The sequence below is a fragment of the Astatotilapia calliptera genome, chromosome 8, assembly GCF_900246225.1.
Source record: "Astatotilapia calliptera chromosome 8, fAstCal1.2, whole genome shotgun sequence".
In the NCBI taxonomy this organism is placed as follows: Eukaryota; Metazoa; Chordata; class Actinopteri; order Cichliformes; family Cichlidae; genus Astatotilapia; species Astatotilapia calliptera.
The window spans coordinates 16,418,000-16,524,577 of record NC_039309.1 but is presented as its reverse complement, the minus strand read 5'-3'; the positions used below and the strand labels follow the sequence as shown (position 1 = coordinate 16,524,577).

General features: G+C 41.2%; 6 protein-coding genes across 26 annotated transcripts; 3 read left to right on the top strand and 3 right to left on the bottom strand.

Annotated features, from left to right (window-relative positions):
* Positions 1-3,920: 3,920 nt before the first annotated feature.
* Positions 3,921-7,966, bottom strand: aqp8a.1 (aquaporin 8a, tandem duplicate 1). Its single transcript, XM_026179057.1, has 5 exons — positions 7,191-7,966; positions 6,646-6,772; positions 5,605-5,813; positions 4,759-4,893; positions 3,921-4,167 (listed from the first exon to the last, which is right to left on the bottom strand). The coding sequence occupies exons 1-5, from the start codon at positions 7,460-7,462 to the stop codon at positions 4,125-4,127; spliced, it is 786 nt and encodes a 261-aa protein (XP_026034842.1). The 5' UTR covers positions 7,463-7,966; the 3' UTR covers positions 3,921-4,124.
* A 62-nt stretch (positions 7,967-8,028) lies between these two features.
* Positions 8,029-15,139, bottom strand: lcmt1 (leucine carboxyl methyltransferase 1). The gene is made up of 11 exons (XM_026179056.1): positions 14,773-15,139; positions 14,396-14,487; positions 14,087-14,208; positions 13,861-13,937; positions 13,113-13,174; positions 12,900-13,002; positions 11,117-11,237; positions 10,815-10,916; positions 10,344-10,435; positions 8,793-8,890; positions 8,029-8,565 (listed from the first exon to the last, which is right to left on the bottom strand). Exons 1-11 carry the CDS (start codon positions 14,856-14,858, stop codon positions 8,543-8,545), a joined length of 978 nt encoding a protein of 325 aa, XP_026034841.1. The 5' UTR covers positions 14,859-15,139; the 3' UTR covers positions 8,029-8,542.
* A 3,617-nt stretch (positions 15,140-18,756) lies between these two features.
* Positions 18,757-54,221, top strand: arhgap17a (Rho GTPase activating protein 17a). Of its 7 annotated transcripts, XM_026179047.1 has the most exons (22): positions 18,757-19,382; positions 27,666-27,705; positions 37,233-37,337; positions 37,543-37,575; positions 38,004-38,080; positions 38,807-38,918; positions 39,486-39,562; positions 39,734-39,851; positions 40,526-40,594; positions 40,769-40,850; positions 42,417-42,544; positions 44,845-44,956; positions 45,241-45,322; positions 45,724-45,804; positions 45,897-46,010; positions 46,222-46,313; positions 47,600-47,747; positions 47,951-48,229; positions 49,048-49,196; positions 49,670-50,209; positions 50,311-50,330; positions 51,869-51,924. In XM_026179047.1, exons 1-21 carry the CDS (start codon positions 19,330-19,332, stop codon positions 50,313-50,315), a joined length of 2,496 nt encoding a protein of 831 aa, XP_026034832.1. In that variant the 5' UTR covers positions 18,757-19,329; the 3' UTR covers positions 50,316-50,330; positions 51,869-51,924. The 7 variants fall into 7 exon arrangements, with proteins under 7 accessions (XP_026034832.1, XP_026034830.1, XP_026034829.1 ...); XM_026179045.1 differs by lacking the exon at positions 50,311-50,330 and having other exon boundaries at positions 18,758-19,382; positions 49,051-49,196; positions 51,869-54,221; XM_026179044.1 differs by lacking the exon at positions 50,311-50,330 and having other exon boundaries at positions 18,758-19,382; positions 51,869-54,221.
* A 2,707-nt stretch (positions 54,222-56,928) lies between these two features.
* grid2ipb (glutamate receptor, ionotropic, delta 2 (Grid2) interacting protein, b) lies at positions 56,929-102,921 on the bottom strand. Of its 11 annotated transcripts, XM_026179038.1 has the most exons (29): positions 102,216-102,921; positions 95,637-95,743; positions 95,387-95,496; positions 94,740-94,891; positions 91,966-92,219; positions 91,476-91,805; positions 88,703-88,857; positions 77,303-77,584; positions 74,380-74,465; positions 72,756-72,825; positions 69,808-69,960; positions 69,520-69,675; positions 68,937-69,088; positions 68,598-68,732; positions 67,471-67,556; positions 67,086-67,209; positions 66,300-66,601; positions 65,438-65,482; positions 63,665-64,408; positions 62,524-62,676; positions 62,036-62,123; positions 61,501-61,590; positions 60,330-60,526; positions 60,090-60,245; positions 59,919-60,005; positions 59,704-59,833; positions 59,437-59,555; positions 58,222-58,386; positions 56,929-57,921 (listed from the first exon to the last, which is right to left on the bottom strand). In XM_026179038.1, exons 5-29 carry the CDS (start codon positions 92,209-92,211, stop codon positions 57,850-57,852), a joined length of 4,323 nt encoding a protein of 1,440 aa, XP_026034823.1. In that variant the 5' UTR covers positions 92,212-92,219; positions 94,740-94,891; positions 95,387-95,496; positions 95,637-95,743; positions 102,216-102,921; the 3' UTR covers positions 56,929-57,849. The 11 variants fall into 11 exon arrangements, with proteins under 11 accessions (XP_026034823.1, XP_026034822.1, XP_026034824.1 ...); XM_026179037.1 differs by lacking the exon at positions 95,637-95,743; XM_026179039.1 differs by lacking the exons at positions 95,387-95,496; positions 95,637-95,743.
* zdhhc4 (zDHHC palmitoyltransferase 4) lies at positions 96,529-98,958 on the top strand. Of its 5 annotated transcripts, none has more exons than XM_026179052.1 (7): positions 96,529-97,137; positions 97,329-97,458; positions 97,598-97,671; positions 97,752-97,930; positions 98,021-98,146; positions 98,247-98,491; positions 98,589-98,958. In XM_026179052.1, exons 2-7 carry the CDS (start codon positions 97,336-97,338, stop codon positions 98,886-98,888), a joined length of 1,047 nt encoding a protein of 348 aa, XP_026034837.1. In that variant the 5' UTR covers positions 96,529-97,137; positions 97,329-97,335; the 3' UTR covers positions 98,889-98,958. The 5 variants fall into 5 exon arrangements, with proteins under 5 accessions (XP_026034837.1, XP_026034839.1, XP_026034838.1 ...); XM_026179054.1 differs by having other exon boundaries at positions 96,530-97,058; XM_026179053.1 differs by having other exon boundaries at positions 96,530-97,063.
* A 150-nt stretch (positions 102,922-103,071) lies between the features above and the next one.
* On the top strand, positions 103,072-104,960 carry LOC113028395 (golgin IMH1-like). The gene has a single exon (XM_026178636.1). It carries the CDS (start codon positions 103,188-103,190, stop codon positions 104,958-104,960), a length of 1,773 nt encoding a protein of 590 aa, XP_026034421.1. The 5' UTR covers positions 103,072-103,187.
* Positions 104,961-106,578: the final 1,618 nt, after the last annotated feature.

Here is a 106,578-nt window from a genome sequence, read left to right as displayed (position 1 = left end):
CATAAAACATAATGATGCATGAGGGAGGGGTGGAGGTCACAAGTTCCAGAGTTAAAGTATTCTTCTGTCATAACAATCATTGTCTTTGCTTTATTTGCATCCCCTGCCAAACCTAAAGCAATCGCCAAGCGTCTATATAGATAAGCTAGATTAGAGACTTTGCAGAAAGTTATGGTCCAGGGTAGGTGGATTTTACACTCTTGGATAACAACACTGAACTTTAGATTATGTCAGACTAATTACATCCTAAACTAAGATAAACATGTATGTACCGAAACATATTTATATTATTTAATAGACAAATGGCATCAAAGAGGCCAAACGTCACAAAGAACAAAGAGAAAAGAGCGGTCAGAATCGTACATCTGACCGTGAATCAAAATCTTGTTTCTCAAATTTATAACACAACCAGCTCAGCCAGTGCAAATACAGCAGAAAATAATCAAACAGTGTCATATGACAATATATCAACCATTGGGACGTTTTCTTTTTCGGCAAATCCTCTTTTTTTAATATGTGTGACATTTTTTTAGCGTTTATGCACTGCTGCAAGTACTTTGATACTTTCCCTCTATTGACCCTGAGACGCGACGGATTCAATAAAAAGAACTGAGAAAGTAAGTAAGTAAAAATATTATTTATATAGCACCTTTCAGGACAAAGATCACAAAGTGCTTCACAAGAAAAAAACATAATGTTGGTCTGTGCTGTTTTGACTTTGTTTTGTATTTTTGTTTCCTTATATTGTTGGAAATATGTTAAGTTCTTGTGTTGCCGCTAGTAGTTAGGATTTAGTTGAGTTTCATTCTCGTTTTACTACTTTTATAACATTTATAAGTCTTCTCTTGTCTTCAGTGTCAATATGTCGTATTTCTTGTCTGCGTGTTACATGTCATCAAGCTTGTGTTTCACGTCTTCATTTCTCTGTTTCCTGTTTTATTTTGAACGTCTCTTGTTTCTCTGTTCAATGTGTTTACTTTTCCCCTGTGAGGTAGTTATGTTCATTTGTGTCAGCTGTTTCTACTTCCCCTGATCACCTCCTGTGTGTATTTAATCTGTTTGTTTTCATCCATTCCTTGTCAGGTCATCTGTTGTTTCTTGCCATGTTTCCAAGTTTCTTGTCCAGTTTCATGTCAGGGTTCTTCATGTTGTTTTTTTAGTTCTCCCAGTTTAGGTTAATGTTTAGTTTTGTATCAGTGTGCCTTACCTTATGTTCTGCTTCTGAATACTGTGACAAATACCAGGGCATTTAAAACAAAGACAAAAAATTAACCAAATGCAATTCCAAAAAGATGAGTTTTTAAGTTGTTGGGTTTTTTTTTTAAAGAGACTACTGAATCCACAGATCTCAAGCTCACAGGAAGAGAGTTCCTTAATGTGGGGGCCACAGTGTCAAAAGCTCTGTCTCCCTGATTTCACAGCCTTGTTTGCTGTATAACAGGGGTGGGCAACTCCAGGCCTCAAGTGCCGGTGTCCTGCAGATTTTAGATGTGTCCAATTAAAAAAATTTAAACGACCTCCTCAACATGTCTTGAAGTTCTCCAGATGCCTGGTAATGAACTAATCATTTGATTCAGGTGTGTTGACCCGGGGTGATATCTAAAACCTGCAGGACACCGGCCCTCGAGGCCTGGAGTTGCCCAACCCTGCTGTATAACAAATAGGCCCTGATCACATGACCTCACGGACCTGCTAGGGACACAGGGCTGTAGAAGTTCAATAATCTAAGCTGGTGCTTGTCCATGAAGAGCTCTAAAAGTCAGAACCAGAATCTTAAAATGGAGCCAATGGAGCTGTATTAGCAATGGCGTCACATGCGAGTACTTTGGTCAGAAGCCTTGCTGCAGCGTTTTGAACAACCTGCAGATGTTCCAGGGAGTTTTTGCTTAGACTTATAAATGATCAATTACAGTAGTCCAAATGTGATTAAATAAATACATGTATAGCAGCCTCCAGTTCAGTACGTGACACAATAGGACTTAGTAAATAAGTAAGTTAGATTTCTTGATTGTTTCATTGATTGATTGATTGACTAAAGCTTACTTACAAAACACTAGAAGGTGTTGCGACCCAACTTGTTTTCCTTGAAGTTTACTATTTCTGTTTTTAATTCGTACAACCTGTTTCTTCAATCTTATCACATCTCACAGTGAGGTTAGATAAGATTATGAGATGGAGATCAAAAGATTATAGTGATAAGATTGTACTATAATGTTATGTGTATTATACAACACATCTATTGACAGCATTCTTCAACGGAGTAATTGTACATCCACCTTTTTTCCTATCTTAAATCCAGTACTGTGCAAATGTCTCATTTCTTTTTATCTTTTTTTATATCTTTCTCCCAAGGACAGACTTTATTGTTTTTTGGTCTGGAAGTTCTCCGGGCTTCCTAAAGGTCTTTCAAAGTTTTTCTTGGACATTGACTGCTTTTTCACTCACTTTTAGTCAACTGCTTGTACCTGAGCATTTTCAGAGAAAACCAGAGCCACTTAACACTGACTCGTGAGTCGTGATTTATCTAACCACTTAAAAAAGCACATAACTCAAGGGATGAACCAGTGTTGGGTTTTCACATAAAACACGAGTTAACAAATAACCTATTTTAAATCTTTAGGCACTTTGCTAATAGCAACCTGTTGAAAAACACATCATTTATTCCTTCCAAAAGGTTGATTCTGTTCATCTGGACGTAGCATTTTCAGCATAGCGTAGCGCAACATAGCATTTTCAGCGTAGCGCAATGCTATGTCCAGATGAACAGAATCAAACCTTTTGGGATTTACTTACCTGAATGATTGAGCATGCATCAAGACATTATTTATTTCTATTTGTACAGTTAAATGATGCTGACATGGTTTGACGGGCATAAAATTATAGTTTTGCTCCACGAAGCTGATTACCAAAGAGCTATTAGCTAAAAGCCTGACATATCTCAGCATTCTGTGGAGGACAAAAACAAGAAGTGGCAGGCTAAAACCTAAAAAACAATCAACAGTAGGGGAACAGTATCTGAAAGTCATGTCCTTAAGACTTGACAAAGGCCTGTTCACTGAAGCCTCATCAGAAATGGTCTCTGTGGAAGACTGGCTGGAAACTGGAGACTGGAAAGGAGGGAGAAAAGGCTAAGGCACGCTAGCTTACACGAGAACTGGACTGAAAAACGGCGGGAACGGGTTTTATGGTGTGTTGAATTGAGAATTGAAGCAGGTCAGGAGAGAGGTCCAACAGCGAGTGCTTACAGCCATCTGTAAAACAGGTGGAGGCTCTGTCATGGTTTGGAGAGCCAGTGGTGTTGAGGATCTTGTCAACATTGATGGAATTATGAAGACAGACAAGAACAGTCAGATTTTGATCTGCCACGCAGTAACATGTTTAAGGCATCTGATTGGCAAAGGCTTCATTTATTAACCTCACACCACCACTGCAGTAAAAGCATACGTGTATAGAAACACACACAGTGGACACTATCAGTCATGGGCTGGTCTACCTAGGCAGAGTATAAAAGCGCTACATAAGAAGCAGTCCTTTTACTTTCAAACTCAACAGAATTGTACAAGCTAGGTTTTTTCGTTATATGCTGTCTTTCATCAACATGTATTAGCACGTTTCAATAATTCCCCAACGAGATTTACAATGAGTGACTCAAGACTTTTGTTCATTTTGATTATGAAATTTTCACTTGCAACGGAGTATTTTGTCTTAAAAAAAAAGAAAAAAAAGAATCTACGTTTCAAGTATCATTGGATCGAAGTACACCAGTTTATGATTCTAATCTGCCTTTATATTTTAAGCCACTGGCCTGTCCTTGTACCGTCATTTAAGTAATAAAACTATTAAAATACTCCTTGCCATGTGGGACTTTGATTCAAACAAATACAAAAGACTCAACTAAGTAGTGCAGAGAGCAGACAGTGTGAGCGTTTGAAAGAAACTTTTATTGTTAAATATGCCTGGACTTTTTCCAGCCAAACAATAGAAGCCAACAGTTATGGTGGATATCTGTAGGCACAGATTCTTCCCATGTTGCTGAGAAATGTATGACCATCCGAATGGAAAAGATGCCAAGATACCCATCAACTGGTTGTGGTCTCTGCAGTCCTCTTTAATGAATTAGGCCTTCACTTTAGCACAACTCGAGTTTTATGGTCACCGATCAACAACCTGCGAAAAAAGATAATCTTTACTGGTTGTTTCCATCACATTTATTATCCATTTATTGTCATGACCTTTCATTCATCTAAGAAAGATTTGCTAAAATGCACATGATGTGGTACAAAGCCACTGTGTGCTTTTTACACATATTCCATCTTTTGTAGGATGTGTGTATTCTGAATACACAGATTCTTCAAAGAGGCATAATCTAAATAGAAACAACATTAGAGAGACTTAATGTAACTGCAAAGTGTTTCTCATAAGACCCCAGGAGTTCCAGTGTAGTAGGTGTGTTGGGTCTATAAATGGTTAAGAAGGATTTAATACTTAAGCATTATGATTGGCCTTGCAGAAGTAACTAATAATAAATAAATAAGACCTACCGAAATACTAAGAGTATTTAAAAAGGTGAACGTAATATTGTGGCTGACTATCGTACTTGAACTGACTTGCCACCCACTTTCATCCCAACAGTAGTACTGCAATGCTACATGAATATGGCCTTTTTTACGAGGAACTACAAATCTATACTAGACATATGTGAAATGTGCACGTTTGACTTTTGGACGCAAAAGCAAATAACATGTCCTGAATCTTTACCTGATGATGCTGACAGTTAGCAGTGCACCAGCAACGGGTCCAACCCAGAAGACCCAGTGATTGTCCCAGTGGTTGGCAGCCATGGCAGGACCAAAGGCACGGGCAGGGTTCATGCAAGCTCCAGACAAAGTCCCTCTGAAATAACAGTCATGACAAACCAACACGTTAATACAGCTGGAGATCAGTGATGCAGATCAGCAGCACACTTCTCATGCAAGAAAAACAGGATATACAAGCAATGGGATAATGGTCCACATGCTTGTGCATGACATAAAGACTCATTTAAAAGGGAAACTTGACGAAGTTAATAAACTCATGAGGATACATTAGAGGAAACAGAGATTAACCTGTTCCAGTGGTTCTCAGACCTTTGCTGCCATGTCTTGCTTTATGAGCTGAAAGAAGTTCACACCCTACATCTTTTAATTTGTATCAGTGATTTAAGTTAAAAAAAAAAAAGTTTAATTTTAGTAAAGTAAAAAGATGATGTAGTAGCAGTAGAACGCTCTTGTTTATTTTCCCAAAAAAAAAAATATCATATTATCATATCATACTAGTTTCACTTTCATTCCCCCCCATTAGCAACACCCCCCAAGGTGGCACTGCCCCACAGTCTGAGACCCCCTGGGCTATAATAAGAACCAGTATCTTTAGGTTCTGCCATTTTGAATTTTACTTTTTCTCCTTTTCAGTACTTATTACAAAAGTCAACCAAAAGCAGGACAAAATAAACAAGTAGACCTTTTTTTATTATTATTATTATTTTAAATCTGAAACCACGGCTCCTATCAATGCCCTAATAGTGATCAGAGTCTAGCTCCCAGTGATTCCTCCTGAGATTCTTACCCAGCAAGTATGTTGGCAGCCACAGTGAGGCCAATGCAAAAAGGAACCCCGTCTGTTTGGGTTCTCCTGTTGACGGCCCCCAGGCACACCACCATGGTGAGGATCAGGGTCAACAACATTTCTACCAGGGTGGATCTACCAGCGTCAGCAGAGACCACTTTAAAGGCTCCTCCGAGGGAAGCGGTATAGTTATTAGAGGGATACACTGCCTAAAAGCACAACAAGTAGAACACATAGGATATAACATGACTGGAACCTTAACTCTTTTTTTCAGTAAATCAAAATATCATTTAATGATCTTAAATTACAATCTTGTATGGTAAATGTTTTTGGCTCAGTCTTGATAAGGTCAAGTCAATGATGTTATCAATCTTGAAGTCAAAGTGCTGCTTGGTAAGTAATCAGAAATCACAATTCTGAACTGTCATAGTGTGTCATCCATATTTATACACAGCAAGTCGAAAATATTGGGTTCAATGATGTAAAAATGATGACATAACCTTGTAAATTCACATTTTACATGACAAAACATTAGAGTCATGCCAGAATAAACAAACGCTGACTTACTCAAAACTAAGATCAAAGTAAAAATGATGAAAAAATGAAAATTCAAGTCTTGAGAGCCCATTTTGACTGATTTTTACAGATTTTAAAACATATCACTCCATCAGTTAATTAGTTAATTCATTTATTAATTATTATTATATCCTGCATTGCAAGTTTTTTTTAAACTTTTACATTGAAATATAGAAATAACATAATTAAATGAAATATATAGTGATTTGCACAACTTACAGAAAACTATTTGTAACAAAATAAAACCCTAAACATATTGTTGACATCTTCTTACCACTATCTAAAGGCCAATGATTACAAAGAAAAACAAATTTTCCACACTGGCAGTGCATGAAATAACATTTTTTGCATTTTAGCATTTAGTTAAAAAAAATCAACAATTAGACTGACGACAAAATTTAACATCTTGACTTATAATGAATTTGCGTCTTTAGTATTTCATCTTTTATTTAGACTATATCTTACCTTTGACAAAAAAGCACCAACCACTCCTCCGGCCATCTGAGCTACGATGTAAGGTACGAGCAAAATCAGCTTCATCCCCCCGCACAGGTAGACGCTCAGCGACACTGCAGGATTAAAGTGTCCCCCACTGCAAGAATTGGAATTAATTTTAGTCTATAAAGTGATCAAGCGGTCACAACTGTCCGTCAAAAATGGATGAATAGATGAAAAAGGATCAAAGAATAGAGTGGGATGAAAAGAGCATTTGAATAATGTGTTTATGTGTGTGCTACCTTTGTTGTATCAAACTGAGGCAATACAAAGTGTGACAAAAAAATGCATCAGAATATTTTTAAAAGGGTTTTTTTGCTGTGGTTTCCAACACCTAGATGCTCTTTAAATTAAAGCAACTTCTACAAGTTAGGGCTTTTTACTCTAAGCACTAAATCCTAAAAATATCCATAAATTTCTTTTTTCTTTGCTTTTACACTAACCAAAATCCCCCCAAAATTCTATTTTAATACTGTAAGAACAAGAAGAAAAAACAGTATATAATAAATCTGTACCTGATTTGTCCAAACACTGTGATCAGCACTCCCAGGGCCAGTCCATGTGCCACGGCAGGCTGGATGACACCCCCCGTTTCCACGTTCCCGATAACAGAGGCACACCCCACAAATACGAACAAGCAGGTTCCCAACAGCTCAGCCAGACAGGGCTGCACGTACAGCTCATATTTGCATCGTATCTTACTTCTGTTGCCAATGTCTTTCTCCACCTTCGGCTCCCCCATTTCGGTTACTGTGAAGACCTCTGTCTTACTTTCTAGCCCTGACATGCTGTATTTGAAACCTTCTGCCCTGTGCTTGACTCCCTCCACTTCCACTGGTGGACTACAGTACGATCAGCATATAGTTCTGTATATAAGCCACACATATGATGATGCAAGAGGGAAATGCGTCCATGCGTTTTCGCTGTGATGCCCCTCCTGCCTGCAATTTTTTATACTGCCAAAATATTTAAGATGAGCTTGTTAAATGATTAGTCTTGTCGTGGAACATCAAAGTAGTCAGGGTGAAGGTCCTGTTACACAATCACAATGTTTAGTTGTGTTTTTTTTTTTTTATTGCTGAACCTAAGCTCATCAATAAGCCTACAGATACCAATACAAATAAATAAGTAACTTTTATGATCTATAAGGTCCCCTAAATAAAGTCATCAGTCAATGATACAACCCAACACAAAGTCTACCTGCGCAATTAATGCAATCAAGAATTCTCAGAACTTATCGTGGTGTTCACTCCCAAGAATATCGCACGCACTCTGGATAAGCCAAGGCTTTAAACATAATCGTTCAGATATGACGTCCATAACAAAGTAGATAACTGACAGTTCAACGACATCTTACACAAAAGATTTTCTTTAATTATCTGCACTTGATTGATCATCAAATATAATCAATAACAAACTAATCTGTCACTTTCTCTCAGCTAGGGTCAACATTTTGCAGGTAAATGTGAAATTAACGAGCATTTGTATGTATTTCACTATTTATGGCATGCAAGTAATAATCTGATCAATAAATTAAATTAAAATGGCACATGAAAATCAGGAAAGCACAAATAAGTAACATCTGTGATTCTTAATACATTCTTTCATCTCCATCACACAAGAGCAGATTTGTTGATGTTTTGGACATGTTCACAATTCTCATCATGTCTTCGACACATACAGGGATATCAAGGATGCTTGTGAAACTGCATTTTGCTGAGGCCGGGACTTTTCACACCGGAACAAATCCCAGATGCGGGGCTCGGCAGAGAATTAATGACTTCCTCTTTCCTTAGGCCTCCTTTAACACGTCTTCTCCCGCTGTTGGTTTTGGCGGACACACACAAAAAGTGGCGCAATTTAATGCTCAAAACGCCAACTGAGAGAGACCTGTGGAAAGAGAACATGACCTGTTCTTGTTAATGGCCACAGCAGACATTCAAACTGATGAGCGGGGGATCTGAAAAACACGCACGAGTACGACAAAGTAAACACGCTGACAGTCAGTTTGTCACCATTGTAGTCAGAGAACATCCTGAAACATAGCGTCTGTCACTTTGATGTCCTCTCACAGCTTACGTGTCCATTCATAAGGCTAACATTAAAGTGTGCATTACCCAGATTAAGCTTATCCTTGGTGGCCCAGCAGATATTGTAGTGCTGAAGAAGTTGTTGCAACAGTTCCTTCTCATCCAAGAACTCCAGACGCTCAATTCTGAAAGAAATGAAAATCTACTCAAGACTTTGTCTTAAAATGTGACTTTTCATTTCAGGAAGCTACAGTCATGTAGACTGTGGCGGGACCTTAAAAAAGCTAAACTGAAGCAACACTGAATGATTTCAAACTAGGTTTCAATAGATTGCTGCACTCAAAAAACAATATAAATAAATTGGGGGGGCTTGATTCACAGTACTGGATAATGCAACAATCCTATAAATACCTTTCACCGAGGCTTTTTCCAGATGAATTCCTCATAGTAAAACTCCACAACATTCCATATACAATATTCAATATTCTCGTTATCTCCAGTCAGAGAATCCATAAAAATGGACATCAATTATAATGTCAGGACTTCAAACTTTACTGGCCTTCACTGGCAGCTTTACTAGCGCATAAAATGGTAACAGTCGCAATTTAACTGGATTAAGATGAAGAAGCAAGACAAGAACCCGAGCAAGTGCACTCTACGCTCGGCGAGTATCAAACGTAACCACCAAAGCCGGACCTATCGACAATAAGAAAACTGGAGATATAGATTAAGCTTAAAAATTCTTTAATGAGCTAAAAATCACATAAAACTCAACTAATGTATATAAAGACATAAGACATAATTAAGTGAAACAATTTTAAAAACATTTCCATATTTTAAAAAAAACAGATAAAGATGAATTCATAGCTGAAAATGAGGAAAAAATGTGGAACATTTGATTTGCTAAATATATATTTGCTTACTTAATCCAGTGTAAATGTATAATGGTAAAATAAGGAAGTGAAAGCACTGTGGGAAAAGAGCAGAGAGGTGGAGAAAGGGGAAGGATTTGAAATAAAAGAGTGTTTTAATGAGTCAGCAAGGTCACGAGTTCATGGACGACAAGAAGCGAATTTCGGGTAAATGGCCCTGGAAATTTACCAAAATGTGTAAATCATGACTCTGCCACGGCATTCACAGCACTTCCATTTACCAACTGCAAATGAGCTAACTTGTAATATCTGTATCGGAAAAGTGAAAAGGGTTATAAACATTTAAAGCATTCAAATAAGTTCAGAATCGTCTGCTTCAGCACAGCTGAGCTGCTTTATTTAACCAAGATAAATAAAGCAGCTATATGTTGATATGTTAGAGGACCTGAATACTAGAAATCCCTCCACCATCCACACACAGGTGGAGATGGGGAAAAAAAGACAGTAAAATAAACTCTTTTCCACCAACGCAGAGCCATTGCTGGTGCAGAGCCAACACTCTGACAGTACTTTAGTGCATCATGACATAACGTAACCAAACATTACATAGAGTTACATAATAAGTGTTTGGGTAATTTCTACAGAAGCACAGACCAGATAGCAGATATCAGATAAGCAGATATCCATCCTTCCATAGAGAAAGCATTTATATAGCCCCAAATAGCAACAACAGTTGCCTCAAGATTCTTGATACTGCCTGCATTACCTTGCCACATCATCCTGAGGGAGCATAGTGTAGACCGTCATCATATCTAGAGCGTCAACGTGTTCCCAGCCAGTTTTCAGAAACCGATCCTTCTGCAAACGAAGACAAATTAATGTCCTCCCAAAACAAAATAAATAATACAACCAGCAACGCAGTGTCATTTGTTAGTGTACACAGCATCTCTTGGATGTTCAATTCAATTTTATATAAGGAGCTTTATTATTGTAAGGTAAAGACCTCACAATAATAAAGAGAAAACCTCCAAAATCAGCCGACCCCATGTGAGCAAGTACTTGGCAACAGTGGGAAGGAAAAACTCATTTTTAACAAGAGAAAAAAACCTTCTCCAGGCTGAGTGAGGGGACTCAACTTGTTGGGGGTCTGTCTAAAACTTGACAGCTAGTTAACCTGCTCATAATCCCTCATGATGTGTATTGATGCTAACAAAGTCACTGATGAGATGGAGGTTACCTGAGAGTCCAGAGTCTGGCAGGCCTCCACTCCCGCCAGGGTGCACTGGCGACGCTGCAGGTTCTCGATCATCACTTGACCAAATCGATCGCTCATGTTGACCTGGACACAAAGACAGTGCATAAATCACATTTTGCTCCCTGTTACTCAGCTCCAATCTACATGAAGCATTTCAAATACTCAGTGTGTCGTACTTAGGTTGCAAACAGTTGATGACTAGAAAGGTACAAAAGAATTTGCAACTAATGCTTGGGAAAAAAAAAAAACAAGTACTTAATTATGAAGTTGTTAAATTTGTTTACCTGTTCATAGTTGATGAACATGGCAGTGTGAAAGGTTTCTGCTGCCCAGTGAACAAGGTTGGAGGAGTGAGATGGTGTCATGTAGACCAGCACACACTCTGACAGAAGCAATGTCGGTAACCTGGAGATGAGACCAGCACGTAAAAGAACAACATATCAAGAATGCACTTAGTGAGATCTCGGCAAAGACAAAACATTTATCCACATGCAGAAGAATATAATGTGCAGAAATGTCTTCATTTAATCCAGTGTAGTGGAAAAAAGTGAAGGTGCTCATATTCCTGTAATGCTGGTAGATGGGGAAAAAACAGCTTCCTGTTCTTATGCAAGCTTTCAATAGTAAATTAGGCCAAAAAAAAAAAAAAGTTCCCAGCTATCTCGAAAAGGTCCACTGGCCCTGCTGCAAAAATGTCCTTGTCTTATCTCTCTATGCCCTATTTTCATTCAACACAACTGGTAAAGTGATGCTACAGCTGAAATCTAAATATCAAACAGCTGAAGGATAGAAGGTGGCTGTAAAGATTCCTCATAAAAAAAAAAATGTATTAAAGTGGTGTCTAAGGTTGTAAAGGCAACCACAATAACACAATAACTTAAAAATGAATAATCTATTATGAGGTACACATTCATATAATAGACAGAACAGGAAACCATAAAAGCACACCACTGTTAAGGTTCTTTGTGTTTCATTTATAAAGCCAATTACTGTGTAAAATGTAAATGAAAAATTAAAAAGCAAATGATTTCCAAATCTCACAAACCCATATTTTATTCACAATAGAACACAGAAATGTCACAGTAAGAAAATGTAGCATTGTAAGAAAAACGTTTTTTGATGGCAGTAACATCAAAAAGTTCAGAAAATCTGTAGGAATCTCTGTGCGCAAGAGATAAGAACGTACATTTTGCACATCGTTTACAGGCTCCCCAATTGCTCAGTGACCTCATGGTTCTACTAAGAGTTTTGGGCTCCTAACGCACAGGAAGTGCAAGACACAATATTCTAAACTCTTATTTCAAACATTTTTTTCTACAGATCTTAAACAGAATCCTGCATAATTTTAAACTTAAAAAAGCTCATTTGTAATAAGTCATAAATAATCTACAGTGCTGTGTAAAATATTTATTTTAAAATGTATTTATTTGAGACATGTGTCACACTTGCATGTTTCACAAATGCAATTTTTAAATGATCATTTCTAAAGGGACAAAACTTTTGCTTGTGTTTCTCGCTGGCTCTTTTTGTGTGTTGCAGAGTTGTATGTGTCATGTACCTGTAAATGCAGTGGTGTGTGGCATACAAAGAAACACAATAATATAAATAAACTACAACTATGGCGGTTAAAATGAATCTTCCATGTCGCGTTTCGCAATAGAACAAATTAGCGCTCAGATCTGCTGTTCATGAGTCATGCTAGCTCCCCGAGTTAGCATGTTTAGCAGAATATAAGCAAAACCATGACTAAGCATACAGACGCATTTTAAGTCTGACTGAGTTTTAGTGTTTCATACTCAAGCGTGCCTTATGGGCGTGGCATGCAAGCTGCAGAAGGTTGACATTCCATCTGCTTTGCAGCCACACACATCAGTAGGGTGCCTCTTGTTATCTTCAGCTACTTACACACAACAAAGAGATAAGCTGCAATTCTTGAGGCCCTGAGCGAAAACAAATTACAACTGATAGAGAGCTGTAAAAGGTACTAATAAAGTGGAATGATAGGGAGCTTTTTTAAAATAGATTTTTCCATTTAAGAGATAAAATACAAAAATGTATAACACATACTCTGGGTTAAGTTGAAACTTTTTCAGTTTTTCATCCAAACTGGAGATGTCTCTGAGGTCCGCCCCAATGATACAGTAACGATCTGATTCGAGGCTGTGGGCATCTGGAGAAAGACAGAACCACAGTTAGAAAGAGTTGGAGTCATATAATTGGTATTTAAAGCCACTGAAGCATCATTTGGATACCAAAATAACTGCACCAGTTACTGCGTACCTAGCAGTAAGGAGTCTGTTGAGTGGGTTTCGATGATGGGTTTGGACAGAGGAGGTTTTGTCCTAATCAAAGAAAGCAAAGTCATAATTAAAACAGAATATCAGCAGTAAATAAGTATCCAGGTGTTCATACAAACTAGCAGAGATTTTCAGTTCCAAAGTGTTAAAAATGTATTTATACATTATAAATATACAAATCAGAACTATATAATTATTAGTTCATTAAGTGCATGTAGCTTTTAGTGTATTTTTCAACTCAAATTCCCTGTTAGTAAATTAATTAATGTGGCGTTTAAATTTTTCTTACAGGCTGATTTGTTTTGCAAATACAGTTACGATGTCACTCCAGCCCTTTTGTGGCCCAGCTGTAAATGATCTTTTTTATGAAACAAGAGGCTCTAGCTCCCTCTATGGATCGCTCCTCTACATTACAGTCACCAAAGAAACCAATATAAACATGACATTCACTTTCCTTTCATTTAGTCATAATTAAATCCGCAGAGGAGGTTATAAGAACCATTCTGTATGCAAATATCATTGAATGAGGCTCGCTTCATTCCCCTAGAAAAATCCCAGATCCAGGCATTTGATTCTTGCATGCATGCACAAAAGGTTCAGCCTTGGGTGATCTTGTTATATATTTAATGGATATAAATTAAGATAATTAAACCTAAAACGATGACTAATATGCAAGTTCAAACTTAGAATTTTAAAGACTGGAATACAGCAGAAAAATCACGTTGTCTTACTTTATATTGTGTATTTTCCTTGCCACAACAGTTGGAAAGTCAACTTCAAAGAACTTCCGTGGCATGAGGTTTTCATCCTATAACACATATAAACACACAAGATTAGCAGTAAGTTTTTTGAGGGCAAATAGAAGGTATTTGGATGCAGTCACGTCACAACATGAGACATGATTAAAGTCACAGATTAATGAAAATCAGATTTAGAGCAAGCTGATTGCTTGCAAACCTTTAGCCTCCAAAATGTGGTATCCAGTCCAGCACCCAGGTTGATGACTTGACAGTCACACTGTGTTTTCCTTAGAAACGCATCGAGGAGGTGGTTCACTCCCTGCACACGGGCGTAGTAACCTGTCAAATCACATGAGACACGCAAAAACTAACTAAACTGTACAACAAGTGTTATGAGCTGGTTATATTTCACCAGCTTATATGTTAAATGACAAATTATGAAATTATATTACAAATACTAGACAGAGATTGTCCAACAAGCTATAAAAGGCCACGTGGTTTTAAGGAAAGCTGCTTCATTACTTGCCTCTGTTGATTTCAGGGGCCTTTCGGTCTCCTACAGATCTTACAAAGTATTGGATATAAGGGTCCTTCCAGTAGCCTTTACTGGTAGCAAACCTATAACATAGATTTTATATACTACATGAAGCTGTGTCATACATTCAAAGCCAGATTACTCATTGAAATATTAAATTGATGCTTATGATAGAAACCCACAAACAATACTACTAAACAGCCTAGTTGTGTCAACAACAACCAGAGAGGAGTTTCTGTATTTCAATGGTGTTGCTGTAAATAACGATAGCATTGAAATATCAGGGTAACTGACTCATGCAGAATGAGCTTTAGCCTTTGACTTCTTCGCCTTACGTTACCTTTACTGACTCCAAATGATGTTGTTACCTTTTGCATGTGGTTGCATCGTCACACGTCGCCCTCACTGCTTCATCAGCAGTGTCCGTGTCTGTGAAGGGTTGCCGAGCTGCCATTGGTGATTCCCGTCCTGCTGCTCGTCCACCTGCTGGGCTCTGGTTACCTGCTACAAGCTAACTAGTAAAACTGCAGAGAAAACACCGCGAGCGTAGTCGGGAGGCGGAAGTCCTGGTGAAAAGCCTGCAAGTTACGAGATGGCAGAAATAATAACCGGTACGTAACGAGGTTATAAATATCGCTGCCTATTTACAAACTACTTGGAGCTGAAAATGTATGAATAAACAACTGCCCGGAAGCAAAATATAATCACCTCCGGCTTGGGTTTGCTTTTCAGATTAAGAGTACTACAGGTGCTCTTATTTTGAAAAAGGAGGAAATAAACCTCGAGAGGTTAAAGGGGGGAAAAAGCAACGCAGAGTGCTGCAGTACTTTTGTGCAGTACTGCAAATGTTAGTATTGATCATATTGTGGTGGACCACTAGAGGGCTCCACTCACACCCAGTGTAGAGGAAGTGTGTTCCTGTGTTTTGTGGCGCGATATGCGCAGTTGATGTTGGAGACGAATAAAGAAGGAGTGAGAACTGAGAGCTGTGTCGTTGATGCTTACCTCCACAATATACCAAATAAATAGAGGGTCAGTACAGACAATACCAATACCAACATTAATACCTTTAACGTATAAAGACCACTTATGCAGGGGAGAACGGTGTGTCGTGATTTATGAGATGAATCATGACCAATTAGCACATTTTTGACACATTTTAATGGGCCACTGAATCACTGTGATTGTTAGTTTCTATAATAATTAGTTAATACATGGGGGGAAACACCTTGAAATATTTTGAAACTGGATTATTTATTTATTTATTATTTATTTTGAGACCTGGGATCCAAATGCACCTGTCTTTGAAGCACTTTGGGTCAGCTTCTGTTGTTTCAGTGTGGTATAGGCTATAAATAAATTAGACATGACAGTCGACACAAAAATGTTCAGACATTTTTTATTACGTATGTTTGAGATATCTTCTTCATCGGATGATACCCTAGACAAAATATGTTAAATTTGGAGCTGCCAGAGAGGACGTTCATGCAGAGGGCTGGTGTGACAGAAAGCTCTGGATCGGTTCAGATGGGAGGCAGATGATCCGCAGTAGCGACCCCTACAGGGGACAGCTGGAAGAAAAAAAAGGTGTGTGAGGTAAACCAGCTCTTACAGGATAACACTAACAAAACCACAACGATCAAAAGAGTTAAATAAGCACGTAGGCGTGCATATGCAGAACAATAACATATGAAATTGGACCTCTGACACAGGTGTGGGCAAACTGAAAGGGAAATCCCACCACGTTAAAGTCAGTCTCACCGAGGACACCGAATGTCACTCAGATGATCAGACAATTAATCCTTTTGAATTCTGCACAGGAAGATAACAAAGTGTACAGCTGCTGAGATCATGAGACAAAGACTGTAATAAGCAGCTGTGAGGTTTGCATTAAACAGTCTGATACTGTCAGAGTGATTTCCGAACAATCCACATGACTGCATTAATGAACAGCTGAGTGGCAAATCTTTAAAATCCACAGTTTCGATCTTACAGAAGCGTAATGCATTTGGCTCTTGGCATAAGTCTTTTGGAGCCATTTCACTGGTGTTGGTTACTTGAGTTGAATGGCATTAAGGGTGAATATATAGCCTTTTTTATTGCTGCATAGCAAAAAGGATGTGGGCTCCATTCCCAGACTTGGTGATGCCAATGCTTCCTGTAAAATCCATCTCTTTCTGTGTATTGTCATTGCTTTCGTTTTATTTATTTATTTATTAGAAAGAACATCTTTTGTGTTCATTCTTGGTGGGTTTGACATAAATTTGAGATCATTAAACCCTGGAAGCCACGTTAAAAGAGTAGATCTTTATCAGTTGAATGAAATTCCTAATTATTATTAACATAAAGCCACATAAAAAGTCTGTAATATCAACAGCTTTGAAAGTGTCTTTTGCAGCAGCTGCATACCCTGCTCCCATTTTTTTCACTTCCAAGCTGTTTAGTCACTGGTCTTTGTGGAAAGTCCCATCTTTACTTGCATTTTTTCCTTATCTTTTTGTTTTATAATGTGCCTAATTTCTTTTGTTTCAGGTCAGTGAAACTTTTTTATTGTATTTTTGACTGGCTTAGGTCAGAATATATTCAAATGGTAATATGTTTTTTTCTTTAGATTTTAGTGACTTGTCGTTTAGGAAAGCAGCAAACCAAAGGCTCTTATCTGTCCTGCCAGTTTAAATTAAGTCTTTTTTTCCTTTGCTTAAATACAATGAGTCTGGAGACTTTTATTAGATTTTGCATAGTGAATTTTTGGTGGTGTGACTGTAGTTAATGATGTGGTCCATCTTCATGTTAAAGAAAAGGAACATTACTGGAGTCAAAGTTCATTACTGGAACTTAAAACAAATTCCTATAGTTTTAAGTTTTACAGTAGAACAAATTATCGGCCAAAAAAATACACTGCGTGAATGAGCATATAGAGGGCTTTCAAGCCTGCAGGAAACATAAAGCAGGAAATATTTACAAATTCACAAACAAGCTAACAAAGTTAAATCTACAGTTGTGTGAAACAAAGAAGGTTTTTAAGCACACCCTCAACTACTTCTGTTGGAATTAAGAGGGTCAGAAGGAGCCAGCTGCTAATGCACTTGATTCATTGGCCATTAGCAAGTGTGAGCACCTCTGTTTTGGCAGTTTGTAGGTCTGGAGCATTCAGGTGCATTAACATAATACCACAAGAGAGCACATTTACTCCGAGGTCAAACCGTGCAATGCTCAGAGAAACTGAAAAACAAAAACCCTTGAGCTACATCCTAGACTCTGCAGGCTTCAGTAACTCATTAAATATTAAAGTTCATGACAGTACAATTAGAAAAAAACAAGTATGACTTGTTTGGAAAGGTTGCCATGAGCCCTTTCTACCCCCCCCCCCCCCCCCCCCCAAGAAAACAAACAAACAAACAAACATGGAAGCATGGTTTAGGTTTCCAAAGTTGCATCTGAACAAACCACAAGACTTTTGGAACAAGGCAAGAACAAAGTGGAGATGTCTGGCCATAATGCACAGTGCCGTGTTTGGCAAAACCCGAACAAGCATAAAAACACCTCAGACCAGCTTTCAAGCACGGTGGTGGAGGGGCGATTTGGGCTTGTTTTATAGACACAGGATCTGGGAGCCTTGCAGTCATTTAGTCGGCCGTGAACTCCTCTGTACATGCAAATATCTGGAGTCAAATATGAGCTCCAACAGAAAGACTGAAACAGGAAGGAAAGGTGCTGCAATCACTCAGCCTGACTGAAGTGCTGTGGCGGGATCTCAAGAGAGCTGAGCATAAGAAACAGCCTGCAAACCTCAATAAACTGAAACAACACTGTAAAGAGGTTTGGGCCAAACCTCCCCAACAAATATGCAAGAGACTGATAAACTCACACAGAAAGCAAACACCTGAAATTACTGCTCCTAAAGGTAGCTCTACAAGCTGCTCAATCACTTGCACTTAGTTTTTCACAGAACTGACTGAAGAAAGAAAGCTTCCTTTTTCACACCACTGTAGATACTATTTTTTAAGCCATTTTAAGCTGCTGGGAAGAGGAAAGAAGGTTGAACAAAATGAATGTGGTTCTATGTGGAAACCCTGTGAGCAAACTCCTAGATGCTTTATATTAACTAGATCCACAAGGTTTAAGTGCATTCAACCCATTTGAGCTAAAACCAAAAATGTGTCTGTTTTTTTTAATTTTCACTATATTAGTGATATTATATGATAGTGATATATATATTGCTAGAAGCCCTTTGTACCCCCCCTTCCCCCATTTTCCACTATACTAATATTAGTGATAGAAATGAAAAACAAAAACAAACAAACATCCTGGTGTTTTAGTTTAGGAGGGCATTGTTTTGAGTAGGTTTCTCCTGGCAGTGTCCAGGTGGAGGTGGTGCTGCCTGGCAGATGCTGGCCGTGCACTTACGTTACTTCCTGCCGCTGTGTGTGTGTGTGTGTTGGCAGTGGCAGAGGTGAGGTGCTGCTGCTGCTGCGCATTCAGCTCTCAGTCATCTGCTGTGCTCTGGTGGAAAAAAGCGGCCGACGGATTATCCAGCTCCCCTAACAGTGTTAGCTATTCGGCTAACAGACAAGCCAGCAACCGAGAGGAGCCATGAAAAGCCGCCGGAGCCGGTGAAAGTTAGCCACGGGTTACTTTGGGACTTTAATGCACGCAAGGATACCAAAAAGGAGGTTCGCGGGTCATGCCGTCGCCCCCAGCGGGAACTTTTGCCTAGAATTTCCACTTGGGAAGGGCTAGCTCGGGGGGCTAGCTCGGCTACGAACTATTTTTAATTGGCTTTGGGCTCAATGGCTCTCGCTTGTTTTTCCCTGTCATAGCGACAGCTTGGAAAATTGGGAGAGGCCCCCTTGTGAAGTTCATGACAAACCAAAGGCCGGTTTTGAAGCTTAACTTCGGACGACTAAACTGGCAAGGGAGCGAAAATGAAGAAGCAGTTCAATCGGATGAAACAGCTCGCCAATCAAACAGTCGGCAGGCAAGTATTGTGTTCAGCTCCGAAGCTTTACAGGCGAACTAGCAGACACACTTTTCTTCTTGCTGTTCTGAGCAGCTTTCTAAAGCTTGTTGGACCGGAATTTAACTCTTAACCTTATTGTAAATTAACACCAACTTGTTTGGTAGCAGTTCTGACTGTGAAATTCAAAGAAAGAGAGTCACATGAACTGATATTAATTAAAAAAAAACCTAATAAAAGGAAAGGCTACACTGGCAAGTAGAGCAGGTTTCATGAATGAATCGTTTGACAACCAGACTGAAGGATGAAAAACTCTTAAGGCTGAACTGATTTAGCAGCTTTTCAAATGGTTTTTTTGGTAAGTGCTTATGTAGAAGAGGGTGAAGATTTCAAACCTGGCCATTTATTATTAGAGCATTAAAAAACAGTTATAAAAGATACTGGGTTTCCTACCATATCAGCTGTTAGTCATATAAAATGATAAGAGTCTGTGTCTGATATCTCATGAACACTATACTGATTATGTCTGTGACAAAGGGGTTAAACCTTTGCTGTCTAGTCCATGTCTTTTCCTGCTTGCCCCCGTGCAGCTGAGTGTAGGCATCAAATTCAAGCGCTGTGCTGACTCTAAAGCCTATGAGACCGTGGCAGTGGCTTTATGTGCCGCCTCCACTTTTATTTTTGGGTTGTTTTACAGTTAAAAATAGCCCTCTTTTATTCTTGACGGAGCCCTTCACTCAATAATGGGTCTGAAAATCAGTGTTTTAGCTCATCTCTCTTTAACACAACGCTCTTCTGGTTGATTGGCTGACCCTTGCAAACAGAAAGTTTGAGCAGCTGCTTCAGCGCTGGCATCCAGAGCTGTGTGGCTGAGATCACTCCAGAAGTGATATCCTCAATTATTAAAACTGTCTGAAATGGAGTTTTAAAGCAGTCCAAAGCCTGAGATATGGTTTAATATTCACATCCGTCATTGTAATCATATTTAAAGGAAAGAAAACAGAGAAGAGCATAGCAAATCTCCTTTCGTCATTCCTTTGAATTTGAGGCGTGCGGCAGTGTTGAGGCTAGATCCGTTCTTAGAAAAAATAAGTAAGGGTTTATTTTGTCGTGTGTGGACCTGTCGGCAAGTGCTTTTATGTTTCTGTGTGATGACACATGCTGTCCCTGTGTAACTGGATATCTAAAGCTGGCGATAAGCTCAGCCTTGTGAAAACATGAGGGTGAGACATGTCAAAGGATCTTTTCACCCTCAGAGGTTTTTCTCATGATGTCAGGTGTTATGGGTATGCACCTTAGGCAGATATTGGGCACAGCCAACAGTGGATGGTACCAGATAAAAGACCCTAACAGGTGGGTTCAAGGATTTTTTATTTTATTTTTTTACAATGGTTAACAGTGGTTTAAAAAATAGAATATATAAGTCGCCTAATTTAGAAATAATTTGTGTAGTTTGGACTTGTAACATTTATAAGTAATAAATCGACCAACTAATCAGCAGTAAATGAAAATGCACATGAGCAGACAGGGCTGGCAGAAAATAAGTTGTTGGCAGCTTTGTTAAGTTGCGGTTATTAGTGTGTTGATGCGCATTCTGTGTTTACTTTAGCAACAGCAGCACTGACATGGAGGTCTATGGAGATATTCTGCTCCTAAAGCCAAAAACTCAGGACCAGGAGAAGCAGGACAGCTGGAATACTCATAATTCCCTGTCTGCACTCAGCAGCAGTAAATTAGAAGTGGAGAGAGTGTAATGCAGAAAACAGACACGTGTGTGCATGCAGTAGTTACTTGCTCTTATGTATGCACAAGTAGGGTTAATCCCTCATACACTCATATGCACGGCCTTCTGAGTGAGTGGTCTGTCAGCGGTTGGATTTGGAGCAAAGCGAGCATGCTCTGTTTCGTCCATTATGTTTGTGGCTGCTTGAGTCTGCAAAAAGCCTGGGAGTGCAAAAGGCCGTCTCGGCCGGCCCCCCTGGGTTCCTGTGATTGTGCGAAGGCAGAACACTGTGTCCAGCGAGCAGCCGCTCTGAGGAAATCTCTCCTTCTACAAACAGGAAGCTGCGTCCCAGAGCCACGCTTTCTAAAGAAGAAGGAGAGAGAGTTTCGGGAGAACTGATGTTGAATCAAGACAGTGAAACAGAAAGATAGCGGCATGTGATTCATGTTGGGGATTTTATTTTCTCCTCTCCTTTTAGATTACTGTGGCTTGCTGTCAATGAACTTTCTGACCCTTTGTCTATCTTTGTTTGCGGCAGGTAATGTGCTCAGATAGTGACACCTTTGGAGGAGATAACTTGGCAATAGGAAGTTATAGACTATGACTGCTGTCTGCATTAAAATGAACGCTCACAGACCTTGAATGAAGTGAGAATTTTACTCCATATAACTTTCAGTTAATGGGGACTTCATATGCTTTTCCTATTTTTTTTTTTGCCATACAGTTGATGATCTGCATATTAAACATGAACAAAGCCTCCGGTGAGTTAAAAGTTACAGCTTCAGGCTGCTCTAAACACTTTGTTTCAGATAGTTTTTCTGCTTGTGAGAGAGCGTATATCCTTAATATCTTAGGCACGCATCAAACCCACAAACCTGCCATTCAAAGTTGATGAAAGCATAGCTTAAGATAAGAATTATTTTGAATCGGAGATCTACTCTTGTTAGAGAATAAAGCATAAGGAGCTGGAAATGCACGTCACATGTCTTATCTGTGTTTCATGTCAGTAACTAGAGTGACAGTAACACTTTGGCAATAATGGGTGGTGCTGAAGTGTGAGACAAGCACATGTATGTGTGGGAACTCGGACATAGATGAACCAGAAAAACATCTCAAATGTTTAGAGTTTTTCAAGTTAAGCATGTTGGCACACCCCACTGCCTACCACCTCAACTAAATTTAGATGTGTGTGACATAATCTGGGTTGCAGAGGTAGATTGCCACAGTCACTTGCATCTCTTTTAATTATAGCTGCTTTGTTGTGTGCCTCTATTCTCCCAAGCGTGCGGTCAGCACATTGACAAATACTTTTAAATATCATCCTCTCAGCTTGCACTGTTTTCATCAACGCTTTTATCCTTCTCCCCCATTGTTAATAATTGACTGGCTTTATAAACAACAATATTATATAATCCTCTTTTGATGGTATATCTAACAACATAGCTGAGTGTTATGCAATTTAATCATGCATTGTATTTGAAAGTCCTTGATCGACTTGAAGAGAGGCTCAAGTTGAAAAGAAACTCTCCCTACAGGAATCAACAAAATGTCACCGTAGAGCTAACAAAGATAGGTGACTCTGGGCGTTCCCCCTCCACATTAACAATGGCATGTATCAGCTGGGATGCCTCTGTGGCACTGGTAAGCTATACGTGCAAGGTTAGGCTGCTGTTTCCAAGTGTTGCTTAAAACCAAGCGCTACATCTCAAAGACTGAAAATGACAGTGTACTAACAAGATCACTACCATGTGTCTCAATAATGGTTCCATCATAAAAAAAGTTCAAATAACTTAGAAAACTGCCTGTCACCAGGGGAAAAAACTGGTGGTTGTCAAGTGACTGCACTGAATATTTTTTGCATTTGGTGATTGACTAAAAGTATAGTTGCTTGCTTGGTTGAGTGTGGAGTCAATTCAATTCATATGTTGCCAAATCACAACAGCACTCACATCAAGGCACTTTATATTGAAAAATACAGACCATACAACTTTACAGTGAAAATCCCAACAATGAGACGTCCCTCTTTCAGCAAGCACTTGGCGACAGTGGTAAGGAAAACTCCCTGTTGACAGGATGAAACCTTTAGCAGAACCAGGCTTAGGGAGGATGCAGCCATGTGCCGTGACCAGTTGGGGGTGAGGGGAGGAAGAGATGACGAAATAAAAAGCACACTTTAGAGAGAGCCAGAGCCTAGTAATAACTAATGATTGAATGCAGAGTGGTGTATAAACGCATAATGAGTAAACAACCCAGTGTCCAATTTATCACAAGGTTGTCTGGTCGGAGGTCACCTGTCTCCACCCAGCTGCAGTCTGACTCACACTGATTGCTAATTTGCCGATGCGTTGCAGTCAATCTGAGCCAGTCTGCGCTGAAGAGCACATCTCGTGTGCACACGTGGCTTTGTAGCAGGTGACTCCATCTTATAGCAGTTTAATCGCCGCCTTGATGCACCACAGTCACTTTGAAGATGGCAGCTAATTATGAGTGGTTGCTGCAATTTCAAAGCAACCATTTCAAAGCCAATGAGATGGCACTTCATTGCACACAGCCACAGTAATTACTCTAATAGTAAACATGGAGCTTATTTAAGTTTCAGTTTGACAAAATAATTTTTAAAACTCATTTTCTGCAACTTTCTGTCATATTTGAGACTTTTGAATCAAGAAAATAATTGTTGTTTGCATCCCTTTTACGGTTTTGCACACTGGACTGTAGTTTAATTACCTAGTTATTATTAGAACATTTGGATATGAATATTGGTGGTTAGCTTTCTCTTGATCTGTCTCTATACATCTTTGCTGTTCATCCCCATCTTATGCTTCAGGTTAATTTATCGGCTTACGTAATCAGCCACATTAGATGCGCCGTATGAGCTGAGTCACTCCATTATACCTCCAGCTCCTTTCATCTAGGCCCAGTATCCATTACCGTATGCCTTAAGCTGCCAACTGTTGCTGCTGTAAGTGCAGACCCTTTTTGGCTCCTGAGTTTAGTGACTGTGTTGAGTGGCCGGTAACAGCCGCTGTATTGTGTTCACGGCTTTACTTAATCGCTTTCTGCGTTCATAGTAGATCACCATGGTTACCATTCTGAACAAGCAGCATCCACGGCCGTGCAGCGAGGCGCTCTTGTTGTTAAGAAGTCACATGCAGCGCACAGTTGACACACTTTTCTCCAGAGGCTGCTGCTTCAGTGAGGCACGTCGGGGTCAGCTCTATTCACTGTCAGTCAGCTGATGCTGGCAAAACAATTATTGTTTTGTTTGTTGTTTGTCCTCTGATCTGGCTGCACACAGCCTATTTTTGACTCTGTGACACTGCATTTAAAGGTTTAAAGTGTTGCTTTCAGGTGAAATACCAGCGTCTCCACGATTGGGCACGTCATAAACACACCTCACCAGGTTCCTTTGTTCACATCAGCATCAGGAAGCTTAGCTCAGGGATACCAGTCAACTTCTTGTGTTTCTCTTGGCTTGTAAATGGTTTAGTCTGGTTTCGATTCAGCTCATAAATCACACATGTCATTAATTGGGCCAGTTGCAAAATGGATTTAAATGGCATGAATATGGCAGTGAGTTTTTTAAGTGCCTTTCCCGCAGTTTTTGTTGAGGTACCCTAGAAGTGTGGCTACTTCTTATTTTTTATTATTAATATGATCCTTTCTGTTAGCAATCAGAAATATGATGCATATTCTTTCAACCAGCTACATTTAGGCCAGCAACTGGAAATTGCTGATGCAATCGCAGGGCTGTGAGTGCAACACCTCAACCTTTGCATTCATTCAGGTTTTGCAACAGAAAAACAATAAAATGATATATTTAGGGTTTTTTTGTTTCAAAACAGGCAAGGGACCTAAACCAAGGGTGTCTTGCAGCATCTACATGAACAATTGAACAAACTGGTTGGATAGTATGCCCTGTTTAATGATCTGTGAAACGGTAGCGCCACTTGGCCAGCTTAGGCCTCAATCACACAGGCCTGTATTTTCCAACTGGTTGGCAAGTGTTTTCTGGAGGTTGCTGTCAGTCACTGGTTGGAATCAGACACAAAGAGGGTACTGCTCTCAAAACCTCCTTATGATTTCTTTGGTTGCTAACATATTTAATCTAAAATTAAATTAATTAAAATGATTCTAGACATAACCAAGTGGCACAAGGGTGTGATCTGTAGTGTTGCAATGAAGGGAAAAGTACTTGATTTTTAAGATCAGGACCACACCAAGAGCACTCCAGCATGTACACTAGACCAAAACATGGATTGCATATTGTGGTTTTGTAATCACTTTTTGCATGTGTGCACATTACTGTGTGTGTGTGGGGGGGGGGACGTTTGCATTTTTCCACATCTATGTTGAAGTCTTGTCTGTAGGTTTCTGTGGGTTATTAGATGTTTTACTGTGGCTTTCTTCTGGAGAGCATCTTTCCATTCATCTCAGATTCCAGATTATTCTGGTTTGGAGTCTTTAACTCCCCCCTAATCGCCTCTGAAAAACATTGAAAGAATAAATAAATAAATGGATTACCCTATTTGTGCGTCTTTCCTTCGGACCCCAAACCTATGGTCCCTTCTCTGTCAGTCTGTTTCTCCTTGCTCCCTGCCTCTGTGTGGTAATTGAAAGCAGCTGTGTGGAGGTTACCATAGTTCATAGAGAGCAGTTTTTGGAGGAGGGCCCAGGATTTGTTTAGAGCTCAAATCTCCCAAAATTCAGGCAAATGACCGTCTTCAGGTTCTCTCAGTTGGAGGACTGAACCTGCACTTGGAAAAGTTTGCACAATAATTGGGCACAACTGCATCAGTGTAGACTACTTAAATGTCATGCCTCCCTTGCTTGACTCACAACTAGGGATGGGTATCGTTTAGGTTTTATCCGATACCAGTACCAAACCGGTACTTTTGAAATGGTGCCGGTGCTTAAACGGTGCTCGAACCGGTGCTTAAAGAATGGAGAACACACACTTTGTCCAAAAACCTCTCATGTTCAGCTGTTTTTTTTGTAAAAAAAAAACAAACAAAAAACAATAACAATGTTAGTCTTTTCTGCAGCTATGGGGCATATATGGCATCACTCTTGGCTGGAAGCAGTGCTTAAACAATGGAAACAACACAAACTTTGTCCAAAAACCTCTCATGTTTAGCTGTTTTCCACTTTTTCTTTGGTCATTTTAGCCTTTTTGGCCAGGGTGAAGGGAGCATCTGCCATCAAACAAGAAGACAGCCGCATGTAACTACGACGGTGTTTGCTAGTTCACCTTACGTGCATTAATGTAATAACGTGGTTAGCCTACTCAACGTAAATTACACACGAACAACATTAAGCTACTCACGCAGAGAAGAACGGCTGCTGCGGCCATCATCATCCGTCATCATTTCTGCTACACTGGCAGGGCTAGGGGCCAGGACTCTCCTCTTCGGGTTTTGGGGGGATGTTGCTAACTCCGGGTCTGATAACAGACACCACACTCGCAGTAGATGTGCACGGTGTGAGGTCTCGCAGCAATCTATCAAATACAGTGCATTTCTTGGCTTTTAAAAAAAATGCTATGCATCGCCAGGTGTTTCATTGGATTTGAGGTGTTACCTCCTTTGCACAATATCACCTTAAAGCACTTGTTGCAGGCTGCTGAGTTTGCATCTTTTGCTGTGAAGTACAGCCAGACTTTTGGGCATTTTTAATCTGTAGCTCTGCTCTAAAAGAACGTATGTACCTGGGTCCGCCTACTATCCTCGGAAACACAAAATGATTGGCTAGAATTCAAAGTGTATCACAGCTCAGGAAAAAAAAGCACAGAAATAAAGCACTGAAATGTGCGCTGCTTTTTGGTCTGGTTACTACCGTTTATGTCAGAACCATACCGGTACCCATCCCTACTCACAACCATTTATTAGTTCATCCCTAGAAATTCAGATGTTGGCTAAAATACAGCACTTATTCATTGGAAGTATTGCTTGTATGAGCTTAATATAACTATGGCGCACACAAGGAAAAAAAATAACAATACAGCAGGCAGTAAACTGTCCCTTCTCTCTAACAAGAAGCCACCACCCCGTGTGAAGGCATTAACAAGCAGTCTGAGGTGTGCCTGTGTTTTCCCAGCCTTCTCTCTTTAAGTGAATCTAATCTGTCTGACCTCTTCAAGTCCAACTATTAGTTTGCTATTAATAGTTCAGGCAGAGCAGGGCTGCATGCTGTCCGCATGAAGACATGAGTCTGAGCTCTTGCAGCTTAAGGAAATCAAGGCTTGTTGAGCAAACAAGAAAGCAACTGAAAGAGTAAACAGAAACACACCTTCTGTATTGTTGCTCGTTTTATTCACTTTAAGGACACACTGAAGTTTGAAGAGAAACATGACTTGCTTGACTGCTTGAGCCATGGAAACAAACTAAAAAGATCAACACACTCTTTCAACATTCCCACAGATTCCAAGGGCACAGCTTTGATTTTAATTTAACTGTGGAAGCCAGCGTTTCAGGGTTAACGTCATTTCCCTCAGATATTTTTCAAAGTGTATTGAACCACTTGTCTGCCGTCATCTGTCAGTGCTAATTTGTGCTCTCTTGTTTATTTTTTCTCACCCACAGAGCAGAGAAAACAGAAGTTCTCAGTGATGACCTCCTGCAGGTAAATCATTAACCGGACACTGTAGAGCTCTGACCAGCACTCAATGTGGGCGTATGTGTCAAGCAGGGGTTGTAGCTGGTTGTGCCATTGTGTCTGTGTTTTGTATGAAATCAGTTTTTATTTACATCTCTACAATTAAAATATTTGGAACAGGTTAATTGATGACATGTTCCTCAATAAGGAACCAGGAGTGCTCTCAAATGCACTGAGTATTGAATCCAGCACTCCACTGTGGTGCTGACACTGAGCTTGAGCTTATCGTCTACTGAAATTTCTAAAGTATTGTGTAGTAGTGTATAACTGATTGTCATTAGTATTAGATGTACAATGCTGTGGAAAAGTCTTGAGTCACTCCTCATTTCTTTATGTTTGACTATAAAAATAAACAATACATGCAGTGCTTTGTTGAAATATCTGATGTATAAGGCTGCTGCCGATTGGGAACCAAAAATTTCCCTTTTGAGTTCATCACCTCTTGCTACCGACTTTAAGTCCTTGAGCCTTTTCTCCCTGTTTCCCTTCCCCACAAATGGCTTCTTGACAGCCAAACTAAAATTGATACCATTTCAGATTCTGCTTTAGCAAACAGTAACTGGATCAACTGAAGGTCCAGATGCCTTTCAGGTCCTCTGTCATTTCTTTGCTGGATTTTGTTCTGTCTCTCAAGGACATGAATTTGCTCTAGATGGTTTTTTACACCTGCCAACTTGTGCAACAAGTTGAAAAAAAAATATGTATCTGAAAATGGGCATCTACAAGGACTGGATAGAAAATGACTGAAACCAAACCAGAAACACTGCAAAACTTTCAGAGGGGCTGGAGAACAGTTGCTTAAGACTTTCTCAGCTTCAGCAGATTAATACTATAAATTTGCCATTCTGTTGCTGCTTCATGCGACAGTTACAGCCACAGTGTAGGACGGATCGCTGTCGTAGGAACTCGATCTCAACAGCAGTCAGACTGTACAATATCCACACAAGATAAATGCTGTATAAAAGCACATGTATATTTTATCATTCCCACTGCACTTTATGTACATTATAAAAAAAAAATATTGGTGTATTCTGGCTTTTCTTTTTTTCTATTTAAATTTTTCTAATATAGCTCTAATTCGCCCTTTCTTCCTGTCGCTTGTGCAGCTGTAACAAGTGAATTTCCTCAGTGTGGGATTAAATAAAGTCTATGTTTATGCCAGTTACTTGTCTTGTCTTCTAGGGTAGTCACTGGGAGCACTTTGCTGTTGACTTCTCGGTACTATGAAGTGACGAGCCAGGACATGAATTTCAACCACGGAAGCGTTAATTTTTAACTTAAAGAGTGACTTCACTGAGTACTGTAAAATTTAGCAAAGAGTTGTCATGACAAGTGCTGGGTGAATAACGGTATATCAGTGCATTCATTTGAGTAGTACTTGTGTAACTCATGTGGCTGTTGCTGGTACAGGTGAGAGTCACCAGGCACTCTGAGACACAATATTGTGATTTTTAACATTTTGAGATATGCCGAGTATTGAATAACATATATTATAACATCTGTAGTACTGAATATTGTAATAACGTATATTGCAATTTATCACCTTTTTAAAAACTGCTTTGTCTATATCTGTTTTAAACGATAAGATACAATCATCTCACTTTGGCTAATTTTTGCTGCAAGATAAGATTGTCAAGCACGCCATCACTGTCCATAAATGTCAGTCAGTCTGCAATTGAATGTTGCAGTCGAGTTGGCAATTACATGCAGTCTATTTCTGATAATATAGCAATTAACTGTGATAAGTCTTGAAAATCACGTATCTGTTGCTGCCTACAGAGACAGAAGTTCACAACACCCTCACATTCCAGACACAAGCTGCAGTCGGTCACAGAATATGTAAAAATTCTGTGCAGCCACTGATTTTTGTAGATGCAAGGAGGTTGCTGTCTTGTTTTTACTCATGTGACTGAACAGGTAGGAGACAGCTTTGTTAGGCTAAGTTTGTCCAGTGTTGAATGATGTTACGATTAAGCTGATTTAATGTTTACTTGGGTAACGTTAATGTGAACGTGCTTGAGATGAGCTCTCTTGTTTGTAATATTTCATTTATTTCATAAAAAAAATTCAAATACTACATTGATACAATATCACCATGCTAAACATTGCGATACTATGATCTATCAATTTCTTTCCACCACCTCATTGCTAGAAAAGTGCTGTGAAGCACATGCAAAGTACTTCTGAACTCTGCGTGCAGAGCAGCAGATATATCTGTCTGCTGCCTCTGAGCTGATCTGAGGCAGACAGCAGGTGGGGCTGGGGCAGAATACTGGCTGCTCAGCAAAGACATTCCAGCAGTGAACATGGTCTCTGTTTTAATGGGAGATGAATATAAACTGTCAAGGAAGCTCGGCTGCCTTTGCGCCAGTGTGTGAATGTGTGTGTGAATGGGTGGATGACTGGATATGTAAAGCGCTTTGGGGTCCTTAGGGACTAGTAAAAGCGCTATATAAATACAGGCCATTTACCATTTACCATTTACTTCCTGCAAAGAGATGCAATGTCCATCACCCTCCATTATTTTCATTGGTCTCTGCACTGTCACCTTATATTGCTGATTATCTAAACCAACAGTAAATGAGAGATGATGGACGTGAAAATGAAGTGAGCCTCATATGGACAAAATGCACATTTGAGTGACAGCTAGAACATCAGATTCAGAGCCAGCTGGACTTACTATAATTCAAGTGGACAACAGTGGTGACTTTAACCGCTTGGGGTGCTTTTTCACTGAAGAAAGGAAGTTATATTTTTCTGACAATTGACTTTGACCGCTCCTCAAAGACACTGTTGTTCTACGTCTGTCTGGAAATCAGCTGTTGTTTTCCTGGAATCAGTCTCTAGGATCTTTCTGATAAAGAAAAATGGAGTGAGTCACTCAGAGATGGCGACTCAATCACCTTTAATTTCTCCGAAGGCTGCTTTCACTTCTTGTCTTGAAATAGGAATTCTCTGTTTGTTTCTTAGTAAACTTTTGTGTTGTCCTAATGTTTTTGCAGAAGACAGTTTAATTTGTTGTGGTACATCTTCTGTTAATACCCAGTGATAATGTATAATTTCCAAAAATGCTTTTAATCCCACCTACTGTATAGCCACTACAGCAACAAATACTCTGCTTTGGCAGTAGATGTGTTGAGTATTGTTAATTTCTCATTTCTCTCAAGGGCCTTCTGAGCATGACTTAAAACGCTAGTAAGATACATTAGCTAACAATGATTGTCTATACACTTAATTAATATCCACTGAGGTTCTAATACATACCCTCATAAAAAAACAACAACTTTGTTTGGATGTACTGTATAGAGGTAAGTGTGGCCACATCAAAGCAGTAAGAAAATCCTCATTGCATCTTTGTATCCAAGCAGTGAGTCGAAAGAATTCTCATTCATGTTTTTGTTTTTTTATACTGTCATGTTGCACACCTTGGTGCCCATTTGCAACCACTGTAACTCACTCAAAATGCCACTGGTAGAATATGGATGAACAACAAGTAAAGATAAACCAGTGCTCCAGTTTTTTTAGATCCTTAAATAGCTTCCAGTTAAATATCGAGTTTAAGTCTCATTATAGATAGATGTCATAGATGTGTTTGCTTAGTACATCCCCAATAGGAACAAGGACCAGTGATAACAATAATGACCACTGTAAGTCCAGGCAAGTATTCTTAGTAGTTTATTTTGCTCCAGTCCACTCATAAAATCCAGTTAAAGCCTGCATGTTGGCATGGTAACCCACTAGTGTTGACTCAAACCTACATTAGACGAAGGTGGACAGTTTGTTCCTGAGTGTCTGGCTAGAGATAATCGAATTCCCTACGTAATCACTGCTTACTATTAATCTGCTATTGTGCCTATGTTCATGTTTTACTTATTTGTGTCTTTATTAAGTTTGTCTGTAATATATTTGGTTTTAATTAATGGCACTTTGATTAATCTCTTTATGTAATAAGGGATGATGGAAGTACTGTCTGAGAAGCAGCTTAGATTAGAACAAAATAGAATAGAAAAGAATAGCTCTTTATTCGTTATACATGTAGAACAAAATTGTGGTTGCTCAATGCCAACTATGCAGGAATAAAATATAAATGATAAGACAGCAGGCAAAAATAACAAACAGGGGAAATGTACAGAATCAAGAAGAATATATGCAAAGCAAGAGAAAGGCACAGAATGCAGAACAAAGTGCAGTCAGGTTCAAAAAGTATTTGAGCAAAGACACAATCTTTTTTTTGCCTCTGTACACCACCACAGTGAGTTTGAAATGAAACATGGTGCGATTGAATTGCAGACTTTCAGAACCATTTTTATATGTAGACCCACATTTCAAAGGCTTCGGATGGATAAAATTCCTTTGGAGTCTGTGACTGTCTGAAGTCAAGAGCCCATGGACGTCACTAAATGCTGTATTTCCTCTCTTGGGATGTTCTGCCAGGTCCTCAGCTGCTGCTTATTTGTGGGCCTTTCTCCATTCTGTTTTGTATTTAATAACTGGAAAGCATGCGCTGTTGGACTGAGATCACATGACTCAGTTGGCTATTGAAAAGAACCCACTTCTTTTCCTTGAGAAACTCTTGCTTTTGCTGTAAGCTTTGGGTCATTACCCATTTGCACTCTGAAGTGTTGTCCAAGCAGTTTTCAGGATTTGAAAGCTGAGCAGAGAGTACAACCCTGTGCACTTCACAATACATCCTGCTACTTCTATCAGCAGTCACATTATCAGTATATCTTAGTGACGTAGTTCCAGTGGCAGCCTTACATGCCTCCACTATGTTTGACAGGTGTTGTGCTATGCTTTATTTTGGGATTAGTGATGCGTCCATTAGGCGCCTGCAGGTTGTGCAAAATGCTGCAGCACGTCTTTTAACTGGAACAAAAAAGTTTGAGCACATTACCCCTATTTTAATTTCACTCCACTGGCTACCTGTACATTTTAGGATTGTTTTTAAAATTCTCTTATTTGCTTTTAAATCTCTTAATGGCCTGGCCCCCCCCTACCTCTCGGAGCTACTACAACCATATACACCTGCCCGTTCCCTTAGGTCCGCCAATCAGCAGCTCCTTAAGGTACCGAAAACTAAGTATAAATTTAAAGGTGATCGTGCTTTTGCTGTAGCTGCTCCAAAGTTGTGGAATGATCTGCCCTTGCATGTTAGGCAGGCCTCTTCTGTCTCTGAATTTAAAAGTCTTCTTAAAACATATTTATTCGCTGAAGCCTTTGGCATTGATTAGAGGGGTTGACTCAATTTGTTTTAACATGTTTTAATTTATTGTATCTATTTATTTTATCGTATCTCATTTTAATTTTCTTTACGTATGCTATTAACATGTACAGCACTTTGTGAAACCCTGGTTTTATGTTAAAGTGCTTTAGAAATAAAGTTGGTATGGTATGGTATGGTATGCTTCAGATCATGAGCTGTTTCTCTCCTTTTCCATCTTTTCAGTTGTCATTCCAGTACTTGTGGAAACTAACCAACTCTTTACAGTCAGCTTCTTTCTTAGCTCGATTGCCTCAAAGCGGTCCTCTGCTTGATCCTCCGAGGTGGGAAAGAGTCAGCCAGCATTCCTGTGCCAGCTGCCTGCCCATTTCTTCTTCTCTGTATATAGCATCAGTCCACATGGGTACTGCAGAAGTACTTCAGAAATATCGTGTTGCCAGTGTAATAAGTTCGGAGCCACCTGTTTGAACACTTCTGTCATTGATCCCTCCTGCAAACAAAGAATATTTTGTTTCCCATCCAAGGCTTACAGAATAATTCCACCCTTAATGCGTCATCTCAAGCTATTTTTTGCTCTTTCAGGACATGTTCAGACATGTTAACATCATTTCTCTTAGGAACCAATAAATAAACACATCCACTGTCTGTCTTTTTCCTCCCTGTCTGTCCTACATATTATTGGGATTCCCTTTCCTATGACGCATCATGGGATTGACCAAGTATTGACCTCATCACACGGCAGGAGGGGAAAAAAACACGCCCCGCTGCTTTTCAGCTTCTTTTCGGATCTGCCGAGACTCCTCAGGATAATTTATTCTTTCTCTGGCACTTTCTAACAATGTAAGGAAGAAAGTTCCTGCCATGTAATCCAAACATTTCCCATACACCCACACAGGAATTTAGGCCCTTCTAGAGCATAGGGAGGGGAATCCCCTGAATGTTTTTGTACCAGGCACTAAATGAACTGGGTCTAATCACTGTTCCCAAGCCTATAACGCGTGTATCCTTGTGTTCATGTGTGTGTTTTGGTTAGATTGTATTTAAGCCAGCTGTTTTAGGAATGCCGGGGGCCACCATGGGTCGGTACTGACGTAAGAGCACAAGGAGAGGGGAGGGAAGGGGCGGCACACGGAGGCGGATATCTGCTGTGCAGTTCCTGCGTTCCGACTCCGTTCTGTTTTTGGAACACAATTGTGCGGTATTTGGTTTATCCTCCTCCTGAAGTCGCCTCCCTCCATTTCTGCTCGTGTTACCGTCTAGATCTCACTGTTCCCCTTTATAATTTGAACATCTCGTAAGTGCATGCTTAGCGCTTTGAGACATTTATAGAGTTCTGATTTCTCACTTCAGTAGAAACCTGTTCTGTGAAGTTGCTTTCCCATTTTTCACAAGTAAGGCCAACTTTAACCAATCCCTTGCGTTGTCACGCTGTGTTCACCAGGCTTCTAAGTACATGTGAACAGTAACTCGCCATCAGCCCTTCCATTCCATAGCGACAGTCGGCCTAATGTTGACGCTGACCATCGCAGTCAGACACCTGGCACGACAAGCACAGTGAATAGTGACCCTGGGGCATTTCAGTTGGCCTCTGTCCTTCAGCCTGAATAGCTGTAACTTCAATCAATGACAGTATTATATCTGGTGTCAGGCTAAAGGCACAGAGTGGATCTGTGGAGTCAACTGAGTAAACAGGAGAAAGTCTGTGTAATCAAAAAAGCCTTTTCAAAGCCAAAGAGCTGCTCGCCATGGGTCACATCTCGGTGGGCGCTGCTGGGAAGACATTTCCGATGAGTCACGTGTTTCGAAGATAACATTCCAGCGTTGCTCCGCAGGAGCAGGCCTTATCAGTCACGCTTGAACTTTGACCCCTGACCCTGACAAGGCCATCACAAATCATATTTCTGCATGGAGCTGGAGCTCATTAGCCCTCAGCTGGGCGCTCTGCCATGTTGGGTTGTGATGACAAGTTAGTGGGGTTGATGAGATTAATCTAAAGTTCTTTAAAGAGGCTGGTTACACTTTTCCTTTTACAGTGGTTGACACTAGCGTAGTTGATACTACGTTTAGTTTTTGCATAGGCCAGTACAGACAATAACATCAGTGACAGCACTATTAAATTGTCTAACACAGTGGTGGACGTACAGTAACATAAGTGTAATGTATTTGTGACACAGTTCAATGTTCTCTTAGGTAGTGCAGAGACGAGGAAAATAGTTTTGTTGTCTGAGGTCGTGCTGTGCTTCTGGTTACTTGGCATCATATTTCCACGCTATCAGAGGTTGGCTCCGACTGCTTGTCTAGCCGCTGATAGACTTCCTCAGCTTCAGTCTGGGATTTTAACAGAAAACGACACAAATAACTGCTAATCGGTTGAGTTGACAGGTTATGGGCAGGATTCATCACTTTTGCTGCCTAACTGCTGCATAATTATTCTGTTATTAGCCACAGCGGCTATCGGGTATAGTGAATGTTTAGCATTTAACATGTGCACTTTCCAAGTTACCTTAAAGTGTTGCTCAGTGTTGTAAACATACGCTACTTCAGCTGCTAGTGGGGGGCAGAGCTGTGTCAAGTTGTGTATCAACTGCATTTTCTCTCTGTAATCTTCATTGCTGCGTTCCAGTTACCTTGGAAGTTGGGTGTCGGTCACTTCTGAGTTATTTAGCTTGTGGCTCTATATAATGTTAGTGACAGCTAATATCCCTCTCATTGGTTCTGACTGTGATCACTGCAGACCCACCCAGCTGCTGTTTAAACCTTCTGTTTGGGATGGGCAGCCAATCAGAAGATAAATGAAATGTAGGCAGGTAGAGGATGACGTGGTGGCTATGAGTCATGTGAAGTACTCTAAAGGAGTGCCTGAGCCTGGTTCTGCTGGATGTTTCTCCTTCCCACTGTCACCAAACTGCTTGCTCATTGTGTTTTTCTCTGTTGCGTTATTGTACGGTCTACCTTACAATACAAAGCGCCTTGACACGACTGTTGTGGTGATTTGGCGCTTTATAAATAAAAATATGGTTGTCTCCTTTTCTAATTGTGATAAAGTATAACATTTCTTGTAGGGCTGCTCGATTATGGCAAAAATGATAATCACGATTATTTTCACTGAAATTGAGATCACGATTATTTGACGATATTTATTTAACCCTTTAAGACCTACTATAGAACCAAGTCCACCAGAGCTTATATTATTTTTTTTTACATGCTGTAGTGCCATTTGTGGGAGCATTTCAAGTTGCTATACATCAATACAACTGTTATAGCCCATATTTTAATAATATGTATGCATTAAGTTCATAGTAATTACATAAATTGCAAAAAAGTGCAATAAACTACAAAAAAAATTGAAAATCGCTTTTGTTTTGTTTACATATATTTCTACTTGGAGAAATTTAAGAGGTTTATCCCTCAAAACTTTAAATACAATAAAGTTGCAAAAAATAGTTTCCCACCACAGGAAATTTATTTTGAGTGTCTTCATAGTTTTATTTTGGAGATACAGTTTTTATATACTGCAGGAAAAACAAAAAACAATCCTATGATGCAAATTTGCAAAGAAAACAGCATGTGCATCATTTCACTGTGGGAAGTGTTACGAACAGCTGATAGGAACGGCAAAGCGTGTTTCTGGAATATTATGTTTTTGTTCCTGCAAGCGCTTTTTATGCAATTTTTGCAAAGCTTTATGTGGAACGAAACCGTGACCGAGGACAAGCTGATGGCATCAGATGTAAGTACAACTCCTCCGGTTTCATATGCAAAACAAATTATTGCGCTAGCTTACGTGGTTCAGGTTCTACAGGGATTTAAAAATAGTTACGCAAAACGGAGCGTGCTGCTCTGACCGGCTTTAAAGGGTTAACAATGACTTTAAAAAATAATATAAAATAGTGTGCAACACCACTGAAGTTTTTTTACCTCTCTTTTCAACCAACGGCAGTCACTCTCCAAATAACTTCTGCTTAGCTTTCCGAGCTTCCCTCGGGTCCTCTTAATCAGCGGTCTCCAACCTTTTTTGCGCCACGGACGGTTTATGCCCGACAATATTTTCACGGACCAGCCTTTAAGGTGTCGCGGATAAATGAGGGAGGGGCTAATAATCGTCTCAGTCATTTTTAATGATCGTTGAAATTCCAGATCGTAATCGTGATTAAAATTCGATTAATTGAGCAGCCCTAATTTCTTGGGTGTTTGTGTTCTCAGTGTGCTCTTTCTACCTCAGCAAAAAGCTCTTTATTTGCCTAAAATCTCTTCTTGTATGTCTTGTGCACAGATTGAACGGCGCATGGAGCTGGTACGCGTGGTGTCCCACAACACACACAAAAAGATGGTGTCGTGTCTACAGGGACACATCGGTGCAGAGGCAGAGAAGAGACATGTAAGCCATCAAGCTTGTGGCTATAAAACCTGTTAAAGCAAATCAAGCAGCTGTTGCAGGATTTAGCTGTTCCTCCCACACACGTCGGGTTCTTTTTTATTTATATATATTTTTTCCTTGAATGTGTCCACAGTAGGAAGCACAATCTATAATTTCTCTTTTGTTTTGTTTTTCTACCCTACACCACCCAAAATATCCACCTCAGTCTGTACCACGCCTCTATACAGGAAATGGTCAGGTAAAAGCACTTATTCCACTTCTCCAATCCTCAGCACCACTTGCTCCATTTCCCATTTCCAGCATCTGTCATCTTCATTCACTATGCATGACACACTCGGCTTTGGGGATTCTCTCGATTAAAAACAGGATGCTGCACACACATCAGTGTTTATTCGCTGATGTAAATCATATAACTGTAAAAATAAGCTGTCATTTAGCAGAAGTGTCACTTCCTTAGTTTTCGACTTAAATTGTATTCATGGTCTATTTTTTTCCCTCTTCTGCTCAAAAAGCTCGCTTCCTCTTTCTGAATTTACGCTTGATATGTTCAATGGAAAGTCCTAAACCAGTTTTCCATTGGCTTGACCTTGTATGCATAAGTTCATGTGTTTGTGCACCCGCATCTAATCACTGTTTGCATTTTTTCCTCCACTAAACACACAACAGAAAAAGCTTCCCCTTACGGCACTGTCCCAGGCAATGACTGAAGGTGGAAGCCAGTTGGGAGAAGACTCCTTAATAGGGTGAGTGTGTGATTGATTGACACACCAGAAATCTAATTGCCTTGTCTGGGCAACGGTTGCCGATATAGAGCAGAAGCACCCCAGAGAGTGTGAAATGCAAGGTCTCACATTCAGGGTAAGCGGCCTTCCCGGTTCTGTTTGTCTGTCAGGGGCTTTCAGCAGTTCCCTTACAGAAGAATCAGATCAGCTATTCTGGCGCTCATACGCAGAGTAGTTGAGGATCTAGAAAGTAGATGTCTACAAATCTACACTGCAGCTATGAGTCTGTCTGGAAAGAATAAGGAAGGGGAAGTATGAGAGTCTGCTTGCACATGTGATTCAATCATGCCAACAGTTTTATTGATATCTGGAACTCGCTGTTTCTCGTGTCAAGGCTTATAGGTTTCATATCTGGGAAAACTGCAGCTCAAAACTGATTCACTCGTAGATAAAGTGTCACTAGGTCACTTTGTGCTCCTGGCTTTGAGCGGCTACAAATGATGACATCAGTGACCTGGTTTTGTTCTCAGCTGTTGGCTGTGGACAGATGAAGGCCTGGTTACGCAGACTGTGGTCCTTCTGTGTTGTTATGTAAATTCCATTTTGCAAAGAACACGTGTGATTACACTGGTTACAGAAGACCTAACATCCACATCTGTTAGTGCGGATATGTTAATGAGGCATATGTGTGACTTTGCTTGATTTTAACAGGCCTGTCTCTCTCTCTCTTCATGTGCTTGTCAATAGGAAAATGATGGAGGTGTGCGGAGATGCAGAGAATCGTCTGGCATCAGAGCTGATGCAACATGAGCTGCAGATAGAGAAGGACGTTCTGGATCCACTTAGCCAGTTAGCCGAGGTCAGAAACCCTACGCATTAATATTAACTTAATATAAAGGAACTGCTTTTTGAATGGCTAAAATATCAGCTGCACCCATTTCTCCACTTTAACTGGTGTCATTTATACTTTATATGATTAATTTTCTCTTGCTTTGTGCTGCCCAACTCCAAATGAACGAAAGCTTTTTAGTAAAAAGCAGCTAGTTGCTAGAGCAGTGACCCATTATGGTGATTGTCCTGTGTTTTTCGAAACATCCCAGCCCTCATAACACTAGCCAAAGTATCCTTGTCCTAGATACTGAACCCCGAGTTGCTCCTGATCAATTCACTAGAGTGTGAATGTTGGATAGTAAGCACTTAGGCATAGAAAAAGTGCTTGTGTGGATGAGTGAATGAGACGTTTTTTAAAGCTGTTCTGAGTTAGTAACTAGAGTACAATAGTGCTATATAAGAACCAGTCCATTTAACAATTACCATATTTTATTAAACCTCCAATAGTCATGCAGGAAAATCAGTGGCAGTGCCTTGCAGGTCTTCTTCAGAGGTATATTTTCTTAAGCTTGGTGTGTTTTAACCATTCATTTAGGTGGAAATCCCTAACATCCTGAAGCAGAGGAAACAGCTGGCCAAACTGGTGTTGGACTATGATTCTGCCAGAGCAAGGTGTGTCTGAATGTCTTTCTGCTTGTTAGGCGATGCATTCTAAAATACCTGGAACTGCTAACACAGTAGCATAAATCACATTTATTCACAGGCATTAACTTTTTTACAGTGCCCACATTTCAGATTGCCGTCTGCATTTCCTGCTTTTTCCTCTTTTCTTTCCGTATTCAGATGGTTGCAGGCAACCAAGTCAATAATCTCAGGAACAAACACTCAAGCACTGACGGCCAAGGCTGACTTACTCAAGGAAGAGGTGGATGAGGCCATGAACAAAGTGGAGCTTTGCAAGGTAATCTTTATGTGCAAACATACTGATTCATTTCTGCAAGTCTATATCAAGGCAAACTACCAGTCATGTCAAATCATCAAATCAGGACCGTATCGAAGAAATGCCACTTGCAAGGTCATGACCTGATTGATAATGTAACTCAACTGATGCCATTACATGTAGACTACTTTATTCATGGCTACTTGTTGTGTTGAAGACTACTTAGGCTTAAAAGCAATCACATAGCAGAGTTAAAGTGATCTGAGTAAAAGAAACTGGAAATAGGCCTGGGAGTAAACTCATTAGAGCAACAACTGGACATTCCAAGACCCTTGGAATGGCCGGTTTGCTGACGCATGCAAACTGACTCTGTCCTGTCAGCTCTCTGTGTGTTTGTGTGAATCTACTGAACTGAGTCACTGGTGACTTTAGTGTCATGACTCCATGATGTGTGTTTCTGTCCAGGACGTACAGAACTTTCTGTAAAACTTAGGATTTATGAGTCGTGCGAAGCTTAACCGGCCACTGACACCTGAACTTGTGCCACCTGAAGCACTTTTCCATTCGAGGGATGACATTAGTAGATATGATCCTCTTTAATAGCCTCACTAATTCCCCTGTTTTCCCTTATAAATGGTAACTTAACATCATCTTTATATATCTAACATCATGCCTTTTTGTTTCTTCTACAACAGGATCAGCTTGCTGCCGACATGTACAGTTTTTTCTCAAAAGAAGGCGACTATGCCCACTATTTCGTAACGGTGAGTTCACTGTGTCAACAAGCCAGCGCTGTTGTTGCATGACTTTCCGTGGGAACATTCACAGCTGCAGAGTAGCTGTGGGGCGGATGCTTGGCAAGCTGTTTGTATTTACTTTGCTGTCATGTACTTTACTGCTCTTATTATTCTGCTGTGTGTGTCTCTCTGTTTCTGTAGCTCTTAGAAGCTCAGGCAGATTACCACAGAAAGTCTCTCACTGTTCTGGAGACTGTCTTGCCAACCATCCAGGCTCAGCAAGGTATAAGATATGCAAACATGCTTTAAGCACACACACCTGTTTAGCACAAAATAGTGCAACGTTGTTATGGGGAAAATAAAAGTCACTTTCCCATGCATAACATGTGACGTGACCCTTTTGCTTATTTCTTGGAGGAACCTCCTGTACCTCCTTCCCAGCAGCAACCTCTGTTTTACCCGTTTTTTTGGCTCCCCCTTTTAAATATCTACTTTACATGGAAATTCACTCATATGTGTCCTGACTTGCAATGAGGAGAATCAAGTTTTCATTCTCAGCTGACTCTAGAAATCCAAAACCGCTGCTTTCAGTTACATCCCGCCAATCTCTTTTTCTTCCCCACGTTTTGACATTGTTAAAGGTACAGCGTGTAAAATATCACCACTAGATGGTCAATAGATTACAGATTGCAGTCAACTGAATTCTGTCTTCTTACCTTGTCAGATTCGAGTGCATAATCTTAACGACGCTGGCTGCTCTAGGACAATCACTTGGCCCTGTTTCTATTACTATTTATTATAACATAGTTGAATATTATCAACACTTAGCAATAGATCAGGAATAAAATGAAAATGGATATGTGTTAATTAAATATTTTGGAGTATTTTGCATATTAACTCCATGCCTCTAGCTACGGTGGCCGTTTTAGGACAAACAACTCTGGCTGCCGTTCATCTGTAGTGTGTAGGCGGTCAGTGCGCTGTTTACCTCAGCTGCTCATCCTCGTCTATTCACGGGGAGAGGAGGAGACTGCAAAACTTTGAAAAAGGTATCCAATGCAGTGTGATGAGTCAGGAAAGCTCACTTAGCTGTTGTTGTTGAAGATGGCGGGGCTTCCACCAGTCTGTGCCCGCTCCTTTGTATATTTAATGGGTTAATTCTAAGTTCAGTTTTTTGGAAAATGTAATAAATAATCATATTTATGAGTACGGTATTTTTCTTTTCTATTAAATAAACTCTAAAAATGACTGACTATACCTTTAAAGGGGTCCTGACATTAAACAACAGTCCTCGAGAATTTTAGGATTGTGATGTCTCCTCTCAGTTTGTTTTCATCTTACGTGCACTCTTTAGCTGTGTCTTGTTCAAGGAGTTTGTTTTTTCTGCATTAAACACATGTGGTCTTACACAGACTAGCCTGGTCTCCCAGCATGTGGCAATGACTCATGAGCTCCACACACACCCACCTGGTTTTGGAGCGCCCCACACCACCCCAAAATTCTTTCCCCGGCCCTCCCTCCTTACTTGCCTTTAAGCTCACGTGCTCACACTCGCTCATAAACACATAAAGATTACAGAACAGTCACTTCTGTTGGCTGAGAGCCTGTGGTTATTATTTGGCGACACCTTGTAGGGGGAGTTTTTTTTTGTTTTGTTTTGTTTTTTTTAACAAAATGGCCCAAAGGGAAGTTTTTGACCCAGATATCTACCATCCAAACCAGTAACAGGCCTTACTCACACTTATATGTATTTTACAATTATAATAATCTGGTCTTTCATGTGTTTCTAATTCCACTCTTTGCTCCTTTCTTCTCCTCTCTATTTATTATTAACTCTCTTTACATTCAGATTCATGGACGGAAAAGCCGGCGTTTGGCACTGGTTTGGATGAACACCTGAAAAGGAGTGGGAGGGAGATCGCCCTGCCAATAGAGGCTTGTGTCATGATGCTTCTAGAGACGGGCATGAAGGAAGAGGTATGGAAGTTATAGATTGTGGCAGGGAGTGAAGACGAGATACTGATTGAAATTTAAGTGCTTTGGATCATCGAAGTAAGATATACGGTCACCAGATCCTTTCAGTTAAACCTTATTAGTAAGTGGTTGCTTTATGGCCGAGATTCAGTAAGGTGCTCGCAACCTTCCTCAAAGATTTTGGTTCATATTGACATGATAGCATCACATAGTTGCTGCAGATTTCTTGGCTGTGCATCCATGATATGAATCTCCCATTAAACAACATCCCAAACGTGCTCCATTAGATTGCGATCTGGTGACTGTGGGGGTTATTTGAGTACAGTGAAGTCATTGTCACGTTCAAGAAACCAGTTTGACATGATTTGAACTTTGTGGCGTGGAGCATTATCCTGCTGGAAGCAGCTAACAGAAAATGGGTACACCGTGTTCATAAAGGAAGGTCAGCAACAATACTCAAGCTGTGGCATTTAAACAATGTTCAGCTGTACTAAGTGGCCCAAAAATATCCCTCAAACATTACACCACCATCCTGAAACAATGTTGTTTACATCCGATTCACCATCCAAATGTTGCAATAGAAAACAAGACTCATTGGACCAGGCCATGTTTTTCTCTTATGAAATGTAGCCTCTGTGTCCTGCTCTTAGCTGACAGGGGTGGTGCCGAGTGTGGCTTTCTGCAGCTGTAGCTCATCGGGTTCAAGGTTCAGAGATGCTCTTCTGCATGGAGTGGTTGTAATGAGTGGTTATTTGAGTTACTGTTGCTTCTCTGTTAGCATGGTTGTGTCATTCGACTTGTGGCACTGTGGTGGAAAATGCCAGCAGATCAGCAGTTTGTGAAATACTCAGACCAGCCCATCTGCCACTTAAACTGCCTTGATGCTTCATTTGACCTTCAGCGGGTCATCTTAATCATGTCTATGCACATAAATTAATTCATTTGCTGACTTATGATTAGATATTTGCCTTAAGGGGCAGTTGAACAGTGTATAAGGGAGCAGCCCAAAGCAGCTTTAGAAGAATTTCCATTTTTGTCTTGTTGCTGTTTTGCTTGTTTAAAATGTGCTCGTCCGTTTGTTAATATCAGTTGGAAATAGTGCGATAAGGGAGTTGTCATCTAGCATGTAGCATGTATCAGCTGCATAACTACGGTGATTAGTGCTTTGCTGTCTCATAGGGTTGCCAAGTGGCAGCATGCATGATGAGAACAGTAACTGATCGAGACAACTGCCCGTGCAGAACCACAGGAAGTGTTACGACTGTTTGACAGCTGATCTCCAAAGGTGCTGACATGTGATCTGAACCACTCAAGAATGTTATTGGAAAAACGTAGACGCACTGCTCCAGAGAGTGAGCGAGGATTTTGGGATCGGTCTTGTCAACAGCTGCACTTAAGCCAAATAAATAAGAACAGCAATCTTATTAGCATCATACCGCAGTGAACACTTACTATGGTGAGGGCAGTTTCTGTGCTCTTTATCAGACTGGAACCTATCAGGGATGACATATCGCTTTAAGAAAGCACAGACTTCCATGTTGTTCTGCATTTACTCAGTGTGCTCCCGCCAAAGTTTGATTTCTATAAGAGGTTTTAGTACAGCCTCTTTTTAATGCTTTTGATAGGTTGTCGATGCTCGTTTTAGAAATCAATTCTTATCTAGTTTGATGAGCTTATTGGCTTTTACTTTATTACTCATTTTAACCAGTGAACTAAAAGTAATGCTGGCATTTTAATTAGAAGTGGCATAAACGGCTCGACTGGTCATTGAGAAAATTGAAACTAAGCTTTTAATTGTTTGTTTACACGAACATCTAAGGAGATGGGCAAATTGCAAATGATTTTCCGTAACGCTGTTCCAGAGAAATGGTCGCCATGTTATGATGAACGCGAATAGACATGAAATGTTTACGTCTCTCCACCCTGATACAAATTTAGAATACAATGTGCTGGGACGTGGTCGTCTCCTGTCCATAAATCAGAAGGTTTTGTTTCCCCTGTGATTGTGTAAAAAGGGAGGGAGGAAAGAGGGCAAGTGTTAACTCCAAAGCACATTATTTGTTTCCTGATTCATTCCTCTGTGAGCCCAGTCTGTGTCATTATGGTGTGAAGACAGCCTTTGTTTATGTGTAAAGTAAATAGCTCGCTATGCTGTGACTGGTGGGTGTGTTTGTTTGCCTGCTTTAAGGTTTCATTGTGTGCAGCTGGCAGAGGGAGTATACGTAGTGGATACAGAGTCTGTGTGTGTGTGTGTGTGTGTGTGTGTGTGTGTGTGTGTGTGTGTGTGTGTGTGTGTGTGTCAGGGTCTATTCAGAATTGCAGCAGGGGCATCCAAGTTAAAGAAGCTAAAGGCGGCGCTCGACTGTTCCACTTCACAGCTGGAGGAGTTCTACTCTGACCCCCACGCTGTCGCTGGTACGTTCCAAACCGGCACCGTTCTTCAGCTGTTGTATCTCTTAGTGTAAAATTTGGACCAAAATCTAAAAAGCAAGCAAATATTTGCTGTTTATTATAATTAATGTTTCTTTCAAACTTTGTCTTTTCTTCTTCATATTTCAGTGACAAACTCAGGGATAGTTCAATTTCACTCTTCACGATTCTAACTGATAAATGGCGTAGCGGCTCGATTTTATTTCATCTACATTTTTGCCTGTAATAGTGTTTTTAAATAAAACTATTGTGCACATGTGTGGTTACAGGAGCACTAAAGTCCTACCTGAGGGAACTCCCTGAACCTCTAATGACCTTCCAGCTTTATGATGAATGGATCCAGGCATCCAGGCAAGGCTCTAAATAGTCCTGCTCAATCTATCTTTGCACAGCACATGACAGATTCAAGTTTTACTTGCCATCTGGAGATTACACCAGCAATTATAAAGGACGGAAACTTCAAAAGTTGATAAATAAACATGTAATCAAAGGTTTTTAATATGCTTCTTTAAGTTTCCTGTATAATGTGAGAATGATGACAAAAACTCTCAAATGAATTTGATTAAAATAAAAGCAGGGTAGTTTATATAAACAATTTTAAATTTGCCATGTGAAACCTATAAATAATTAAATTTTAATGCTTTATTTTGGTGGATTTGAAATACATATTTTTATGTATATTTTTGGCTTCTTATGTCTTCCATAAATAATGAGCTGTGCTGTTATTTATCTTCTTTCTTCTATCATTCTAGTGTGTCAGACCCAGACAAACGGCTCCAGGCGCTCTGGGTTGTATGTGATAAACTACCAAAGAACAACAAAAACAACCTGAGGTCAGTCGCTGAAACCTACATAGGGACTGATTTTGCTTTTGTCTGTCACGCAAGACTATTCTCAGCTCTCTGCCCTCCGTGTTTTCTTTTAGGTATCTGGTGAAGTTTTTAGCCAAACTGGCTCAGGAGAGCGAGCAGAACAAAATGACCCCTAGCAACATTTCCATTGTCCTGGGACCCAATTTGCTCTGGGCCAAGACTGAAGGGTGAGCGGGCAAGACAGAATAATCTGTTGCAGCTTACTTGTCAGTCATGTTTAAAACAAGGGAGATGTAACAGTGTCTGGGAGGTCAGAGCCTAGTCTAGGGTGGTGAAGAAAACGTAGAAACGATAGTCTGTTATTTAAGCTTATTTCAGTTCATCCCTCATTATGTCAGAAAGCATCTAATTTTTGCACATCTATGTATGCACACCCAGGAGTCTGGCTGAGATGGCTGCAGCTACCTCTGTGCACGTGGTGGCCATTGTTGAGCCCATTATCCAACATGCTGACTGGTTCTTTCCTGAGGGTAGGTCTTGGGTTTCCTCTATAGCTGCTTATTTTCAGTCTGACCTTATTTACCTTCTTTGAAGCCATTAGTCCTATCAGTATATAAGGCAGTCATGGGGAAGGCAGCTGATATTGATTGCCTTGCAAGGCCGATAATCAGGAGTGAAAGGGGACTGAGATAAGATGACCAAGGTCAAACAGTTTTCGTACTTTAGAGGCTGGCTGGAAGATGTCTTATACATACAAGTTGCTTTAAACACTCACCAAATCCAGTGAACTGAAGAACTAAATGAAAGTAAAACTCCCTCTTACTGTTAATATGTAACAGAGTCAGTAGTTTACATGCTGGGTTAAATAAACACACACGCCCCCACTAATATCTTAGAGAGTCACACCTCGACCAGGTGCTTTTGGTGGATTCCAGAAAATCCCAAAGACTTGTTCATCCAATTCTTGTTTTTTAAAGTCATTAAGGATGGATGGTGTGCATTCATTGCATCCTGGAAAAAAACTGTTTAACAAAATCATGAAAAGCCAGAAATACCATGACATCCATACTGATGTTGGATGTATGTAAAGTTCTGAGGCAGCTGCATATTTGTCTGGGTTGCACAGGCAGGTTAGTTAAAGCCTCTCTTATAGTCTCTGTTGAGGGCCTGTATCTTAGGCAGAGATGATATATTACTAGTGTTGCCATAATTGAGCATCTCTGGTGCACATACAGAGAGGGATGATGAGACAGTGGGAGCTATCACCTCACAATAATAAGGACTTTGGTAAATTGCTGACTCTGTTTGTGGAAACTCCTTTCACAGTCTGTAGACAAACACTTTCAGGCAAATCTTTGATTCTTAATTTCGTTCAGTTAAATTTGAATTGTCTTTTTGAGCAGCTTATGAGAGGTTTTTGGAGCATTCCAGCCTAATGTAAACTGAATAATAGGCTAATGTTTGTGTCAGAATAAACAAAGTAAACATCTGTCATCTGGCAACATCTGCTTCTTCTTACACATAAAAATGAGTGTTTTCTGTGTTTCAGTCTAACAAGCTTGGATAACGACCCGAGACCTCCATGGTCTTGTTCAGTTAGCTTCTCCCTCTATCACAGGTCACAAGCTAGCGTAAAGTAAAGAATGCAAACATGGATTGATTGAACATTCTGTGCATTACAGTGAATAACGTTAAATTTACGTTAAATTTCTTCGTTTGCTGTTTTTTTTTTTTAACCAAAAGGGGGCGCTATAACACCCACCTGCACTCTTTCTTTATACAGTTTAACCAGTTTTTCTTAACTGTGTTTTTATAGACGTGGAGTTCAATGTTTCTGGCATGTTTGTGATGCCCACACCTGCATCCAACCACAACAATCACTTAGATTATGACTCCGGCACCATTGAAAGGAAGAGACCTGGCAGCATGGTGGGACCAGAGAACGACACAGGACGCAAAGACAAGTAATCCTCCAGAAGTTGCTCGCTGATCACTCTGATTCATTTGTGCCTTTTAATCCAGCTGCTTTCTTATGCTTCTAGATAATGTTGGTGTAAATAATCCGGTCACTTTTCTCGTTATGCTGTGGTGATTCTGCCCTAATCATGAATCTCTTTTGGTGGTTTTTGTTTCTCTCCTTCACCGTCTCCCTGCTATCCCTGTGTAGTACCACTAACAAGCACTCGGACCACACCCTTCGTAGAGGCAGTAACACTTTAGGTAGAAAGCAGCACACTTCACCTGCTTTCCAGCCTCCTTTACCCCCCGTGGAGGCTCAGGGACAGGGACACGGGGCTGGGCAGGTTCCCCAGGCCTCGGCTGAGCCCCAGTCACAAGCTTCACCTGGGGGTTCAGGGTCTGATCCTTTCCAGCAAAGTTTGGCACAGGGTCTTGCTGCTCTTGCAGCTGCTCAGCAGCTTCTAGCCCAGCACACAGAGGAGCTCAGGTAAGAGGTGTTTCCCTGCATCTCTGCTGCTGGTGGCAAAAACGTAGCATGCCTTACAAGCACACATGCATGCTTTTATGTTTTCAGGGTTCGAACTGCAGGAAGACATTAGTGAATTGTCGGTAAACGCACAACGTCAATCTGATTAGTTGCATAAAGTGGAGAGGTTTATTAATGCATGGCTCACTGGCACCTCATAGACATCAGCTCTTCTCTTGGTCACCTTAGTTCAGCTGGTGGTTTCTCTAACAAAACCACAAGTTTTCTTACGCCACCACCAGTTGCAGCTATGCAGACGACTCTAAAATCAGCCCACTGAAATGGCACAACAATGGCCTCTGTCATTCCACTAACAGTCGCTCTCAGGGCCTCTTGACTTCCCATCCCTCTGCTTTCCTCCCCAAATCACTAGAATCAGCAGGAAACTCACACTAACTGGCTCAAACTGCTTTGAAAAGCCTGGACATTGGCGCCTGTTATGCAAAGACTGAACGAGTGTCTTTGATTTAGTTGCTGAAAAGACAACATTCATTTTCAGACAGATGACACTATTCAGCTCAGCTTTTTTGGCTCTACAGACTCCACTGGGAAAGCAAATTTAGATGAGCCTCCCAGATTATATTTGTGGCACATACTATGCAGCACATGAGAGGGGTTTGCTACTACTAAAATAAATCTGATTCTACTTTAATAGCTCTTAAAAACATTCAAGGCTGGATGCTGTTGCATATGTGCTACTCAGTTTCGGCCAACTTGATGGTTTAAAGCTTCTTCTTTTTTTTCTTTTTTTTTGGTGTGTGTGTGTTCTTTCTCTTAAGCAGCCCAAAGCTACGTGACTCTACATCCACCCCAACCCCTGCGCTCCAGAGGAATGGCTCTGGAGGAGGCAGCCAGGCTGCTGGCCAGCTGGGCACTGGAACCCCTGCGGCTGGATCCATGGGGCCCAGTCCACATATGATGCGCAGAGGTAAGAATCTACACCCTAAAGTGGTGCAATAAGTCAGTCATTCATTGCTTAGAAATACTAATTAAATAAAGATCTAAATATGTTTAGGACATCAGTACAGCTTCTGCATGGGTTGAATTCCCATAATTCCTCCCTCTGAATAGCCAGACCCATGCAAACAGACTTTAGGGTGGGACCATCACTGTTTGCATGGCTCTTGGAGATGGTATGAGATTGATGGCTAGTGAAAAATTAAGCCAGTACCCAAGTCCCAAAAAAATACAGTTCCTCTAATGGTCACTTCAGGTTCCAGCAGCTACTCACAATTGATCAGGGAATGCACGTCTTTCCCTCGTGACCTGTGGTTGGCAGAAGGTGCCTAGGCCTGTGGGACTGGGGCCTAGATTTTCTTATACAGATGGATATCGTATGTATACTTTTGGACTTTTATTTATGTTTCCCACCAATAATGGCAGTTTACCTTTTGCTTCCAGGTACCAAGAAGCAGGCTCCTGCTCCTCCCAAACCCACAAACCCTCCACCCAGTCAGCCCTGTAATTCTGTAAACCACTCCTCATCCTCTGTCTCCTCCCAGACTTTCAGTTCCACCCCCAGACCCCTGTCTAGCCACTCGTCCACCTCTGTAACCTCCCCCACCTCACATCCAAGTGCCACACATCGGCGCCATTCGAGTAACCAGCCCCCGATCCAGGCGCCGAGCCATCCACCCCCAGAACCTCCGACGCAGGCCAATCCCTCTGTGCAGCCCACATCCCTCGGCCAGCCCAGCGGAGACCAGCACAGCGCCGACCCCTCACCCCCGGGAACCCCAACCCCTCCAGACACCCCTCCACCCTGCACTAACAGCCAGGATGCAGTTACCCCTCCATCCCCATCTCCATCTCCCTACCAGTCGGGCTCGCTTCCCCGGCCGCGGCCTGTCCCCAAACCACGGAACAGACCCAACATCCCCCCGCCGCCCCAACCCACCACAGTGACCAATGAGACCAACGGGATCTGCACCAAGATGATGGGTGGGTACCGTTTCTTATGTGAAGTGTGTGTAACAGTGTCATTACTAACCTAATACTAATGTACTGTAATTCTAACACTCTTCACTGTAATACCTCTGCAGGTTAAAGACACACTTGTGAGGTTTGTTGATAATTGACACTTGCAGTAGCACTTTTTTTTTTCCTTTTAAATACATATCATCATCACAGCCTGCCGGCTCTTTCACATCCTTTTTTTTTTTTTTTTAAACTTTGATGCACGACTGTCCCATGATGTGTGATGGATTTTAGTGAGAAACCCACTTCTGATGTGAAAAGCAGATATTTGATACGGTTGCACTTGCTGCTTCCAGTCGAATGATGAGGAAGAAATCTGCAGATAATATTTGTTCCTCTTGAGATCTTTAAAAAGAGAAAAGAAGAAAATGTTGTGTTTTTAAACACTCAAACTTCAATTCATCAGTTGAGTTGCAAAGTATAGAGGGAATATAGCCTCACTGATCTTTACCCACTTATAGTGGGCCATTCATTCGAGTCATTGAGACACATTTCACCCCATGTTTTCTAAGCACCTCCCACAGGTTGGATTGGATTAATGTCTTCTTCTTCTGTACCATACAGACTTTGCTAGCTACTCCATTATATAAAGAAATACCTCAAGGTGAAACACGAATCATTAAAATCTTTCCACCAAATTTTTTGGCTTATGTTTGTTCACTAACTTTAAAAATGTTGTGTTTTTTCCATTAACACGGAAAGACACCTGAGAGCTTCACACTGATGGACTCGATTAAACTGTTCACTTTATCTTCCACTGCTTCTCAAAAACATGTTTCTAGAAGTGAATGTCTCACTACAGGTAATACGGCAGTCTGGCATCAGAGCTGTCATTGCTCACGAGTCATTTTCATCGGCTGTCACTGTGTAATCACAAACAAAGGGGTTTGAAACTCTGATCAGCTCTTAGCGAGGCTTTCAAACCCTTCACTGTCTGGGAAACTCCGTTCAGATTTTCAGAAATATGAAGTGATCCGTGTTGTGGAGTTTTTAAGCTTTTGTATTTTTTTAACTCATGTGCACCTCTAACATGCATGTTTGTGTTTCCAGTATTCAGAATCATGTCCACCCCTCCACCCACCCCCAAAACAGTGTAATGCCCTAGTTTTAATAATTGCATTCAAATGCAAATGAGTTTTCCAGCTAAAATTAAACAGAAACATCTTTCCGGACTTTACATTTTCTCTCTGCTTTCACTGGTTTGTTGCACTGCTGCTTGTCAGTCTCTGTTGCACAGCGCCACCTGCTGGCTGGAGAACTCCTCACTTGCCAAACCTCTGCTCCAGTTTAGTTTTAATCTGCAGAAAATGTGACACAGTTTGACTGCTCTGCAGCAGCTTTAAGTGTTTTCATACGTCGGGCACGTGTTTGCCATTATGGCTGCTGTTTGTCATGTGGGCATTTATCTTTTTGGGATGTTTATGTAGCGTTTTATATGAATTCCTACATGCATGGGAAACCCATTTGCAGTCCCTTGCTAACATAAACAGTAAGTGGAATTATCTGCTTCAGCTGTTACCACACACATCTCCTTTTATCTAAAGATTATTTGCTATTGTGACTAAGCTTACGTGTTTCCTCACCGCAACTAATCTGTCTTCCATGATGTGTCCCGCTTTGTAGATCCGGTGATTCCTTTCCTCACGGCAGTAGACCAGCAGCTGCCGACTGCCACCGCCTTCTCCTCCTCCTCCTCCTCGCCGCCTCTTCCTAAAGACTGTGACCTGGAGAGCGAGAGCACTGTCCTATAAGGAGGCGCCTGCCCATATCTGCAGCCCTCGTATAAAAGATGAACCTCTCCAACTGTGCCTGGTCATGAAGGACAACAAACTAATGGTGGCCATCATGGAGGTCAAACAGCTTCCTGTCAGCAAAATACATAAAACATTTCTCCAGTCACATGATTAATCTTTGACATGCTAGTTTATTATATGCGAGCTCTATTAGTATTTTTACCCACTACTACACACACATTTTAACATCACATTATTATAGGGGGTAAGCTAGATGAGTGGCAGTGTGTCTTAGAGCGTTACTACTGGTTGTCTTCACTTTTATAAATGCCATAAGTACAGCTTACAGTCAGTATAGTTATTGATTATATAACACATCTTTAAGCTAAAAGGGGTAAAACATCACTATAAATTAACAGAACTGAGCTGATCCCAGCTCACATCAGCTAAAGGATCCGCTTTGCAACCCCCAGCTCCTTCGCTTCATTCTGTTTTTAATTTAATTCATACGTGTGAAACAGTGTACTAGGAAATCTAGGAGTGATAGTCATGTAAATGCCAAATTTTTGGTTTATAGTCCACATGCAATTGGTGTTTTCCACTGTTTCTACTGTTGTTTAGTGCAGTTCGTGTGTCTCAGCTGTCATCGGCACTCGCTTCCCGACAGTCTTTTCGACCTCCATGATGTTGCCAGATGTGATTTTTGCAGGGAGACTCGTGATACAAAGCCTTCACCCTGCGACATGTACCGGCCCCTCTGTCTTTACACCGCACTCCCTGCAGATCAAGCTCCAGACAATCGTCAAAGAAGAGCGTAGCAGAAACGAAGGGCAGATGTTGGATCAGCACTGCTGTTAGAGACGGTGTTACGGCAATATAAAAGAACACGGTGGGGTAATGTGGGGCAGCTGCCAAACTATGGACTGATAGGACTCAGTTGTATTTGGTGTGAGGTGGGGGTTTTCTGTGTGTGAGTATTTTTCAGTGTTGAACATGGCCTTTGATCAAGAAATAAATAAGTTGTATTTTTAAAAGGTGGATGGAATAGAAACCAAAACAGTTGAAGTGTAGCTGTGACTGCAGGTTTCCAGTCGTCTCAAACACTTAACTTTCCCTTTTCTCCCCCTTTATACTTTTATTTCTTTTTCCTCCTGCCTGTATTTATTTACCAATTTAAAACAAAAATACATTCCCTAGTGGCTTGACATCTTTAATGCAGTCTTTAAATATGCACCATGCCTTATTGGTTCCTCCCACAACTATGAAATACGCATTTACTGTATGGAGGGGGGAGGGGGGGGGTATTCCCTTCTAGTACCACAGTATTTCTAAGAAGCTGTGTCGGTAGCGGGTATATTTCAGGCCGTGTCCGATAAGAAACTGTGCGCGTCTGCATTGTTCTGCAGAAGTTGTGTATTTAAATATATTTTGGGTTTTCTAAGCAGACGTAGCAGGGGTCGACCTGACCCTCCCAGCCTGAATGCAGTCAGTATTTTTTGCCTTTCTGTTTCTCCAGTCTATCTTAGTGTGCTCTCCGGCGTTCGCCAGGGCATTACACACAGCGGGGCTGAGCGTGAGCGAATGTAGTGAAACATCACCCTGAGCAGAAAGATGCATAAAGAGCTGATTTTGCACTTGAGCGCAGGCCAGACTCATTGAGTGGTTTTCTAGTGAACTTGGTTATAGAGGGCTTGGGTTTTTTCCCCTCTCTCTCTGTCTTTCCCACTGAGCTGAGTGAACACGGTGCTGTGATATCTCAGTAGTGATGTGGTGTTAGATTTTTGCCCGGTCTGTTGTTTTTGGATTTTTTTATTTTATTTTAAATGGCTTTGTTGTATTTTCTTTGTAAACTTTGCTTTATTGTTATTATTATTTTTTTGGCCTCTGATAAATGCAGATTTTGGTTCTTAGAGAGCTGACCCAACATGGTACCAGGTGAGAAGGTCTTGGATGCTGGAGTTGCCCTGAAAAGAAGTTGAGTTGTGTTTTTCAGAGACAATCAAAGCATTATGATCCCCTCCTTTCTCTCTCTGTGCACTCTTGTACCTTGCTGCCTTATCCTTGTGCGTTGAGAGAACAAACAAATGCCATTAAACTAGAAATGATGATAATGATGCTGCATTTTTAAGTTCCATAGTTTTATATGTATGCTGTCTGGTGAGCTTAAATATGGGGGGAAAAAACATGTAATATGAATGCTTTCCTTTCCAAAGAAAATAAAGTATATGAAGAAACTATTTAAATCTGTTCCAGGTTGATTGTCTTGTGCCTCGACTCTTGTCCTGTAACAGCCTTAAAGAATGAGGGTTAAAATATTCCTGTAATATGATTTTAAAAAGGGTGACAAATTGCTAATGTCACTGATTAAAAAGCTTTTTTTTTTTGAAATTGCATTAACAAAATGTTACCTATAAACATTTGTTCCTGTTGCCACTGAAGGGCTATATGCAATTATGCTAAAACAATCAGGTTAAACTGAAATAAGATTATTTGGGTCATTAAAATATTTCAGTTGACTGTAGACTGAGCTGTTCACATGACGACTATCCACGCTTTCCACGAGGAGGGTAAGCCACAGAAGCCTGGCCCTTCAGAGTGCTGCCACAGAGGATATTAATGGAAAGATGACTGGAAGGGGAAAGGGTGCACAAGCAACAGGGATGACTGCAGCCCTGAGAGGATTGTTGGAAAAAGTCGATTCAAGAACTTGGGAGACCTTCATGAGGAGTGGATTAGAGCTGGTGTAAGTGCACCAAGAGCCTCCGTCACGCTGCTGTCACGTCCCTAATCTCAAGCCACCAAAGACCAACCAGATGAAGTGTTTTACGTGGGCTAACAAAACCAAACTGTCGCTAAGTTGTTCCCTTTTCAGATGAAAGTACATTTTAAATTGACTAAAGTCTGGAGTAAGAGTGGAGAGGGTACTGTTTCCAGTCACGTCAGGTGCTGCTGCTGGTGGCGCTCTGTGTTTTATCACGTCCAGAGTAACAGCTGTATATCAGCAGGTCGATTTATGATACTTGATATGCTTTCTTCCTTTTACTGCAGATTAGAATTCAGCAGAGATTTGCACATGGACTGATTCATGTTGATACTTATATATCTGCTATCAGCTGATAATAATGGGCGTTCAACACGTGGGTCACTCTAAACCTATCACCTGAAAGCACAGATAAATCAAACGGCGTTACTTTCAGGCATTTGTTTTTATTTAAAACATTTTAAACATATCCTCCATCTGAAAGCAAACAGAAAGGTAAAATGATCACAAAACATTAGCAACTTTTCATGAAAACATATAAAACAGTTATAAAAGAGAACCAATAAGTTAACCTAGCTAGACTAACAGAAGTGTATTTAAACCTAAATATCCAGGGAGGGTAAATGCTACCAGCTGCACAGCTTTTATACATTAACTGCACCGACATGCAAATGACGGGGACGAGAAACACCGTTACTAGACCTGTAGCAGCTAGGAGTGTATTTTTACAAGGTCACAGTCACCTCGTGAGCCTGACTAAAGCTATGCATTAAGAATAAATAAAACGGTAATTTCCTGGTGACACACTTGGATAAGAAAGTGAACTGGGACTTGGAGGACAGGGGAATACAATTTAAAAAAAAAGAAAAAAAAGAAAGAAATGAGCAGTGCATAGCAAAAAACAATGAATTTACAATTTCAATAGTTCATAAACAGAAATACAACACAGCTACAGGTACACTGTACTGTAGAGGAGTCATGACATCACCATGACAACCAGAAATGCAGGAAATGTCCATTTACAGTGTGTTTTTCCTCCCCGCACCCCCTGTTGACGCGCATTCATCCAGAGGCCGCCCACTTGTTGGAGCAGAGATGCATTCAGAACACTAGAAAGACTCGACAAAGTGCACAACCATTAGCCGTTTGCCAGAAGCAAACAGCTCACGCTTCACAACGAAGCTGGCTTTCACCTTTGAGTACAGCCAACAACAAAAAAGGACACTAATCACCCACATGCTCTGAAACTACAGAATTTGACGATGTGCCGATGGCGGGCCGTAAAAGGTGCAGCATTGTTTGCAAAACATCACTCAGAACCCTCAAAACAAATGTGCAAATGAATGTGGATTTCACCGAGTCCTCACAGGGAGAACAGCAGTGATGCTGGATGAATACGAGCGGACGTTCACAGGCTTTAGTTCGGGTGCAAATGGGCTGCATTTACTCAGTTGGTCAATGCGCATGTTGCAATGGATTGTAAGTTGCAGTGACCAGCTGCTGAGGAGTCACAAGGAGACTGCAATTGTTTGGAGACCGGTTGCCTGGTGGGAGGCAACATGTCTCCAAACAATTGCAGTCTGCATCTAATTTATAAACGCAGACAGATTGCATGTTACACTGACTCTGAGTCAGTCTACGCCAGTGTGCGCAACTCATCTGTGTGGTTTCTCTTTGCAGTAGGGAATTCAACTCAACAGTTTGCCAATTGGTTGTATTCTGTTTATCTTCCTGTAAGGTTGCCTAGCACCTATTTGATTTGCAGTTAAATCGCCAACCTGCAGCAACTACGTCAATAGTGGTGGAGGAATTTATGGGCTTCTGGCTGGACTGGGAATACAAGTGGTTAATTTTTGTTTTATGTGAATTTTGACATCAACAGATTTCATGCGATTGCCGGCTTGACCCCCTTCAATCGCAAACTGATAGCAGTCAGACTCCATCTTATTGCCGTTTTATTTCCATCCGAGTCTTCAACGCAACAATTCAAAGGCAAAAAATTGATTGCGAGCTGTCATGGTAGAGTGTTTACACTTGACTGACATAACAATGTAACCTTAAAGGATGCAGGCCAAAGAATCCTCTTCAGATCTGTTTGTTTGTTCAAATGACAAATTTGATTTTATCACTGCAAGATGAGTTTTGACATTTTGAGTTATTTTAACACATTTTATAATAATAATAATAACAAGAAGAAGAAAAATTAAAATATTAATAAAACTTAAATTTGTAAATTTCTACAATCTTTACGGCCTTGCTTTGCTTCCATAGACATCAGATCCTCAACACTTTAGGACCAGAGCTGGGTGTGTGTGACTTTAACTCGCCTCTATCAGAAGAGAAAAGAAAAAGGATTTTCATCATAGATGTCATAGTAAAGGAAATAAATATGACTACAAGTCATACAATTCATGTTCTAGATTCACAATTTGGACATAAATTGTTTAAAAACTCCTACCGTCTACTATTTCTGAATGTTTAAAATATATCCTGCAGTATGGGAGGCAGTGAGCGCACCATCAAACACTAACACTGAACTACACCTGTCAGTCATCTTGAGTCCAGATAACTGTCATCAGCCTACATTTATGCTTCGTCTTTACAATTTTCAAATATGATCTGATAGAAAATATAAACTTTATATAGTCGTATAATAAACATGTAAATAGTCATACCAGTTGTTGTCGTTGCTTAAACCTCACTTTAATGCAGCATCACAATCAACGGCCTTGAAAGGCTTCCTTCTAACAATCTTTACAAATTTACCAATTAATGCGCATTAAAAAGAGATGTAAATAACGTTGATAAGTGGCGGGAGTATTGCGTGTGTGCTGTGGAGTTCCTATTGATCTGTGGACACCTGAATAGTCCTGCTCTACCAGCACCTGAAGTAATAGCACTGCTGCACACGGGGCACTCGTTAACTTGTGGTTTATCTACATACAGATACAGCGCATTTCCATTGTGTTTGCTATAGATGACGTGGTCTCTGTTCCCGTTGGTTTGAGTGTCTGTGTGTGATCTTGGCACTTTGGTTATGGAGAGCAGAGTGAAAACTGAGCCAGCCGGCCTTTTCGGTTTGGCCCGACATCTGCCCGCATTTCTTGCTTCTACCAGGCCAAAGGGGAAGACAGTCTGGGGCTTCTGGGGTTTTCCGGAGTCTGGATCTCACTGAGAGCTCTCTGCAAAAGAAAAACCATAATCTCCTCTTATTTATACTCATTTTACCCCATTATTTTCAGATTTAGAGCACATTCATTTATTCCATAGACAGGGCCGCTTTGCAGCCTAATCAGTTTATAGCTGCAGGCAGCCGGTCTGTGTGAGAGCACTGTTTGAATGCCTCATTGTTTAGTAGGTTTGAGTCTGTCACACGCCTGCTAAATATATCCAAAATATGACCGTCACCTTCTGGAACAAGTCAAATTTAGCCTTGCTCATCTATCAACACCTTGACAGAGAACAGTGGAGTAATAGCTCACCTCAAACTTGGATACGAACTCTGAAAAAATGCCAAAGAAGGTCTCTGTGCTGGAGGACTTGCTGTCCTCTCCAAAGTAGGAGGCCACCTTGGAGAACTCCTCCATGGCTCTGGTCTGCAAAGATTCAAGAGACTGGATCGCAGGGTGGCTGTTCTCCAGGAAAGTCTGTGGGCACAAACATACAAATATACAGGGGCTCTTAATGAATGGTGCAACTGGGTGAAGATTTAGAAAACAATTAGTGATGCTGCCATGATGCCCTGATTTCTCTTGTCTCTATATTTACACTCCTCCATGATAATGGATGGGTGCTACAAAATTGTTTGAGGCAAAGCAAGGTGCCACCACCTGTACACTAACAACTCTTTTACTGAAGTAGTCCTGGTTTGGAAATGTTATTGATATCTATTGAGAGTCCATACAAATATGTCTGGACTTTCCTCTTATACTCCTGGTTACTGACACCTAATAACACGAGCACAGGGAATGTATCGTATTGTTTCTTTGTTGTTTTTCTCCAAATACCCTGCTTTCCTCCCACAGACCGAGGAGCTTGCTTGTTAAATTCGGATTAAATGTCAGACAGATACAGTGCACAAATAAATGTTTGAATGAGTAGCTTTGTGGTCAATTAGACTGTTGAAGTGCAACATTATCATATTATTTGTGTTTGTGTTACTATCCTAAACAACCAGGAAACAGTTAGCTTAGCAGTGCGAAACGGGCAAGTCATTATGTCGCTTGTTTCAACAATATGGAACCCAGACAACAAAACCAGCTGATTTTGTCAAGTTTTTCCTGAGCTTTTATAATATTTTTTACACTTATATTATAACCTGTATGGTAGTAAACATCAGAGTGCTTGTATTCGATGAGAACTGGACAGGGCCAGCCAAGTGATTCCTTTGCTAAGCTGAAATTGCAAAGACACAAGAGTGTCTCTTTAACTCTTAACCGTTGATAAACATCATTCATTTATTTACAGATTTTACTGTAGGGGTGCATGGTGGAACAGCGGTTAACACTGTCACCTCTCAGTATAAGGGTTCAACCCTGCTGCCCACCTGGGCCTTTGTGTGCATGTTCTCCCTATGACATTAATCTGAGTGTCGTTCCTACTGTTTCAGCTTTGTGATAACATGCAAACTACCCATTGTACACCCTGCGTGTGCTGGAATAGGCTCCAGCCTTGAAAATGGATGGGTTTTATCGTACACTCATGACTGAAGTGAAGTGATCGTCAGGGGTAGACTGGATCTTCTGACAGGCCGCCCTGATGTCCTGCACGGTGGAGTGAAGGTCACTCAGCTCTGTTGTAATGGCCCTCTGGTTCACTGTCACAGGGAAATATTGGAGATGAGGTAACAAACCCATTGAAACTCAAAGGAAATATGCAAATCAAACTGTAACAACAGCATAAAATATGCAAAAGAAGCACACCTGATTCTACTGTATATTAACTATTAACTAAGAGCATTGTACCTTTAGCTGCCAGAGGCACTGTTGTGAGGTCTCTGGGAAAGCTGAGCAGCTCTGGGAAGTGTTGGCACAAAGACTTGGCCAAAATGTGGAGAAAGGTGGATTTCCCGTCGACTGTTTTGGTTGTGCTTAGCTAAGAGACAGAAGGAGAAGCGCATGAGCGACTAAACACTGAACTCGAGCTTACCGTGTTGAAGGCACAGACATCCGTGCTGTACCTCAGTTAGGAAGTTGATCTTAAAACTGGTCGTCCTGTTGCTCTTCGGCTGCCCGTTGTTCAGGTAATTTCCCATTGCAAGAACAAACTGTTGGTAAAGTAAAGCCGTAAGTATTCACTGCTAACACAGATATTCACAGATTTATTTTCATTTCGACTGCTCATTTCATACCTCCAGGATCTTGGCTAATTTCTTGCTGCTCCTGAGCTCCACTGAAGCCTTGTAGATGTAATCGTACGCGATCTTCATCTCCTCCGTCCTCTCCTGTAGGGTCGTTTTAAAGTAGAGGCTCCGCAGGCGAGTCTTATAATCAGGCACCATTAGCATCTGAAACACAGACAATGTTAAATCATTTAGTTTTACTCTTTAAAACATGTCTGATCATCTCTGACATTTTTCCCTCACAGTCACCTGGAAAATGAACTGGTCCGGCTCGCTCAGCTTGCCCGGGTCCTGATCAAACTGTTCGTACTGTTTCACCTCTTCTTCGTCTGGGGCATACAGCAGCAGCTGCTTGATGTGGGCCGGCTCCAGCCTGTCGGTGGTCATGTTCATCAACACCTGACGCAGCTCTTCGGGGGAGATTTTCAGATGGGCGATGAGGATGGCTGCAGGGAGGAGGAGGAGGGTGAGTAGGCGGGGGGAAAATGTGGAGAATTTATGTACCAAAGAGGATCACTGTGTTCCCGCTCTGCTGACAAACCCTTCATCTGCGTGTCTTTCACTCACATTTATTACCATGTGTCTGTAACATGTAGCTCTGAAACCCAGAGTCACATCATAAACCCGCTAATTAACAGTGAATTAGCAGTGCCGTGACAGAAGACAGAAGTTGCTGTGCCAAAGAGTCCAATCTGGATAACTGCAGAGAAGCAAGGCATCATTTTTAGACTTTTCATTGTCTTGCTATATTGCTACACTGGCCTCTATTGTTACACTGACGTAAGATGACTCTTTGTAATTCTTTGATCAAATTTGGCCAAATCTGATCCACGATCTAAGAAGAACATAAATATACATGTCTTTTTCTTCTTGTAGAGACTCACTCTTTTTCCTTGTGAATGAAACATGAACGACCTGTTGGTACTGTTAGGTTTGCCTACTTCGTGACTTGCTTGCTGTGTAATTATATTGTCCTCAACGTTCCAGCGAATAGGTTCAAGCTACAAACCTATCAGGTACCAGTTAGCACAAAGCAAATCTAGAGAAAAATCAGTCAGAAGGTATAAGGAGAGAGCAATGATCTGTGGCCAAATCCATTTTCTTTAAGGGAGTTATCTCGCTGCTACTTCTGCAGTGCACTTGTTTTCACCTTCATTCAGGTTAATCACTTTATCAGTTAATTTTCATCAAGTTTATCAGCTATATATTATCTTGTGGGCACAATGTGGATTTGATACCTTGTCTAAATAGTGTCTATAATTCCTCTTCCACATCAGTTACGCAGAAAATGTTTGGCCTTCGTTAAGTGATGTTCTTTGTCTTCTACTTGTGCAACGTTTTTGTAACTATAAAAGGTATTTTTGCTGCAGTCTCACATCCTTGATCCTCGACCCTTGTGTCGTGTTTGTGTGGCACTCACAGGCATTGTAGGCTTTCTTATGAGACAGAATCTCCACCACGTCTTTCTTTTTTAAGTTCTCTGGCTGGAAGGCTGGCTCTGGAGGAGAGACTGATAATTTTAACAAACAGTGTAAGGATGCGTTCTCCTGGCACCAGGGGTCAATACGCAAACTAAGTCTAAGAGGCTGAACGTGGCGGGTTGGTGGGTTAATAACACACTCTGCCATTAGAGGCCAATAAAATGATTTTTAATCGGTAACAGCAAGTTGTGTGGTTTGTTTTTTACATAGGCAGATCTGTGTTATTACTGATAATCATGACAGAAAACAAGAGGGGGATATGGTGCCGTATGGAGAATGGATTTGAGGTGCAGGTGAATGAAGCAGCTCCAATGGAGAACATAACTGTGAAGGTACAAACACAACAGGCGACGTCAATAAAGACACACATATATTCAGATGCAATGCAAATGTATCGTTTTAGACACAAAGAGGTTAAGATGACTTGATGTGTATGAATTGATGAAGACGTGACAAAGTTACAAAATCACTCACTGGATCTGCGTTGAGTCCCAAAGTGCAGGTCCAGGTCTAAGTGCTTCACCATGTCGGTGAGCTTGTCATACTCTGAATCCTCCCCGAGCTAAACACAGACAAGGACACACTGTACTCTCCGAAGGCACAGTCAAACTCAGCTTTTTTAACTTATTTCTTTTATGTTTGGTGTTCAGATTTTATTCATGTCTGATAGGAATATATGCTGGGATCAAAAAGGCTCAACGTTTTAACATCTAAAAGCAGATCAAGTCTGGCACAGCCTCTGTTTACAAAAACAACATTGTTGCCTTGATGACTCATCGGAGACACATAAGGAGGTTTTTCCAAATATGGATGGAGATATGTAGGAGTAGTGAGAAAACTCACAGTCCGAGTGGGTAGATTCACATGTTGTTTTCTTTTTTTACCGACAGAGCCATACATATACGTATCCGTACAGCCTCTAACCACAGGGTAATGCAAGATAACTGGAGATCACCACTCACCTGACCCCATATTGTTCCCTCAGAGTTCTCCACCTGCTCCCAGCGGAGCCTCTTTACACTCATGTGGTTAACGTCTGAGGCTTGCTGGCCCGGCTTGGGCAGCGGAGGTGGGTCACAAGGAGGAGGTAATGGTGGAGGAGGTGGTGGTGGAGCCTTGAAGATGGAAAAACAGTTACTTAACACTTAAGCCATAGTGTTCTAGTTCAGCACAAAGACAGCAGTTCTCACTACTGAATCATATTCCCACTGTGCGCATGGACCTCACAAGTTTCTTGTATACTCTTTAGCAGTTGTAGACAAAGAAATTATTACTGCTATTATTAGTTATTTAGGGTATGGGTCTGTCGTGGAAAGCAACAGCAAAACCGGGGACAGAGCACGAGGTTAAGCTAGAAAGAGCATGGCAGGAAGTACTGGGGTTGAGATGGGTTGCAAAGTGGCTTACAGCACACTGTGGACAGGATAAAGAAGATTAAAACAAAATAAATAGATTTCCCACTCAGGTCTATAGGAGAATATCAGCTGAACTGTGTTGCAAAGAGATCATGTGACCTATCGGGATGAAGTTGATGGTCTGCCTGAATGCTGTTCTCGAGTAATGAAGTCCAATTAAAATCTGGAATCATGTTAAATTCACGAACAGTGTTGGGGGAATTTGGGGTTTTGGTGGAAGAATACAGTCTCAGACTGGTCATGTAGTCCTTTTATTTCTCCTTATCCTCTGACGTCCCACAGGTCAAACCACACAGAGTCAAGGTTGGGCTACACTTAACATACTGAAGGCGTTAACTTTCAAATCAAGCCTCTTAAGTGGTTTTTGGCCTAATAGATCTTCTGTCATAAAAGGCACATTTGGGGATGAAATAGATTTTAAAAAGTTGATTATAGATCAGACGGTACATCAAATCCGAAACTGGCTGCTGGCAAACATGAGCGATGTTAAAAGGTTAAAATGGGGCAAATGATGCAGAATCTTGATTAGCACCAGAGTGTTTAAGTGCTAGTTTGCACCTCTGTTGGTTGCAGCACTGATGGAGTGAACCTCTTTGTGTTTTCATTTTCTATTTCTGTGTGCTGATGTCTTATTTGTACTTCAAGTAACAAGACAAAAAACAAACAAACCACAAAGTGCAGATGTTACCTGTTTGGAGGTGTGGTGTTCCTGCCTTGTGGTTTCCAAGGTCTTCATGTGACTGGGGAGGGTGGAGTGAGAGGTTGGAGGCTGCGAGAGCAGCGAGGAGCCCGCGTGGCCCTGGCTTTGACATTGGGATGGGCTGTGCTCCTGGAGGGACGGCGGCAGTGGGCCCTGGTAGCTGTGTTGGTGGTGGAGCTGGTGGTGCCTCTGCAGGACGAGCTGGCTCGGCCTCAGCAGCTGCGGGGAGGGCTGCGGGGAGGGCTGGCGGATAGGCTGAGGCTGGCTGAACTGTCGTGGGAGGTAGGTGGGGCGGGAGCGCAAGGTTTTGGTGGAGGTCAGGGTTGTGTGGCCGAGGCGGGTGGTGGGTTGGAAGCGCTGGAGAGTCTTCTCATTTTCGTCTCTGCTCGGGTGCTTTTTGTGTAGGGGAGAGCGGCTGGACAGGATGGTCCTCGGAGGGGGTGGAGGAGGAGGGATGATGGGGTGGTGCGGTTGGAAGGGCATCCGGCTGCGGGGCACGTGCTCGGGTGAGAAGCGCACTGGTGGGAGAGGGTCGGTAAACGGAATGGGAGGGGGTATGAGAGCCTGCAAGGGCGGAGGAGGCGGGGGGCTTTGGGTGGGAGGTGGTGGGATCGGTTCGGATCCAGAGGAGTAGCAGGGAGAGGAGGCCTCGTCGCTGCTGCTGTGATCCTCACTGCCGCTGCTGAGCTGCCGGGGCATGAAGCCGATTTCCTGGTCCTCCTGGAAGCTCATCTGGAGGGAGGAGGAGTGCACCATCAGCCCCGAGAACCACCTTCACCTCCACATAGTCTAGTAAACGGCTAATAAACAGCTTCTACGTTTTAAAATCCAGTCTATTCAAGCTGATTAGGTTATTATTAGGTTCATTACGGCTTTGACGTTTGCTTGAAATGTTGTACTGAAACTTACTCCACTGCCTGTTTATATTTGAACAGAAAAAGCGACACGGGGTGCGATCAGAATGTTTTGGAACTCTGACAATTTATTTTAAAGAAAGGTTTTGTCTTTGTGCACCTCTGGACTACTTCTAATAGTGCTGCTTTTTACGTCCCATTCATCTGTGATTTCTATCTAGACCACAAACGTTGGCTAAAAGCCGACATCTGTGTCAGACTGACCCAGCTTTAATGTCCTGAACCATCTGTGCTGGTGAGAGGTGGGTGTCCGGCTACCACCAGCGAACCAAAAAGCAGTTTTCAGTACATAAAGTCCAAGCTTGCTCAGGAAGGTCAGACTGTTCACACAAACTTCTACTTCAGCTCCATGCAGATCTGGCTCCCTACAACTCTATCTTTTCCCCAGAAATAAAGTTAAAGTTAACTAGTTCACTAAAATCAATGCAGAGGTGCACGAAGATGCAATCTTGAAGGGGTGACTAGCCAAATTCAAGTTTGCTTGTTTAAAAAGGAGATTTTAATTTACAGGTGTAATCCCAAAATATATTTATCACACTTCATAGCAAGTTCAGAAATTCTGCTTTTTTTTTTCTCTCTTTTTGACTTTTAGAATAGAAAATATCTACAAAATAACATCAAATCAAAGTGCTGATCTACAGAATTTAAAACCCATGCACTTAAATATCTCCAAACCTCTATATAAAAACTATGAAAATAACAATACAATATATTATAATATAACATAATGTGAATGGAAAAGAACCGTGACAATGCTATAAAAATCCCAGTACTTATTCTAAATACAGATTACTAAACAGAAACATGTAGATAAAACTATGATATAACTGAGTATCGTTTTACTTACAGGCACAACTCTTCTTCTGAAACCATGACAACCACCTTGATATATCTGTTCGTGTGACACAAGTGTTCATTGTAGCGTACATTAGAGGTGCTCTAATGTAAACATGCAACACTACAACGTTAATACTTCTCTAAATGTTCAACTTGCTTACTGTTTATTAAGGAGCAAATGCACAAACAACAGATTTTCTCCTTATCATGCTAAATATATAAATCGAGATCACGGTGGTCTAACAGCTTCCACGCCGCAGCGGCGCACATTCTGTGCAACTGAGTCAGACAGGATGACATTTTCCCGTCTGGCCCAATCAATATTGTGGCAGTGAAAGTGAAAGTATGACCAGCATTAGCTTTTATTACAGCATTACTCGCACTCTGCATTGAAATTTAAACTCACTTGTAATTTAAAAGTAATGAATGTAGCAGCTTTAAATGTGAAATATAGACAATAATAATAATCCTGTGATGCATGACGCACGTTAATTGCAGGCACGGCTTCCAGTTATTCCTCTCACTGAACCAGCACCTACAAGAGTCTGAAGGTTTAATCAATGGAGATTTTATACTTGTAGAATGTAAACATTACAGAAGCTAGCTCCTTCTGCATAGGCTGCTGTAGGCTGAATAGTAAGTCACTCACTCTTAAGGTTAGGTCCATAAATTGTTAGACAAGTCTGGTTTAAAATCCACTGTGGGCTAGGGGTCAGGGCTCAACAATGAGAGCGTTCCACTTTTTCTGCTCCTGCTCCAAATAAAGGTAAAACACTTGTAGCATAGTTCTGCCTCTCACAGCTGGCAGCTCAGCGGTGGAATAACTGAAAATCACGTCTTAAGAAACAATAACGCCTGTTTTTCTTCCTCACCTCCTCGTAGTCGTTCTCCCCGGGCACGAAGTCATCCACCAGAGTGACCCGGTGGCCCAGCTGCTCGCTCAGGGAGTCCAGGAACTTGTCTGTGTCTCGGCTGCGTGGCGGCCGGGAGAAGGTGAACAGTTTTTTGCGGTGGGTCAGCACGTTGTGGCCGCTGTCTGAGTGATGAGGGGAGGCCGGGGGGCTCTCCAGACTGACATAAGGGTTGGAGTCTATGCTGCTTTGATGGTGGATTTCATACACGGGAGTGGGAAGAGGCTCCTTCCAAGACAGGGACAGGCCAGATTTACGATTACCTGTAGAGACGCACATTAAAAACGATGGCCTCGATTTATATTTAGGCCACCTTGACGTGAGGATCTTTCCTCTTAGTAAATATCTGACATTCTAGACCATGTAGTCACCAGGAGGATTATTTCTTCTGAGAGGTAACCATTGCAAAATAAATAAAAAAATAAACTGAAAGCTTGTGTGTTTGAGTGGTTGCCATGCCATGTTCACATCAGACTGGCAAAAAAATAGCATCACTTAGCAGCAATTCTGCTTGTTTGCCACCTATAAGGACACATCGTCCACCACAACCCCCCAAATCTCATCATGATGTAAACATGGCATCAGTCACGTGCCACCAAGGCCCAAAACTGATCGGCTTCTATCACTTTGCATGTCATTTTATCTGTTCATTATGCAAATATGGGACCCTGGTGGCTTAAAACAGCAAGATGAAAGCATGTATCTGAAAGCGTGTGGATGCGGTGAGTTTTTAGGGACCCAGAATACCTGTGAGGGTGGGGAGTGTGAGGGGAGAGAGAGGGCTCTCGGGCTCTGGTGAGGAGCCGCACTGCAGTGGAGGCACACTCTTTCCTGCGTACACGTTCTCCAGCTCCGTATACACACCTGTCATCTACAGATGAAGGCATGATCATCTCATTAGCACATTATTGCTGGGCACATTTTCTTTGAAGGTCTGCTGCTTATTAGTGTTTTAATATTTTTTTTTTTTCGGTTAAGCTGCAGACTCACATCTGACCAATTATCAAAGTAATAGTAATGATCAGCAAACCTTCAAATCAAGTGAGACCAGAGAGCACAGAGATCATAGCTAGCGTTCCGTAAATGCCAGTCGCTGAGGAGCTAGGCGCGGGAAAGCTGCGGGTATACCTACATGATTGAGGTCAGGGGACTCGGGGAAGGAGGTTCCATCTCCTGACTGCCTCTCCTCCGGGCTCCCGGATTCATCGATATGAATTCCTAAAGCACAATAAAGCATGAACAGTGATACGTGTTCATCCACCATCCACCTCCAGCCTGGGAGGAGAGCGGATGAAGCAGAGCAGAACAGCGCAGAAGGAGCAAAAAAAGCTCAGGTCCCGCAACGGGGGTTAGCAATGGTAATGGAAAACTGGGGAAAAGTAAAGTACCTGAAGCCTGAAACAGCCAGGAAATAAACACTGTTTCAAACTGAGAGGTTGGGGAAGTTTTTAAAAGCAAACGGATGCTGAGAAATGGATGTAATGTATGACCTGGTGATGACTTTTTTTCTTTTTGTTAGTAGCAGTCCTATGTGAGCTCAAACACTTACACACATTCCCACCTGGGACTTGGCCACTGCAAATAAAGCCTCATTACTTATCTCTGATAAGACCTGGATCAATGGGAATTTAGGTAGCGGCGGGTGAATAGTACAGTAACTTCATCAGGAATCCCCATTTACTGTCTCATCGTCGATTTCTCTTGTATGAGTTGTGTTATAACGATGGGAACACAGATTTAAATAAGCACACAGCTTATTAGCAATAACAACCCCATTTAAATCCCTCTTGCTTTACAGATTTCATTAAAGTGGCATTAACATTCTGTGTTGGTCACCTGGGGCAAACAACCTTGTTACGACACCATTTCAGTTCATCCAGCAGTGACGAAGCAACGTTCCCACTCAAGTCTCTCTTTTTTTGCCTCCCGAGGGAAAAAAATCTTCATCTTCATCAGCTAAATGTTCACCGGCTCTACCTTTAATTGCTAACTTTGTCTTCCAGCTGTCTTTGCGCTGTAGCCTACAGTGGCTTATTAAAGCTTTTACATCAAAGAAAGGTTGCCCGACGACAAGATAAATTGCTTAAAGTGGTTATATTGTAGCAGATGTGTTGCAGGAAGGAGCTCGAAGGCTTTTTAAAACCTTTGTATCAAACCCAGCTGAACAATTTCTGGAATTATAATGATTTTGTGCTAAAGGACAACAGGCTCTCATTGAACATGTTTATCCCGCTGGGACGTTGCCGTGCATAAGCGTACCCATTCCTAGGTGAGTCCCGATGATGCAGTCATCGGAGCTCCTCTCTCGGACGTTGTTGCGGTACGACGACCCCGTCACCCGCATGGAGCTGCTGCGCCGGTGGTGCTCTGGACCGTTGTCAGGCTCTAATAATGCTGCAAAACACACACACACACACACACACACACACACACACACACACACACACACACACACACACACACACACACACACACACACACACACACACACAGGGTCAGATTGGCTCTACTTTGCTATTTATATAAAAAGCACGATAAACATCGATAGTACATCATGATAAAAATCCAATTCAACTTCTCATTCGTTTCATGCCTCACCGTTGCTCTTGTAGCCAAGGAAACGAGACAGCTTGCCCTGGCAGCGCTCCTGTTCATCGTAGGTCAGCAGCTGGTAGATGAACTTCCAGATCAGCTGCTTGGCTGGAGTGTCCAACACTGGAAACACGTCCACGATCAGGGTGTCCACGTTCCTGCAAACACACGTGCTCCATATCCACTCACTGTCTTCTTTATATAATTCCTGCTCATGGCTGACTATCATTCAGTGCAAGGGTTTATTTTATATTCTTTGTACCATGTAAAGCTGAAAAAGAGACGCTGGGAGAGAGCAATGAAAAGGGTGGGAGGATAACAAAGATGTCACTTATGGTATGATTTATGTTGTTGGGTGTACGCTGTATGCATATAGAGTTGAATAACAGTGGTATTTTAATCCTGCTGCCTCACATGTTTGCATCATGTGCTGAGCTAATTCATCATCCTGTATCAGAACCTAACTTAAGCTGTAACTTCCTGCTTCAGCTGCTAACCCTTCATTTGCTCAATAATCCATGTCTTCTTTTGCTAACAGATTCCTCTGTAACCCTGTAACCCTCTGCTCCCTGTCCCTTCGCTCACTGACCTGTGCTGGAAGAATGTCTCTAAAGCTTTGCAGACACTGTATCTCTCCTGGATGGTCAGCAGGTGCTCCAGCTGCTGGCTGAAAGTCCGCCCGTGGACTTTGATGCTCGGTGGAAGAATCTCTGCAACCCACTGCAGAGAACTGAGACCAGGAGACCTGGACAGCATGTATGGAGGAAACCAAACATTAATTTTTCCATTCCTACTTACTGAACTAATCCTTCTCCTTCATTCAAAACTAATACACTGCTACAGGCTAGGTCTAGTGTCAGATTTTTGGTGTGCTAACCTAGAGCGTGGCAATGTGGTGGGGGCCAGACTAGAGGATTCATCTGCATCTGTTTGGTCTGAAGAAAAGTCAGATGGACCCTCCTCCACCACGAGAGTGGGCACTGCCCCGCTGCCCTGCAGCATAGACACCACCTTCTCATGGGAGCAGTTCCTAAAGCAAGGGGAACAAAAAGGAGAGACGATGGCTGTTAGCTGTATAATAGAAGGACTGAAGCAATGTGCACAAACCAGCAGAATCACTGTGTTATTATGTAATACTAAGATAAGTATTGAAATTGAAAAATTATGTAAGCAGACATACATAAAAACTACATTTAACAGGATTATATAATAAAAAATATTTTGTTTCAGTCTGCCCAGAAACACTGCTGCTGCTCTAAGACACCTTGCAAGCCACGAGAAGCTTCCCACACTTACTTCTATATTTTGGTACAATATGTGAGAGCATCTTGTTCTTTATGTGATGTACACAGACACTATGAATCCAAATATAAGCCCTGGTAATCACGTACTGCAAAGTTTTAACAAATACACGTTGTTGTTTTTTTACCTTAAAGGTATGAGGACTGCAAAAATAATTGTTTCCATCATTATAACAAATATATCATTTTCCACATTGTTGCAGACGCTTTGTAAACACTAGACTGTAACGTCCAAATCTCTTGTACTTTCTTTTCCTCCTTCTTGCTGGCGAGCACCTCCCACTGTTTTCCTGATCACCTCCTACGGCTGCAGCAGCATGTTATCAGGGAGAGCAGCGAAATTATACATTGCCAATCAAATGAGTACATCAAGCAGCCTGGGAGATGCGCTGTGACTCTTCTTTCACATGGTTATCAGGGTGACAGGATAAGTAGTGCTGTTTCCTCACATGGAAATACTGTCTGATGTATTGCTTGGTATAGTGTATTTGCTGAGCTCGCACATGTACAGTTCAAATTCAGATTTCTTATGTGCACTCCCACACTCACTCACGAGAAGGAGAAGGTCAAGAAGTTGTCAAGTCTATAGAAGAACTACAGTGACTCCCACGAGGAAAGTTCAGTTTACATAAAGGCTGTGATCACGTTCATCAGCCCATGCGCGCATAGGGCACCTGCACACGTGTCAAGGTATGTGAAGGAGCGCTTCATTCACATACCCCTCAGGATGGGCTGTAAGAACCCATTTTTCCTGGAGATGTAATTACTTGAAAATGTGGAGATCTGATTGTCAAATATCCAATAAAAAAGAGCTGAGTACTGTGCAAAAGTCTTGAACCACCAGTCATATTATCATATTTTGCTTAGAAAATGCGAATAGGTACATCATTTTGTTTGCACAGTTTTAATTAGCTTTAAAGTCAATATTTGGTATAACCACGTTTTTAATAAAATCCGACTTTACTTTTCGGTGCTCATTATTAGATCCCCTACTGCAGCTGTAAACATGACAGTCTCCACTGTGTTTTACAGATGGCTACAGACATTCACTCCAGCATCTTGCTTCTGACGTTCTCTACATACTGGCCAAAATCTGATCCAGACCTGTCAAATTTCATCACTCAGACCTGTTACCACTGCTTTTCAGACCAGTTCTTGTCTAATTTGGTATACTTCTGCATTTTCTCCCTGTTTCCCTTCCTTGAGAATGGCTTCTTGACAGCCACCTTTCTTATTATCTTATCTTATCTTTCCACTGAGAACCCTTCTGATTGGACATTATGTGTTTTTGTAACAGGCTGCTAGTAACAAAATATCTAAAGATACAATTTAAAATGGATTCTTTGCTTAGTGTAGACACAACACTGATTCATCCCTTCAGTTAGATGTTTTTTTTTAATGCTTGAATGACTCATAGGTCCGTGTTAAGTGGTTCAACATGAAAAAAGTCCCCAAGACCACAAAGAAAGTCTGGCTCATTGGCAGCAAAATATAAAGAATGAGGACTGACTCAAGGCTTTTGCTGAGGGCTGATAAAACGTGCTGGTGTAAAAAAAATGCTATCTTTGTGGGTTTTTCAAAACACTAAAAATTCTGCTCATATATAAAGATAACAGGCGATAGATAGTAACAGATATAGTTATGGTACACATCCCTGAACTAAATAATGACTCTAACGAAAACACTGCTGTACGTCCTGACATTGAACTTAATGCCAGAATTTAGCCTGAAAACGGTCACTGTGTAACAAATTTAACAGTAACACCATCATTCGTGCTGTGAGTTGTAGAAATGAAAGATTTCCTGTAAGGTCTTGACTCGTCTTATCTTGTGTTGACTGATCAATAAAGTTAGTGCTGCTGTGCAATATGTAAAAATGCAGGCAACTCCCTCAGAGTGGGGATACTCATATGGATCCTGCTGCTTTAGATCGTTTTATGAAACTCCAGGTAAATCAGAGGAAGAAATCCTGTGAACAGCTGAAAGCAATAAACACTGTTCTCTTACAGACAGCACTCAAGCATGTCTAGGGCTTTCTGTGTTTTCTTTGATATACATATGTTGATTTGCATCAAAGTAAAGAGTCTGATAACTAGACTTTAAATTGTGTGCCAAAAAAACTGTCTATTTAATGTGAGATTTGTTTGGGTAGTGATGAACAGTTACTAAAACCTATGGTCTTGCAGTGCACAGCTGAAGACACAGTCCACAAACTGTTTCTATGATGAAAATCTCATAAAATTCAGCACAGAAACTATGAGCGTCATGTGCTTGTGAAAATATCGAGGAGAATCTACGTCAGAAAAAAATCAGAAGGGTTATGTGTTTGTGATGGATTATCTGGCTCAGTGAGAGCTGTTTTTCAAACTGAGGCAGAATAAATGGCAGCAGATGGCTTCTGCTGGAGAAAGACAAGTGCTGATGTCTAAATATACTGTGTAAGGTCAAGAACTCGGGCAGCAGGGAAAGGCAAAATACTACAAACTACTACTGCTGCTAACAATAATTTCCATTAAAGACAAACCTCATGTCCAGTCCGTTGAGAAAGAGGATACGGTCGCCTGTTTTCAGTCCACATTCCTCGGCAGGACTATCTGAGAGGTCGACAAAGATGGCAGAAAATCAAACATCAATCAGAGACTGAAAAAAACCCCTGAAACCAATCCTTCCAGCTAACGAGGTGCACAGAACAGACGGGCACAACGGGGGGAGAGATGGTGACTAATGTGATGCTGTCAATCTGTGTATGAGATCCAACAAAGCCCATCAACAAACAAGATGAGCTCCATGCTAAATCTTATTACGTAAGGAAACAGTGCTGTCAAAACAATCCCTGGCAGAATAAGTTCTGACTGCACTGTACCCATCGCCTCCTCATCTGTCAGCACACTGTGGATGAGGAGCTGTCATGTCATTTGTTTTTTTTTCTTGTTCTTTTGGATGCAGTAAAGTCTTAATGGGGAAACGGGGTTGTGGCTTCCGGGCTATCGGCAAAGAATCTGTGGTCAGATCACGATGAGAACTATGCCACCCACCTCCACAAGGGCCCACTGAGTCAGTCCGCTCTGGCTGTTTCAGCACATGTTGGTGGGGGATGATGGTGGGCGGGAGCAGTGCCGTCATCGTCAAACACACACACAACGCACACGCACACCGCCTTCCTCACCAAGGAACCTGGCAAATTCCCTCAGCAGTAGCTTCACAGCCTCCTTGTCTGCTAGTTTTGCTTCAAAAAGCAATAACTGTGAATTAAATAACCTTTTACTGCGGGAAACTTAAGAAAGTAATTATGAATATTTCACATAAGCTCTAAGTGGAAATTAGATTTAAAAGCTAGCTTTAATAAAACAAGCAAAAACCACCTGTGAGAGTCGTTCAGCCTTATAGTCACCCTATATGTTGATGCAAGTCTATAAAGGAAAAACATATTAAACCACGGCTGCTTGTAGAAATAGTCGACAATAAGAAAAAGAACAAATGGGAAATCAGCCTAATTGCATGTTTGGCCAGAGTTAGACAAGGAGATCAACAGCTAGGCTGGCTAGATTGCTATCAGGCATTTAACTGCCCACAAAACCCCAAGCTGACAGCTCTAAGATGACGTTTTCTGCATGGCTTAAATATTAACGATGAAACCTGTTGGTAAGTAAGCTCTAGAAGAGATGATTACCACAGCAAGCTGTTTTGTCTTGTCCTCAGTCCCAGAAGCATTTGAGTGCCCTTCATTGTAAGTATATGACACTAATATATTTGCAGTATGACTTGATGTACAAAGGATTTACTCCTCCACCCTATGACCAGTTAAACTGCACAGGAAGAGCAATAAACAGAATATAAAGTACATCTGTGCGGCACTGACTGACCACAGGTGTACCTGCTGCCGCACAGCACAGCCTGTTAGCATTTCACTAGTGAGTCAGATAAGTCCACTTCCGACAACACTCACAGTCTCTCACACACACACAAACGCCTCCTGATCACCTTCGGCCCCGAGCGGCTGGCACCACAACAGCCTCACCCGCGTAAAATACATCTGCCCCCCTCACCGCCCACAACGCAGAACGGCGCACGAGTGAAAAGCCGCCACACAAAGAGAGGAGGCGTCAGTCAGGACTGCACTGTACTTGGTTTCATTATAGAAGCGGTACCTGGGATGACGGAGTCGATGCAGACGGGAGCGTGACCCCGCAGCGTGAAGCCAAAGTTCTTCTTCCCCCTGTAGACACGGACGATCCTGAGGAAGGGATGCAGGCAAGAAGTGAGATGAGCAGTTCATTCATTCGGATTTAGAGCTCTCTGAAAAACCTTCGTGACTAAATGTTTCTAACAACGAAAAGCTTTGTGCCTGTCTACTGGCCTTCAACTTTCAAAGAGGGTGACACAAACTCTACATGAAGCAGAGCGCATTCATGGCATTTATGTCCAAAGCATTTTTCCTTTGTTCTGAACACTTTCAGCCGACGCTCTCTGCTGAATCACATTTTCGAATTTCTTGTGTTTGCGTCAATCCATCCTCCAAAAGCAGCACCTTTAACCGACTTAAAAACTTTCAATTTGAGCAGTAACCAAAACCTGTAATTTATTTTTTGGGCTTTTTTGATTCCCTCATCACCCATTTAGCCAAAATCTGAACAGTCTAAAACGCAAACAAAGGAAGAAAAAGCTGGAAGTGGAAAATGTGTGGAATTTGTAAAAGTGATCAGTCAAACAAAATCGGACGAGCGAGTTCTCAGTGTTGCTCGTGACGTCATTTAACAGCATTGATGGCTGTGAATGAATGAATGGGAAGCCCAGCTGTCCCTGGAGTGAGCACTCACTCGCTGTTGTTTACAATCCTGCCTGCGCTTCGTTTTTGCTTTTGTCACTTCCTGTAAGTGGGAGTCTGAACAAGCACAGACGTGACCCTCTGTTTGCCTCGATCCAAGCTGACATTTTTCTAACGTAACCCAAATCAGTCCTGCTTGAATGCCAGACATTGTTTTTTGTTTCCGGCTTTAATAAAAAAAATTTGGGACATGTTCAGAATAGCTTTGACATTTTGCTGAATGCGGGGCTCCTCTCTCTCATTCACCCCAGTCGGAAGAATATGCGTCGGAAAACCTCCCGGTGTATCAAAGATGAGGCTCGTTCAGTCTATCCGTGGAGCGTTGCCATGGAGATAACTAAAGGCAACGCTGCTTTGGTATATAAACAGGAGGAAGGCAAAAAAGACAACAAGAGAAAAGAGACAAACCTATTCTTTGATAGCCGTGGTTATACGCTCTTATGTAAGCCAAGCTAAATGCAGAAAGGCACACTGGGTGCTGAATGTGGATTTGTGTGTGTGTTTGAGGGCTGAATAGAAAAAAAGAAGCATCAGCTCTGAGCACACTTGACAAACTAAGTGTCTGTGACTATCAGGCTGCTTGAGGCCTCTCCTCATTCCCTCCGGGCTACACCAGCAGAGCTTCATACACTTATGTATAATTTCACATGACCTCAGCTGAATGCACTCTGAAAAGGTATCAGTCAGTCTGCTGGTACATCAACAACCGTCACATTGTACACACACTATGCAGACAGCTACCACACTATAGTGCTTGATTTTGTGTATCAATAGTCAGTAGAACATTTTGTACAACAATACATCTGGGGGTGGATTTACCCGAAATGTTATGTCGACATCTCTCTCCACCTGTATCCCACTGGTCTATCGATCCCTTTCTCCATCTCCCTACCGAAATGTCACCATGTTTCTCGGTCTATTTCTATCTCCCTGCCTTCAGCCATCTGTCTGTCACTGTTTCTTCACCTCTGCCAATCAGCTTTTGTGGTCGGTTTGTTTGTCTGGCAGGATTACTAATGAAGTTATGGACAGTTTGGCGCAACTTAGAAGCAACTAACTTTCACAGTCTATCTAGATCCACATCCAAAATCTAGTGTTTTTGAAGGGTTTTTTTTGACAACTCCTTAGTATTGCCAGATAACTGGAAATGGGGAAAACTGGGGGACATTGTCCTGATGATGTCAGGAAACCTAAATAATCTCTTGGATTCAGAGGCTCACTTTAATTTATGCAGATTTTCAGTTTTCAGTTATGCAGTCTCTTGAATTCTCTCGTTCCTATATGTTTTATCTATATTTATTTCCTTCTGTCTATATTATTTCGTCTAGATATAGATATATAGACTGCATCTATATCATCACCTCATATCACTCTTTATCACTCCGTTTACCTGTATTCCCCATCTCTCTATTCTCATTGCCATCGATCTCCATCTCTACATCTGTTTACTCCTTACTTCTGTTCGTCTCTTTTTCTGTTGATATCTATATCTATCTCTCTGTTCCCACCTCTAGCTCGGTCTCTCGCTCTCTCTCACTGCTCTATGCATATTTCCAGTTACTGTGGAGACACAACAGTGTTACACAACAGTCTTTTGGGTTTATTCAGTGCATGGAAGGCACCAGCAATGCAGCGCGACTTCTTACTGACACATGATGCCCCTTTAACACAATCAGCTCACTTCCTGCTGCATTGTGTCCGGCCTGTATGATCACATTTGTCATAAAGGGCCACATGTTTTTTAAGACCTCCTGTTGCTGAATACTCAAAGACCCCAGGATTTTATTAGTTAGCTCACTACAGAGATTTACTGCCACAGTCCTGTGCTGCACCATGTCCACTGTGGTGTTATTAACTGGACAGTCGTGTAATCAAGTGTGTTAGTGGGTGGAGGAAAAGTGTCAAATGGTTAGGGGGGGGGGGGTCTACCCCATGTAGGATGGTTGCCAAGAAACAACCAAGAAGATGGTAGAAGATGGTTACAATGTGATGTTTTGTTAAATGAAACAAATACGCAGCTGTGTGTGAACATCTTCGTGCATGCACAGACTTGCTCTAAGTGCAGCTTTATAAAACTCTGAGGAAGAGGAGTTTTAGCACACGTTAACAGATAAAGCAGTCCCTGGATTCTGCTATAATTTTTAAAAGGGACTTCTCGGCTCTTGAATTATGAATTAACAGTTAACAACACTTAAAACAGAGCGAAAGGACTCGTGAAACCTGCTGTGTTTGATATGTGTGCTTACCTCTGATTGGGTCCAATGGGGGGATGCACGGGTATCCCTGAGACGGACTTCCTTAAGCCCCTGTCTCTCTCTGCTTCGCCCCTCCCTCCGGGTTCTCCTCCATCCCTTGGCACTGAGCTGGCCCGTTTGGACCCGCGGTGGCGGTCGGAGTGATCCTCGCTCCGACTGCGACGGATTCTGCCATGCGGCTCGCTGATGCTCTTGCTGCGGCAGAGTCGGTTGATCACGTTCTGGGAGACGGTGTCGTCGAAGCGCTGCCGGTGCTTCTTGGGAATGAAGATTCTGGCCAACATGGCAGCATATGAGGAAAACAAATTGGTTGGTGTTAACTGTTTTTCCATAAGAGTTCCTCTACAAAAAGCAAAGAGATGGGTAGAGGATGGATCTACATCACAGATCCACCTCGATCCATTTTAAAGACACAAATTCCACAATCACGACTCTGAGAGCGATGACAGCCAGTGTTGGAAGAGATTAAAAGTTATGATATACTTCAAACTCTACTGAGAAAATGTTCACAGTCCTAGTCGGCACAGATTCGGCTCAACAGGCTTCCATCTTCATGTCTCAGATCTGAAGAAAAGATGAAAAGGTTTTGACTGAATGGAGAGTCTTTCCCCTGACTGAAAAAGAAAAGAAGTTGAATTTGATGCAATCTTTCTCTGAGGAAATAGACGGTGAAGAAATCGTGGCGTCACTCACTGCTTGCTGGAGTCTTACTGCTGCAGCAGGGGTACCAGAGCCAGAATACAGCATGAGAAAAAGGTGTGGGAGTGAGTGAGCAAGGGATTTCTCCTCTCTCTCTCTCTCTCCATACAGCAACTGATTCTCGGTCTTTCCTACACTTCCGTCTACACATCACCTACAACTGAGGCAGGAAGCTGTCATTTCATCCACCTAGGCCCTGACAAGGAAACGCAAAGTGTAACGCACTGGGATAAAATAGGAGCAGGGGCATCAATTACAGTGAAATACTGAGTTAAACTGTATGAAATCACAATGTTTTTTTATTTTGTAATCCAATGTGATTTCCTACTAAACACCTACTGTTTTCATTTAAATATCAATATACAGCTATGACATCGATAAAAGTTATTTTCCTGAAGTCTTACTTTGAGAAAAGTCAAACACTTGAAATGTTATGCTTGTAATATAACATTTTAAACATAAGCAGTCACAGTGACTGATATGTTATAGCAGCTGAACATTGGTAGGGTTAGTCGTCATCACTCATGAGTGATGAGTAACTATCCCCTGTGGAGCCTACAGTTGGTTGCTGGGGTGCTGAAGGGTTTCAAACAGTAGCCGTGCTGGCTTGTCAGATGGAGGGGTGGGACATGCAGCTGGCATCGAGAGTGGGAGCATTTATCTGGTTTATGCTGTAAAAACAATAAGACACATTGCAACAATCCAGAGGGGATGAATTCATTATTTTAACCGCTTACAAACGATGTATCTAACAATGGAATGTTTTTTACATAACCCTAGCCCTAATCCTAGCCATTCAGAATTGAGATTTAATGGTATTATTCTCCCAGAACAAAGAAAATAATCTAATAATCTAAAACTATACATCTGTTTTTCTCCCCCCAAAGAGTTAGGTTTTGCCTTTCTCTAGGGTTATGATCTATGACGACCGATATCGAAAGCTACGTTATCCACACACAATAATAGAAATAAACATTGTGTAACACTTATGAATTAATGTGCATTTAATGAGGTATAAGTATTTGATCACATTTGTTACTTGGTGGAGTAACCATCCTTAGCAAGCACAGCTTTTAGATATTTCTTATAGCTATTGCTAGGTTTGAGCTAAGTTTTCAGATCTCCTCTTTCCTGATCTTCTCCAAATTCTTAATGCTACTTCACCTCGAGACTATGATGTGCTTCTTCTTCTCGAGGGACTCCTTTGTTGTCTTGGCATATGCTTTGGATCAGTGTCCTACTGGACCTGCCCATGATGCGTTTGTCGGGCCCCGGCTGAGTGAAGGAGATTCTTGTCCAAGATTTGTCCATCTTTCCAATTGAGCGATACAGTCATCGTGTAGCTTTGGCAGAAAAACATCCTCAGAGCACAAAGCTTCCACCACCATGACAGTAGGGATGCTGTTCTTTGGGTCACATTCACCCTTCTCTTCACTCCAAACACAATGAGTGGATTGATACAAACCAAGTCAATTTTGTTCTCATGTAACCACATCACATTCTCAGAAGTCTCACCTGAATCATTCAGGTGTTTCTTTGGGGGTTTGTGTTCTTTTTTTTCTTTTTTCTTTTTACAAGTTTGTAAGAATTTGACAATTTTTGCTACGTAGCGTTACAGATACTTTTCGCTGGTACCGAAAACATGTAGATGTTCTCTTGCTCGTCTTTCTGAGCAGACTGGGAACAAACTAAATATCAAAGAGGGGGATAAGAGTGAACTGTACATGCTGTTTCTTATGGAGTGCTGCAAACAATAGCAGTGACTAAGAGACAAAACAAAACAAGTCCCCACTCACCAGCAAACACACACACACACACACACACACACACACACACACACCAGAAAACAACTATTCATTCAAAAGATTAGAACTGCTGCCAGGAGACAAGACAGCCACCCACACACACATACATGCACACACACTTTCTGGAACTATATTTCTTAAATGTAGATGATCTAACATCAGGTTTTATGATATGCATAGCTCCAAAATAAAAAACAGTTGGAAAAGTCAATTATCCTAATATTAGGTATACAAAGTAAACAAAGTATCCAAGAAAACTGGAGTAACAGGAACCCCCCTCCCATGTTTATGTGGTTATTCCGATCATTTCTACCTTATAATAGCAGTTGAGCTTAGATTACATACTGAACACAGTGGGAGAAACAGCTCGCATAGCACCGTCCACTCGTTTAAAGTGGATTTTCTATTCATTTCCTTTTTTTTTTTTCATTAATAGATAATTACATGCTCATACATTTAGGGTGAGAGGTGGGGTACACCCTGGGCAGATCGCCAGTCTGTCACAGGGCTAACGCAGAGACACACAATCATTCACACCTATGTCAGTTAGATTGGGTATTCTTAATATGGTGGTCATCACAGATACATACGTTTGTAGCTGTGAGCACAAAAGTTCCTTCAGCTTTTTCTTTACGAGGGGCAGAAAACTGAAATGTAGGGAGTGGGGTAGCTTTTTTTAGTAGATGAATTTAGGGATCCCTCAAAGTCCTTGTATAGAGTCTGACTGTTTGTCTATATAGATAGTTATTTATCCCCACATGAATTCGAGGAGATCTAATTCTATAAGTATGCTAAGGCTACTTTCAGGTTGTCACAGCAGATAGGCTCTGCCTTTTTGATTTGGCAGATTGTTTTAAGCTGATGCCCTTCCTTATGCAACTCCCAGGGGACTTTTGTCTCCCACCACTGGCAGGAATCTATCATTTGTTAGGTGAGTGTGTAAACCACGACACTGTGGAGCTACTCCTTTCAGTACACCAAACCAGCTCATGAGCGGTGAGAACTGGAAAAAACCCCAAAAGAAATCACGCCACCTCTGAGAATTTATTAGCACAAGCACATACTGCCACAAGAAGGCAGCAGCCTACACATCCTGAAAACAATGCATGCTGTATAAAGTCTATTAACACTACGCTTTCTCTTTCCTTCTCAAGGACCACATGTGAAGGATGTGTAGAAAATTCAAAGAGCACCAAAAACATTTGAAGTTAACATTTGATGATTGTTGGATCAGTGAGCTGAGGCCGGACACATATTTGCACAAACAACCATTTTGATTCCCACCTACACCAGCCTGTTGTGCTCTGACTGTCTGCTGCCGCTTATCTGCTGATCAGATGAATCAGTCATTAGCAGACAGGGCGCGGGGTCGGTGAAAAACAGCACCAGTCAAGCAATTAACCACGAACGCGCAAACAGAAAGGAGGGAGGAACAACAGCTACCACTGTTCATGTCCACGCGGAGCTAATTAAGCTGCAGCAACAATTCTGACAGCTAAATAAAGCAATTAGGACACTCGTTGGACAGAGAGAGAAGCAACTTCACAGCAGATGTGACTTTTCGCCAGCGTGCATTTAATTATCCATGGCTGCTGAAGTGCTTTATTAGGAGGTATTCAGGAAAATATGCAGCACCTTCAGCCCTGTTCTGTACTTGTAAGTGAGGCAAATAATGAAGACTCACTCACATCCAGAACCTACCGGTCACAGCTGCTGTTAACAACTTGTCAACTAATGAAGAGCTTGTTTTTGAAAAACCTGCCCAAAACATTTTCACTCTTTATAAGCTGTAGAAACAGGCCTGTAGAGATAACAATGATGTCATTAGAGCCTGAACCATTGTCCTTCTGGCCAGTGGTGGTATTTGACACTGTAATAACTACAGAACAGCAGCTGATGTTGACAACCAGTATAAACCCATCAGGCACATTTCAGCGGCAGTCTTTAATGACAGCAGCCGCCTCCAGCAGGAGACGCCACAATCTTCCAAGGTCACAAATAACAACACCAAAAGCATCTACTGCCAACGTCCCACTGCAGCTATAGGTGTGGTGTTTGTGCCCCAACCTGTCACAGCTGTTTTGCCAGCATGCACAGGGAGTACACAATCTTATACTAAAGGTAAAATAACTATTTAAGTAGTCTTCAGGAGTAATTTTCCAGGCCTCTTGAAGGACTTTTTGGATGTTTGCTGCTTTCTGATCTCTTCTCTATGTCAAGATGATCCCACACTGCTTCATTAATGCTCAGGTACAGGCTCTGAGGAGGTCAATCCATGACTGATGCTCTTCCGCTGCGTGTTTTTCTATCCAGGTACGGTTTTACTGCATTGGTAGTGTTTTCTGGGAGCACTGTCATTGTCAAAGATGGTGCTGGGAAGGGCACGCTCTACTCCATCCGCCAACCAACATCTCTAGGCAGGCTCTCAGGTGGAACCCTCAAGGCGAAAGAGAGGCTGCCCAAGAAACACCTGGAGATGAGACCTCGAGGCAGAAGTAAAAAAGATGGAGCCAACTAGAAAGAATGGCTCAGGACAGAAATCTCTGGAGATCTATCTTTGGCTGCCCTTACCCTGGCAGGGGTGATAGACAGTAGTCGTAGTAGTCATGCTGAAAAATGAAGCTGTTTCCAGACACCTTTCAGATTGCATTGCATGATCTGAAGGCATTTTTTTGCATTCATAATTCCATCAATTTTAACATGAGCTCCAACAATACTGGCTGAAATGCAGCCCCAAACCATGACACAGCCTCCACCATGTTTTACAGATGGGTGTACCCAGGGGTAGGCAACTCCAGGCCTCAAATGCCGGTGTCCTGCAGGTTTTAGGTGTGTGCTTGAACCAACACAGCAGGTTCAAATTGTTAAATTACCTCCTCAACATCTCTTGAAGTTCCCCAGAGGCCTGATAATGAACTAATCATTTGATTCAGGTGTGTTGACCCAGAGTGAGATCTAAAACCTGCAGGACACTGGCACTCGAGGCCTGGAGTTGCCTACCCTTGGTATAGACATTCAGCGTTCCTCTCTCCGTACATCCAGTATTAATGATCTGAAGGAATTTGTCAAGATTTTTGCACAAAAATACACACCAAGATACAACTGTTTTAAACTAAGTGGGCAGGCCGTGTGGGGCCTTGGTAATTCAAACAATTAGCATCTTTTTTCTAGACGCTTCTGTACAAATGCATAAAGAATTCAGACATTTCCAACTTGGTCCAGTGGTTACCTTGCAAAATTTCCCGGGAAAATCGAACCACAACTCCCATTTAAACTGGAGGTTTCTTCCTGTAAGAAGGGACTTTTTACTTCCCACTGTCACCAAGTGCTTGCTCACAGTCTGACTGTTGGAGTTTTTGTGCAGTCTTTACCTCACAATATTAAGCACCTTGAAGCGACTGTTGTTGTCATTTAGCACCACATAAAAAAAACTGAATTGAATTGGAAAAAAATTTTTTTTTTCCCGATTTCAAGGGTGTCACAGAACACATAAGAATAGAGTGATCAGATGAAATCAGCAAAACAAATATTGTACTTCTGACAGCGACATATGTGAAATTTTAAGTGTCAGCTCCTTCCTATAAGCTCTTTGGTCTTTGGTCAGCTGATAGCTGATGCTGTGGAGAAAATGACACTGACTGTGTCATGGCGATGATATCATGTTGTCACTGTGCCTGTGTGGATGCATGTTAACAAGCTAACTGGGAGTTTTAAATTGACTATAGGTGTGACTGCGAGTGTGAATGACTTATTCGTCTCTTTGTTACCCCTCTTTGTAACGGACTGCCCTGAATCTCGCCCAATGACAGTTGACACAAGCTCCAGTCTAGGTTAAAAAAAGTGGATGGATGGATACTAATTCGCTAAATCGTTAAAACGCTAACAAGCTGCATTATGGGAAATGTGAAATACAAGGTTTAGAGTATGTGAACCATAAAAGTCAGGATTACCTAAGCTCTACTGTATAAGCTTTGAGGTTTTTCCAACATTGCTAAACAACATAGTTTACAGGTGTAATTTTGCACCCATCTGAAACCACACCCAAAAGTGATGTCAAAGTCCACAGGCATGCCTGAGAGTACACTCCCCCATCATCACAGCAAAGTGGGAAATTAAACAGCTGCAGATGCGCAAGATCAATGTTTTCTGGGTGTTTTGAGGTACAGGGCAAAATATTCACAGAAATAGTCTCACCAAAGAAGTTTAAATAAATATGACTTTTCAGAAATATTACTTTTTCCCCTCTAATATAACCTGCCATTTGCAGAAAACTGCACAATCGTGCTTCCAAAAATGTCTTAATCATCAGCCAGGCTCCAGGTTTAGCAACATTATTTTTAAAGGCTTAAAAATCCACATGCTGCAACTTTAAGCGACCTGCCATCCTACACCATTTGTTAAATCTTCTTTGAGGTTTTTTCCTATCTCTTGTTTTAGAGAAGCTTTTAAGCGCTGGTGTGTACCGTCTCTTTGAAACAAATCTGCTCAGTTAAAGATATAGGACACATATTCTTAGCCCGCTGTCACTGTCTCTGCAGACTTTGATCAGGCTGAGGTGTGGATGTATCTGCAGCCTGAGACAGTGTTGCCTGAGCACAGACTACTGGCTACAATAAGCAGACTCCCTAGATATAAATAAATGTTCTCTTAGTGCCGTAGGTGTAGCAGCCCACACAGCCCTTCTCTGCTCTCTGTGCCCGCCTGCTATTTGCCATTTATTCACATCACAGCACTATTATGCCCTCCCATCTCTCACACAGAGATGTGGTACCTGTCTACGCAAGGCTAATCTCTGTTGGTGTGTAGCTGTGGCTATTAGCATCTTTTTATATATATGCAGCTGTTTACCCACCATATAAACACAGCTATCTGTTGCAAACAACAACAACATAATCAAAAGAAGTTTTCCGCGTCAACTCTTGGAAACTAAATGAGCGCTCTGATTTGACCTCATTTATAAAGAACGGAGATCTATAATTATCTGAAGGAGGGTTGTGGAGGAGGAAGCAAGCTGGGAGGAAGGGACAGATTTCTCAGAAGGGAGGAATGACAAGCAGAAAACTACAAAGACCTCATTTCATTTTGAGTGTCCAGATGTGACTCTGATGCAGAGAAGGAAGTTTGGTGCAAAGCCTAAATACATATAGGTTGGATAAGTAAGATGGGCAGATGATGTGATCTGTTAAAGTTAGCAGAGCATCTGCCCTTCTGACCTTTTGAGGGCAGATCATTAAAAACACTGCAGTTTAAAATTAAAGTGTTGCAATCAAACTATGACCACAGTGATGAAAGAAATAGCAATTCCAGATAATTAATATAACATAAATTATTTACAAGGGATATACACTCACCAGCCACTTTATTAGGTATGCCTGTTCAGCTGCTTATAAATAAATACCCAATCAGCCAATCACATGGTAGGAACTCATTACATTTAGGAATGTAGAAATATATTGAATAAGGAACAAATTAGGACATTAGGAAGTAAACTTAGTCTTTGTCATCTTATAAAAACAAAGAGTCTATCTTGGACAATCACTCTAGCACCTCTGCGAGGCTGTTCCTGAGCAGAAATCGCGCTTTAATATCCTCTCACGCTCGAGGTGACGGCGCTAACGCACTAATTCAGCAGGTTCGTGGTAGCATATGTCCGCTATCCAGATAGTGTGTTTGCCATCAAACTGACTGGATAGTCTGAACATAAAAAAGTGAGTGATGATTCAGAGCACAGAAAATAAATGTTGTAAAAGGATCAGAAACTTAATTTAACTTATAATTTCCACGAGGCAAAAAAAAAAACACACAAAAAGGCTGCTAGAAAAAAGGCCGTATTTAAAAATACTGCAGAATCCCCCAGAGCCTGCAAGCTGTGCATAAAGGACAAGGCTCAGAAATGCATGAAGACTAATACTCACTGTTCTAGTCGCACAGAAATGCTATCGTGATACACAACGTGGTTCAGAAAAATGCGTGACACTTGTTCATTGATGATCTGGGTTTGCCGTGATTAACAAGGCTGGCCCTGTCAGGGGCCTCGGGGGTCTTATAAAGGCCATCTGCAATGTATGCAGTTCTTAACTGATTATTTCTTTCATGCAAAGAAAACTCTTTCTTTGGTGCCTTTCAGAGGACTTCCTGCATGATACTGAACCATCGCCCTGCTACAGAAGACCACAGAGACACCAAAGACTCGGGTACTATGTTAAAGAGACTTGAAAGACCACCATCATTCCTTTTTAACCTGTGGAGAATCTGTGAAGCAATCACACTCGGAAAATCTAAAGGTCAGACAGTATACCCTGAGGCAGCTGCTTGCTTGGAAGGCAACTGTCATCCTCAGCTGGATGGTGGTTGAAGTGATATCAAAGAAGTTCATTTAGCGAGAAAAGCTTTCTCTAAACTGAAGAACATTCTGTCATAAAAAAATATAACAGACATCTGTTCATTACGATCACCTGGATCTCTCCAAATAATCAAATGCCATCTGCATTTTGTTTTGTCCCGCAGCTATTTTCATACTATAACATATTTATTGAGTATCGATCTTCTCCGGCAGACTGTTCTGGAGGAACAAACACATTCTGCAAGTGCTTAATCATTTGGAACAAGGTTTACACTAATAGAAGGAGGCAACTTGTTCCACTCTTGACTGTACCCACTTTGTACTTTGTGTTCACTTCATTGAAGACGCTGTACAAGGCTCCTGTGAGGAGCTTTTTTTTTTTTTTTCATGTACAGAGTACAGTGCAGCAGTAGCTCGGGAATCGTTAGAAACAAGCTCCAGCCTCTGATTCCTGCAGTCAGAACTAAACACCATCATTATCAGCACCACTAACAAAGCAAGATTTGTGCTCAGTGTGCAGCATGATGAGGCAGACTACTGCCTGCGACCACATCTGGATAATTGTTTTTAATGTCTGAATGGCAACAAATGAGAGATTTTTTGACTGATTTATACATTTAGCCGTTAAAAAAATAATAAACAACATAATAAATATTTTCAACTGATTATTTACATAATCTCAGAGTCAAAACGATGGTCCAATTCTAGCACACAGACATTAACTGAACCACACCCTCTCCACACCCACATGTGAAAAGAGAGTACACCTTAAAAGCAGAGACTTAGTGATCCTAAGAACACCCAGTCACTTCATACACAGACACGAAAGCGTTGCATTGTTAACTGTGTTGTTAACCACAAACAGTTTTTATCAACCCAAGTGAGACTGCATTACATCAAACTATATGAATAAACTGCCAATGGTCCAAATGAGCTTTGTTATCCCCGAAATCAGGGGGATAATGAATTTAAAATCTATCAAACATCAGCAGCAGCTGCAGCAGCAGCCTGTCCTATACTTTAAGGACTGCATTAAACATCCACTCAAGCTCTCACATTATTACACCTGCACAGCCACCAGCAGATGGGAGGTGATAAAAATTCACAACGTCTGCAAAAACACACAAAGAAGCCACATTTCACACAACACTGGAGAATATCAGCAATGAGAGGAGGATATACTCACCCCAGGCAGTTCATTGCTTTAGCTGTCAGCCATAGCTCAATAATCAGCTAAACGTCTGCACAAGTCTAAAAGCAGCAGTGAGCAGAATACTGGGCTCGTGCACTGCTCCTGAGCTGCTCCTCTGTGGGGGATAAAAGGTCTTCTGGGACCTCGGTGCGGCCAGGAGGCCGTCTTCACCAAGTGTCAAGAAAAAAATGGTCACCGCACAGAGAAAGCAGGGAAACAGTCTGAGCGGTATAATGAGAGGACAATCTATCAGTGCTAAACACAAACACCCCTTAAGAGAGAGGGAGAGTGAGGTAAGAGAGCTGGGAGACGGGCAAGGATGGAAGTCCACAGAGAGATGCTATTAATGCTGGTATCGGTCCTTGTAGCAGATAGGAGTGTCCCTCATTGCACAAATACCAACTCTCAGCTTTGGATTATTCATGCCTAATTGAAGGCACTAAAAATCTTGTTGCCTATCTCAGCAGTGACCTCATACAAATGGAAACCCTTCTTACGGTATATTAATATCACGAAAGAGAGTTGAAAGTGGTGTAGTAGTACTGGAGGAAGGAAGCCAGCGTAGTAACAGAATAAAAGCTTCAATTGGCTGGACTTGTGGATGGAGAGGAATCTGTGGACACACTGTCTGGGGATTTATTTTGGCACACAGACAGCCCATAACTAAAGAGTTGTTCACATTTGGTTACCTGGCACAATTCTGTCTGGTAGAAAGCCACCTCCACGCATCTTCAAAAAAGAAAAAAAAACCTGCTGGATGTAGCTCCAGATTTTATTTTAATTTTTTTTTTATTTGAAAGGGCTGCAGAGACAGAGAGAGCAGCATGGCTACCAGTAGTTCCACGAAGCGAGTACTCTACTAAATCTGTGAGTGGCTCATCATCACAGGCACCTCCATGCAGTGAATGCAGAACATTTTGCCAATCCTCATTTCCCCCCCTAAAACTCTAAGCTCCCAGTTATAGACCCGTCCTTGTCAGTTTAGTCTCTCAGTTTCTCTTTAAATGAAAGTTTAAGAAACTCGGGTGGGTCACTGTGGATTTACCATGTGTTGCAGATGGAACCCACACATTTCTCTAATCTGCAACCAAATGTGCAGGAAAATCCAGTTTACAGTCATCATGAATTCAATCCATGCAGATTATTTCAGTCTCACTAGGACCAAACACGTGCAAATCTCTGTGATGCAACACAAAGAGATGGCCTAGTATGGTAGCGTACTTTAGAGAGCATTTGACGTTTACAGCTCACTCACAAATTGCTTGCATTGTTTGCATCTTTTTGCATCTTCTCCAATGAAGACTAATCTACTTCCTACCTGTGCAATGTGAGCTCAAACCTCTGTCCCCTACCTGATGCTGGAGATGAGCTGTCGATGTTCGTCAGTGGTGAGTATGTCCGGCAGGACAGAAGCTAACCACTCAACTTTCTTCTCTGCGGCGTACTGCTTCAGCACAGCAAAGAGTCTCTCTTTCACTTCGGGATCGTCACCTAAAATCTGGTCGACCTGTTGGAGATTCAAAAGAGGGTAGCTTCTGGTAGAGAGGAGGGTAGTCAGTAAAAGAGGAAAAGCTATGACCTCACTGTTTTTAGCATAGTACCAAACAGAAGTATTTATTTTTGTGTATATTTTATGCTGTAATTTTCATTTCTCTTGTCATTATTTAACCAAAAAGCAGCGTATGAAAAACTAGTACACCCCATGATTCAGTAGCTTGTAGAACCACCTTTAGTAGCAATAAGTTGAAGTAATCATTTACTGTATGATTATCGTTGTGGCATTCATTCATGCATAGCTCTGTTAACTACAGCACTTTTCAGCCAAGATTTTGTAGAGTAAGGGAGATCATTGTTTTTTTGCATGACCCAGTTTGAGACAAGTTTTAGGTGCTGGACAGATGGCCTCACCTTTGACTCTAGAACACTTTTGCTATACAAAGTTCATGGTTGACTCAGTGATTGCAAAGTACGTAGGTCCTGTAGCTGCAAAATAGGCCCAAACCATCACCTGTCCATCACCGTGTTTTGCAGTTGGTATGTGGTGTTTGTACCAATATGTTGTGTTTGTGACACTATACATTATAGCCAAACATCTCCACTTTGGTCTCTTCTGTCCAAAGCACATTTTTCCAGAAGTCTTATGGTTTGTTGCAGGAGTACTGACAGGGACAAGAAAGCAAGCCTTCAGCTTTCAGGCCAGTCTTCTGTGGAACCAGCTCCAAGTTTGGATTCAGGAGACAGACACAGTCTCTGCTTTTAAGATTAGGTTTGAAACATAGTTAGACTTTGATCATAAACCCTCCCTTAGTTATACTGCAGTAAGCCTAGGCTACTGCAGGCTTCACTGGGTGTTTCTTCTTCACTCACCTTTTTCACTCACTCTGTGTTTATACACTTCTTTGCATTTAATTACTAGTTACTATGAAGTTCTGGCTCTTTTCCACAATGTGTCTTTTGTCCTGACTCCCTCCACTGAACCCCAACTGGTGCTGGGAGATTTTCCTGTTAAATGGAAGTTTTTCCTTCCCACTGTTGCCAAGTGCTTGCTTATAGGGGAATCAGATTGTTGGAGTTTTCTCTGTATTATTGTGGGGTCTTTACCTTACAATGTAAAGCTTCTTGAGGCAACTGTTGTTGAGATTTGGCGCTAAAGTGAAATTGAATTCAAATGCAACTTTGCAAACTTAAACCATGCTGCCATGTTCTTTTTAGAGACAAGAGGTTTACTCCTCGCAACCCTTCCAAACAAGTCACATTTGTTCAGTCTTAAGTTTAAGATTTAACATGATAAGTGAACCCCGAAGAGTCTGAGATTCCTCTGACCTTGGGGTAAATTTACTGGGATGTCCAATCCTGGGAACTGGCAACTGTCCTGAATGTTCTGTACTTTTGAACAATCTTTCTCGCTGTGGAATTATGTACTTCAAATGCAATGGCCTTATAACCCCTCACAGACTAATGGGTAGCAGCAATTTCTTCTGTTGAGCACCACATTTCACACAACTAGAGCATTCAGGTGTGTTATAACAGACAAGCTACCAAATCTTTTGCTTTTATAGAGGTGTTCATTCTTGCTGATGACTATTTACATCTTTATACTTAGTGAAGCAGTAGAGTACTTAGTTTTTCACACACTGATTCTGGATTTGTTTTTCTTAAACTAATAACAGCATGGTGTAATATTTTATGTGCTGCTTTTTTATTTTAAGTTATGTTTAAATAATTTGATAACCTGGTACAAACCAGAATAATATTTTCATAGTGACCTGACACATAAAGCCTTCAAATTGAAAGAGGGTGTGTTTTCTTTTCCACATGACTGTAAACAGAACGTTGTTGAATTTTGAGTGATTTTATAGAGTTACTATCTGGCCTGTCATAAGAAGGTGGATAACTATAGACTTTCATTCATTCTGGTCTCAAAAACATGTCGACATTCTACATTCGATTACATTAAATATTCATGAAATAGGCACTAAAAACACATACAACTTAAAATTTAAAAAACAAACATTGTTACATGACATCCCCAACCTCATCTGAAGTGTGTACAATTGATTAGTATATATATAAAATGTTGGCAAGTATATAAAAGTAATCCCTTTTAACCCAAAGCTCATATTCTGTTGAGCATCAGGCTTCTCTGATCTTTGACTGTCTAAAGCACTCTGATGATACAAATTTCTTTATATGGTTATCTGCAGTAAGCACACAATATACAGACAGTACAGCTCAGAAGCACTGGGTGCTGCCCTTCATGTGGCTTCTGGAGGTTGGCCAATCATAAGAAAGACAGGTTTTAGTAAGGGAAGCCTTGAAAATAAAGGCGCTTGTTTCAGACACGGGACAAATTGAGGGACTTTAGGATAAATAAGGATTTTATTTTAACCATGAATCATGCAAAATTATTCCAGTAGAGGCACAGAAGAAATAAACAGCAACCATAATAGGTCCTTAAATTCATATAAGGTTTTGCAAAACTCTGCTTGGTGCACAGAAATACTTGTTTATTTTTTTGTCAAATAAGCCCTGCCCTCTCCAAAACAGTTGCATGGGAACAAAAAAAACAGCTTAGGCAGAGAATGTTGTCTTTAATTAGAAAATACCTTTTAATGCGAAACCTACCTTCCTGTTGAACTCCAGAGCCTTGTGTTTGCGGTCCAGTCTCGCCCCCTCTCCACCCATCTGACTGTCCTCTATGCTGATGCTCCATTTGTGCCTTGGCCCAAGGCACAGCACTCCCAGGCGGAGTGTCCTCCCCTGGGATGCCTTGATTAGTGCTGCAGCCATCTCGTGCTGCCTGACTGGGATACCGTTCACTTCCATGACATAATCCCCAGCCCTCAGGCCTGCACGGCCAGCTGGAGAACAAGGAGAGCAGTCCTCCACCAGTAGGGGGCAGTCTCCCACAATGGTAAACCCAAAACGACCATCTGGACCTGGCGTGATGTCCATCTGTACGAGACATTTGCCTCAGTGTTTGACCACAGAACATATCCCCCAACAGGTATCCACAATAGTGCAGATCTACTGCTTACTATATTATGACATGCATTTCCACACCCATTAACCTACGCATGCAGTATAGATCTGAAGGATTTGAGAGCTGCATGACCTGCTGTATGCGGGACACCACTCCAATGCTGGGAGGGATGTTCTTCTGAGTCTGGGCGATGGCGATGACAGCTTGAGGACCTAGCGTCGACACATTGTGGCCTTCGATCTCCAGGACCTGGTCCCCTGCCTGCAACCCTGCCAGGTGGGCACTGCTGCCTTCCTCCACTGACAAGATGTAGCTAGGTCCAGCCCCACCAAGGTGGAAGCCAAAATCCTCAGGCCAGCCCTGGTTGGATGTCGGCATGCTGAGGACTTTTAGAAACAGGGAGAAAAGGACAGTGAGGTTTGCTTCAATATGGAGTCTCGTGGTACTTAAAAATACTTACCCACTGTAGCCAGTGGATTCAAGTTCAGCAACATCGCAAGAAAACTCTATGATACAGTCTTTTGTTTTAAAGATATTCAGTTTGTTCTCTGTCTCCTTCCCTGTCTTAGCTGTACATCAAGTGTGGCTCTGTAACCCTCTATGCTGAACCATGACACACTCAGCAGTCCCTGACCTGGTTCATAAACTCTTTCACAGCCAATCAAATTAAAGCATTGAAAGATTGTGACCTTAATTAGCTCAGGAGACAGAAGTTCCTCTTGCTATTTTTTGCACTCAGAGCACATGCATGTCTCTCCTGTCGAACGGTAATTGAATGGAAAAGCAATAACGCGACAGAGCACACCACTGGCTGCATGGATGAACAGGTAAGAGGTTGAATTCCAGGTTAAATAACAGGATTATTTCCAACCAAATGGGAAAATAGCAGGAAGTATAAGGCTTTCAGAACCACCTCTAATGGAACAAGTACAAATTTCACAGCAATGAATTGCTATAAACCCTGTAGCTCAGCTGTAGGCTAATGATGTGCTGCACAGCTTTCCAAAAGCCACAGCGCAGCAGAATTCACAGAGCTGACGAAGACGAAGGTTATAAAGACTTACAGAAATCTTTGGCTGGATACCGAGAGCCCCGTTTGCTCTGGCGGAAAGAGTATCTGCCCTTTTTGTTTTGCAAAAATTTCTTCATCTTGAATGTCAGATACCCGGTGGCCTGCTAGGAGGCTGTTATCCAGTCTTCTCAAGTGTAGTGTTTTTAAAAAAATAATATCCCCACCACCCACAACCCAAAGTCAAAGAGAAAAGGTGACAAACTCAAAATACTGCCCCATTCCTCCTCCCTGAAACCACAGCAGTCTCCTCATGAGCAAAGGGTGAGTGTGCATGAAAAGCAAGTGCAGTCTCTTCCTGTGAGTATGTCAAGGAGTTGGTCCTGCATCTCATCCCTGATTCATCCTAGGGCCAGCCTGCTTGCACAGTGTTAATCAGAAAACTGGGACGCGTGCACCCGCGCACCTCGGTTCCTTAATAATTCTCTCTCCAAAAAGGGTATTGTAAGGCCTCATTTTTCTATAAATACACCCATGTGTCTTTTCTTCCTCCCCCTCCTCTCTTGGCAAGGTGGCTCTCCGTGGGACCGCTCCTGGCCCAGAATCACTCTGCGTCGATGCGAGAAAGCCCGAGGAGCTCTAATTGGAGCGTCTGCATGCCTGTGATTCTCTGCGTACTCTGAAATGGTCGGTCCATTGATAAGGAGCGGGGGCAATTTAAGACTTTAGCCTGTGGGATTAGTAGGATTATCAGCTGAATCTGCTCTCCTCCACCCCCCCCTTGTTATTAATACTGTAGGAACACATGCTCCCCTCCCGTATTAGATATTTAGAGTGCCTCTATTGAAGTTTATTTTAGCACTGTGCACACTTTTAGACGTGTATTTATGATGAAATAGGCTAAATGCTGCTCTAGTTCAATTCAATTCAATTGTATTTATATAGAGCCAGATCAGAGCTGAAAACTAAAACTTAAAACTGAAAATTTATGGCGTCAGTGTGCTGATTAAAAATCAGCCCGGTGGATTTATCAGCAGATATCAGCTATTTGCCAACATATCAATATCAACATCAAGAAGGAAAAACCCTTCAACCATGCTATGGGTGCTGATGTTGTGCTCTGCAACTTCCCTGTTGGCAACACACGTTTACCAGCAGAGTCGAGCAGAGCATGAAGATCTTGTTGTGACGGTAAAACATGACTATTTTTTAAACTGCAATGCTTTATCTTCTTAGTAAGGACTAATGAATCAATACACATAACAATTGCTAATCCATTTATGTATGTGCGTCTGAAAGAAAAAAAACATATCAGCCAATATATCAGATTTTTTAAATCACCAAATGTTGGCATAGGTCTTAAAAATCCTATATCGAGCAGACTCTAAGCTGCACGTGTGACTATCTGCTTATATCCTTGAACTGAAGCTCACATCAAGTTTTACTTTTACAGTATTACACGTATTTTTTAACTGACATGCATAACAGCTGGAGAGGAAGCTGAGGAAGCGCGCAGGTGGGCTTATTGGAGTGTAAACTGTCATTAGTGCCAAAGCGCACAATAAGGAACAAACAGTTCAGTGCAAACTGAATAATTAAACACAAATGACTGCATCTCCAAACACACTTTTCACTTCAATCAAACTCTCCTCTTACACTTACAGTCTTAAAGACGATTGAGTCGTCTATGACAAGATGCGTGACAGAAAAACTTTAAACCACCTGAAACAATTTATCTTTTGACAAAGAAAATTGTCATTTCAGGTATAAAGCTGTAATTTTGATTTCAAACTGTAACAGCAGATACGCTCGTGGCACTGTAACTTGATTTATCCGACATAAGAGACAATAAAAAATGATTAAGGCCCCCAGCACAGCACATCCAAACATTCAGTACCTGTTTAAGCAGCATTCGGAGATGAGCCTGCGCAGCTCCCGAGTAATGCTCCCCTCTGCAGCTCTGTGAGCTGTAATATGAGTGTTGGGCCATGTCCGCAACAGTATCCACTGACTGGTGTCCTGTGGTGCCTTGATGCATTGTGTGGAGGACTGGATTGCAGAGACAAACAGCAAACAGTTAATGATTTTATTCAGGCACCAAAGTCAAACACTATAGGCCTAAATTAACCTCGATGGCGGGTATCAGTCTATAATCAAACCAGATGACAGTAGCTGATATTTGTTTGTCATTGTCGGATCAATTTTTGAACAAAATACATGTTCAAAGCTAGTGTAATGAGGAGTTGAAAGACATTTCTTCATGTCTCTGGCACAAAGGGTGGGATAAAAGCATTGCTCACAGCACTGTAACTTGATTTATCTTATATAACAGTCAATAAAAGATGATTAAAGCACCAGCACAGCGCATCCAGGCATTCAATAAACAAAAGGAAGTTAACTGTTGTTATACTGAAATTATATATTTAAAATTCTCCTTTTTGAAGTTTGTGTGCTAACTTTTAGACAAAACCTTTTATGCTTCAATGCATGTTTTGAAGTCCCAAAAAAGAGAGAGAGAAAGTATAAAATACTCTAATTACTCACATGTATTTTGGACACAGGAAACAAAACATTACTGTTGATGCTATCTCACACTGGATTCCTCAGGTAGCAAAGCTCCAGACATCACCTCTCTCTTTCTTGAACTATAGAAACTGCAGGCAGAAATTCTCTCAATGAAATAGTGAATTAACCAGTAACACATTTAACAGTAAAATCAAGAGTAATGCATTTATAAAACACGTGTATTATTGGCTCTGGCAAAGGCCTCAAAACTTCCAGTTTATACACTGACCAGTCACTTCGTTAAGTACACCTTGGACACCCGTTTGCCTTCAGGGCTGCCTTCATTCTTTGTGGCACACATTCAATATTCCTCCCTTGACACTGCACATGATCCAGCTAGAAGCAGCCATCGTAGAGAGATGCACATGGTTGGCAATAATACTCAGGTGGGATGTGGAATTTAAATTATGCCCATTTGGTAAAGGGGCCTAAAGTGTGCCAAAAAATGCCCCACACACCATTACACCAGCAGCAGCAGCAGCCTGAACCATTAACACAAAGCAGGATGAATCCCTGCTTCATGATTTTTACTCCAAATTCCAACCTTAACAATTACATGTCAAAGCAGGCTCCAGGCAACATTTTTCCAGTCTTCTGTCCAAGTTTGGTGAGCCTGTGAGAATTCTAGCCTCAGTTTCTTGATCTTAGCTGAGATGGCACCTGGTGTGGTCGCTGCTGTAGCCCATTTTCTTCAAGTGTTGATGTGTTTTGAGTTTAGAGTAACTCTGTGATGAGTTATTTGAGTTTTTATTGCCTTCCTGTTAGCTTTTTCTTTGACATCTAGCATCAACAAGACATTTTCACCCAGAGAACTGATGCTCACCGGATATTGACTCTTTTTTGGTACCATCCTCTGGAAACCCTAGAGATGCTTGTGTGGTGGAAAATCACAGTCAACCAGCAGTTTCTGAAATGCTTGGACCAGCCTGTCCAGCCCCAACAGCAATGCCACATTCATAGTCACTTAAATCACCTTTCACCCTTTTCTGATGCTCAGTTTAGTGAACTTCAGCAGGTCGTCTTGGCTACGTCTGCATGGGTAAATGCACTGAGCTGCTGCCATAGGCTGATTTAACATCTGTGTTGACAATGTAGTAACCAGTGAGTGTATGTGGGTAGTGATGTGCATCATAGCTCTCTCTTCTTTTTTAAATAGAAGATGTTTAAGTAAACTTTAGAAATGTCTGAAGCCTGTTTTAGATATTGGGATGGGGATGTAAACTGTCGAAAAATAACAGGATTTTCAATAAAAGAAAGAGCTGGCTGAATGCACTTGTCTTGCACACCTCCTTGTATGGCTATTAATACACGTTTATAACAGGAGACAGGGACTTTTAACGCAAAGTATACTTACAACTTTTAAAATTAATAATCCCCTCTCTTAATCAGCCGAAAAAAACCCAAAAAAACAAAACACACTGTTCATTTATATCAGTGTAAAGTAAAAAGGAGTAGGACACATTTCCACTGTCCTCTCACAGCGGGGAGGCTTCGACGTTAGCCCAGCCCATTAGCGATGCTAAGGAAGTAGCATTGTTTACAGGGGCAGGACGTGAGCATGGAGCAAAAGTAAAACTAGAAGCCTCCTAAACCGACTCTGTTGACTTGAGACAAACACTAAAAGGCAGCTATGTGTAACCTCGACTAGATGGTAAGGTGAGAGCGAGCATGAAAATGGGTTTACAAGGAGAAGAAACGAAGACTTGGTTCAGTTTTGCTAACGCTGCAGTGTGGGTACTGAGAGGTTTCAGCGGATGCTAATGTAACTTGTTCACCTGAGTCTTTAACGCGTTTAAAGGAAGTAACTATGACTGAAATTTAACTGTAACAAAGCCTAATTGTTTCTTTTTAAGCTTGCTACCTGCTGTCGGTGAGTTTGTACCGTAAACACCTGTTGTTTGCCTCTCTGCGATGCTGCCAGGTGAGATATGGATTTCCTGACGCTGTTTGGCATTTACGTTGTGGTGGTGCTCACATGCATAGCTCTAGTGTGCAGATACTCCGGCCAGCAACACAGCCCCCTTAATTCACTCTACAGCTTTGCATTAAAGGTAAGGAAAGAGCAGAAACGGGATGAGTATGAAGCTTTTCTTTTCATGCAATTCCAAAGACCGACACTCTGTGGCGCTGTTGTCTCAATATAAAGAAAACGTATCCACTTCACTTACAACTATGTGCTTTTTTTCACAGAGACTTTCATCGATTACTCCAAAGTGGCTGCAGAAGTTTTCACAGTGGACTTTGCACAGACTGTTCCATCAGAGGTTTGTAGTTCTCTCTTAGCGTTTACAGAGTTTAATGTTTATTTGAGGCTTGATTCAGTGTTATTTGAATTTGACTGCAGGAGCAACGCGTTCATATACCTGCACATCCTGCTGGAGGGCGCCGTGTATGCAGAGTTCACTTACGAGGTGTTTGGCTTCTGTAGGGAGATGGACACCACTCTGATCAGCCTATCTGTGCCTTATATCCTGTTGGCCATCAAGACCTTCTTCTTCTACCTCTGCATCAAGACAGACCCAGGTTCATTTTAGTTTGACCACATCTTGTTTAAATGTGCGGTGGTGGTGTCAGCAATGGCAGTGTGTTATCTCACTTCTCTCCATCTGTCAGGCACAGTGACAAAGAAGAAAGTTGCCGGTCAGCTGCACATCTATTCGTACGATAGGAGGTTGTTTCACCCGGGAATCATATGTTCGACTTGCCAGCTTGTCAAACCAGCCCGCTCGAAACACTGTAGTGAGTGCTTTTTAATTTGTCAATGTCAGCACCTGAGGTACTGGGAGAAAAAGAAAGGTAGCGTGTCTCAGTGCTGACTGTAACTCCTCCTGTGATTCAGGGGTCTGCAACAGGTGTGTGCAGCGTTTCGACCACCACTGCGTCTGGGTGAACAACTGCATCGGTGCTCAGAACACACGTTACTTCCTGCTTTACCTCTTCAGCATCTGTGCCATGGCGTGCGACATCGCCCTGTTAACGGTGGACATGCTGCTTCATGTCGTGCTGCGCACAGGGCTCCTGGGGGCCAGTTACTTAGATGAGAATGGCCAACGGCAGCCAGCAGGATTTCTGTTTGTCGTGCAGGTACTGCTGACACACTGAATATTGCACACAGCTGTTTTTGCTTCTAACTGAAATTGAATTTTAATCATCCGCCCCTCCTCCCACTTTTTTCTTCCAGCATCTCTTCCTTACTTTTCCCCGAATTGTCTTCATGCTGGGCTTCTTACTCTTTGTATTCTTCCTCCTGGCGGGTTACACCATGTTCCATTCCTTTCTTGCTGTTGTGAACCAGACCTCCAATGAGTGGTACAAAAGTCGAGGCTACGTTTGCCAGCACTGCCACCCATCTACAGCGGCCGATATTCTCTGTAGCCCCATCCCAGATCACTCTAAAAGATACTACTACAGCAGGGGGGTCCTCCGAAATCTGAGGGAGATTGTCTTCCCTCCACGGCTTGTTCAGAAAAAAGACAATTGATTGGTTCCATTTACTGTCTACCATAACTACTGTAAACACTACTGGAAAATAAAGTTTATTGGTTTCTTTATGGCCTCTGGTTTGTGAATTGAAGATTGTTTTAATTAACTGTTGCAGCTACAAGCTTACCAAATCAAACACTTAGAGGTAGCTTCTATGATTATGTTTAATCTCAAAGTAGCTGCTGCTTGTGGGATTAATGGGGATGTATTTACACAAGTTATTTTGATGGCTGAGGAGGTTTTTTTTTTATGTTATTACATTTAAAAAGAAGTCTTTACATTTAAAGAAAGGAGAAAAAAATGGAATGTAAACTTCAGACCATGAAGAAACAAAACAAAGTCTTGCAAGTAAAGCTTAATGAAGCACTGCACAGAAATGCAGAAATGTTTCACGATGAAAGTCTCATAAACCAGCAAGACGAAGAAAATAAAAATACACAAAACCTGCCCGGTGTAGATATTGTAAATAAGGGCTGGGAAATAATCTTTATTGAAGATCCGCAGCATATTGCAAGCCTGATGACAACAAACAAGCAGAACTGCGACCAGTTAAGAAAAATGTCCTACCAGCTTCAACAAACAGAAGCTATTAATCAGGAGCTCTATGGGAATCTCAAAGACACTGAGAACAAGAATCTGCAGCTTCACCTAAAACTTGATGAAGCCCTGGAGAAAAACAAAGAGTTTCTTCAAGAGAAACAGCAACAGGAAAAAATGCAGAAAAAGACACAAGTTATTCTCCAAGACTTAGAAAGGAAAAATCTACAACTACACGCATGTTCTAATGAAATGAAGGAGAAAATCATGGAACTAGAAGGAGAAAGGGAAAAACTGATAAAACAATACTCAGGCGCGCAGCACATTTGCAATGAAATGCTAAGCAAGAACTCAGAGCTTGTGGAACTTTCTAACATCATAAAATACAAAATTGATGAAATCCTGAGAAAGAACACAGAGCTCGAGGGACAGAATAAGAACTTAAACTACAAATACAGTGAAATCCTAAAGAAGAGCACAGAGCTTGAGGAACTTCATAACAACTTAAAATACAAAAAGAAGAAAATGCTCAAGGAAAACACAGAGCTCGAGGAAATTAATAACTTAAAATACAAAAAGAAGAAAATGCTCAAGGAAAACACAGAGCTCGAGGAAATTAATAACAACTTAAAATACAAAAAGAAGAAAATGCTCAAGGAAAACACAGAGCTCGAGGAAATTAATAACAACTTAAAATACAAAAACAAGAAAATGCTCAAGGAAAACACAGAGCTCGAGGAAATTAATAACAACTTAAAATACAAAAAGAAGAAAATGCTCAAGGAAAACACAGAGCTCGAGGAAATTAATAAGACTTTAAAGTGCAAAAACAATGAAATGCTCAGGGAAAACAAAGAGCTTGAGAAACTTAATAACAACTTAAAGTGCAAAAAAAAATGAAATTCTCAGGAAAAACAGAACTTAATAACAACTTGATGTCCATACCAAGTGCTTCTGACCACTCCAACTGCCTGCAAAATTATTATTTAAAATTATTTGGACAGTTTAAGTGTATTAGTTGACATCAAAGTGACTCTTTAAATTGGCTAACAACAAACGATTCAAACAAGCTAATTTATTTCACATCCAATGAGTCACTTTAAAAATCCCACGACCGGTCGAGGCAGATGGCCGTCCCTCACTGAGCCTGGTTCTGCCGGAGGTTTCTTGCTTTTAAAAGAAAGTTTTTCCTCCCCACTGTCGCCGAGTGCTTGCTCAGGGAATTGTCAGATTATTGGGGTTTTATTTATTTTTTGTCAACTAATACACAACTCGAGGCTCGCAAAATCTCTAGCCCGACGTCCTGGAGCTAGCGATATCTCCGGTCGGGCGACCAAAATCTATCTCAGCCCCGGCGATTTTGCGAGCCCTGCGATCTTATTGGGCATTCCAAATTGATTTTTTTTTTATTCATTAATAAAGTCCTAAAAAGATTATATTGTGAATATTGCATGTTTTCATTGTCACACAAATGTGTACATTTTCAGCCTAGACTGAACATGTGTGTTTGTCTTCTATTCAAAATCAAACATTTTAGTAGCAACTACTGTATTAAAATATGGCAGAGGTTTTACTCTGATTACACAAACTTTATGTAGGAGTAGGTTATTTGTAAATTTGACCTCTGACCTCACAGAGACACAGGATGACAGGATATGTGATATTAGAATCCACATATATTGGTATATAATCTCCTAAATGTTGCCAATGGCAGTAAGGAACATAGCTCTAAATAACATTATCATCTTTTTGACCCTCACTATCCGGTTGTTCAGTCTGACGTCACTAGCCGTGTCTGGACCTAAACTCCGCTGCAGGTCCATATATCAAACGATCACTATGGCATTACTGAGAGTTGAAAAACTGTCTAAAGTCTTTCATCTTTAATAAAATTATCAGCGTTCTGCTCTACCAGGTGTAACAATTGAGTTTGGCATCCAGGCATCCATGAAAACGGAATTTATGACATTTAACGGAGTTAGAAGTTAGCAGGGAGTTAGCTCGCTAGCTTCTATCTAAATACAATATAGCATGTCCTGACTGCGGGGTTTTGGAAACAAATTAAAACGTACAGCTCTGTTATTACTTCCAGCATAAATGAAGACAGAAAACTAAACAGCAGTAACGTTTGTAGGGTTACTGAAGTTGGGCTAGCTGGTATATAATGATGTGCTGCGTGACTGCTAGCGACACAGCTACGTTAGCATAATATAAACAAGCTAACTTTTTTTTCCACTTGATAAAAGTTACCGTGAGTGTTCTCGGTGGTCAGGAACAAATGTAATCGCATGGCAGGATGCTGTAAAAGGACCAAACTTCAGCCAGGAGAACAACTGAGATAATCCATCCACAATACGAGGTTAGTCATTCATATACTGCTGCATGGGCTGGGCTGTAGTTACATCCTAAGGTTTTAAAAACTGAGCTTAAATAAATGATTAGCGGTAATAAAAGCCGAGGGAGGTCAACAGTGATCACTGACTGTTTTAGGAGCTTTTTGAGATCAAATAGAAGAAAATACATAACATTAAACATGTTAACAACACAAAAGCCATATTAAACGCAGACTACTTTAGACCCGGAAGTAGGATTCGTCGCGTCATCACTGAACAACCGGATAGTGACATACGAACTTGGCTACTAACGTCCGCTTAGCATGGCGGCTAATTGTCAAGCTTGCTAGCTTAGCCTCGATTAGCACCTTAATAACCATTACTACACATCACATCATAGCAAACACACGATAACACATGGAATACTATAATATAAATACGAAACAGATTTTTACCTGGCAGGAGAATGAACAATAGTCTTTTTTTAAGGCTACTGCAGAAGGAGATATTCCCCGCTAGCTCACCCAAGCTTGCTCTCTGGCAAAGCTACAAGCCATGTGAGCTCATAGCCCCTCCCGCTAGGATGTACTACCACAGTCGACTGTCGTAAAGCAGCCGCAAACCAATAGCAATTAAAAAAAAAAAAACCAACAACCTCAAAATCATTGAAGAACATTTTATAACACCCAATATAGATATATACATATATACTGAATATCACACAATATCAGATAACCAAATTAACACTGGGTTACACCACCACTTACTACAGACACCGATGCATGTTTGTAATAGTCTGTTAATTTAGACTGAAAGAATATACAAACAATATTAACTCACATTATATATGTTAATTACTAATTTGCTTATCACATAATTTCGGTTACCATTAGCTGACTGGAGCCTAACATTGGCCTTTCATGGTTTTCGATAAACAGCCCACATACCTGTAAAATAACAACACCCCAGTAAAAGTCCACATATATAAAGGGTCTAAACTCTTTCTCACTGGTGTGTTAGCTTTAAAATCTTATTTACTTTCAACTGTAAAACTCCAGATGATAGTAGATTTTCCAAAGCGAGAAACAAAATGGCGGACAGTGCAGCCGATTTTTCCTTTCCAGGGGGCGGAGCTTGAGGATAAAACGCGACTAACATGTGAGTGAGCGCTTTGTTTAGACCCCAAAATGGCGGATCGGGCCAAAATCCTTTCCACGCCCACCCCCGTGACATCACGCTCCAAAGCCCTATGACATCATATAGATCAAAGGCATGTGATCCATTCAAAAGGTATAAATAGGGGTGAGAACTGCAAACTTTTAGTCAGTTTATTCGCAGCACTCATGTTCGCAGCATTCAAACATAAACCTGAGAAACATTTTGAAACAGTTGGATCATTTACACAGTTGTTTTACTAAGATTCCAACATGTCTCAGAGAAAACACAGCAAAAAACAACAAGCTTACGCTGGCCCTCTGCTCGAGGGTCCATCCATCCAAAGGGCATTAGCTGAAAGTAGGCAGGAAAACCAAAATCTACACAACATGATTGAACAAATCCAGGCAGAGAAAATTCAGCTTGTAGAGAAGTGCAGACACATGGAGGCCCTAAATAACCAGTTGGAAGAAAGGCATAATGAATTTGTCAAGAACCAACGAGAAAAAGAAAATAATCGAAGGCAGCCCAATGTGGATAATATAAATGAGGGCTGGAAAATACTATTTAATCGAGCACAGGAGAAGATTTTAAACTTGATGACAGAAAACAAACACAACTGTGCTGAATTAAGACAAATGTCCCACCTGCTCGAAGAAAAAGAAGATATTAATCAGGAGCTCTGTGGGAAACTGGAAGACACTGAGTTTAAGAACCTGGAGATGGAAGGAAAACTTGATGAAGCCCAGGAAAAAAACAAAGAGTTGCTTCAAGAGAAGAAACAACAGGAAAGAAAGGAGAAAAAAATGGAATGTAAACTTCAGACCATGAAGAAACAAAACAAAGTCTTGCAAGTAAAGCTTAACGAAGCACTGCACAGAAATGCAGAAATGTTTCACGATGAAAGTCTCATAAACCAGCAAGACGAAGAAAATAAAAATACACAAAACCTGCCCAGTGTAAATAAGGGCTGGGAAATAATCTTTATTGAAGATCCGCAGCATATTGCAAGCCTGATGACAACAAACAAGCAGAACTGCGACCAGTTAAGAAAAATGTCCTACCAGCTTCAACAAACAGAAGCTATTAATCAGGAGCTCTATGGGAATCTCAAAGACACTGAGAACAAGAATCTGCAGCTTCACCTAAAACTTGATGAAGCCCTGGAGAAAAACAAAGAGTTTCTTCAAGAGAAACAGCAACAGGAAAAAATGCAGAAAAAGACACAAGTTATTCTCCAAGACTTAGAAAGGAAAAATCTACAGCTACACGCATGTTCTAATGAAATGAAGGAGAAAATCATGGAACTAGAAGGAGAAAGGGAAAAACTGATAAAACAACACTCAGGCGCGCAGCACATTTGCAATGAAATGCTAAGCAAGAACTCAGAGCTTGTGGAACTTTGTAACATCTTAAAATACAAAATTGATGAAATCCTGAGAAAGAACACAGAGCTCGAGGGACAGAATAAGAACTTAAACTACAAATACAGTGAAATCCTAAAAAAGAGCACAGAGCTTGAGGAACTTCATAACAACTTAAAATACAAAAACAAGAAAATGCTCAAGGAAAACACAGAGCTCGAGGAAATTAATAACAACTTAAAATACAAAAAGAAGAAAATGCTCAAGGAAAACACAGAGCTCGAGGAAATTAATAACAACTTAAAATACAAAAACAAGAAAATGCTCAGGGAAAACACAGAGCTCGAGGAAATTAATAACAACTTAAAATACAAAATTGATGAAATCCTGAGAAAGAACACAGAGCTCGAGGGACAGAATAAGAACTTAAACTACAAATACAGTGAAATCCTTAAAAAGAGCACAGAGCTTGAGGAACTTCATAACAACTTAAAATACAAAAAACAAGAAAATGCTCAGGAAAACACAGAGCTCGAGGAAATTAATAACAACTTAAAATACAAAAACAAGAAAATGCTCAAGGAAAACACAGAGCTCGAGGAAATTAATAACAACTTAAAATACAAAAACAAGAAAATGCTCAGGAAAACACAGAGCTCGAGGAAATTAATAACAACTTAAAATACAAAAGAAAGAAAATGCTCAAAGAAAACACAGAGCTCGAGGAAATTAATAACAACTTAAATACAAAAACAAGAAAATGCTCAAGGAAAACACAGAGCTCGAGGGAAATTAATAACAACTTAAAATACAAAAAGAAGAAATGCTCAAGGAAAAACACAGAGCTCGAGGAAATTAATAACAACTTAAAATACAAAAAGAAGAAAATGCTCAAGGAAAACAAAGAGCTCGAGGAAATTAATAAGACTTTAAAGTGCAAAAACAATGAAATGCTCAGGGAAAACAAAGAGCTTGAGAAACTTAATAGCAACTTAAAGTGCAAAAAAAAATGAAATTCTCAGGAAAAACAGAACTTAATAACAACTTGATGTCCATACCAAGTGCTTCTGACCACTCCAACTGCCTGCAAAATTATTATTTAAAATTATTTGGACAGTTTAAGTGTATTAGTTGACATCAAAGTGACTCTTTAAATTGGCTAACAACAAACGATTCAAACAAGCTAATTTATTTCACATCCAATGAGTCACTTTAAAAATCCCACGACCGGTCGAGGCAGATGGCCGTCCCTCACTGAGCCTGGTTCTGCCGGAGGTTTCTTGCTTTTAAAAGAAAGTTTTTCCTCCCCACTGTCGCCGAGTGCTTGCTCAGAGGGAATTGTCAGATTATTGGGGTTTTATTTATTTTTTGTCAACTAATACACAACTCGGGGCTCGCAAAATCTCTAGCCCGACGTCCCGGAGCTAGCGATATCTCCGGTCGGGCGACCAAAATCTATCTCAGCCCCGCCCGTCGGGTTATCATATAGCCCGACGGGCGATTTTGCGAGCCCTGCGATCTTATTGGGCATTCCAAATTGATTGTTTTTTTTATTCATTAATAAAGTCCTAAAAAGATTATATTGTGAATATTGCATGTTTTCATTGTCACACAAATGTGTACATTTTCAGCCTACACTGAAAACAAACTAATCAGTGGGATAAACATAAAAAAATTATTGTAATCGGTTGCACGAAATTAAGTTATGTTTGGTTAACCTTAGTTTTTATGTTATACCTGCACACATTTTTCTGGTAACATGAACATGACTTTGTTATGTTGTTGTTATGTTTTTCATTCCGGTCAAATATTTATAGAAACCACTTGTTTATCAGACATGAACTTTTTGTGTTAATTGTATTGGACTACTATGTGGTATAGTGACAAGATTATTTTATGGTAAGCTTATTTTATTTTATAACAAATTTCTAATATATAATATATAATCTAATATATAATTGAGTGTTCAATAAATAAAACTAAATTAAGGCTGATCTTACTGTATGTACTGTACACTTTCTCTTCAATCAAAGAAATAAGCAAAACATTTTTGAACAATGACCTGTATCTTTGAAAATACTACACAGTTGTAACAATGGACTTTCAATTCAGGCTTCCAAAATATACATGAGTCATATTTGTACAATGCATCTCTTGAAAAACATTCCACAACATTCCTCAAAGTTATCTGCTGTAACCTGAATTCAACATTGTGGGGCCTTATGACATCGCGCTTATGTAAAAAATAGTTTTTTAAATGTAAGAGCCATAAGGTAATATGGCAACAGGGGTGTAATTA

Bases quoted from the DNA above. Each gene is read 5' to 3' on its own strand.
- aqp8a.1 (XM_026179057.1), bottom strand. From the start codon at position 7,462: ATGTCAGGGCTAGAAAGTAAGACAGAGGTCTTCACAGTAACCGAAATG. The intron at 6,773-7,190 runs GTACAGATTTAT...CAATTCTTGCAG, and splicing joins ACAGTGTTTGGACAAATCAG to TGGGGGACACTTTAATCCTG. The intron at 5,814-6,645 runs GTAAGATATAGT...TTGTGCTTTTAG, and splicing joins TTGGTGCTTTTTTGTCAAAG to GCAGTGTATCCCTCTAATAA.
- lcmt1 (XM_026179056.1), bottom strand. From the start codon at position 14,858: ATGGCAGCTCGGCAACCCTTCACAGACACGGACACTGCTGATGAAGCA. The intron at 14,209-14,395 runs GCAAGTAATGAA...GTGATTTGACAG, and splicing joins GGCCCCTGAAATCAACAGAG to GTTACTACGCCCGTGTGCAG. The intron at 13,003-13,112 runs GTACGCAGTAAC...GTCTTTCTCCAG, and splicing joins AACAGACTCCTTACTGCTAG to ATGCCCACAGCCTCGAATCA.
- arhgap17a (XM_026179044.1), top strand. From the start codon at position 19,330: ATGAAGAAGCAGTTCAATCGGATGAAACAGCTCGCCAATCAAACAGTC. The intron at 37,338-37,542 runs GTAAGCCATCAA...TATCCACCTCAG, and splicing joins CAGAGGCAGAGAAGAGACAT to TCTGTACCACGCCTCTATAC. The intron at 49,197-49,669 runs GTAAGAATCTAC...TTTTGCTTCCAG, and splicing joins TCCACATATGATGCGCAGAG to GTACCAAGAAGCAGGCTCCT.
- grid2ipb (XM_026179033.1), bottom strand. From the start codon at position 92,982: ATGAAGAAATTTTTGCAAAACAAAAAGGGCAGATACTCTTTCCGCCAG. The intron at 88,858-91,475 runs GTAGGTTTCGCA...AATCTCCAACAG, and splicing joins CTCTGGAGTTCAACAGGAAG to GTCGACCAGATTTTAGGTGA. The intron at 60,246-60,329 runs GTGACTGTGAGG...TCTGTGTTTCAG, and splicing joins CGGACCAGTTCATTTTCCAG to ATGCTAATGGTGCCTGATTA.
- zdhhc4 (XM_026179052.1), top strand. From the start codon at position 97,336: ATGGATTTCCTGACGCTGTTTGGCATTTACGTTGTGGTGGTGCTCACA. The intron at 97,459-97,597 runs GTAAGGAAAGAG...TTTTTTTCACAG, and splicing joins TCTACAGCTTTGCATTAAAG to AGACTTTCATCGATTACTCC. The intron at 98,147-98,246 runs GTGAGTGCTTTT...CCTGTGATTCAG, and splicing joins AGCCCGCTCGAAACACTGTA to GGGTCTGCAACAGGTGTGTG.
- LOC113028395 (XM_026178636.1), top strand. From the start codon at position 103,188: ATGTCTCAGAGAAAACACAGCAAAAAACAACAAGCTTACGCTGGCCCT.